Genomic DNA, 144179 nt, shown 5'->3' with positions numbered 1-144179 from the left:
CAACACAATTGGCGTGTGCCTCTTTAGGCAGTTGATAAACTGTTTCTTTGATTCTCGGCACAGAGTTTGGACATGATGGTCCCTTACTTTTACTTCTTTATCCATCAACCTAGTTTTGTGTCCCTCAACACACTCTGCTTCCTACCTGGCTGTTGACTTACTTCAACAGAGACTAGACTTTCTGAACAAAATACCCAAGTGTTAGTCTGATAAATACTTGGGTATTTATGGCCACATGGAACTGAGTATTTGAAATTAGGATTGTCTCAGTCAGTTTCTGACTGCTGTATGTACATCACTCCTAAGGAAGTGGTCCTTGTGCTCCAACCAACATCCAGCAGGACCAGCCTTACTAATGACCCTTTGTGCCGGAAAGCCCCCGTCCATCAAAAAACTGTCATGCAGTCCCCATGTCCAAGACCAGAATTCACTAAATGTCTTTCTCATAGTATTCCATGGTTGTTAAAGATTTAGTTTTTTACCTTTTAAATGATTTTAGTATAATATTTTAAGCGAGCAATACCTTCTCATGGTTCAAATTTAAATTGTGCAAAATGGAATATGCAGTGGCGGATCCTCCTCCCACCTCTTTCCCCTGTCAACCCAATCCTCTTTCCTGGAGGAAACCAGTGTTATCCTTTTCATTAAAATCTTCCCAGAGATATGTCACACAACTAAAAACGAATGGAATCTATTTTTATTTTAAAAAATGCCTTCATTTTTTTTCTAGTTGAAAATTCATAGATGTTCCAATATATCTGAGGATATTTCCAATGATTGTCTTCGTATGGGTATTGTGGCTCCTCTGTTTCTGCACTAGATTCCTAGAACAAGAATTTCTACAGTCTCTTAAATTTCAAAGCACCTGAAAGAATAGGGTGGCTCAATCTGGCAAAGAGAAGTAACAAATGCCTAACTGAATTTGGTTTTTGAATTTCACATAAACAATGAATTCGTTTTTAGTACAACTGTGTCCCATGCAGTATTTTGGACATAGTTTGACTGCAAATTCTTTCCCTGTTTATCTGAAATTTACATTTAACTTGAAATCTGTATTTTATCTGGCAACACTACCAAAAAATTAGAACACACTAAGCTATTATTAGTTACTCATCCTTATGAGAAAGAGAACTTGGAGTGAAGAGACTCAAGTGTGCATCTTGGCTCCAACACAAAACACAATTGTAAACATACACAAAATCTGCAGGCTCTTAGGATGAAATGGATTTCGAAGAGCCATCATATAGCACTGACCGTCTTGGCGTAGTAGGGGTAAGGACAGAAGTAAGGAACAAGAAGGCAGAAAATCTTCTTCTCTTTCCTTATGTTAAAGGGACTAAACATCCTAGAGCCCTGGTTTTTCTAGGTGTTAAAAATCCACTACCCATAAGATGGATGTGCACCTTGACACAATGCCAAGAGTTTATCCACCAGTGTCCAATCCCCATTCATACGAACCCACTTCCATCTAAATCCTAGCCTGCAAGCCCTGCTTACAAGTTTGTTAATTTCCTGTCTGCATTACATATGCTTGCTCTTTAGAATCTAGGCTCATCATTGCATATGGTCCCATCTGCATGGTAACCATGGTAGCATTCCTTTTAAAAAATTTGTTTGATTATTATTTTCATATTGAGAATCCATGTCAGTCAGTTTACCACTATCAAAATGATATGAAAGAGTATTCATGTTTTGTGTTGTGAGAAGAGAGGACTGTTAGGAAACTTGTCAAGGGAGATGAAGGGCGAAAACCTCAGAGGATGGCAACCAAATCTCTTGGGAGACGAGATTCACTGACTGCTGTAGCAGCAGTAGAACTCCTACTGATTGTGGGGTGTTGGGGAAGGAAACAGGTTTAGAAGGACTGTTCCACAGTGTGAAAAAGACTCCTGTTGGTTCTTAAGAAGTTCCTTGCCCCTTGTCAGGAAAACTGACTCAGAAGAAGATGAGAAGATAAGGTGAGAATATTTCAAGCAACATCATGGTGAACTTTATATCTAAAGAAACTCCTGTTGGGGACTGAAAAAAATAAACAATTTGTGAATATCGCTCAGTACTGGAGCTTTTATAATGAAGGAAAAATTAAATGATTTTCAACCAATAACTTCATACTAGAGGGATGGCGAGGCAAAATATTGTACCCAGGCACTTGAGGAAGGCAGGCTTCCTTGTTGCTTCCTCCCTTTGTTCAGTCATTCAACCAATTATCTACAAGATTCTCACTCATAATTCTGATACAGTATTTGAAGGACTCTTCTCAAGGCCACTGATACAAAAATTGCACTGTGCAAATTTAGCCAGTCCCAATTCTGCAATCACTTTTGTAATACTTCAGAATCCTACACCCCAGAGTCAATCAAGTTAGCCCAAATGTAATTTGGGAAGACCAGTCACAGAAGGGAGTATCTAACAGTCCTTTGGATCATGATCTCTGACTATTCCTGCACAGAGGTTGGGGGCAGGCATTGACTACTGAGAAAAAACATCTCTGGACATGCATCACAAGCCTCAGAAGACAGTTCATTTCCACTCAATCACGAAACATTAAAGAAACGAAGAGATACCATGTTTGTGTCTTGTGGAGTTTTCAAGTCTCTGCACTTGGAGGCGCTAAGTGCTGTTAGATGTGAGGGGTCTTCAGAGGCATCCTGTTGAGTGAGAAATGCTCTAATCTTGCAACTGACAAAAAATAGGATCTGATGATCGCAGTTTCTTTGGGAAGTATTACAAAGTCGGGTCAGTAAGTTGATCCTGCTACTATTTTTGTTGTTGTTTTTATTGTCAACTGAAATTCTGCAAGATATTATAAAAAAGGTGGGAGGGAAATTAAAATTGTTCCCATACTACCTGCTGTGTTGAAATTGGCCCAGATGGTCAACTCTTTCTCAAAATTATTTAAAAAAAACCCCAAAACCCTACAAAGGAAACACCTGTGAATCAACATTTATTGAACAACCTCCATGTATTAAATACACTGAGAAAAAATATTCTAGAAGAGTAAATGCGTTGGAGAAACTCTAGGAACGGAGTCAGGAGACAGTATCTTAAGAGTGTTTCCCAGGTCTGAAATTCTTTCCTAGAATTGTTCTTGAACAGAAACTTCAGGCTTGCTAGGAAAAAGGACCTATTGTTTTTTGAAAGGCATAAACAAGAACCAAGGAACTGCAGTCCAAAGGGCATGAAAGCACTTGCCCCAATTTGAGGCTACTGTGCTTACAGCGGAGCTCTCCAGAACTCTTTGTAGCTAAGTGCATGGGTTTCACGTGTGCAATATAAAAATCACGAGTGCACATCTCACAAGAGCTGGTTTGAAGAAGAGACCGTCACGAAAGTTCCCGGCGAGGAGCGTCGCCAGTCAAGTTCCGCAGCGTTGCCCGACCCTCCATTTCTCTCCTCTCCTGCAGAGACCGCCTGGAGCAGATGCCCACGCGCCCCGCGCCTGTACGCCTGCGCACGCCCACTGGGCGCGGGGCTCTCGGGGACGCCGAACGCCGTCCTCTAATGGCTCCAGGCATCTGTTGGGGCAGTTTGCTCCGTAAGACAGGAGCGCATGCGCAAGCGCGGACGGTGGGGCCCCAACGGCCGTCCGGCGGGGACGGTGCCTTTCATGGCGGCCTCTAGAATCAATTATAGAAATCCTGAGATAAGGGGTACGGGGACTTTTCACCCTTCAGGTGACACCGCTCTGCGCTGTTGTTCACCCTGTGGGTTATTTGTGCCCTTGTCCGTGTAAGGAGACTCGCCACAATGTGGATTCACGCCCCCATAGAGCTCGATTCCCTTGAGGTGTTTACCCCAGGGTTATTGGCACCACTGGGGAGCCGGCTGCATGAAGGGTTCAGTGACTGCGGGGCCTACAGTGGGGGGTAAATCGTGTGTGCGAGCTATTAAACAGCTGCCGTTCTAGTCTGCGCGTTGTGAAGAGTACAAAAGCTAGAGGGAAGTTCTTGCGAGTTGAAAACCCTCATCTGGTTCCAAAGGTGTAGCTCAGGTGATTGGAAAATGAGTGAAGATCGAAGGAACACACTCATAGTTTCACTAGTGTCTTCCTTCTTATCATAAAAACATCAATCAACACTTATGTTCAAACTGCATTCTTTTGTCAGTGATGGGAGCAGCTTTGCTGAATGTGGTCATAAACATGTATTTGTAGTCTGATGTCAAATCATGATTGATTTCCAAGCATAGATGGGGTCTGTACATATTTAATTGGTTGGTGGGGATCTGATATGTAGTGAAATGTGCGGGTTGGTTTTGTCCGTGCATATTTGTGTTTGAAGGGAGGTCATGCCTGTGTTTTTGTGAGAGTGTGTAAGAGTGAGTGCTGTATTTGGAGGGTGTTGAGATGTGACGCAGGCATACTCAAGGAGTTGGTGGTTAGGTGTTTGTAATTTGGTGTTCGGGGAATATGTTTACATGTATTCTTTTCTCCCATGAATTTGGGGATTTGTGTGTGTCTAACGGTGCGTTTGGAAGGATTATCTGCCTATGCATAAGGGCAATGTCAGGAAAAGTCGTGGTGTATATTACTTTGGGTGTCCAGTCTGTTTATTTTGTATATTTGGGGAATGTAGGCTGATCATTTGTGTATTCAGGGCATGTTGTATGGTTATGGGGTGTTTGTGTGTGTGCATTTTCAGGAACTGTCTATGTATATTTGGATGTGTAGAGGGCAAGTCTGTGACTATTTTATGGGACTGGTGGATGTTGTATATGTAGGTATGTTGTGTTTGTATGATTCTGTATTCTGCAAGATGGCAGAGTTAATTCTGTGTGAGAGGTTGGGAATGTGGGGTTATGTATATGCCAGTAGTGTGGTACTGTATGTGTATTTGGAAGAAAGGGCGTATAGGGTGATATTATTGCATATTTGTAGTGTACTGGGTAATTGTGATGCTATTTGGGACTTGTGGAGAGTTGTGTGTTAAATGAGTTTGTGTGTGTATTCAAGGGGCATGGCCACTTGGAGGAATATTTGCTGAGGCTGTGCATTTGTAATTTTCAGTAGGAGCCTCTTAGGCTTATGTATTTTGGGAAGTGAGTATATGTGTATCTGATAGAGAGGTGGGGTTCTATGTTTCTACAGGGAAGATGGACAATTGCATTTATATGTATTAGAAATATGTGGTACCGGTATTTGTTAGTACTTGTATATGTGTGAGCTGGCTCCTGATAGCTAGGGATAAGTTGATATATGGAAGTTGTTTCATAAATGGTTTGCTGGAGATATTTCCATGTATCTTACTTGTGTATTCTAATCCGTGTGTGTGTCCATCATCAGGTGCATGCATTATCAAAGTTTGTTCATAAGGTATGGAGTTGTTAGGAGTATTCAAAGTGTATTTCTTTGGAGAATGCTAGGGTGTTTATACATGTGTTTGGTAGGCGTAAGAGGTGGTCTGTCTATATATTCAGGGTGAGGGTAGAAATATATATATACACACACAGACACATATACAGCTTATATGTTGGGGTGGTGGTGGGGAGCTTGTATTCTGGAGAGGTAGCATAATGTATAGTGTTTGGGAGGGGATCCATATGTTCAGGGGTTAGGAATATTTGCATGTGTGTGTCCATAGGTGTGTGAGAACTGTGTATGTGTATTAGGAAGACTGCAGAAGTTGTCGGTGTTTTTCTGTTTTGAGTGTGTCTGAGCATTTGGGGTGTATACTCATGAGTAGTTTGTGGGTGTGTGTGTTTGTGATTTGTGAGTATATCAGGAGGCTTAGAGTCCTCTATGTGTCTATTTTGAAATGTAATGCCTGAAGAATTTAGTGGTGTTGCTTGGATGTGTGTTGTCAGTATTAGTGAGCTGGACTTATATGTACAGTTGACCCTTGAACAACACGGGTTTGAACCCCACGGGTCTACTTATAGTGGATTTCTTTTTCAGTAAATACTACAGGACTACTACAGGATCCATGGACACAGAGCCACTGCATGGAGGGTTGGCCCTAACCCCCAAGCTGTTCAAGGGTCAGCTGTATTTGATAAGTATAGGTTATTTGTGTCTGTGTGTGTTTTTGAGTTCCTGGGGCTTCTGGGGTATGTATTCTGCGGGATGTGAGAGTTTAGTTTGTGTGTTTGGAAACCAGTAGACTGTGTAGGTTACGTGTGTGTGCAGGAATCCTGGAGTATATGTATTCTAGGGCTGTGGGATTGCATATCGGTCTTTTTTGGGATTGCACATGAGACAGTTGTGTACTTGGTAAGCCTGTGTGTTTAGGTACTCAGTGTGTACATCTGGATGGCATATCGGTTGCACATGTTTGTTTTCAGGCCCAAGTTGTGTGTGTATATATAGTTGTGAGGGTGGAATGTGAATATTCAGGGTGAGTAAGGTTTTTTCTGTAAAAGTTTAGGTAGTAAGAGGTGGTCTGTTTGTGTATTTATTCAGGGTGAGGGTAGAAATGTACGTGTGTGTTCAGGATATATATATATATATATGTATATGTACAAACACATATGTATATGTGGTATCCTTTTGGTTACATAACTGTAGTGGGAGATGAGGGTTCTACTTGGAGTCTAAGTGGACTGTGTGCACATATTCATAGGAAAAGGTATGGGATGTGCTGGAACTGGTTCATACTAGCTTGGGATAGTCAATGGTGCCTATCTCTTCCCAGCTCTGTGTTCAGTGATGTCAGGTGGGTAGCTTTAAATTGGTCATGCTGGGAATGTTTATACCATGTAGATACCATAAATGAAGTCTTTCCCACCTTTCTCAGAGAGCTTTTTATCAAGCACTTACCAGCGTACCACTGGTGTGTGTGTTTGGATGTATGTATGTATGAAGCAAGAATATTTGGGCATCGGTGGGTACGTATGGGACAGTCATGTGAATTGTGAGTGGGGCATCTGGGGCTATGGGCCCTTGTATATGTGCATTGACCCTGGTAATTATGAATCATTGCATTGCTCCTATCCTGTTCTTTAGGGCCAGAGAATCCCCATAAATGTTGTTGATTCCCAGTAGAAATCATGCAGATGGATACAGAGGTGTCTGTACCTTAGGCAGGTGGACACTACTTCAGCATTTGTGTGGTCCTAGCATCTGGGTCCCTAGAAGGGGGCGGGGGCTGGTGGACAGATGGCCATGCAGAGCAGAACCTTCACAGGTGTGTTGTTGGCGTGACAGGCAGCAGTCAGAAAGTCATGGGGCTTCCTGGAGAGGAGGTCAGATGACCAAGGGCTCTCCCAGGAAAAGCCTCTGAGAATCATGTGGACAGCTACAGGTGTTATTGGCTCTTCTGTGGCACAACTGATGTGCCAGGACAGCATCTACATGGGGTCCAGAGCCATGTGTCCCTCAGCCCAGCTGTCCCAGGGTGGTGGGAACTGTTGCGTATCAGGCTGGTCAATTGTATCACTAGGTGTCAACCAACCTGTCTCCATGGAAACCTAAGTCCTGAGGGACAGGCAGGGGCTCCCCACCTCTGTCCTCCTCCCCACCACTGATCCCAGGGATCAGTGAGCTGAAAAGGACAGAGGTGGGGAGGCTTTGTCACTGAGGGAGAGTCGGGGACTGAGACCTGGAGAGCCTCGGGAGTCCCACTCTGAGGACAGCCACAAATAAATATGGCTCTGATGTTCCCAAACCCTTTAGACATGTTCTCTGTTCTTTTCTGAAGGCTCAAGATGCTTTTAGCAGTGGGAAGCTTATCTCAGTTTCATGTTTCTCTGATAGGATGAACTGACCCTTTTATTCACTATTCCAGGTCGAGCTGCAAACCCATCAGAGGGAACCATGTGATCATTGTAGCCGCCAGCTGACCCCACAGCCACCTTGTGCCTCCCTTGGACCCACCCAAGAATTTCTGAGCCTTCTTTCTGGTGAGCCTTGTGGCCTTTTCTTCCTCATTGTGAATCCTCCTGCCAATAAAACATGCTGTGAAAGTAGAGGGAGCTCTCAGGCCGTGTCACTCATCATCAATTACCCCAAGAGGAAGAGGTCATTTACTGACCCCAAACAGGAAGTGCAACCACTTTACTACCCCAGCTGGAGGACGGAAGACTTCCTTTCTGGCCAGCAACAAGAAATAGAAAATAGAAATAGCTAATAGCAAATTCAGCAGTTTAGCCAGTGAGAAGCCATTGTCACCTGAAGTTTCACTTTCCTCCAGTGAACTTTCATTTTTTTCCCTTGATGATGACTTTCTTTCCTTTTCCCACCCTCCTTACTATAAAAGCCTTCTGGGAGTTCCCTGGTGGTCCAGTTGCTAAGACTCCGCTCTTCCACTGCAGGGCACATGGGCTAGATCCCTGGTCGGGGAACTAAGATTCCCACGTGCCATGCGGCGTGGCCCAAAAAAAGAGCCTTCCATGTTGTGTAACCCATTGGAGTATATCCCTTTCTATCATATGAGATGCTGCCTGATTCATGAATCGTTTGATAAAGCCAATTTATTCAAAATTCAAAGTAAATCTTCAAATTTACTCAGTTAAATTTTGTTTTTTAATACATTGGTGGCATTCAGAGGTGGCCACTAACAGTTTAATATGTATCCCTCCAGAAATGTTCTGTATAAAAATATGTGTGTGCACTTTTCTAAAATCCACTCTTATGATTGCTACTGCTAACAGGATGATTTTATGATTAAGTGCTTATCATTTTTAAAAGAAAAAGGTAAATATATTGGTGGCAGTGATGGGATCTGAAGCAAATTTCTGATAACATTTGGGACAAGGAGGAACAGGTGTGGTGCCCACAACTCCTTTGAGTTCCCTGTCTTTCTTGCCATTCCTGAAGGTTGTTGGTAAGCTCCTCTTGGTTTGAGCTCCATTCTCTTTGCGTTTGTGCTCCCAATCTAATTGGCTTTCCTTTACAGGGCAGGACAGTTTGGGCTGGTAGAGGATTCTCCCTGAGGCCAAAGCCCTAGCCTTTCAGATGGAAATTCCCAGGACACAGTAACATCTCTTGGTTATTGCCAGTATATTTTTGAGCGGTAAACCCTAGCCCGTAATTTTCTTCCCTGGATTCCATATTGGGCACTGCTTACAGTGTATCTGCACTTCCCCATCTGTTTGGAATCAGCCCCGAGTTTCCATGCTGGGAACTGTTCGTGGCGGCTATAGTTCTCCAATTTGTTTGGAATCAGTTTGCAGTCCCCATTCCTTGGGATTTGCTGGTTGGATCTTTTACCTCAGTCCAAGGATCCCTGGTGATTGGTGGTGGTGCATACCAGGCCTTCTTTTGTCCAGGACATAGTAACATCTCTTTGTTACTGCTGATATATTAAGGCACAGTTTTTTTGGTGTGTTCTTTTGGGTTGACAAAGCCTAGCTAAGGAAATGAGATCCTTTATCGCCAAAGAGTTGAGAATGCCAGCTTCTGGCACACCTGCTTATTTTATAGTTAATAACTATGGTCCTGGAGGCTGTAGATATTTAGAAAGATGGCAAAATTATACTAATATTGATCTAGAATTACAATGGTCATTGTGGGTAATGTTTCAGTTAGGTAAGATTGTTCATTTAAGGAAAACACTGGAGAGCAAGGGATCCCAAATTGGACAGGGAGAATGAGATGCCTATTTTAATTGGTATGTAAAAGTTTACAGAAGGTTTCAAGATTCCAAAGTAGCTTCGTTTAGAGACTTAGAACAAAAAGCTAATGAAAAATTAAAGAGACAAAAGGTACCTGAAACAAAAGACCATAGGACAGATGTGACTGCAGATTTAACTCCTACCGTCCCCCTTCCTTTTTCATCTGAGTACTCTTGTTTTACTCATTTTCTGTCTGCAATACTTTTCTATTCCAAAGAGAATACTTAACAATTGCCATTTAAAGTAAAACTACCTGAGGTTGCAGGTGAGCCCCCTCAGGTGTCCTTTACCCCTTGGTCAAAGACTGAGCTGAGAGCTATAGTCAAAGAATTCTCTAAACCTAGGGAGGACCCCCCAACAGTTATTGAAGAATTTAGAGTCACTGTCAGGGTGTATGTCCCCAAACTGCTAGATCTTTATCCGCTTGTACCCGTGTTGGTAGGACTGGGGGAAGCCCCAGAATGGATGCGGGAAGCAAAATGATATAATCCCTAGGATGATATTCAAGATCCTCAACCTGAAAAGGCTTGCAGAATAACAACTGACCTTTTACAAGCTATTCCTAAAATCTTCCCTGCTCACACTTGGTCTATTATTAATTGGCCTAATAATGATTGGTCTATTATTCACTCATACAAACAAAAGAGGGGTGAATCTGTGGAAGACTTTAGAGCCAGTTTGGAAGCTCTCTTTTTACAGCAGTTGGTGTTCCAAGGAACAAAAAGGCCACTCAGCCTGCTTTAACTGCCCTTTTTGTAAATGGATTATCTTCTGAGATTAGTGGATTGATAAAAGGGCAGAAAAGAGGGTGGGAGGCTGTAGGCCTGACTGAACTCGTGACTATAGCTGAGCATTTTGAAGGACCCTGGAGCCAGATCAGAAACAGAAATCCACCAAGCTCATAGCCTTACAGTTACAACAGCTCTAAGGCAAGAGACACAAAATAACACCTGGGCCTCCCCCATTACAACCTCCTAGGGGTCCATGATCAATTCGATGACCCAAAGTTGATGTTTCATTTGTAATCAGTGAGGACACTGGAAAAAAAGCTGTCCTCAAAGGTCCTATGCAAACTCTTCACAAATGCTCTTATATCTACCTCAAAGGGAGGGCCTCCCATGTCCCCCTCCCATAGTTGGCAGAACTCCAGAGTTTCTCTGGTAAACTATTACCAGCAATTAGCTTAAACAGCCCAGAGGAAAATATAATGAAAATTAATGAAAAACTGCCAAATTTTAGTTGATACTGGAGCTATGGTTTCTACTTTAAACCCCACTCTCATACTTCACTTTGAAATCTACATTAAACCCTAACCCTAACTGTAAACAGAATTACCTAACCCTTTAACACCCTACCCCTAGCCCTAACCAGAGCTGTGCTTTCTACTCTAAATCCCACCCTCAAAGAACAACAGGTCCCTCTGAGTAAAGAGGATGTTTCCATAGTGGGAGTACCTAATACAGTTCAGAGAGAATTTTTATCTCCACCAAGATTCCTTTTTGCAATATAGCCCCAGTTAATCTATTCAGTAGAGATCTCTCTTCTAACTTAAAAGGTCCAATACATTTTGTCTCCAGAGATCTCACCTTAAAATTTCCTGATCAACCTGAACCTGATCATGTATGTTCCTTAAAATCTGTCCTGGACATAAAAAAGGAAGTTCAACAAAAGTTCCCTAATTGGATGGAGATGCCTGCAAATTTGGGGGCTACTTCTGACAGTGTTAACATCAGAAGAATAAAAAAATGCAAACCTATAAAGATTCAGATAGATGTAGCTAAACCTCTCCCTAGGTTTCCTCAGCAACTATTAAAGGCTGTGGTCATACAAGGTCTCATACCTATTGTAGAAGACTTAATTGCCCAGGAGGTAATCATTCCTGTACTCATCCCTGCAGCATGCCAATCTTGCCTGGTTGGAAACCTGGCAGGATGGCGATTTGTCCAGGGCTTGGGAGCTGTTAATCACAATAGTTTTTCCCTGTTTTCCTGTTGTTCCAAACCTAGCCACCCTTCTGTCACAAGCTTCAACTGACTTGAAAGGGTTTAGTGTTGGAGACCTTTGTTCACCTTTCTTCAGCATCCCGGAGACTCAACAGCCAATATCTATGTGCCTTTACTTGGAACAGTCAACAATATACCTGCACTTATATGCCTCAAGGGTTCACTGGGACCCCTTCTTTTTTCTCCCAAGTTCTTCACCAAGATTTAAGTACCCTCTAGTTCCCTGAGAAATCAACCATTTTACCATATGGAGATAACCTCCTGCTGTACTCAGCTACTGTAAAGATTCCATAAGGCATTCATAAAAGATTCCATTTATTTGCTGCAACAGTTAGCTGAGAACGAACACAAAGGAAAAATTACAATTATCTCTAGACGCTGTTCATTACCTAGGACGTAATCTAAGCACTGAAGGAATTCAGCTATGTCCAGAGAGAATTAGGCTGATACAGGAATTCCTAGACTCACAACTAAGTGCTAGCATTGTGGATTTCTAGGTTTAGCTGGTTATTGCAAGCTCTGGGTTCCAAATTTTTCTGTTACCTCTTCCACTCTATGAACTTATTAAAGATGTAGTTCCTGAATCCTTTGCTTGGGAAGATAAACATAAGCAGGCTTTTATGAGGCTAAAACAAGCACTGCAAGAGCTGCCTGCCTTAGGGTTACCCAAATGATCAGGTTCAGGTTGATCCGGAAACTTTAAGGTGAGCTCTCCACTGGAGGCAAAATATATTAGCCCTTTTAAGTTAGAAAAGAGGTCTCTACTTAATAGATTAACTTTAGGTTATTCAAAACGTTTTACTTTATTTGTGCATAAAAGTCATAATCAGGCCACGCAGAACTGTGTGAGCATGGTAGTAAACATAGGCCTATTGCCTGTTATAGCATGCAACTTGATTCAGTTGCTTTTGCCTATCTCAGTTGTCTTAAGGTTATAGTCACAAATGCAAAGTTAGTGGAAGCCTTGGCAGATTTGACTCTAGAAAATGATGTTTATTTGCAAACTCCACTCATTGTCCACAGTCTTCTTAAGGCTGAATTGACAACATTTCACTGCAAGTATCACTAGATTAACTACCTGTGAAATCCAGCTTTCACCACCTAATCTTTATCTTAAACTTTACAACGTTCTCAATCCTGCTACACTACTACCTGTGTCTCACAAAGGTGAGGGCCATGACTGCAAGGTAACAGTGTCCCATGGGAATTCCCTGGTAGTCCATTGGTTAGGACTCCGAGCTTCCACTGCAGGGAGCGCGGGTTCGATTTCTGGTTGAGGAACTAAGATACCACAAGCCACGTGGTGCGGCCCAAAACAAATACAAAAAACAAAAATAAAACAAACAAACAGAAAACAACGTCCCATTTTGTGACAACGTGTCCTGAGTAAAGATGTTACCAAGTCCAAGCTTGCTCTGCTTGCCACACGACAGCCCAATAAATCGGAGATGAGGTGTTGAGGCAAGGAATATGACTTTTTTCGGAAAGCTTGCCGACCGAAAAGATGGCGGAATAAAGTCTCAAAATAACCATCTTATCGGGGTTTGGATGCCAGTTTCTTTTATAGCACAGAGGTGGGGAGGAGATGAGTAAAGTAAGAAGGTAAAGTAAGGTAAAGTAAGAAGGCCATAAGTTTTGCGAATAGCCTCTGGAATGGCCAGCCTCGGGGAGGAGATGTGTTAATTTCTTCTTTTTTGCAGCCGTCCACAGGTGGACAGGGTCCATATGTTTCCATGAACAAAGGCACTTTGGTTTAACATTCAGACAGAGGGACAGGGTTCCCCGAGGCAGGCCATTATGTACAGACAGTATCCTTTTAGTGAACAAAAGCAGCTGAAGGCAAAGGTTAAAGTAAAAGAAACAGATCCAACGTGTAGTCAGATTTGGCTCTTCCCTGTTACAATTCCCTACTGTCAATGTCCATTCCACAGTCTTGTGGAAAAAGGGGTGACGGCCCTTCTAATTGCTTCGTCAGATGGAGCTTTCCGGGAGTGTCCACCATGGGTGCCAGTGTTCTTTTTTGTTCCTCTCTGGAAAGTGTCTCCTTTACACCTGTAGCCTTAAGAAAATATTCTCAGCCTAAAAGTTGAGAGTTATGATCTATTTGATGGGAATTTTGAGGGCTTCAAGCCTGGGAGGCAGCATCTCAAGTTAAGGAATTTAGCACTTTTCTATGTATGGGAAGATGCAAGAGTCTGGGCTCGCTGAAATCATTCATTTGATATGTACCTCAGCTATGCGGGGCCTGTATCCTATATTCTCATATCCTGAGTTTCGTCAGGGCTCACCGGCTGACGTTGGAGGGCTGCAGTCGCTAATGACTGATGTGTCAGGAAATATTCTATTTCTCAGATCCTCTCCTCTTGGTCAGGATTTTGACCAATATTTGGGAGACATTTCAGGATCAAATTTTGTCCCACAGCGCTGGGAGGCTCATCCCAGGTCAGGGGAGAATTCTTGATATGCCACTCCAGGTGCTAGTTTTTGGATTAGGCCCTATTGATAATTAAAGAGCCTCTGGATCCTCTATCTAATTATGATCCAGGGGACATTTTCCCTTGTTGCTTCCTCCCATACCTAGAATCACACTATTACAGTTACTTCATGTTATAAATGTGGTCTATTTCCTCAAGATGTTTAGCCATAGAAGTACAGTTGGAGGCCTGGTTACATACTGGGTACTGTAAGAGACACCAATCTTATAAAATAGACAGGATATAAGTAATGCAGCTAGTAACGTTAACAAAGACACAGTGCAGCAGGGAGACACAAAGAGCAAACAATCTGGAAACAAAGAACAATGATCGGTATAACTACTTGTAATCCAATTGCAATAGCGAGTGACCAGAGGTACCATAACTGATTTAGTGAGCCATCCGCTGTTTCAGTGTACCAGCAGTGTGTACTTAGACATGCAGGGCTTAATCTTTGACACAAGCATATGCTACTGGCAGGATCAACCAGGTAGAGAGAAAAAGATAAATGTTTCAATTCTGCTTACAAGGGTATAATTTAAGAAATTACTGTAAGTCATAATTAGTTTAAGGGGAGGGTTTTGCTTACACCTGGAAAACACAGATTTAAAGCAGTCATTTTTCAGATAGAAACCATAAAAATTATAACCATAGTCACCAGTTTACCCAGTCATATGCAAATAATCGTTTTTGTTAACAGCTTTATGAAGTCATCAGGTTTCCCATTAGAATTCTTCAAGTTCTTACCCAGTTCACCTTTATGGTTTGAAAATCAGAAACTTGTATTTACGCAAAGGTCCCTTCTATAAATCTTCTTGAAGAGGAAGCATTTTTGCAAAGGCATCAGAGTGAAACCATAACTGTGTACAATGGCGAAAGACTTAAGAAGGCACGTTTAAATCTGATTACAGTGCAATTGACAAAGTAATGCGGTTACTGCGGTGACATGCGACACTTTCAGATAATAAAGAGAATTCTGACTGGTAATATTTTACCAGGCCATACCAGATTTTAGGAACTCCATCTAATCTGTAGAATACCTATATCATTTGGCATACAATATAACCTAAGAAGATTTATTGCTTATTTGACAACACTTCCCGTGTAATTCAACATACCAAGTCAACCTAATTAGTTAATATCTCTCTTTGGGGTGTTTCAGAGGCCCTTTGAAGCACCCCAAAGTTAGCTAGAGGTCAAAGGAACTTCATTATAATTTGATTTGGGAAGTTTTGTCAAAAAAATAAGAAAAGGGTTTAAAACAGTCAGATAGGATCACATGTCACTGTGAAACAATAGTTATTCACTTAGCCAAAGTAACAATAAAAGATTTCAAAGGCAAGTACAGAACAGATCTCTTAAAAGGTAGAAAAACTTAAAATCTGGTATCAAAGGCAGTCCAAAATCTTAAGAAACCTTGTCTTCTTAACAGAGAGAAAAGCAAAATTCACGTTATGCACCGGCTTACTTTAAAAATTTTTTTACTCAAACTTACTTTAAAGTTAGTCCTGACCACGTACAGAACTCTTTTTTTCAGGGTCCACTTTGCATAAACCTTCTGTCACATATTTTAGCACAATTCTGATTTTCAAGTGGTCAAATATCTGAAGAGATTAATTTTAGATAGACCTTCCTAAAAGATAAGTATTTTAAAAGGCTCACCTAAAGCTCTTATCTCATTTGCATTTTCTTTCCTTAAAAGTTACTTCACATCAAGTTATTTCCTTGCTGACAAATTTGCAACAGATATAACAAGATTTTATTTAGCTTATATTAAACCTAGGCACAATAAAAGTATTATACTTAATGTTGATGACACTAACATCATGTCTATATTAATTAGATCAACAAACAAACGTTAATACCAGGTCTCAATTAATACTGAATATTTCCCAGTTCCCATGAAGCTGAAACTCATTTAGCTCAGTTTCTATTGTATTTAGAATGGTTTGGTTTGTAAGCACTTATTTTTCTTTAAGCCAATTAAATAGAGTTCATCCACAAATCAACCTCAGCAATGTTATCCAAAGACAAAGACACATACAAGGACACAAACAGAGACGTCATAGTTGTCATTTCAGAATTTCAACACTGAGTCAGGTACAGCCATGTGAAGCCCATCAGTTTACAAAAAGAGGTTGGATTCAAATTAGGTTTCTGGCAGATGGAACAAATCAAACTCACTTGTCTAGAAGGCTGAATTGTTACAGAAAAGACACTTAGGTTTTTCATTTATCCTTGATAAGTCAATTTCTGAATTACTTTACCCTCTTCAAAAAGATGCATTTTAAAAAGATGGCAGAGATGAGGGTTCCTGAGAAGACCAGAAAGGACATTTGCATCTCAAAGATACAGGCAAGTTTTTCCTAGGATGACTTTGTTTCCCCTTTGTTTAATATTTACAAGCCTCTTGAGATAAACAGGGAGCGTTTGGGGAGTGGTATCTATTGGAGAGTCAGTCAACTCCTTCCCCACTGTCAAAGTTCCCTGGGGCTCCTGTGGGGAAATTAGAATCGGACGCCTCAAGTCCAAGGGAGTCCCCTGGCCTCTTATAGGATGTCAGCACGAGGGAAATTGCCCTGCTGTGGAAGTGTTTCCCGGTCCAAATTGGGTGGCCTGTGGAGTCTTAGATGGTGATACTAAATCGGGCTCCTGTGCTCTGGGGGTTAACACAGAAACTTCTATTTGAGCCCCGTGGGTAGGGGAAACAGGAGGTGGTGAATATGATGGCGGCATGGGGGGAGGGTGGGCAGTTGGAACAACTGCCAGTGCAGCTTGCTGTTTTGCAAAACACTTCTAACTGCGAGATCCTCTAAAAATTGAGTGAGCCATTCAGGGGCGACCGGCCTTCTGATCCTATATTTTGGGTCCACACCCTATTACAATAGTATACCATGTCTTTCTTAGTCATAGGCTCAGAGCTGTGTTACACCCATTTATCTAATATAGGCTCCAAAGGGCTCTCCTTCAGGGTAGATGGAGTATTTCCCATTTTGTACACCAAAACGCAAAAGTTGCAAACAAATTCTGGCATCAGTGCACACAAAAGCAAGACCAAAACCAACGAACCAGTTCCCAAATCGGTTCTGAGGGTGTGTAGTGGTGTAGAGTGCAGCCGTCTGGTGCAGAAGCCCACGGGCAGCTAGGAGGAGCTGTGTTCGTCCAAAGGCTCCGGGACACATAGTCCATTCTCAGCCCAGAAGGAGCAGCCAGGGGGAACCAGTGGGAGGGCTTGGCTAATTGACCTTTGTGCCTGCTATAAAGCTTATTGTTTAGCTCTTCGCCAGTAAACTATGGAGGGTTTGTACGTGGCTGCATAAATGGGTCTAAGAATGATGGACAAGTGTGGTATCTGTTGCCTCCAAAGTGTGAAGAGACCTAAGTAAGACGTGTTGGGCTTGCTATAGTGTGTTGGGGGGCTGAATACTTAACAACTGAGGTTTACCTGCGAGAGGAATTTCCTGGCTTTTAGAGGATCAGTTAATGCCCAGAAATTTAATAGTTGTGGGCAGCCCTTGAATTTTATATGGGGCAGTAGCCCACCTGTATGTTATAGGTGGGTCACCAACCATGTTAGGGCCTCGTGCACCAATCTCCTGAGGGCCTCTGGATTAGAACATCAGTATAGTGCCAGACGGTGCAAGGGGACACCAGGGCTTGCCAGCAAAGACTGTGGGCAATAGCTGGGCTGTTAAGATAACCAGTAGGCAGACAGGTTAAAACATACTGGGTGCCTTCTGAAGTAAAAGTAGACCGCAGCTGGGACTCCTTAATAACTGGTACTGAATAGAACGTCATAGCTAGATTGTCACAGCACAGTAATTCCCTGGAGCCCTTTGGATATCCTTAATGAACTGGACAGTGTTGGAAATGGGAGCCTTAATAGTGGGGATCAGCATTTATATTTCAGTAGTTGATTATAAGGGGCCGCTCATTACTAGCAGGCTTTAATAGCAGCCAAATGGGGGAATTGAAAAGGAGAAATGGTGTGTTTAATGACTTCTTCTTTTCATAAATTCTGAATTATGGGCTGCAATCCCACAGCCCCCTGTCATACATGTTATTGGGGGATATTTACTGTCTTAGGTGGCAGTCTTATGGGCTCCCACTATTCAGCTTCCACCAGGAAGGCCAGGAATTTGGGTTTGTTCCAAATGGCGTTGCAGTACATCAAGGCATCCATAGCTGTAACGGGAAAGGGTAGGGCCAAAGGGGCTTCCACCACTAAAAGGTTTTTAATAAAGATTGTTTCAATAGTAACATTCAATGGAAGTTGAATGCTTTCTACTCCCCTGACTACTATGCCTTGTAAACTAAAGTGTGGCCCTTGCTTATAATTAGAGGGGTTCCCAGGAAGCACTGTAATGTGAGCTCCAGTTGTCAATGAGAGCCATAAGAAAAGTTGTTTATGTGTGTCCCAAGGATAATTAGAGAAGTATATGGGCAAGTATCCCAGAGGAGGGCCACGCTCCAGGGATTTTCCAGGTCCCTAAGGCAGAGGCCTTGGCAGAGGTCAGGGTACAGGATTCGGAGAGGTGACAGCTACCCATCACTCCAGTCTCCAGAAGAGTCTGTAGCGCCTGAGCAAAAATTTCTAACTTGAGCTTGGGCTTTCCCAAGGTTATGTCATCAGGGACCCCTGATCTCCAGAGCTGCCAATACAGGGAGGTCTGTTAGTCATCTCATGAAGGATGGAGCTGTGTGAAGGCACCACCCCTTGGTGGAGACCCGTAAGGGTCCCAGAAGTCCCTATATCCCTTAAGGGTCCTCTCTTGGGTTTCTGGCCAATGGGGCAGCGGGCCCCATGTGGCTTTACTGGCAAGCGAGATTTGGGGCTTCAGAAAAATTATCTTTTCCATATCTAGCTACAACATGGATGCAGTCCCATGCCTGTTGTACTGTATCTGATGTTTCTTTGAACTGTAACAGCATGGCTTTATAATTAGGGGGAACGCCCTTCACCCCCTTCCCTTGGGCAAATTTTTTCTAGCAAAATTTGCCTTTCTATCATGGTATAGTTACATGTCTCTGTTTCTTGTTCATGCTGGTCATCCGATGTTTCGGTGCAATGGATGGTGACAGGGAACACCTGGAATGGAGTTTTCCTCTTCCCTGACTCATATGCTGCCACTTCCTGTTTAGGGTGTCCCAGTCAGCCTCGGTGGGGTCAAGGGATGATTTGCAACAGCAGCAAGAAATGCAGCAACACAGGAAGCACTTACCTCAGTGGCATTTGCCCATTCGGGGTGCCATGATGCCCCTGGTAGAGCTGCCTCTATCATGGGTTAGGGCTGTGTGGAGAACTCTTGGATGTATGTTTAGGGTATAGGATGGTTTGGGGTAATAGTAAAGCCGTGTAGAGACTGTGTATGTGTGATCTGGGGAGAGACGAGGGGCATGAGTGCCTTTGTGGTGTAGCATGGTGTGGCTGGGTGGTGGGCTGCTTCTGGGTGTTTTGAGGCTATGTGTGCAGGCGTTTGAGAAGAGGTAGGGGTATGCATTTTAATGCTTGGTGTGTTGGATCTGTGGGTATTCAGAGTGCAGGGGTTATACACATGCTCATCCTGTAGGGTAAGAGTTCAGGGAGTGTATTTTTGGTGTGGAGGAATTTGTAGAGATTGGGGTTGTCAGTGTAAAGTGGGGTTGCTAGCTGTGTGTGTATAATCAGGGGATGTGACAGAGGCTGTTTATAGTATCTCAAGAGGGAGATGGGCGTATGTTTGTATTGGGGGTGTGAGGTCATAATGTGTTCTACGGGGAGTATTTAGGAAAAGGTTGGAAACATTGTGTCTCTCTGATGGTATTTTGTGTTTGTCTCACCTTCTGAGGCATTGCACATACGTGGATGTTGACAGCTGTGGGGGGACTGTATGTGTTATATTTGGATTTGGGGGGTTGTGTCTTATATGAAGAAGTATGTGAGTTTGGTTTGAATGTATTTGGCTATTGTTGAAGGGTTTGTGTGTTTGCATTGAGGGGTTATATGGGGTTGGATGGATTTTTGTGGGATATGAGGATTTAGGTGTTTGATTATCAGGGGCCGTTGGGGGTGTGTTTTTGTATTCAAGACTGTGGCTGTGATTTTATTGGGGTTTGTAGTGCATGTATATTGGAGCAGGAGGGTTCTGGGCACACAGGCATCTGCTTATAGGTAGGGAGTTTGTGTGTTTGAGGATGTTTGGAGCTCTGTGGGGCTGTGTGATGGTGGCACAGGTGACTGTGGGCAGGTGGAGTGTGTTGGGCTGGGAGGGAAACTTGAGGGCATGTTGGGGACTGTGAGGCGCCCATGTGAACTCCCACATGGACTTACCTTTGTTCCTTCTGATCTTCTATGGCTCGTACGCATCCTGATCTTCTGTGGCAGCTACTCCCCTGGAATGGTCAGCGATACTCTGCTCATTCTTAGCCAGATGAGTCAGGAAATGTCACTTCCTCTGGCAGCTGGATGTGCCTCTTGCAAGTGAGTGGTCCTGGGTCCAGGGTGCAGGACTGGCGGACAGATGCAGAGTGAGTCTGATTCGCCCATGAGCCCTCTCCTCAGTGAGGTGGCCAGGAGGTCAGGGCTGTATCTTGAGAAGGTCAGACATCGCCAGTCGTCTGTAGAATGTGCTGGAGGGGCCAACTCGTTGAACACACCCTGCCAGGAGATAAACAGACCCCGAGGACAACTCCAAGGGAGAAGTCTATACCTACCCATCTTTCACTTTCTCCTTTGGATGGCCTCTGCCACAAGGTAAAAGCTAAGCCCCCTCACACGGCCTTTCTTGGCCTGGTCTTACTGAGCGGCCAGTCTCTCCCCATATCCTGGCTCACTATGGGCCCTCTGGTGATACCAGCAAGAGGCCCCCCTGCATGTCAGTTCTCACCTCCTTCCCTTGGCCCATGCTGCCCTTGCCGTTTGTCCTGCTCTTCCTCCCCCAAGGCTGTGAGTCACCCTGTCCAGGTGGGAAGGATCCACTGAAAATGCAAATTTGAGTAATTACTGCATCACCTGAGTCTCTAGCATGTGCCAGGCACTATGACACTTGCCAAATCCATAAGAACCCCACAAAGCGGATATGCTGTTAGTTGCACTTTGCAGGTGATGAAGCTGAGGTTCAGAAGTGAGCAACCATGACCAAGCACCCTGTATGTACCAGAATATCAATCAGACTGGTCAACGTATCCAATAAAGCCAAGCATTAGTCTGATCAGTACGCCTAGATGCCAGGCTGTAAAGGCGCAAAACACATCCCAGCACGAGAAGGAGCAGTGCCAAGTACCCCAGCAAAGAAGCAGTGTTCATATCCTGCTTTCTTAATCGAAATAACTGCACATCAACCCACAATTTCCTACTCTGTTAATAGGAGAAAAATACCAATGTGCATTGTCCTGTAAAACTACCTTAAAATAATATGTATGATCCCGAGTGCTTTGGTAATGACCCCAAATCATCACCATGAGGTTGGGATACTACTTAAAGCACTGCAAGTCTTACACACTGGCATATAGAATCTGTAAAGTCAGTTCTTTGGGTAATGATGGTAGATAGAAGTGGCCCAGAAGGACAGAAGACAGAAAATAGAGCAGAAACTATTTGTGCAGACGTGACAATGGGTCATAGCCAAGGTTCAAGCATTACGAGGGAGGTGGTGAAAATAGTAATGGGCATAGAGTGTAATAAATCAAGGATATCTAATGTAGTTTCCAATGAAGGTTTGTGAAAGACATATAGCTAAAAGGATAATAGGCTGGGAGGTGAAATAACACAAAACATTTGATATATTTTTACAAGGATAAAAGAAGATAGAAATGAACATTAAAGAAGTAGGTCAAATAGAAAAGGTGTAAGATGGTAATAACCTCACAATATGATGAGGCAACTTAGATGTATTTTGTTTAAATAAATTGGTAGACTATATTTAGAGTAGTTTTAAGTTTAAAGAGAAATTGAGCAGAGTATAGAGTTCCCATACACCCCCTCACATCTATTCCCCAAACCAAAGTTTCCCCTATTATTAACGTCTTGCATTAGTGTGGGGCATTTTTTACAATTGATGAGCCAATGTTCATACATTATTATTAACTAATATTGATAGTTTACATTACAGTTTACTCTGTTGTATATCCTATGGGTTTTGAGGAATGAATGACAAGCATTGACCATTACAGTATCATACAGAATAGTTTAAGTGCCCTACCTTTTCCAGGATGTCATATAGCTGAAATCATACAGTATGTATCCATTTCAGTTTGGCATCTTTCATTTAGCAGTATGCGTTTAGGGTTCCTCCATGTCTCTTCCATTTAGTCCTCTTATAGCTCAAGCTGCCATAACATAATACTATAGGCTTGGAGACTTTAACAAGTCACAGTTCTAGAGGCTTGGAAGTCTAAGATCACGGTGCTGGCTAATTCAGTGCCTGGTGAGGGCTCTCTTCCTGGCTTGCAGACAACTGTCTTTTCACTGTGTCCTCATATGGTGGAGAGAGACAGAAAAAACTGTCTGGTTTCTTCTTATAGGGGCACTAATAGGCCTTAATCCTCATAACATCATTTAATCTAATTACCTGCCAAAGGCCTCATCTCCAAATACCATCACTTTGTTAGAGCTTGAATATATGAATTTCGCGGGGACAGAATTCAGTTGATAGCCTCATTCTTCTAACAGTATAAAATATGACTAATAAAGAAAGCTCATCATTAAATTATCTCTTTTCTAGCAATATATATATATTTACTTGCTTTTTATAAGCCATTTATACATTTTAAGATAAATGAATTAAAGATTTTAAAAAGTCAGGTAGAACAAGATAAGAAATTGTAGGTACAAACATGCTGAAGCAAAAACACATAAACTCCCTAGTTACATTGTCTCAAAAATTCAGTTAGAGTTCTAAGGTCTGATTTAGGTTCTGCTACATCCAGCCTTTCCACCTCTGGTTCATGCCATTTGCTCTACTACAACAATAGGATGGGGTAGTATGCTAAAATTAGGCTATTAAAAAAACCATTAGAAAACAGATACTGAATGTTTATTTGGTGTGAATTGAGACTGTTTTTTCTTTAAGATATGATTCATATTAAAGCTTGTCAGGACACAGTAAATTAACCAAAAGTAACTTGGGGAGAAGTTTTATTTTTTACTGAGATAAAATTAACCATTTTAACTCGTACAATTCAATAGCATTTAGTACATTCACAATGTTGTGCAACCCTTACTTCTATGTGGTTCAAAAATATTTTTATTGCTTTAAAGGGAAACTCTACCTATACCTTCTTCCACCGAACCCCTGGGCAGTCACCAATGTGCTTTCTGTCTCTATAGATATATGTATTTGGATATTTCATATAAGTGTAAATTATACAGTATGTGACCATTTATGTCTGGCTTCTTTCATGTAGCATAATTTTCAAGGTTCACCCATATTGTACTATGTATCATTACGTCATTTCTTTTTTCTTCCCATCTTTAATGAGGTATAGTAGAGAAATAAAAATATATTTAAGACATACAACTTGATGTTTTCATATACATATACATGTTTGAAATAATTGCCACGATCAAGCCAATTAACATACCCATCACCTCATATACTTAACATTTTCTTTTTTCTTTCTTTATGGTGAGAACACTTCAGATTTACCCTCTTAGCAAATTACAAGTACACAATACAGCATTGTTAACTATACGCACATTGTTGTACACTAGATTTCCAGAAATTATTCACCTTGCATAACTGAAACTTTGTACTTCTTGATCAATACCTGCCAATTTTCCCATCTCCTCATCTCCTGTCAACCACTGACTGCACCCCACATCTATGACTGTTTTGGATTCCACATAAAAGTAGTATCATGAAGTGTTTGTAGCTGTCTTTCTGTATCTGGCTTATTTCACTTAGCATAATCTCTTTCAGGTTCATCCATGTTGTCACAAATAGCAGCATTTCCTTCATTTTAAAGGCTGCATAATATTCCATTGTATACAGGCATACCTTGGAGATATTGCAGGTTTGGTTCCAGACCACCAAAATAAAGCAAATATTAGAACAAAACAAGCCACATGAATTTTTTGGTTTACTAGTGCATATAAAAGTTATGTGTATACTATATTACAGTCTGTTAATGTACGATAGCATTATGTCTAAAAAACCAATGTACATACCTTAATTTTAAAGTAATGCTAATTGGGAAAATTGCACCAATGGAGTTACTCAGTGCAGGATTGCCACAAACCTGCAATCTATAGACAACATAGTATCTGCAAAGCACAATAAAACGAGATATGCCTGTTTATATACCACACTCTATCCATTCATGAATCTACAGACACTTAGGTTGATCCAATATCTTGGCTACTGTGAAAAGTAAGCATGGAAGTGCATATGTCTATTCACGATACCAATTTCATTTCCTTTTGCTGTATACCCACAAGTGGGATTGCTGAATTATAAGGTAGTTATATTTTTAATTTTTTGAGGAACTTCAATACTGTTTTCCTTAGTGGCTGTATCAATTTAAATACCCAACAAAAGTGCACGAGGGTTCCTTTTTCTCTACATCCTCATCAACACTTGTTATCTTTTGTCATTTTGATAATCACCATTCAAACAAGTGTGAGGTGATATCTCATTGTGGTTTGACTTGCATTTCTCTGACAGATAGTGATGTTGAGAACCTTTTCATACATCTGTTGGGCATTTATATGCCTCCTTTGGAGAAATGTCTATTCAAGTCCTTTGCCCATTTTTTAAAATAAATTTATTTTATTTATTTATTTATTTTTGGCTGCATTGTGTCTTTGTTGCTGAGCGTGGGCTTTCTCTAGTTGACGCGAGTGGGGGCTACTCTGTTGTGGTGCATGGGCTTCTCATTGTAGTGGCTTCTCTCATTGCAGAGCATGGTCTCTAGGTGCGTGGGCTTCAGGTATTGTGGCTCCCAGGCTCTAGAGCGCAGGCTCAGTAGTTGTGGTTTGTGGGCTTAGTTGCTCCACAGCATGTGGGATCTTCCCGGACCAGGGCTCAAACCTGTGTTCCCTGCATTGGCAGGCAGAATCTTAGCCACTACACCACCAGGGAAGTCCCCCATTGGGATTTTAATAGGGATTGCATTGAATCTGTGGATCACTTTGGGTAGTGTGGATATTTTAATGATAGTAAATCCTCCAGTTCATGAACATGGGATGTCTTTCCATATTATCAGTGTCTTCTTTAATTTTCCTCATCAATTTTTTATACTTTTCAATGTATAGATCTTTCACCTCTTTGGCTAAATTTATTCTTAAGTATTTTATTCTTTGTACTGAAATTAAGAATGGGGTTGTTTCCTTAATTTCCTTTTTTGGGTAGGTCATTCCTCTTGTATAATGACTTTTATGTGCTGATTTTATATCCTGCGACTTTACTAAACTCATTTATGAGTTCTCACAGTTTTTATTGCAGTTGTTGAATCTTTAGGATTTTCTACATGTATGATCATGTCATCTGAAAACAGAGGTAATTTTACTTCTTCCTTTCTGCTTTAGATGCATTTTATTTCTTTTTCTTGCCTAATTCCTCAGTCTTCCAGTGGTATGTTGAATAGAAGTGGTAAGTGTGGACATTCTTGCGCTCTTCCTGATATTAGAGGGACAGCTTTCAGTTTTTCACTGTTGAGCAAGATGTTTGCTGTGGTCTTTTCTTTTTCATATGCTTTTATTGTGTTGAGGTACATTCCTTTTACACCTAATTTGTTTAGAGTTTTTATCATGAAAGGATGTTGAATTTTGTCAAATCCTTTTCTGCCTCTATTGAGATGATCATATGATTTTTCCTTCATTTTGTTAATGTGGTGTATCACACTGGTTGATTTGTGTATGTTGAACCATCCTTGCATCCCAGGAATAAATTTGACTTGAGCATGGGGTATGATAATTTTAGTTTATTGTTGAAATTGGTTTGCTAATATTTTGTCGAGGATTTTTGCATCTAGGTCTATCAAAAATATTGGCTGTAATTTTTTTTTCTTGTAGTGTCCGTGTCTGGCTTTGGTATCAGGGTAATGCTAGCCTTTTAAAATTAGTTTGAAAGTGTTCCATCCTATCCAATTTTTTGGATGAGTTTGAAAAGGATTGGTACTAATTCCTCTTCAAATATTTGGCAAAATTCGCCAGGGAAGCCATCTGGTCCTGGGTTTTCTATTTTGTTTTTTTTTTTTAATTATTGATTCAATCTCCTTAGTTGTTATTGGACTGTTCAGACTTTCTATGTCATCTTGATTCAGTGGGTTGTATGTTTCTAGGAATTTATCCATTTCTTCTAGATTATCCCATTTGATGGCATAATTGATAATGGTCCCTTATGATTCCTTTATTTCTGAGACATCACTTGTATTTTCTCCTCTTTAATTTCTGATTTTATTGAGTTATCTTCTGTATTTTTTTCTTAATTCGTCTAGCCAAGAGTCTTTCAAATAAATCTTTTGAGAAAACGCCACTTAGTTTTGTTTCTATTTTCTATTGTTTTTCTATTCTCTATTTGATTTATTTCTGCTCTAATCTTTACAATTTCCTTCCTTCTGCTAAATTTGAGATTACTTTTTTCTTCTTTTTCTAGTTGCTTGAGGCATAAAGTTAGATTGTTTATTTGAGGTTTTACTTCTCCTTTAATGTATGCAATTATCACTATAAATTTCTCTTGTAGTACTGCTTTTGCTGCATCCCGCAAGTCTTGGTGTGTTGTGTTTCATTTTAGTTTGTCTCAAGATTCTTTTTAAATTCCCCTTTGATTTTCGCTTTGACCCAATGGTTGCTCAAGACGGTATTATTCAACATGATAAATATAATTAACATTGGTGTGTGTTATATATGAAAGTTAAGAGAGTAAATCCTAAGAGTTCTCATCACAAGGAAAACATTTATTCTTTTTCTTTTATTTTCTGCCCATATGAGATTATGTTCACTAAACTTACTTTGGTAATCATTTCTTGATGTACATAAGTCAAATCTTTATGCTGTACACCTTAAACTTATGCAGGGCTCTATGCAGTTATATCTCAATAAAACTGGAAGGGGGAAAAAGAGTATACTGTTTAGTTTCCACATATTAGTAAATTTTCTCTTTTTCTTTTTAAAAATTTTTTTTAAAATTTTATTTTTTGGCTGCGTTGGGTTTTCATTGCTGCCTGTGGGCTTTCTCTAGTTGTCGTGAGCAGGGGCTACTCTTTTCTCTGGTACACGGGCTTCTCATTGCTGTGGCTTCTCTTGTTGCGGAGCACAGGCTTTAGGTGCGCAAGCTTCAGTAGTTGCAGCACTCGGGTTCAGTATTTGCAGCATGTGGGCCCTAGAGTGCAGGCTCAGTAGTTGTGGTGCACGGGCTTAGTTGCTCTGCATCATGTGAAATCTTCGCAGACCAGGGATTGAACCCATATCACCTGCATTGGAAGGCGGATTCTTAACCACTGTGCCACCAGGGAAGTCCACATTTTCCTGTTTTGTTACTATTATGGCATTTCAAGTTTCATACCATTTTGGTCAGATAAGATACTTGAAATTATTTCAGACTTTTAAAATTTGTTAAGACTTGATTTTGGACTAACATATTATCTATCCTGGAGAATACTGTGTGTGTACTTGAGATGAATGTGTATGTGGTGCTGTTGGAAGAAATGTTTTGTATATGTCTGTAAGGATCATATGGTCCATAGTGTTGTTCAAGTCATGTTTGTTTACTAATTTTCTCTCAGGGTGTTCTATCCATTATTGTAAGTGGGTTATTGAAGTCCCTTACTATTCTTGTGCTGCAATCAATCTCTCCATTTAAGTTTGATATTTGCTTTAGACCGTTAGGTGCTCTGATGGTGGATGCATATATTATTGTTATATCCTCCTGTTGAGTTGATTCTTTTATTATCATATAGAAACCTTCTTTGTCTATACAGACAAATTTTGACTTAATGTCTATTTTGTCTGTCATGCATATAGGAACTCTCACTTTGTTTTGGTTGCCATTTGCATGGAGTGTCTTTTTCCATCCCTTCACTTTGAGCCTATATGTGTCTTTTCATCTAAAATTAGTCTCTTGTAGACAGCATAGGGTTGGATATTGTTTTTTTATGCATTCAGCCACTCTATGCCTTTTGATTGGGAAGATTAATCCATTTATATTAAACTAATTATCGATCAGTAAGGACTTACTATTGCTATTTCGTTAATTGTCTTATGTCTGTTTTGCAGCTGTTTGTCCTCTTTCTCTGTAGCTTTATTTCATTGTTGTTTGATTATTTTTTTTGTAGTGATTTACTTTGATCCTTTTCTCTTTGTCTTTTGTTTGTTTATACTAGGCCTTTTCTTTGAGGTTAGCTGAAGGCTACATAGAAATCTTGTAGTTCTAAACATCTGTTCTTTTACTCCCACCCAAACTTTGTGTCCTTATACTCAGTTTCCTTCTTTTTCTATTGTTAACAAATTTTAACTTTTATATCAGGGTTAAAGTACTTTATACGGCACCATTACAGTGTTATTATGCTATATTGGTGTGTGTGTGTGTATGAGTTTAACATTGAAATTTATGCTTCTGTTTGCTTTTGCATTTCTGTTAACATGTTTTCATTTCAAAGTGCTCTCCCTTAAGCGTTTCTTTTAAGGCAGGTCTAGTAGTGATGAACTTGCTTAGATTTTGTTGACTTTATCTCTCCTTTATGTTTAAAGCATAATTTTGCTAGGTATGGTCATTTTTGCTCACAGGTTGTTGTTTTTTTTCAGTACTTTGAGTATATCATCCAACTCTCTCCTGGCCTGTAAGGTTTCTGCTGAGATATTCACAAATTGTTTTCTGGGAGTTCCCTCATAGGTGCCAAGTCACTTTTCTCTTGTTCCTTTCAATATTCTCTCCTTGTACTTCACATTTAAGAAGTTGATTATAACGTGATTGGGTGTAGTCTTCTTTGTGTTGATCCTATATTGAGCCCTTTGAACTTACTTCTACTCTATTTATTTTCTAGATATCTTATATCCTTTTTGTTCTTCACTTTCTTCATTCTTACATTCTTTTGTGATTGATGTTTTTCCTGGTTTACCATTTTGATTCTCTTCTTATTTCTTTTCTGTATATTTTTGAGGTATTTTTCTTAGTGCTTATACTAGGCGTTAAAGGAAGCATCTTAAATTTTTGAAAAAACAAATTTAAATTGATAACATTTTCATTTAATAATAACAAAAATTCTGCTTATTTACATCCCGCATCCTCGTTTACACTGCACTTGTCACAAATTACATCCTTATGTATTGTGTGCCCTTTAATAGCCTTATAATAACTATTTTATATATTTGTCTTTTAAATCACATTTTGAAAACAGGCGTTACAAACCCTAAATACAAATGTGTTGGCCTTTTAAACTTAGTGTAGTTACCTTTACCATTGTTCTTTAATTCTTCATATGGTTTCAAGTTACGTTTCATTTCAGCCTGAAGGATTCCTTTAACAGTTCTTATTGAGCAGATCTACTAGTAATGAATTTCTTCAGTGTTTCTTTATATGAATGTCTTAATTTTCCTTTATTTAAAAAAATTCTCATAAAATATACATAACACAAAATTTATTATCTTAACAATTTAAGAGTGCAGGCCAGAGGCATGAAATATATTTACACTGCTGTGCTATCATTACCATCATCCATCCACAGAGCTTTTCATCTTGCAAAATGATCATAGTCTGTACTCATGAAACAACTCTCCATTTCCCTTGCCCCCTCACCCCCGGAAACCACCATTGTACTTTCTGTCTCTGTGAATTTGATTACTCTATGTACCTCATATAAGTGTAATTATACAGTATTTGTCCTTTTGTGACTGGCTTATTTTATGTAGCATAATGCCTGAAGGTTGATCCATGTTGTAGCATGTGTCAGAATTCCCTTCCTCATTAAGACTGAATATTAATTTATTGTTTGTATATACATTTTGTATATCCATTCATCCCTCAATTGACCCTTGAGTTTTTTTACCTTTTGCCTATAGTGAATAATTCTGCTATGAACATGGGTTAACACATAACTCTTCGAGTTCATAATTTCAATTCTTTTTGGGTATTTAATAGGAACTCGAATTATGGGATCATATGGTAATTCTATTTTTAATGTTGTGAGGAACCACCATACTGTTTTCGTTTCTGTGTGCACCATTTTACAGACCCACTAGCAGTGTACAAGTGTTTTTGCCAATGCTTGGTATTTTGTTTTTATTTGTTTGTTTGATTTTTAATAGTAGCCAGTGGGTGTGAGGTGGTTTCTGTTTGTGGTTTTGAGTTACATTTTCCTAATAATTACTAATGTTAGAATCTTTCCATGTGCTTATTCACCATTTAATATACCTTCTTTAGAGAAACATTTGTTGAACTCCTTAGCCAGAGTTTTAAATATACTTTTTTTAAATATTGTTGAGATGAAGCCATTATTTATATATACTGTATATTAACCTTATCAGCTATAGGATTTACAAATATTTTCTCCCATTCAGCAGGTTGGTTTTATCCTTTGATGAAAGAAGTATTTTAAATTTTTGAATAGGCAAGTTTATCTATTTCTTTTATTACTTCCACTTTTGGTGCCATATTCAAGAACTCTTTACCAAATTTCATGTCATGGTTTTCTTCCCAACACTTTCTTCTAAGAGTTTTATAGTTTGAGGCCTCACATTTAGGTCTTTGATTCACTGAGTTAATTTCTGTATGTGGTGTAAGGTAAGAGTCTACCTTCATTCTTTTGAATGTGGATATTGTTTTTCCAGTACCATTTATTGAAATCGCTATTCTTTCCCCATTGAGTGGTCTTGGCACTCTTGTTGAAAATCATTTGGTGATGTATATACGGGTTTACTTCTGGGTTTCTATTTTATTCCACTGGCCTATTCTCCTTCCTATATGTGTGTTTATGCCGGTACTATTTTGATTACTGTGATTTTGTAGTAAGTTTTGAAATCAAAAAATTTGAAACTTCAAATTTTGTTCTTTTTACACATTATTTTGACCATTCAGGCCTTTTAAATTCCATATGAACTTTAGGATGAATTTTTCTATGTCTTAAAAAAACCCACTCTGATGTTTAAAGAGACTGCATTTAATCTGTACATCACTTTAAGTTGTATTGACATATTAACAACATTAAGTCTTTCAATCTGTGAACACAAGATGCCTCTACATTTATTGGTGTCTTCATTAATTTCTTTCAGCAACGTTTTCTAGTTTCAATGTACATGTCTTTTGTCCCCCTGGTTAACTTATTCCTAGTGTTTTACTATATTTCATGATACTTCAAATGGTATTTTTTTTTTACTTTTCAAACTTTTCGTTGTTAGTGTATAGAGACACAACTGATTTTTGAGTGTTGATTTTGTATCTGGCAACTTTTCTAAATTCATTTATTAATTCTAACAGGATTTTTTTGGTGCATGTGTGTCGTCTGTGAACAAATATAGTTTTATTTCTTCTTTTCCAATTTAGATGCCTTTTATTTTTTATCTTGCCTTATTTATTTGGCTAGGAATTCCAGTACTGTGCTGAATAGAAGTGGTGAAAACAGCCATCCTTCCTTTGTTCCTGATCTTAGGGAGAAAGATTTCCCCACTGAATATAATAGCTGTGGGTTTTCCATCTGTGACCTTTATTATGTTGAAGTCATCAACTTTTATTCCTGGTTTGTTGAGTTTTTTTTTTTAATCATAAAATGGCATTGAATTTTGTCCAGTGTTTTTTCTGCATCAATTAATATGATCACATGGAGTTTAGTCCCTTCAATCTGTTTACATGCTATACTACATTGATTGATTTTCATATGTTGAACCAACCTTACATTGCAAGAATAAATCCCATTTGGTCATGATGTATAATCCTTTTAATGGGCTGTTTTGTCTCTTATTATTTTTTAAAGGATTTTTGCATCAGTATTCATAAGGGATATTGGTCTGTAGTGTACGTTTCTTGTAGTGTCTTTGGCTTTGTAATTGATGTAATGTTAACCTCATAGAATGAGTGAGGGTACATTCTCTCCTCTTACATTGTTTGGAAAAACTTGAGAAGGATTGGTGTTAATTCTTCTTTAAATAGTTGGTAGAATTCACCATGAAGATACCTGGTGCTGGGTGTTCAGCTGTTGGGAGATTTTTGATAACTGATTCAACATCTTAACTTCTAAATCTGTTCAGATTTTGTATTTCTTGGTAGGATGTGTGTTTCTAGGAATGTGTTCATTTCATCTAAGTTATCAAATTAGTTGGTATACAACTGTTAATAGTACTCTATTTTAAGCCTTTTTACCTCTATAAAATTGGTAGTAATGCCCCTTTCTTCACTTCTGATTTTACATATTTTGCTCTTATCTCTTTTTTTAATAGTCAATCTAACTAGTTTTGTCAATTTTGTTGATCGTTTTCCTCTTTTTACAGCTATTTTGAGGCATAACTGACAAAACTGTAATATATCTAAAACATATAACGTGATTATTTGATATACGTATATATTGTAAAAGGATTCTCACAATCAAGTTAATTAACATACCCATCACCTGTCATATATTTACTTTTTGTGTGTGAGGACGCAAATTCTACTCGCTCAGAAATTTTCAGTTACAGAATACAGCATCATCAGTTAGTCACCATGTTATACATTAGCTCCTCAGACCTTATTCCTTCATTTTATCCCTCATCTTATAACTGAAAATTTGTAACCATTTACCAATGTGTTCCCATTTCCCCCCATGCCCAACTGCAGGCAACAATTTCTACTCTCTGTTTCTATGATTCCACCTTTTTTTTTTAGATTCCACACATAAGTGATACTATGCAGTATTTGTCTGTTCTCCATCAGGCTTATTTCACTTAGCATAATGTTCTCCAGGCTCATTCATGTTCTTGCAAGTGTCAAGATTTACTTTAAGGCTGAATAATATCCCACTGTGTATGTTATGTGTATATATTTGTGTGTGTGTGTGTGTGTGTATCAGAATTTGTTTATCCATTCATCTATGAGAGACAGGCAGGTTCTTTCCATACCATTAGTGTGAATAACATTTCAGAGTTGTTTTTGTTTTTGTTTTTGTTTTTTTCCCGTACCACATGGCTTGTAGGATCTTAGTTCCCCAATCACGGATTGAACCCGAGCCCTCCCCTTAGCAGTGAGAGCATGAAGTCCTAACCACTGGACAGCCAGGGAATTCCTACAAAATATTGTTTCTTTTTGCTATATGACCATAAGTGGAATTGCTGGATCACATGGTATTCTAATTTTATTTTCTTGAGGAATCTCCATACTGTTTTCAGTACTGGTTGTACCAATTTACATTCCCAACAACAGTGCACACAGATTTCCTTTTCTCCACATCCTCACCAGCATTTATCTCTTGTCTTTTTCATAATACACATACTAGCAGCTGTGAGGTGATATCTCATTGTGGTTTTGATTTGCATTTCCCTGATGATTGGTGATGTCAATCACCTTTTCATATACCTGTTGCCCAAATGTTTGTCATCTTTGGAAAAATGTCTTTTTAGGTCCTTTACCAATTTTTAAATTGGGTTATCTGGTGTTTTCGCTACTGAGTTTTATGAGCTCCTTGTATACTTTGGATATTAACTTCTTTTTAGATACGTGATTTGCAGATACTTTCTCACATTCCATGGGTTGCTTTTTTGTTGTTGTTAATGGTTACCTTTTCTGTTCAGAACGTTTTTAGTGTGATGTAGTCCCACTTGTACATTTTTGCTTTTGCTGCCTTTGCTTTCGGTATCAAATCCAAAAGAACATTGATGAGATTAATGTCAAGGAGCTTACCCCCTATATTTTCTATTAAGAATTTTAAGGATTCAGGTCCTATGTTCATGTCTTTAATTAATTTTGAGTTTGTTTTTATGTCTGGCATAATGTGGCTTTTGCATGAGGCTATGCAGTTTCCCCAAAAACCGTTTATTGAAGAGACTCTCCTTTTCCCAGTGTTTATTCTTGACTTACTTGCTGAAAATGAATTGACTATATATGCATGGGTTTATTTTTAAGCTCTCTATTCTTTTTTGTTGATCTCTGTTTTATGCCAATACAGTACTTAATTGATTACTATAGCTTTGTATTTCAGTTTGAAATCAGGAAGTGTGATATCTCATTTTGTTCTTCTTTCTCAAGATTGCTTTGGCTATTTGGAGTCTTCTGTGCTTTCATATGAGTTTTAGGATTTTTTTTTTCCAGTACTCTAGAAAATGCATTGGAATTTTGATAGAGATTGCATTGAATCTGTAGATCATTTTGGATTGTATGGGCATTTTCACAATATTAATCCTTCCAATCCATGAACACAGAATATCTTTCCATTTGTTTGTGTGTTCTTCAATTTCTTACATCAGTGTTTTATCGTTTTCAGTGTATAGATCTTTCATCCCATTAGATAAATTTATTCCTAAGTATTTTACTCTTTTTGATGCTATTGTGAGATTATTTTCTTAATTTTTCTTTCTGATAACTCATTGTTAGTTAATATTCGTTGTTATACAAATGCAGCTGATTTTTGTATATTGATCCTGAAACTTTACAGAATTCAGTTATTAGTTCTAACAGGTTTGTTTTTTCTTTTTGCGGTGTCTTTAGGGTTTTCCACATATAATATCATGTCATCTGCAAACAGAATTATTTTACTTATAACTTTACAATTTGGATGCCTTTTATTCATTTTTCTTGCCTAATTGCCCTGGCTAGGACTTAAAGTCATATGTTGAATGAAAGTGGTGAGAGTTGCATCCTTTCTTGTTCCTGATCTTAGAGGATCCTGTTCCTTGTTTCAGCTTCTCAGTGTTGCATTTGTTGTTAGCTGTAGTCTTGCCATATATGGCCCTTATTATAATAAATTACATTACAGCTATACATAATTTGCTGAGTTTTTATCATGAAATAATGTTGAATTTTATCAAAAGCTTTTTCTGCATCCATTGAGATGATCATATGATTTTATCCCTCATTTTATTAATGTGCTATATCACATTTATTGATTTTTATGTGATGAACTATCTTTGCATCCCAGGAATAAACTGCTTCCTCATGGTGTATGATTCTTTCAAAGTGCTGTTGAAGTTTCTTTGCTAATATTTTGTTGAGGATTTTGGCATCTGTGTTCATCAAGGATGTTGAGCGTTAATTTTCTTTTCTTGTAGTGTGCTTGCCTGGCTTTGGTAACAGGGTAATACTGGCCGTGTAAAATGAGTTTGGAAGTTTTCCCTCCTGTTCAGTTCTTTGGAAGAGTTTGAGATAGAATGGTTAATTTCTTTAAAGTGTTGGTAGAATTTACCAGTGAAGCCATCTGGTCTTGGAACTATTTTTGGTTGAGAGGTTTTTTATTTACTGATTCAATCTCCTTACTAGTAATTTGTTCATATTTTTTATTTATGATTCAGTCTTGGTAGGTTGTATGTTTGTAGGAATTTTTTTTTTTTTTTAAATCCCGCTCCGCACTGGGTGGTCCCTCGAACCACAGCATCAGTGTCACCGCTGAGCTTGCTAGAAATGCAGAGTCCCAAGCCCCCTCCCGACCTTGTGAATCATAATCTGCATTTTTTTAACATCTTTATTGGGGTATAATTGCTTTACAATGGTGTGTTAGTTTCTGCTTTATAACAAAGTGAATCAGTCATACATAAACATATGTTCCCATATGTCTTCCCTCTTGCGTCTCCCTCCCTCCCACCCTCCCTATCCCATCCCTCCAGGCTGTCACAAAGCACCGAGCCAATATCCCTGTGCCATGCGGCTGCTTCCCACTAGCTATCTACCTTACTACGTTTGTTAGAGTGTATATGCCCATGACTCTTTCTCGCCCTGTCACAGCTCACCCTTCCCCCTCCCCATAACCTCAAGTCCGTTCTCTAGGAGGTCTGCGTCTTTATTCCTGCTTTACCCCTAGGTTCTTCATGACATTTTTTTCCTTAAATTCCATATATATGTGTTAGCATATGGTATTTGTCTTTTTCTTTCTGACTTACTTCACTCTGTATGACAGACTCTAGGTCTATCCACCTCATTACAAATAGCTCAATTTCGTTTCTTTTTATGGCTGAGTAATATCCCATTGTATATATGTGCCACATCTTCTTTATCCATTCATCCGATGATGGGCACTTAGGTTGTTTCCATCTCCGGGCTATTGTAAATAGAGCTGCAATGAACATTTTGGTACATGACTCTTTTTCAATTTTGGTTTTCTCAGGGTATATGCCCAGTAGTGGAATTGCTGGGTCATATGGTAGTTCTATTTGTAGTTTTTTAAGGAACCTCCATACTGTTCTCCATAGTGGCTGAACCAATTCACATTCCCACCAGCAGTGCAAGAGTGTTCCCTTTTCTCCACACCCTCTCCAGCATTTATTGTTTCTAGATTTTTTGATGATGGCCATTCTGACTGGTGTGAGATGATATCTCATTGTAGTTTTGATTTGCAATTCTCTAATGATTAATGATGTTGAGCATTCTTTCATGTGTTTGTTGGCAGTCTGTATATCTTCTTTGCAGAAATGTCTATTTAGGTCTTCTGCCCATTTTTGGATTGGGTTGTTTGTTTTCTTGTTATTGAGCTGCATGAGCTGCTTGTAAATTTTGGAGATTAATCCTTTGTCGGTTGCTTCATTTGCAAATATTTTCTCCCATTCTGAGGGTTGTCTTTTGGTCTTGTTTATGGTTTCCTTTGCTGTGCAAAAGCTTTGAAGTTTCATTAGGTCCCATTTGTTTATTTTTGTTTTTATTTCCATTACTCTAGGAGGTGGGTCAGAAAGGATCTTGTGATTTATGTCATAGAGTGTTCTGCCTATGTTTTCCTCTAAGAGTTTGATAGTTTCTGGCCTTACATTTATGTCTTTAATCCATTTTGAGCTTATTTTTGTGTATGGTGTTAGGGAGTGATCTAATCTCATACTTTTACATGTATCTGTCCAGTTTTCCCAGCACCACTTATTGAAGAGGCTGTCCTTTCTCCACTGTACATTACTGCTACCTTTATCAAAGATAAGGTGTCCATATGTGCATGGGTTTATCTCTGGGCTTTCTATTCTGTTCCATTGATCTATATTTCTGTTTTTGTGCCAGTACCATACTGTCTTGATAACTGTAGCTTTGTAGTATAGTCTGAAGTCAGGGAGCCTGATTCCTCCAGTTCCTTCTTTCGTTCTCAAGATTGCTTTGGCTATTCGGGGTCTTTTGTGTTTCCATACAAATTGCAAAATTTTTTGTTCTAGTTCTGTGAAAAATGCCAGTGGTAGTTTGATAGGGATTGCATTGAATGTATAGATTGATTTGGGTAGTAGAGTCATTTTCACAATGTTGATTCTTCCAATCCAAGAACATGGTATATCTCTCCGTCTATTTGTATCATCTTTAATTTCTTTCATCAGTGTCTTATAATTTTCTGCATACAGGTCTTTTGTCTCCTTAGGTAGGTTTATTCCTAGATATTTTATTCTTTTTGTTGCAATGGTAAATGGGAGTGTTTTCTTGATTTCACTTTCAGATTTTTCATCATTAGTATATAGGAATGCCAGAGATTTCTGTGCATTAATTTTGTATCCTGCCACTTTACCAAATTCATTGATTAGCTCTAGTAGGTTTCTGGTAGCATCTTTAGGGTTCTCTATGTATAGGATCATGTCATCTGCAAAGAGTGACAGCTTTACTTCTTCTTTTCCGATTTGGATTCCTTTTATTTCCTTTTCTTCTCTGATTGCTGTAGCTATAACTTCCAAAACTATGTTGAATAAGAGTGGTGAGAGTGGGCAACCTTGTCTTGTTCCTGATCTTAGTGGAAATGCTTTCAGTTTTTCACCATTGAGGATGATGTTTGCTGTGGGCTTGTCATATATGGCCTTTATTATGTTGAGGAAAGTTCCCTCTATGCCTACTTTCTGCAGGGTTTTTATCCTAAATGGGTGTTGAATTTTGTCAAAAGCTTTCTCTGCATCTATTGAGATGATCCTATGGTTTTTCTCCTTCAATTTGTTAATATGGTTTATCACATTCATAGATTTGCGTATATTGAAGAATCCTTGCATTCCTGGAATAAACCCCACTTGATCATGGTGTATGATCCTTTTAATGTGCTGTTGGCTTCTGTTTCTAGTATTTTGTTGAGGATTTTTGCATCTATGTTCATCAGTGATATTGGCCTGTACTTTTCTTTCTTTGTAACATCCTTGTCTGGTTTTGGTATCAAGGTGATGGTGGCCTCGTAGAAGGAGTTTGGGAGTGTTCCTCCCTCTGCTATATTTTGGAAGAGTTTGAGAAGGATAGGTGTTAGCTCTTCTCTAAATGTTTGATAGAATTCGCCTGTGAAGCCGTCTGGTCCTGGGCTTTTGTTTGTTGGAAGATTTTTAATCACAGTTTCAATTTCAGTGCTTGTGATTGGTCTGTTCATATTTTCTATTTCTTCCTGATTCAGTCTTGGGAGGTTGTGCATTTCTAAGAATCTGTCCATTTCTTCCAGATTGTCCATTTTATTGGCATAGAGTTGCTTCTAGTAATCTCTCATGATCTCTTTTATTTCTGCAGTGTCAGTTGTTACCTCTCCTTTTTCATTTCTAATTCTGCTGATTTGAGTCTTCTCCCTTTTTTTCTTGATGAGTCTGGCTAGTGGTTTATCTATTTTGTTTATCTTCTCAAAGAACCAGCTTTTAGTTTTATTGATCTTTGCTATTGTTTCCTTCATTTCTTTTTCATTTATTTCTGATCTGATTTTTATGATTTCTTTCCTTCTGCTAGCTTTGGGGTTTTTTTGTTCTTCTATCTCTAATTGCTTGAGGTGCAAGGTTAGGTTGTTTATTCGAGATGTTTCCTGCTTCTTAAGGTGGGCTTGTATTGCTATAAACGTCCCCCTTAGAACTGCTGTTGCTGCATCCCACAGGTTTTGGGTCGTTGTGTCTCCATTGTCATTTGTTTCTAGGTATTTTTTGATTTCTTCTTTGATTTCTTCAGTGATCACTTCATTATTAAGTAGTGTATTGTTTAGCCTCCATGTGTTTGTATTTTTTACAGATCTTTTCCTGTAATTGATATCTAGTGTCATGGTGTTGTGGTCAGAAAAGATACTTGATACAATTTCAATTTTCTTAAATTTACCAAGGCTTGATTTGTGACCTAAGATATGATCTATCCTGGAGAATGTTCCATGAGCACTTAAGAAAAATGTGTATTCTGTTGTTTTTGGATGGAGTGTCCTATAAATATCAATTAAGTCCATCTTGTTTAATGTATCATTTAAAGCTTGTGTTTCCTTATTTATTTTCATTTTGGATGATCTGTCCATTGGTGAAAGTGGGGTGTTTAAGTCCCCTACTATGAATGTGTTACTGTCGATTTCCCCTTTTATGGCTGTTAGTATTTGCCTTATGTATTGAGGTGCTCCTATGTTGGGTGCATAAATATTTACAATTGTTATATCTTCTTCTTGGATCGATCCCTTGATCATTATGTAGTGTCCTTCTTTGTCTGTTTTAATAGTCCTTATTTTAAAGTCTATTTTGTCTGATATGAGAATTGCTACTGCAGCTTTCTTTTGGTTTCCATTTGCATGGAATACCTTTTTCCATCCCCTTACTTTCAGTCTGTATGTGTCTCTAGGTCTGAAGTGGGTCTCTTGTAGACAGCATATATAAGGGTCTTGTTTTTGTATCCATTCAGCTAATCTGTGTCTTTTGGTGGGAGCATTTAGTCCATTTACATTTAAGGTAATTATCGATATGTATGTTCCTATTCCCATTTTCTAAATTGTTATGGGTTCTTATTATAGGTCTTTTCCTTCTCTTGTGTTTCTTGCCTAGAGAAGATCCTTTAGCATTTGTTGTAAAGCTGGTTTGGTGGTGCTGAACTCTCTCAGCTTTTGCTTGTCTGTAAAGGTTTTAATTTCTCCATCAAATGTGAATGAGATCCTTGCTGGGTGGAGTAGTCTTGGCTGCAGGTTTTTCTCCTTCATCACTTTCAGTATGTCCTGCCACTCCCTTCTGGCTTGTAGGGTTTCTGGTGAGAGATCAGCTGTTAACCTTATGGGGATTCCCTTATGTGTTATTTGTTGTTATTCCCTTGCTGCTTTTAATATGCTTTCTTTGTATTCAGTTTTTGACAGTTTGATTAATATGTGTCTTGGCGTATTTCTCCTTGTATTTATCCTGTATGGGACTCTCTGTGCTTCCTGGACTTGATTAACTATTTCCTTTCCCATATTAGGGAAGTTTTCAACTATAATCTCTTGAAATATTTTCTCAGTCCCTTTCTTTTTCTCTTCTTCTTCTGGAACCCCTATAATTCGAATGTTGGTGCGTTTAATGTTGTCCCAGAGGTCTCTGAGGCTGTCCTCAGTTCTTTTCATTCTTTTTCCTTTATTCTGCTCTGCAGTAGTTATTTCCACTATTTTATCTTCCAGGTCACTTATCCGTTCTTCTGCCTCAGTTATTCTGCTATTGATCCCATCTAGAGTACTTTTAATTTCATTTATTGTGTTGTTCATCGTTGCTTGTTTCATCTTTAGTTCTTCTAGGTCCTTGTTAACTGATTCTTGCATTTTGTCCATTCTATTGTCCATTCTATCTCCAAGATTTCGGATCAACCTTACTATCATTATTCTGAATTCTTTTTCAGGTAGACTGCCTATTTCCTCATTTGTTAGGTCTGGTGCATTTTTATCTTGCTCCTTTATCTTCTGTGTGTTTTTCTGTCTTCTCATTTTGCTTATCTTACTGTGTTTGGGGTCTCCTTTTTGCAGGCTGCAGGTTCGTAGTTCCTCCTGTTTTTGATGTCTGTCTCCAGTGGCTAAGGTTGGTTCAGTGGGTTGTGTAGGCTTCCTGATGGAGGGGACTAGTGCCTGTGTTGTGGTGGATGAGGCTGGATCTTGTCTCTCTAGTGGGCAGGTTCACGTCTGGTGGTGTGTTTTGGGGTGTCTGTGGCCTTATTATGATTTTAGGCAGCCTCTCTGCTAATGGGTGGGGTTGTGTTCCTTTTTTGTTAGTTGTTTGGCATAGGTTTTCCAGCACTGTGGCTTGCTGGTCGTTTAGTGAAGCTGGGTGCTGGTGTTTAGATGGAGGTCTCTGGGAGATTTTCGCCGTTTGATATTATGTGGAGCTGGGAGGTCTCTTGTGGACCAGTGTCCTGAACTTGGCTCTCCTACCTCAGAGGCAGAGCCCTGCCTCCTGGCTGGAGCACCAAGAGCTTTTCATCCACACGGCTCAGGATAAAAGGGAGAAAAGTAGAGGGAATTAGTGGAAGTATGAGGAAAGAAAGAAGGAGAGGAGGGTAGGAAGGAAGGACGAAAGAAAGAAGCAAAGAAGGAAAGAAGGCAAGAAGGAAAGAAAGGAGGGAGGGAGGGAGGGAGGAAGGAAGGAAGGAGGGAAAGAAGGAAAAAAGACAGAAAGAAAGAAGATACAGTAAAAATAAAATAAAGTATAATAAAGTTATTGAATTAAAAAATTCTTAATTAGAAAAAAAAAAAAGGGACGGATGGAACCTTAGGACAAATGTTGGAAGCAAAGCTATACAGACAAAATCTTACACAGAAGCATACACATACACCCTCACTAAAAGAGGTAAATGGGGAAAAATCATAAATCTTGCTGTCAGAGACCACCTCCTCAATTTGGGATGATTCGTTGTCTAAAGGAGGGAAGGAAGGATGGAAAGAAAGAAAGAAAGAAAGAAGGTAAAGTATAGTAACGTTATTAAAATTAATTATTAAGAAAAAAAAATTAAAAAAAAAACATGGACGGATAGAACCCTAGGACAAATGGTGGAAGCAAGACTATACAGACAAGATCTCACACAGAAGCATACACATACACATTCACAAAAAGAGGAAAAGGGAAAAAATCATAGATCTTGCTCCTAAAGTCCACTTCCTTAATTTGGGATGATTGGTTGTCTATTCAGGTATTCCACAGATGCAGGGTATATCAAGTTGATTGTGGAGCTTTAATCTGCTGCTTCTGAGGCTGCTGGGAGAGATTTCCCTTTCTCTTCTTTGTTCTCACAGCTCCCAGGGCTCAGCTTTGGATTTGGCCCTGCCACTGCGTGTAGGTCGCTGGAGGGCGTCTGTTTCTTGCTCAGACAGGATGGGGTTAAAAGAGCCGCTGATTCCGGGGCTCTGGCGCACTCAGGCCGGCGGGGAGGGAGGGGCACGGAGTGCGGGGCGGGCCTGCGGTGGCAAAGGCCGGCGTGACTTTGCACCAGCCTGAGGCGCGCTGTGCGTTCTCCCGGGGAAGTTGTCCCTGGATCCCGGGAACCTGGCAGTGGTGGACTGCACAGGCTCCGCGGAAGAGGGGTGTGGAGAGTGACCTGTGCTCGCACACAGGCCCCTTGGTGGTGGCAGCAGCAGCCTTAACGTCTCCTGCCCGCCTCTGGGGTCCGCGCTTTTAGTCGCGGCTTGCGCCCGTCTCTGGATTCCGCGCTTTCAGCCGCGGCTCGCGCCCGTCTCTGGGGTCCGCGCTTTCAGCCGCGGCTCGCACCCGTCTCTGGGGTCCGCGCTTTCAGCCGCGGCTCGCGCCCGTCTCTGGGGTTCGCACTTTTAGCCGTGGGTCGCGCCCGTCTCTGGAGTTCCTTTAAGCAGCGTTCTTAAACCCCTCTCCTCACGCCCCAGGAAACAAAGAGGGAAGGAAAAGTCTCCTGCCTCTTCGGCAGGTGCAGACTTTTCCCCGGACTCCCTCCCGGCTAGCTGTGGTGCACTAACCCCTTCAGGCTATGTTCAAGCCGCCAACCCCAGTCCTCTCCCTGCGCTCCGTCCGAAACCGAAACCCGAGCCTCAGAGCCTCAGCTCGCAGCCCCGCCCGTCCCGGCGGGTGAGCAGACAAGCCTCTCGGGCTGGTGAGTGCCGGTCGGCACCGATCCGCTGTGCGGGAATCTCCCCGCTTTGCCCTCCGCACCCGTTGCTGTGCACTCCTCCCTGTTTGTAGGAATTTATCCATTTCTTCTAGGTTATCTAATTTGTTGGCATAAAATTGCTCATAGTAATTTCTTATGATTCTTTATCTTTGTGTTATCAGTGGTAATGTATCCCCTTTCACTTCTGATCATATTGAGTCTTCTCTTTTTTGCCTAGTTAGTCTAGCTAAAGGCTTGCACATCTTTTTTTTTCCTAATCTTTAAAAAAACAGCTCTTAGTTTCAGTGATCGTCTCTTGTATTTCTAGTCCCTGTTTCATTTATGTCTGCCCTAATTTTTATTTCCTTCCTTCAGATAACATTAGGCTTAGTATGTTGTTTAGTTCTTTGAGGTTTTTTAGTTGTTATTTTTGTTAGGTTGTTTATTTGAAACCTTTCTTGTTTATTAATGTAGACTTTTATCATTATAAACTTCCCTCTTAGAACTGTTTTTGCTGCACCTCATAAGTTTTAGTATGTTGTGTTTCATTTTCAGTTGTCTCAAAATATCTTGTCAATTGCCATTTGATTTCTTCTTCAACCCTTTTGTTCAGGAGCCTGTTGTTTAACCTCCACATATTTGTGATACTTCTGGTTTTCCTTCTATAATGGATTTTAGTGTCATACCATTGTAGTCGGAAACGATACAGTGATTTCAGGTATATTATGACCTAAGACATGTTCTATCATGGAGAGTATTCCATGTATGCTTGGGAAGAATGTGTATTCGTCTCTTCTGCATATGTCTGTTTGGTCCATCTGGTATTATGTGTGGTTTAAGTCCAATGTTTCCTTATTGATTTTGTTTTTGGATGATTATCTATCCATTGTTGAAAATGGGGTATTGAAGTTCCGAAATACTGATTTGGTGCCTCTTCCTGCCTTCAGGTCAGTTACTGTTTGCTTTATATATTAGGGTGCTCTGATGTTGGAGGAATAAAAATTTATAATTGTATGTCTTCTTTATAAATAAATTTACTCTTTATATAATGACCTTCTTTGTCTCTTGTTACAGTATTTGATTTCAAATTTATATAAGTATAGCTACCACTGCTCTCTTTTGGTTTCCATTTGAATAGAATATCTTTTTCCATCCCTTTACTTTCAGTCTAAGTGTGTCATTAAAGGTGAAATGAGACTCTTGTTATCAGCAGACAGTTGGGTCTTTTTTTTTTAATCCATAAAACCACTCTATGTCTTTTAATGGGAGAATTTAATTCATTTGCATATAGAGGAATCACTGACAGGTAAGGACTTACTAATTCTATCATATTAATTGTTTCCTGGCTTTTTTGTCATGCTTTTATTCCTTTCTTCTTTTCTTGCTGTCTTTCTTTGTGAATTGATGATTTTGTTGTGGTATGCTTTGATTCTTATCTCTGTCTTTTGGGTATCTACTAAAGGTTTTTGATTCTTTGTTATCATGAGGCTTTCATACAACATCTTAGAGTTATGATAGACTATTTTAAGATGATAACTTAACTTGGAATACATAACAATACATACATACAATTTTACCATGTCATTTTATGCTTTGAAATCACAATTCACATCTTTTTATATTGTGAATCCATTAAAAAATTATTGCAGTTATAGTTATTTTTGTCTTAACTTTTATCCTAAAGTTATAAGTGTTTTACCCATCACCATCACAATATTAGAGTATTCTGAACTTAACTGTATTTTGGCCCATGAATTTTATACTTTCATGTGTTTTCATGTTCCTAATTCATTAACATGCTTTCATTTCAGATGGAAGAACTCCTTTGAACAACTCCTTTGAACAACTTCTGTATAAACTCCTTCAGCTTTTGTTTGTCTATGAAAACTCTGTCTCTCCAATTCTAAAGGACAAGTTTGCTGGATAGAGTATTCTTGGCAGTTTTTTTTTTCCACACTTTGAATATATCTTCCCAATCCCTTATGGCCTGCAACATTTTTGCTGAAAAATCTGTTAATCTTATGGGGATTCCCATGTATAAACAAGTTGCTTTTCTCTTGTTGCTTTTACGATTCTGTCTTTAACTTCTGATTATTTCATTATAGTGTGTCTCTGTGTAGATCTCTTTAGATTAAGCTTCTTTGGAGGTTTTTGGGCTTCCTCAATCTGCATATCTCTTTCTTTCCCCACATTATGGATGTTTTTAGGCATTATTTCTTTGAATATGCTTTCTGCCCTTTCTTTCCTTCTCTTTCTTGAAGAACTGTAACACATATATTGATCCACCTACTGGTGTCCCGTAAGTGATCTTCACTTTTTTCTATTCTTTCTTTTTGCTCTTTTGATTGGATGACTTCCACTGCCTTGTCTGATTCTTTTTTCCATTTGGTCTAGTCTGCTTGCGAAGCCCTGTATTGAATTTTTCAGTTCATTTATTCTTCAAATCTATGATTTCTGTTTGGTACTTTTTAATATTTTGTCTCTTTGTTGAAACTCACACTTTGTTCAGGCTTTATTCTTCTGACCTCAGTAAGCATCTTTATTACCATTATTTTGAACTTTCTGTTTGGTAATTCACCTATTTCCACTTCGTTAAGGTCAGCTCCTATAGATCTTTTTATTTGTTTGAAACATCCCTGTTTCTTTACTTTCCTTGACGCTCTGTTGGTTTTTGTATAAAGCAGCCACTTTTCCCAGTTTTGACAGATTGGCCTTGTGTAGGATATGAACCTCCTTAATCAGCCTGGGCTGGTTGTTGAAATCATTGTCTTTGTTATTAGTGGCTTCCATAGTTGAGGGTGTTCTAAGACCCATCAGTGTCCTCAAAGATGTGGTTAATGCTCATATGCCTGTTTAGGCTCCTGGACAACTGCTAGTTGCCCGCTGCTTTAACTCCCTGATGCAGGTTAATTGGAAGCCCAATTATCAGGCAGGAGCTGGAAAAGTCAGAATATGACATATGTAGTCTAGCCCCTATCAAGAACAATCCAGGAGTTGGATGTTTCTGCTTCCTCACTCTGTGCTGAGCCAAGGGAAATAGTTGCTCTGAATGCTTCTGTGTCCAAGTAGAACAGCCTTTGTTTTTAGTGGTCCCAGGGACTCATGAATGCTGAGCCCTTTCAGCTCCCAGAGTTAGGTGATTTGGGGAATTAGTCCCTTAGGTGGCAGCTGAAAACTAGGGTTCTATATGTGTGGACAAGCTCCTTCCAGGAGAGAAGATAAAAAACTGGTCTTACTTGGAGCTGGGGGAGATAGCAGGGGACATGCCCACCAGCTTTACCAGGCTCACAAAAGGATCCCAGTGAGCTTCCACATGCAGACTAACTGGAAGCCAGAACCACAGGCAGCAGCTAGGAAAATATACAGCTTCCTTCCAGGCAGAAACTGGGAAATGGGCATTTTTTTGTCCTCTCCCTCCATGCTGGCTCTGAGTGTATAGATATGGGTAGTCCTCATCCATTTAAAAACTCTTTCTTTGTTTGCTGTAGTACTGTGGGACTCATGAATACAAGCCCAATTGACTTTCAGTGGTAGGTTATTTTGGGGTCCATCCCTCAGGTGGCAGTTTTTAAAGTCAGCGTTCTAAATGTGTAGACAAGCTCCCTTCAGGGCCATGCAGGAGACTTGGCTTTATTGTTGAAGCAGTTTGGAGGGAGAGTGCAGAGTAAGTACCCACTGGCTCTTTTGGGCTCTGGGCAGGATTCCAGTCAGCTGAAATGCAAGCTGATTAGAAGCTGGACCCTCAGACAGTAGCTGGGAAAGTATGTAGTCCAACACCCTCCAGGAAGAAATTGGGAGATAAGCGTTTGTGTGTGTTCCCTCTGCTCTGAGCTTGGGGAGATAGCCAGAGGGAGTGCTCAACCACCTTGTAAAAACTGCTTATTTTTTTGCTATAATACTATGGGACTTGTGAAGGGAAGCCCTTTTGGCTCTCAGAGCTAGATTATTTGGGGGGCTGTCCCTCAGGTGGCAGCCTTAAAGGTTGGGGCATTAGAAATACGGTCCAAACACTGCACTAATTGGGAAGAGGCTGGAGTTGGTGGTTTCAAAAAGATTATAAAGCAGTGTTCTTGGGTGGGGTTTATAGTAAGAGTGTGTCTCCTCCTTTCCTATACATTTCTGAGTGGGTATTTTCTGTTTCCCAATGTGTAGGAGTCACTAAAGTAGTTTCTTGATATCTTTCAGAGGGAATTGATCTGTGTGTAGGTGTATATTCAGTGCATCCATGGAAGGAGGGAAATTCAGGAGTCTCTTGTGTGACCATCTTGAGGTACCTGTTGATCTTTTCTAATAACCGACTCTTGGTTTCATCAACTTTCCATTTGTTTTTCTGTTTTGTTTATATATGGTGTAATATTTATTTTCCCATCTGCTGGACTTGGGTTAAGGTTTTTCTACTTCCTTAAGGCAAAAAGTTAGATTGTTGATATGAGATCTTTATTCTTTTTTAATGTAAGCCTTTACAGCTATAAATTTCCCTCTCATCACTTCCTGTGCTGCATCCCGTATTTCTTTTCATCAGTCTCAAGGTATTTTGTAGTTTCTCTTGTAATTTCTTCCTTGACCCATTGGTTGTTTAAAAGTGTGCTGTTTAATTTCCACATATTTGTGAATTTTCGTTTCCCTTCTGTTACTGAGTTCTAGTTTTATTCCATTGTGATAGCAAAAGACTCATTGTATGATTTCAGTAGTTTTTTTGTTTTTTTGCGGTACACGGGCCTCTCACTGTTATGGCCTCTCCCATTGTGGAGCACAGGCTCCGGACGCGCAGGCTCAGCAGCCATGGCTCACGGGCCCAACCACTCTGCGGCGTGTAGGATCTTCCCGCACTGGGGCACGAACCCGTGTCCCTTGCATCGGCAGGCGGACTCTCAACCACTCCGTCACCAGGGAAGACCATCCTTGTTGATTTTTGTTCCAGTAGTTCTGTAGTTGATAGAATACCAACAATTGTCAATAGTAATGAATTTTCTCAATTTCTCTTTCTGCTCTATCAGTTTTTGCTTCATGCATTCTCTCATTTGGTTCATATACATGTAGGAACGTTACATCTTCCTGGTGGATTGATTCATGATTATTAAGTAATGTCCCTCTGTCTCTAATAAATTTCTTTGCTCTGAAATCTACTTTAGTATCCTACTGATTTTTAAAATTGACTGCATGATATGCCTTTTTCCGCCCTTTTGCTTTCAATCTACCTATGTCATTGACTTTGATAAACAGCATACATTATGATTTTTAATCCACCCTCACAATCTCTGTTTAGAATGGTGTAATGAGAACTGTTACTTGCTGATATGTCTGGGCTTATGTTTAGCCCTTTTATTATTTATTTTACATTTGTTTCCTCTGGTTCTCATTTTTCTGTTACTTGTTTTTCTGTGGGTTATTTGATTATTAAGATTCCATTTGGATTCATTCTTAATGTTTTTTAGTGCATCTCTTTGTAGTTTTCTTACTGGTTGCTCTGAGTATTAGACAGTATACATACATGCCTTTTCATGGTATATTACCACTTGTAGTTAAGTGTGAAAACATTACTTTCATTTAGGTCCCTTTATCTTTTCCATTTTTAAATATCATTTTCTAGAGTATGAGTATTATAATTTTTGCTTCAGTCATCACATGTGATTTTAAAATCTTGTGGGTAGAAGGAAGATCTATTATATATACTCACATTTGTGTTTTCATTTTTTCTTCCTAATACTCCAGTATTTCTTTTTATCATTTACTTCCATTTGAAGAACTTCCTTTAGACATTGTTTAAGGGTAGGTCTGCTAGCAACAAATTCTTTTAGTTTTCCTTCATCTAAAAACATGTTCATTGCACTTCATTACTAAAGAACAGTTTTGCCAGATGCACATTCATCAGCTGACAGTCTTTTCTTTCAGCACTTGCAGAAAAAGATTGTGCCATCTCCTTGTAAGCTCCAACGTTTCAAATGATATCTGCTGTCATCTGAATTGGTGTGTTCCCCTCTCCCCTATGGGTAATGAGTCATTTCTTTCTGGCTGCTTTCAATACTTTTTTTGGCTTTAGTCTTCATAATTTTAAATATGATGTCTTAGTGTGGATATATTAGGATTTACTTAATAGTCACTTGGCTTCTTGAATCTGCACACTTAGGTCTTTTGCCAAATATGGGAAATTTTCAGCCATTATTTATTTAAATAGTTTTTCAGTCCCATTCTCTCTTTCTGAGACTCTGATAACATAAATGCTAGCTTTTTTATTCTTGTCCCAGAGATTCTTTTTTTATCCCAGTCTATTTACTCTCTGTTTTTCAGATTTGCTAAGTTCTATTGACCTGTCCTCAAATTCTCTGATTCCATTTTCTGTCATATCAACCCTACCATCGACCCACTCCAATGAGTTTTATATCTTCTAATTTTTAGTTGTATCATTTCCACCGCACTTTTTGTATACCTTCTTTTGGTTGAAATTTTGTACCTTTTCCTTTGTTTCTAGAGAACTTACAATTGCTTGAAGCATTTTAATGATAGCTGCTTTACTGTCCCATCTCAGTATTGGTGTCAGGTGATTATCTTTTCTAATTTGTGATTCCTGGTTCTTGGTATGATGGGTAATTTTCTATTGTATCCTGAACATTTAGCTATGATGTTAAGGGACTCTGAATCTTATTTAAATGTTTCATTTTAGCAGAAAGTCACTCTGTCTTTAGGTTTGACCCCCAGGTCCTGGCCTAGCACTATGGGCTGTGTTTGTTCCAATGACAGTTTTCAAAACTCTTGTGATGCTATGAATGTGTTTGGTTTATTTGGTAACAGTGTTGCTCCCACTTTTCCCTGCTGGTATTTTTGGAGAGTGTGGATGGAGCTTCCCAAAACAGGCTTCTTTGTGTCTCTAGGTAGGGGATGCTGTGGCCCAAAATAGGAAAAGTTTCACTGGCTGAGCCACCGATGTATCAGGGTCACCCTTCCCAGTGTCTCCTGGCCACCTGGTATCTGTCAGTAGGGGAGGAGAATCTCTTCCTCTGCTGGGCAATTTAAGGTGGGGGAGAGGGGACATGTCCTTGCTGGTGCTGCCTAGCTGCCAGGTGTCTTGCATTTAGATGGGGAGTCTCAGGTATGTGGGGATAAAGAACACTTTGTGGGACAGGGGGACAGGTTATTTCTTTGGCAGAATTGCCCTGGCTGCTACCAGCCAACTACCTAGTGTCTCTAGGGGAGGGGAGGGGAGTGTCAGTCCTGTGAGAAAAGAGAGCACCTCTCTTCTCCATTTACTGTTATCAGTGGTCCTAATTGATACCACCTGCAGGTGCTGCTGGGCTCACCTGGTCTTGTCAGCAGGACTTCCGTTCCACCCAGGGAGAAATGAGCCTATTTGGGCTGTCTTTTGCTAGTTTTGGATCCAGGAAATACTGGGCCACTTTCTTATATAGGGTGGGGGAGTGTAAGAAGCACTGTCACTATGTTGTTATTCTAGTCACAAGGTCCATTCTCCAGGAAGTAGAGCTTATTTCCACCCCCCCCCCCCAGGAGTATGAGCTGCACTTAGTAATTACTTTTAACGAACAGGGTATGCAAAGAGAAAAATGGTTGATTTTGTAGTGGAGAAACCTGTCCTACACTACCTTTATCAAGTGATCAAGGTTAACATCACCAGGATTAATCATGTTGGCATCATGTACCCCTTTATATGGTACACTTCACTTCTGTGGTATTCTTGCAAAAAGTCCATGATGCAAGTCTAAGGAGAAAACTTCAGAAAATCCCAAACTGAGGGGCATTCAATAAAATAGCTGACTACCTCTTTTCAAGTGTCAAGGTCATGAAAGACAGAAACAGTGAAACTGTCAGAGATTTGAGGAGACTAAAGAGACATGATGACTAAATGCAGTGTCAGATCCTAGACTGGATCCTAGATCATAAAAAGGACAATAGTGGAAAATCTGAATACAGTGTGCAGCTCCTAATAGTGATGTCCCAATGTTACTTCCTTAGCTTTAATAAATGTACTATGATTATATAAGCTGTTGATATTAGGAGGAAAAAGTGAAGTTACCAGTTGCCACTGGCATTATACTGTAAGCAATAGACTTCATTGACTTATATATTTATTGTTATAGACTTGTAAGTTTCTCTTTTTCTTCCCAGTGGTTTATAAGTGTACTCAAGTAGTTTGGTGCTCAAATCATCCCAGATTTGGCCAGCGGGTGGGAATCCCTTCAAACTGGCTCCCCAGTCCTAGTGTCATCCTCCAACATGTTTTTTAGCACGTTTTTACTTTCTGGATCCAGAATCATCTTGTACTTACCCTATCCTAACCCTGGAAGCAGCCAGTAGGCCAAGAAGCCAGGGTTTCCACTAATGGAAAATGGTGTTAGAGACTAAGATCTGGATGCTAGATGTGCTCACTGCTACTGGAGCATTCTTCTTGCACTTATCAGTGGACATAGAAAATACATGGGTGTATACACACATACACAAATATATATGCATACAAATATGTATGGGCACATAAGCATGTACAGACACACATATACAAATCTTACCAAATCTTAAGTTCACACCAATACTTCCCAATTCCCGCTCATCCTCATGGGATTCTTCCCTGCTCTGTCCCATTCCATATTTGTATGACTTTTCTTCCAGAGTGAAAACCCTGGCTCCCAAGAACATAGACATAGGTACTCATTTGCTGAATCCTATAATGCATCCAAAATAGTTTCAAAACTGCTTCACCATACTGCTATAAGAACCAAACCTACTAAAGAGTTAAAGATTTCTTTGTAATTCTAACAAACATATAAAGATAAACTGCCCAAGACTGAGGATATATAATCAAATACTATGTTCATTATTTTTCCTTCTTTCTGACACAAGAGGTAACAAACTATATATGCTTTTTTCCCTTTTTTTCACTTAATAACATTTCCTCCATAATATTTCATTAGTATCTTCTTTCTCAGACTTTTTCTCACATGCATTTTACTCCATTGTGTATATGCTGCAGTTGATAGAGCCTCCTATGCTTAAACATTCATGCAATTTTCAATATTTTGCAACTGTAAACAATGCTGTGAAAAAGAACCATGTGCCTGTATATATTCATAAAGTTGCAAGTGACTCTTTAGATTCTTAGAAGTGTGCTTGCTGTGTCAATAGGTATGTATGTATATACAGTTTAAATATTGGCCAGTTCCCCTCTAAAAGGCTTCTACCATTCTGCATTCCCACCAACAATGTAGTAAAATGTCTATTTCCTAACAGCCTCACATATAGCAGAGTACTGTCAAGCTTTTGAATTTTTGTCAAGCTGATGAGAAATGTATCTCAGTGTAGTTATAATCTGCATTTCTCTTATCATGAGTGAAGTTGAACATCTTTTCATTTCTTTATACCTCTTTTGGTAAACTGTCTGATCATGTCTTGTGTCCATTTTTCTATAGGACATCTGGTATTTTCTTCTTGATTTTTAAAAGTTCTTATAAAGTGGGGATATTCACCCTTGAACTGTGAAGGATGTTGATTTATATGTTGATATACTTTTCTTCCAATCATTTGTCTTTTGATGTTACTTACAGTATTTTTTTGCCATGTGAAAGGTTTTTGGTTCTTTTTGTTTTTGTTGTTTTTTTGTATACTATACTTTATTAATCTTTTATTGCCTCTGGACTTTAAGCCAGCAAAGCCATCTGGGCCTGGGAGAAATGACGCTGTAGTGACCATTCAGTGCCCAAGGCAAGGGCACACAGCCAGTCACAGACTGGGTATTTTTCAGACTCTGGATATTAGAGAAATTGAGAAACAATGGTCAATGCCTGGATATAAAGCTGGGTGCTCCCGTTCCTTAGCCCCTGACTGGAGGACTAGGGAGGGCTGTGACTGAAGGCCATGGGTCCTTCGGCTAAATTAGTGGCATGTATGCACAGCCAATGGGCCTAGGACTGCAGGGTTGGGTATTAATGGATGCCTTTCAATCAGCTGTTGGGGGTGGTGCTGAGTGTATGGCTTGGAGCTCTCATATGGCTTTGGAGGACTTAAGAAGGGTAAAGATGAAGGCTATTATAATATTGCTCTCCCTCTACAGAACTAGAGTCCAGAACAAAATAGACAGTGACTTTCTCATGTCTCCCAAGAGGCTGAGTACCTTGAGGCTCTTGAGAGGTGAGTGAATAAGTTACATAACCAGGTGTGCAACTTTGTAAAGAAGCAGTTTATTAAAAGAAGAAGCCATAAAATATAGAGAAGGACTGCTGCTTAGAAAGCAAGTGATAGACCAACTAATGAACACTGAAAGAAAGCAACATTTTCCCCCTCCATTCCATTTCAGGAAAGCAGAACATTTCTTAGTGATTTCTGCCACGTTCACACTCACGGGGAAAGAAAAGCAAAGGTCAGAATACACCTTTATGGCATAGTTGTTGGCCAGATATAAATTTGGGGTATCCAGAAGGCAGTGTTATAAACTGAATTCTTCCCCCCAGAAGTCACAGGTTGAAGCCCTAATCCCCCAGTATTTGGATGTAGGGCTTATAAGGAGGTAATTAAGATTAAATGGTGTAATCAACAACAACAAAAAAGGATTAAATGGTAGCATAAAGCTGGGGCCCTAATCCAATAGAGCTGGGGCCCTAATCCAATAGGGCTGGTGTCCTTGTAAGAGTAAGAGCCACCAGAGCTCACTCCCTCTCTCCAGCACATGTACAGAAGAAAGCCTATGTGAGGATGCAGCAAGAAGACCAAGAAGAGAGACTTCAATAGAAAATAACCCTGCTGACACCTTGCTGTTGGACTTCAGCTTCCAAAACTGAAAAAATAAATTTCTGTTGCTTAAGCCATCCAGCTTCTGGTTTTGTTATGGCAGCGTTAGCAAAAGAATAGTTTTGGTACTGAGAGTTATATCTAAAAATATGGAATGGCTTTGGAAATGGGTGATAGATAGAGGCTGGAAGAGGTCTGAGGCACTTGCTATAAAAAGCCTGGATTGCCTCGAACAGACTGTTGGTAGGAATACAGACATTACAAGTGATTATGGTGCAGTCTCAGATAGACATAAGGAACATGATACTGGAAACTGGAGGAAAGACAGTCCTTGTTATAAAGTGGTAAAGAACCTGGCTTGTGTTCCAGTATTTTGTGGAAAGTAGAAATTGTGATATGAGTGACAAATATTTAGCTGAGAAGATTTCTAAGCAAGGCGTTGAAGGTGCAACCTGGTTTCTCCTTCCTCCTTGTAGTAAAATGTGGGAGTACAGAGATAACTTGAAGGAAATGTCAAGCAGCATTTTGAGAACCAGAATTTAGAGATTTGGAAATTTCTCAGCCTATCCATATTGTAAAAAATGAGAAAGCATGTTCTGGAAAGAATACTATGGTGTGGCTAGACAATGTTTAGGGACTTCCTTGGTGGCATAGTGGTTAAGAATCTGCCTGCCAGGGAAGAGTGTAGGAAGATGGCGGAAGAGTAAGACACGGAGATCACCTTCCTCCCCACAGATACACGAGAAATACATCTACACGTGGAAAAACTCCTACAGAACACCTACTGAACGCTGGCAGAAGACCTCAGACCTCCCAAAAGGCAAGAAAGTCCCCACGTACCTGGGTAGGGCAAAAGAAGAAAGACTAAACAGAGACAAAAGGATAGGGATGGGACCAGCAGTAGTGGGAGGAAGCTGTGAAGGAGGAAAGGTTTCCACACACTAGGAAGGCCCTGTGTGGGTGGAGACTGCGGGTGGCGGAGGGGGAAGCTTCGGAGCCACGGAGGAGAGCACGGCAACAGGGGTGCGGAGGGCAAAGCGGAGAGATTCCCACACAGAGGATCCGTGCCGACCAGCACTCACCAGCCCGAGAGGCTTGTCTGCTCACCTGCCGGGGCGGGCGGGGCTGGGAGCTGAGGCTCGGCTTCGGTCGGAGCACAGGGAGAGGACTGGGGTTGGCGGCGTGAGCACAGCCTGCAGGGGGTTAGTGCGCCACGGCTAGCCAGGAGGGAGTCCGGGGAAAAGTCTGGACCTGCCAAAGAGGCAAGAGACTTTTTCTTCCCTCTTTGTTTCCTGGTGCACCAGGAGAGGGGATTAAGAGCGCTGCTTAAAGGAGCTCCAGAAACGGGCGTGAGCTGCGGGATCAGCGCGGACCCCAGAGACGGGCCTGAGACGCAAAGGCTGCTTCTGCCGCCACCAAAAAACCTGTGTGCAAGCACAGGTCACCATCCACACCTCCCCTCCCGGAAGCCTGTGCAGCCCGCCACTGCCAGGGCCCCGTGATCCAGGAACAACTTCCCCGGAAGAACACACGGCACACCTCAGGCTGATGCAACGCCATGCCGGACTCTGCCACCGCAGGCTCGCCCCGCACTCCGTACCCCACCCTTGCCCAGGCCTGAGTGAGCCAGAGCCCCCAAATCAGCTGCTCCTTTAACCCCGTCCTGTCTGAGCGACGAACAGACGCCCTCCGGTGACCTACACACAGAGGCGGGGCCAAATCCAAAGCCGAACCCCGGAAGCTGTGTGGGCAAAGAACAGAAAGGGAAATTTCTCCCAGGAGCCTCGGGAGCAGTGGATTAAATCTCCACAGTCAACTAGATACACCCTGCATCTGCGGAATACCTGAATAGACAAAGAATCATCCCAAATTGAGGTGGACTTCGGGAACAACGGTATATTATTTTTACCCCTTTTCCTCTTTTTGTGACTGTGTATATGTATGCTTCTGTGGGAGATTTTGTCTCTATAGTTTTGCTTTCACCATTTGTCCTAGGGTTCTGTCTGTCCATTTTCTTTTGGGGTTTTTTTGTTGTTTTTTTCTTTAAAGAAAATTGTTTTCCTTGATAATTATTTTTTATTTTAATAACTTTATTTTATTTTATCTTAATTTATTTACTTTTATCCTTTCTTTCTTTCTTTCTGTTTCCCTTTCTCTCTCTCTCTCTCTCTCTTCCTTCCTTTTCTCCCTTTTATTCTGAGCCGTGTGGATAAAAGGCTCTTGGTGCTGCAGCCAGGATTCAATGCTGTGCCTCTGAGGTGGGAGACCCAACTTCAGGACACTGATCCACAAGAGACCTCCCAGCTCCACGTAATATCAAACAGTGAAAATCGCCCAGGGATCTCCATCTCAACCCAACACCTAACTTCAAGCAACAACAAGCAAGCTACAGTGCTGGACACCCTATGCCAAACAACTAGCAAGACAGAAACACACACACACCCATTAGCAGAGAGGTTGCCTGAAATCATAATAGGTCCACAAACACCCCAAAACACACCAGCAGACGTGGACCTGCCCACCAGAAAGACAAGACCCAGCCTCATCCACCAGAACACAGGCACTAGTCCCCTCCACCAGGAAGCCTACACAACCCACTGAACCAACTTTAACCACTGGGGACAGACACCAAAAACAATGGGAACTACGAACCTACAGCCTGCAAAAAGGAGACCCCAAACACAGTAAGATAAGCAAAATGAGAAGACAAAAACACAGAGCAGATGAAGAAACAAGATAAACACCGACCAGACCTAACAAATAAAGAGGAAATAGGCAGTCTACCTGTAAAAGAATTCAGAATAATGATAGTAAAGATGATCCATAATCTTGGAAATAGAACACAAAATGCAAGAAACATTTAACAAGGACCTAGAAGAACTAAAGAGGGAACAAGGAATGATGAACAACACAAAAAATGAAATTAAAAATACTCTGGAAGGGATCAATAGCAGAATAACTGAGGCAGAAGAACAGATAAGTGACCTGGAAGATAAAATAGTGGAAATAACTACTGCAGAGCCGAATAAAGAATGAAAAGAACTGAGGACAGTCTCAGAGACCTCTGGGACAACATTAAACGCACCAACATTCAAATTATAGGGGTCCCAGAAGAAGGAGAAAAAACGAAAGGGACTGAGACAATATTTTAAGAGATTATAGTTGAAAACTTCCCTAATATGGGAAAGGAAATAGTTAATCAAGTCCAGGAAGCACAGAGAGTCCCATACATGATAAATCCAAGGAGAAACACACCAAGACACATATTAATCAAACTGTCAAAAATTAAATACAAAGAAACTATATTAAAAGCAGCAAGGGAAAAACAACAAATAACACACAAGGGAATCCCCATAACGTTAACAGCTGATCTTTCAGCAGAAACTCTGCAAGCCAGAAGGGAGTGGCTGGACATATTTAATGTGATGAAGGAGAAAAACCTACAACCAAGATTACTCTACCCAGCAAGGATCTCATTCACATTTGATGGAGAAATTAAAACCTTTACAGACAAGCAAAAGGTGAGAGAGTTCAGCACCACCAAACCAGCTTTACAACAAATGCTAAAGGAACTTCTCTAGCAAGAAACACAAGAGAAGGAAAAGACCTACAATTACAAACCAAAAGCAATTAAGAAAATGGGAATAGGAACATACATATCGATAATCACCTTAAATGTAAATGGATTAAGTGCTCCCACCAAAAGACACAGACTGGCTGAATGGATACAAAAACAAGACCCATATATATGCTGTCTACAAGAGACCCACTTCAGACCTAGGGACACATACACACTGAAAGTGAGAGGATGGAAAAAGATATTACATGTAAATGGAAATCAAAACAAAGCTGGAGTAGCAATTCTCATATCAGACAAAATAGATTTTAAAATAAAGACTATTACAAGAGACAAAGAAGGACACTACATAAGGATCAAGGGATCGATCCAAGAAGAACATATAACAATTGTAAATATGTATGCACCCAACATAGGAGCACCTCAATACATAAGGCAAATACTAACAGCCATAAAAGGGGAAATCAACAGTAACACAGTCATAGTAGGGGACTTTAACACCCCACTTTCACCAATGGACAGATCATCCAAAATGAAAATAAATAAGGAAACACAGGCTTTAAATGATACATTAAACAAGATGGACTTAATTGATTATGTATAGGACATTCCATCCAAAAACAGCCGAATACACATTTTTCTCATGTGCTCATGGAACATTCTCCAGGATAGATCATATCTTGGGTCACAAATCAAGCCTCGGTAAATTTAAGAAAATTGAAATCGTATCAAGTATCTTTTCTGACCACAACGCCATGAGACTAGATATCAATTACAGGAAAAGATCTGTAAAAAATACAAACACATGGAGGCTAAACAATACACTACTTAATAAAGAAGTGTTCACTGAAGAAATCAAAGAGGAAATCAAAAAATACCTAGAAACAAATGACAATGGAGACACAACAACCCAAAACCTATGGGATGCAGCAAAAGCAGTTCTAAGAGGGAAGTTTATAGCAATACAATCCTACCTTAAGAAACAGGAAACATCTCGAATAAACAACCTAAACTTGCAGCTAAAGCAATAAGAGAAAGAACAAAAAAAACCTCAAAACTTAGCAGAAGGAAAGAAATCATAAAGATCAGATCAGAAATAAATGAAAAAGAAATGAAGGAAATGATAGCAAAGATCAATAAAACTAAAAGCTGGTTCTTTGAGAAGATAAACAAAATTGATAAAACATTAGCCAGACCCATAAGGAAGAAAAGGAAGAAGACTCAAATAAATGGAATTAGAAATGAAAAAGGAGAAGTAACAACTGACACTGCAGAAATACAAAAGATCATGAGAGATTACTACAAGCAACTCTATGCCAACATGGACAACCTGGAAGAAATGGACAAATTCTTAGAAATGCACAACCTGCCAAGACTGAATCAGGAAGAAATAGAAAATATGAACAGATCAATCACAAGCACTGAAATTGAAACTGTGATTATAAACCTTCCAACAAGGCTTCCCTGGTGGCGCATTGTTTGGGAGTACGCCTGCCGATGCAGGGGGGCGGATTCGTGTCCTGGTCTGGGAGGATCTCGCGTGCCGTGGAACGGATGGGCCCGTGAGCCATGTCTGCTGAGCGTGCGCGTCTGGAGCCTGTTACTCCGCGGTGGGAGAGGCCACAACAGTGAGAGGCCCGTGTACTGCAAAAAACAACAACAACAAACAAACAAAAAATAAAAACAAAAAGAAAACAAAACAAAAAATCTTCCAACAAACAAAAGCCCAGGACCAGATGGCTTCACAAGCGAATTCTATCAAACATTTAGAGAAGAGCTAACACCTATCCTTCTCAAACTTCCAAAATATAGCAGAGGGAGGAACACTCCCAAACTCATTCTACGAGGCCACCATCATCCTGATACCAAAACCAGACAAGGATGTCACAAAGAAAGAAAACTACAGGCCAATATCACTGATGAACATAGATACAAAAATCCTCAACAAAATACTAGAAACAGAATCCAACAGCACATTAAAAGGATCATACACCATGATCAAGTGGGGTTTATTCCAAGAATGCAAGGATTCTTCAATATATGCAAATCAATCAATGTGATACACCATATTAACAAACTGAAGGAGATAAACCATATGATCATCTCAATAGATGCAGAGAAAGCTTTTGACAAAATTCAACACCCATTTATGATAAAAACCCTGCAGTAAGTAGGCATAGAGGGAACTTTCCTCAACATAATAAAGGCCATTTATGACAAACCCACAGCCAAGATCGTCCTCAATGGTGAAAAACTGAAACCATTTCCATGAAGATCAGGAACAAGACAAGGTTGCCCACTCTCACCACTATTATTCAACATAGTTTTGGAAGTTTTAGCCACAGCAATCAGAGAAGAAAAGGAAATAAAAGGAATCCAAATTGGAAAAGAAGAAGTAAAACTGTCACTGTTTGCAGATGACATGATACTATACATACAGAATCCTAAAGATGCTACCAGAAAACTACTAAAGCTAATCAATGAATTTGGAAAAGTAGCAGTATATAAAATTAACGCACAGAAATCTCTGGCATTCCTATACACTAGTGATGAAAAATCTGAAAGTGAAATCAAGATGACACTCCCATTTGCCATTGCAACAAAAAGAATAAAATATCTAGGAATGAACCTACCTAAGGAGACAAAAGACCTGTATGCAGAAAATTATAAGAGAATGAAGAAAAAAATTAAAGATGATACAAATAGATGGAGAGATATACCATGTTCTTGGATTGGAAGAATCAACATTGTGAAAATGACTCTACTACCCAAAGCAATCTACAGATTCAATGCAATCCCTAATAAACTACCACTGGCATTTTTCACAGAACTAGAACAAAAAATTTTGCAATTTGTATGAAAACACAAAAGACCCCGAATAGCCAAAGCAATCTTGGGAACGAAAAACGGAGCTGGAGGAATCAGGCTCCCTGACTTCAGACTATATTACAAAGGTACAGTAATCAAGATAGTATGGTACTGGCTCAAAAAGAGAAATATAGATCAATGGAACAGGATAGAAAGCCCAGAGATAAACCCATGCACATATGGTCACCTTATCTTTGACAAAGGATGCAGGAATGTACAGTGGAGAAAGGACAGCCTCTTCAATAAGTGGTGCTGGGAAAACTGGACAGGTACATGTAAAAGTATGAGATTAGAACACTCCCTAACACCACACACAAAAATAAGCTCGAAATGGAGTAAAGACCTAAATGTAAGGCCAGAAACTATCAAACTCTTAGAGGAAAACATAGGCAGAACACTCTATGACATAAATCACAGCAAGATCCTTTTTGACCCACCTGCTAGAGAAATGGAAATAAAAACAAAAATAAACAAATGGGACCTATTGAACTTAAAAGCTTTTGCACAGCAAAGGAAACCATAAAAAAGACTAAAAGACAACACTCAGAATGGGAGAAAATAAGCTGTGACAAAGTGAGAAAGTGGCATGGCCATATATACACTACCAATTGTAAAATAGCTAGTGGGAAGGAGCCGCATAGCACAGGGAGATCAACTCGGTGCTTTGTGACCACCTAGAGGGGTGGGATAGGGAGGGCGGGAGGGAGGGAGACGCAAGAGGGAAGAGATATGGGAACATATGTATATGTATAACTGATTCACTTTGTTATAAAGCAGAAACTAACACACCATTGTAAAGCAATTATACTCCAATAAGGATTTAAAAAAAAAAAGAAAAAAAGAATCTGCCTGCCAGTGCAGGGAACACAGGTTCGAGCCCTGGTCCAGAAAGATCCCACATGCCATGGAGCAACTAAGCCTGTGTGCCACAAGTACTGAGCTTGCACTCTAGAGCCTACAAGCCACAACTACTGAGCCCTTTTGCCACAACTACTGAAGCCCACATGCCATAACTACTGAAGCCCACGTGCCTAGAGCCCATGCTCCACAACAAGAGAAGCCACCTCAATGAGAAGCATGCGGAACACAACGAAGAGTAGCCCCCACTCGCCGCAACTTGAGAAAGTGTGTACGCAACAAAGAAGACCCAACACAGCCAAAAATAAATAAATAAAATAAATAAATAAAAAAGACAGAGAGGTAAGTTTGGAACCAATCAACCATCTTAGTAGAACTAAAGGTGACCTAGATGGGACAGAATGAAGGCAGGCTGTCAGATTTCTGAGATTCTACAAGAAGGGAAAATAGAGCTATCTATCTGACTACAAACACATTATCCATCAAGAAAAGGAAAGAATGACCCCAAAGGTGAAAGAGAGACCAGCAGGTCTGCCATTTCCAAAACAGGCCCAGAGAATAAATGTCTGAGGAGCCGTATGGTTCTTCCATGGTTTCAGTGGGCCAGGTATCACCGCTGCCATCCCAGTGAGACCAGAAGGTGGGGCTGCCACCCCAGTGGGACCAGAGGGCAGGATACATAGCTAAAGATTATTCTCAAGCCTTAACAACTAACATAATTTGCCTTGCAAGGTTTTAAACTTGCTTGGGACCCAGCAATCCTTCTTTCCACTTTTAGAATGGAAATGTGAATTCTCTGATTATCCTATCATTGTATTTTGGAAGCGAATAACTTGTCTGGTTCACAGGTTCACAGCTGGAAAGAAATTGTGCCAAAGGATGAAACATACCTCTACTCTCATCCACACTCAATTTAGAAGAGATTTAGGTGAGATTTTGAATTTAGAGTTGATACTGGAATGGGTTGTTTGCAGCTTTTAAGATGGGGTGAATGTATTTTGTATGTGAAGAATATGAATCTGGGGGGTCCAGAGGGCTGAGTTGTTAAGACTGAATTGTTCCCCCAAATTCATACATTGAAGCCATAACCTACAATGTGACTTTTAAAGGTAAATATTATGAGGTTATAGGGTGGAGCCCTAACCCAGTATGGCTGGTGTCCTCAGAAGAAGAGAGATACCAGGGAAGCACACACACAGAAAAAAGGCCATTCAGGACTCAGCAAGAATGCAATCATCTGCAAGCCAAGGGGCAAGACTTCAGTAAAAACCAAACTGCCTACACATTGATCTTAGACTTCCAGTCTCAAGAACTTTGAAAAAACAAACTTCTGTTCTTTAAGCCACCACGTCTGTGGTATTTTGTTATGGCAGCCCTAGCAAATTAAAACACATTGCTAGTGCAAGAAGTAAACCATAAATCAACTATCTTAAGATCACTGAAAGAATGCAACATTTTTTTCCTCGACTGAATTTAAGGAAAGTGGAACATTTCCTAGTGATTTCTGCCATCTACACACTCATGGGGAAAAGAAAGGAAACGTCAAGAGAACAGCTCTTGTGGCAGGAGGTGATGGCCAGACTTGGTCCTCTTATGTCTGTGGAGGTGAGACTTCTGGCTAAAGCCACGACCGCACTCCCTGCACACATATGGCTTCTCTCCTGAATGGGTCCGCTGATGTCTGATGAGGGCTGACTTGAAGCCAAAGCCACGTCCACACTCATCACACACACACGGCTTTTCTCCTGAGTATGTCCTCTGGTCAGAGGTGAGGTGGGTCTTCTGACCAAGTCTTTGCTCACATACTCCGTACACATCAGCCTCCTCCCCTGAATGTGTCCTCTGGTGTCTGGTGAGGAGTGACTTGAAGCCAAAGGTACGTCCACACTCAGAGCACAGATAAGGCTTCTCCCCAGTATGCGTCCTCTGGTGTCTGATGAGGGTGACCTTCTGACCAAAACCACGCCCACACTCAGGGCACACATAAGGCTTCTCACCCGTGTGTGTCCTCTGGTGGCCCATGAGGGAGACTTTCTGGCTAAAGCCACGCCCACACTCAGAGCACATGTAAGGCTTCTCCCCTGTGTGTGTTCTCTGGTGTCTGATGAGAGTGACCTTTTGGCGAAAGCTGTGCCCACACTCGGCACAAACATAAGGCTTCTCCCCTGAGTGTGTGACCTGATGACTGAGGAGCAGCGACTGCTGCCTGAAGCCACGCCCACACTCAAGGCACAAGAAGGGCCTCTCAGCCGAATGTGAGCTACGGTGTTGGAGGAGTGATGCCTTCTGGCAAAAGCCTCTTCCACACTCTGGACACACAAAAGGCTTCTCCTCCAAGTGTGTCCTCTGGTGCAGGATGAGGGCAATCTTCTGGCGAAAGCCTCGCCCACACTCCTGACATACAAAGGGTCTCTCCCCAGAGTGTATCCTCTTATGGTTGGTTAGGGAGGATGTATACCTGAAGTGTCGCCCACACTCCCTACACATGTAGGGCTTCTCCCCTGAGTGTTTCCTCTGGTGTATGGTGAGGGAGGACTTCCGGCCAAAGCCTCGCCCACACTCCCTACAACTATAGGGCTTCTCCCCCGTGTGTGTCCTCTGGTGCTTGATGAGGTCTGACCTCTGGTAGAAGCTTCTGCCACATTCAGGGCACACATGAAGCTTCTGGAGGCTAAAGAGGCTTGACTTTGTGCTAAGTCCTAGTCTGTATTTTTCACATATGACTGCTCCAGATTCTGAGATGTCTGCCCCTGTCAACATTGCATCTGTCTCCTCAGGGATCACCCCCTGATCTATTCCTCCACCACTGTTGCCTTCCTGGTCTACTGGCTGACCTTGAGATGGGCTGAAGAATGCCCTTGAAGTCCCGCTCAGCCGCAGCCTCCCAAACACAGTGCAAGAGCCTTCTCTCTCTTCATCTTCTGCTTTGTTACTCGAGCAGCTTGGAGCTTCTAGTAGGAAGTGGCTTCCTGCAGATGAACCTGGGAAGATCTGAGGGAAGTGACCGCAGAGCACATATTGATGGAGGAACTGTGGACTGGAAAAACTCACTGGGCAGGAGAGATGGGGCTGGAATTCTGTTCTTGGTTCTGCTGGAGAGAAAGTGTCGGTCAGAATCACCACAGGTACCTTGTGGATGGTAACACTTGTCCAGCAGTCATTCCTCAGATGTTCCCACAGCAAAGATTTCCTTCACAGACCTACCTTTCATCCCAGGGTGACACATTAATGTATATCCTTTTACAACACATAAAACCCACACAATGAGCCAGCTCTAAATATCAGCCCAGCTTAAATAGTTTTAAGAAAGCATCACAGGCAGCTCTAGCCCTATAAATTGCTGCCATTAGAGTTGTACATCTGCCCCCAATACAATTATCTTACAAGCCGCAGTCATTAACACTGATGTAAACAATATCTACAAATATATGCTTTTACTGAGAGTTAAACTACATAACTTATTACAAATTTCTTTAGGGACATTTCCTACAAGAAAGGATGGAGTCAAAAAAGGGAGTCACTCCACCTAGAGGCCCCATGGTGGAGGCAATAGAGAGGACAGGTCAGAGACCCATGTGGGAAATGAACTGGAAGGTGTTTCCCCCATCCTAAACAAGTATTTCCTAGAGCATTATGCAGTGGGTTCTCTATCTGGGAGTGTGAATTCAGCAGTAAAACACAAAAACATAGTCTAGGCCTGCAACCCATTAAAGGATTTTGACTCCACCAAGACCTGCTTTTCGCAGTGTTGTTTTTTTTTTTTAACTGTTGTAAATGGAAAAATTTCCACCTAAAATAGCTCTAACAGATATCAAATTTGTATGCCTTGCTCCATTACTCTGCTTCTATCTGCCAGAAGCCTTTGCAGACCTACCTGATTCTTTCTTCATCAATCAAAAGTATTTTATGAACCATCTATAACACTGGGCAGCAAACTACAGCCAACTAGGTGTTTTGTAAATAAAGGTCTATTAGACCACAGCCACACTCTGTCTTCATGTTGTGTCTATGGAAGCTTTCACATACAACAACAAAGGTGAGTAGTTGCAACACAGAACATAAAGGCTACAAAGACTAAAATATTTACGACCTGACCCTTTTACAGAAAACTACTCATTCCATCTGGTCTAAGAGGCTAGTTTTCAATACTAATAAGAAGAGCTACCATGAAACCCCTTCCTAACACTTAAAAGCCCCTCAGCAAACTATTCAGTAAATTTAGTTCTGTGTGTGTGTGTGTGTGTGTTGCTAGACCTAGAAGCTCCTGTGAAATGGCCTTGATAATCACAAGTGCTGACCCTGCTGGACTTTCACTGTGAAAGTGAACATCCTTTCAGTCAGGGGTCCCACCATGGTTGGTCTCTAGTTCAGCTCATTGAACTATCAGTCAGTTTATTTTGTTAAGCTAGGCTGTCCACATTTTCGAAATTCGTGGCATGTATGTACGTTTCTGGCCTGCAGTTTCCAAGAAATACTTTGTTGTAATTCTAAAGTTCTGACAGCTGAGCTTTCAGTATTGCACTACTGTCTCCTTGTCTGTGATGGGGAGAGAAAAGCAGCCCCTGCCTTCTCCTTGGCCTGTTTATTCTCCTGCCTAGGCATAAAGTCTAAGGCCAGTGGTAAATGGCACATCATTACAGGTGTGCCGTTCAGTGTCTTCTGTATAAAATACGGTGACTGATTTAAATAGTTAACGCTGCCCTTATTGGAACTATAGCCTCTAATATGACTACTCATTCATCATTTTTGTGCCTATCTAGTAATGTGGCAAATTTTAGCTAAAAGTGATTAAGAATTACAAAGTTCACTTTGGTTTTAAACATCCAGAAGTTCCTCAATAGAAGGAGAAATAAACAACAAAATGTTACCAAGGTAATGCTTTTCACTTAGTCACAAAAATGTCCATGATGTAGAAAAAAGTTAATCAGTTTATAAATTCTTTTATAATCTACAGCTGCTCTCATGCCAATTGATTTTTTAGACCAGTAACTACTTCAGTAATTGTACATGAACTTAAACGTTCCAAAGGAAAAAAAATCCATGTCTAATGGCTCCTTAAAGAAATTTTGCCTTCTGCAGCTGCAGTTGTGAGAAAGGAAAGTATAGCAGTGAGTTAAACAAATGACCATAGACACTGGATTACAGCAGAAGAAGGAATGCTGTGCATTCACTCCTTTTAAACAATTTAAAGAATTTTAAGACTTGGTCCACAAATGTAGAAAGGGAACATTTTCAATATTAATCAGAATTAATCCCTGGAAATTGGACAACTTTCATAATATGCCATCTCTGTGATTTTAAGAAAATATAAAAGAAATATTAGCATATGTGATGGTTAATTTTATGTATTAACTTTGCTGGTCACAGGTTGCCATGACAGAGGAAAATTAGACTTCCTCAATATTAAATATCTGCTCATCAGAAGTTATTGTTAAGAAAATGAACAGAAAAGTTTCAGACTGAGAGGATGTTTGCAAAATGTACAAATGACAATGGACTGGTATCCAGGATTAATAAAGAACTCATAGAACTCAATAATAAAAACAATGCAGAAAAATTGGAAAAAGATTTGAATGTATACCTCACAAAGTAAGGTATATGATGCATATTAATGATCAAAAAGCATACAGAAGGTTTCACTGTCATTAAGTGTCAGCAAAATGGAAACCCCCATGAGATAACTCTACACATCCATCACCAGAAATAAAATGAAAACTGTCGGGGAAGATGTGAAGTGACAGGAACTCTCATGTGTTTGTTGTTCATGGAAGTGAGAAATTGTACAACCACTCTGGAAAAGTTCTAGTCGTTTCTTATAAAACTACACATACAGTTACCCTATGACTCAGTGTACTGAGTTGAATGAATATTATCCCACCAAAATTAATATCAACCTGGAACATGTGAATGTGGCCTTCTTTTGAAATAGAGTCTTTGCAGATGTAATCAAGTTAAGATGAGGTTATACTGGATTAGAATGAGCTTTAATTCAATGACTGGAATCCTCACAAGGAGAGGGTGATTTGGATACAGATACATATAGAAGGAAGCAGCCTATGTAACCACAGAGGCAGAGATTAGAGTGATACGGCTACAAGCCAAGGAATACTAGGGATTGTAAGCAACCACCAGAACCTAAGGGAGACAAAGAACAGACTCCATTTCAAAACCTCCAGAAGGAACCAGCCCCTCCAGTATGTTGATGCTGAACTGTGAAAGAATAAATTTCTTTGTTTTAAGCCTCTAAGTTTGTGGTAATTTATTACAGCAACCCTAGAAAACTAATATACCCTAGGTATTTATCCAAAGGAAATGAAAACAAAGGTTTACCAAAAACAAACAAAAAATTCTCAGCAAAAGAATGTTAATAGCAACTTTTTTTTTTTTCTTTTTGCGGTACACGGGCCTCTCCCTGTTGTGGCCTCTCCCGTTGTGGAGCACAGGCTCCGAACGTGCAGGCTCAGCTGCCATGGCTCACGGGCCCAGCCGCTCTGCAGCATGTGGGATCTTCCCGGACCAGGGCACGAACCCGTGTCCCCTGCATTGGCAGGCGGACTCTCAACCACTGCACCACCAGGGAAGCCCAATAGCAACTTTTTTAAAATGACTAAAAACTGGAAGCCATCAAGGTGTCTATTAAGGAGAATGAATAAACAGTCATATATTCATATAATTGAATGCTATTTGATGTTAAAAAAAAAGAACAGACTACTGATGTATGCAACAACATGGATGAAGTTTAAAAACTATATCGAGTCGGGCTTCCCTGGTGGTGCAGTAGTTGGGAGTCCGCCTGCCGATGCAGGGGACACAGGTTCATGCCTCGGCCCGGGAATATCCCACATGCCACGGAGCGGCTAGGCCCGTGAGCCATGGCTGCTGAGCCTGCGCATCTGGAGCCTGTGCTCCACAACGGGAGAGGCCACAGCAGTGAGAGGCCCGCATACCGCAAGAAAAACAAAAACAAAAACAAAAAACAAACTACTGAGTGAAAGAAGCCTTAAACAAACAACATATTAAATGATTCCATTAATGCAAAATTGTATGGTGGGCCAAACTAATCAATGGTGAAATAAAATCAGAACAGTGGTACCTCTGAGGGGTAGGAGCAGGGGTTTACTGGGATGGGCCGCAAGGGAACTATGTGGATAACAGTAATGATCTGTATTTTGATAAAGTTTGGGTTTTGGAGGTATATGCATCGTTTGAACTCACAGACCAGTACACTTAAGATTTCGCGGGTATTTTCAGGAAGACGGTGGAAGAGTAAGACGCAGAGATCACCTTCCTCCCCACAGATACATCAGAAATACATCTACATGTGGAACAACTCCTACAGAACACCTACTGAATGCTGGCAGAAGACCTAAGACCTTCCAAAAGGCAAGAAACTCCCCACGTAACTGGGTAGGGCAAAAGAAACAAGAATAAACAGAGACAAAAGAATAGGGATGGGACCTGCACCAGTCGGAGGGAGCTATGAAGGAGGAAAGGTTTCCACACACTAGGAAGCCCCTTCCCGGGCGGAGACTGCAGTTGGCGGAGGGGGGAAGATTCGAGGCCGCGGAGGAGAGCACAGCAACAGGGGTGCAGAGGGCAAAGCGGAGAGATTCCTGCACAGAGGATCAGTGCCAACCGGCACTCATTAGCCTGAGAGGCTTCTCTGCTCACCCGCCGGGGTGGGCGGGGCTGGGAGCTGAGGCTCGGGCTTTGGTTGGAGCGCAGGGAGAGGACTGGCGGCGTGAACACACCCTGAAGGGGTTAGTGCACGACGGCTAGCCAGGAGGGAGTCCGGGAAAAAGTTTGGACCTGCTGAAGAGGCAAGAGACTTTTTCTTCCCTTTTTGTTTCCTGGTGCACGAGGAGAGGGGATTAAGAGCGCTGCTTAAAGGAGCTCCAGAGACGGGCGCAAGCCGCGGCTACCAGCGCGGACCCCAGAGACGGGTATGAGACGCTAAGGCTGCTGCTGCCACCACCAAGAAGCCTGTGTGCGAGCACAGGTCACTATCCACACCTCCCTTCCGGGTAGCCTGTGGAGCCTGCCACAGCCAGTGTCCTGGGATCCAGGGACAACTTCCCCGGGAGAACGCACAGTGCACCTCAGGCTGGTGCAACATCATGCCAGCCTCTGTTGCCGCAGGCTCGCCCCGCATCGTGCCCCTCCCTCTCCCCAGCCTGTGTAAGCCAGAGCCCCCGAATCAGTGGCTTCTTTAACCTGTCCTGTCTGAGCGACGAACAGATGCCCTCCGGCGACCTACATGCAGAGGCGGGGCCAAATCCAAAGCTGAACCCAGGGAGCTGTGAGAACAAAGAAGACAAAGGGAAATCTCTCCCAGCAGCCTCAGGAGCAGCGGATTAAATCTCCAGTCAACTAGATACACCCAGCATCTGTGGAATACCTGAATAGACAATGAATCATCCCAAATTGAGGAGGTGGATGTTGAGAGCAACATTTATTATTTTTTCCCCTTTTGCTCTTTTTCTGAGTGTGTATGTGTATGCTTCTGTGTGAGCTTTACTCTGTATAGCTTTGCTTTCACCATTTGTCCTAGGGTTCTATCTGTCCGGTTTTTTTGTTTTACTTTCTAAAAACACTTTTTTCTTAATAATTATTTTTTATTTTAATAACTTTATTTTATCTTACTTTATTTTATTTTCTTTCATCCTCTTTCTTTCCTTCTATATTTTCTCCCTTTTATTCTGAGCCGTGTGGATGAAACGCTCTTGGTGCTGCAGCCAGGAGTCAGTGCTGTGCAGCTGAGGTGGGAGAGCCAACTTCAGGACACTGGTCCACAAGAGACCTCCCAGGTGCACGTAATATCAAACAGCGAAAATCTCCCAGGGATCTCCATCTCAATACCAACACCCAGCTTCACTCAACGACAAGCAAGCTACAGTGCTGGACACCCTATGCCAAACAACTAGCAAGACAGGAACACAACCCCACCCATTAGCAGAGAGGCTGCCTAAAATCATAATAAGTCCACAGACATGCCAAAACACACCACCAGACATGGACCTGCCCACCAGAAAGACAGGATCCAGCCTCATCCACCAGAACACAGGCACTAGTCCCCTCCGCCAGGAAGCCTACACAACCCACGTTAACAACATTAGCCACTGGGGACAGACACCAAAAACAACGGGAACTATGAACCTGCAGCCTGCAATAAGGAGACCCCAAACACAGTAAGATAAGCAAAATGAGAAGACAGAAAAACACACAGCAGATGAAGGAGCAAGATAAAAACCCACCAGACCTAACAATGAAGAGGAAATAGGCAGTCTACTTGAAAAAGAATTCAGAATAATGATAGTAAAGATGATCCAAAATCTTGGAAATAGAATAGACAAAATCAAGAAACATTTAACAAGGACCTAGAAGAACTAAAGAGGAAACAAGCAACGATGAACAACACAATAAATGAAATTAAAAATACTCTAGAAGGGACCAATAGCAGAATAACTGAGGCAGAAGAACGGATAATTGACCTAGAAGATAAAATAGTGGAAATAACTACTGCCGAGCAGAATAAAGAAAAAAGAATGAAAAGAACTGAGGACAGTCTCAGAGACCTCTGGGACAACATTAAATGCACCAACAGTGGAATCATAGGGGTTCCAGAAGAAGAAGAGAAAAAGAAAGTGACTGAGAAAATATTTGAATAGATTATAGTTGAAAACTTCCCTAATATGGGAAGGGAAATAGTTAATCAAGTCCAGGAAGCACAGAGAGTCCCATACAGGGTAAATCCAAGGAGAAACACACCAAGACACATATTAATCAAACTGTCAAAAATTAAATACAAAGAAAACAGATTAAAAGCAGCAAGGGAAAAACAACAAATAACACACAAGGGAATCCCCATAAGGTTAACAGCTGATCTTTCAGCAGAAACTCTGCAAGCCAGAAGGGACTGGCAGGATATATTTAAAGTGATGAAGGAGAAAAACCTACAACCAAGATTACTCTACCCAGCAAGGATCTCATTCACATTTGATGGAGAAATTAAAACCTTTACAGACAAGCAAAAGCTGAGAGAGTTCAGCACCACCAAACCAGCTTTTCAACAAATGGTAAAGAACCTTTTCTAGGCAAGAAACACAAGAGAAAGAAAAGACCTACAATAACAAACCCAAAGCAATTAAGAAAATGGGAATAGGAACATACATATCCATAATTACCTTAAATGTAAATGGATTAAAAGCTCCGACCAGAAGACACAGACTGGCTGAATGGATACAAAAACAAGACCCATATATATGCTGTCTACAAGAAACCCACTTCAGACCTAGAGACACATACATACTGAAAGTGAGTGGATGGAAAAAGATATTACATGCAAATGAAAATCAAAACAAAGCTGGAGTAGCAATACACATATCAGACAAAATAGACTTTAAAATAAAGACTATTACAAGAGACAAGGAAGGACACTACATAATGATCAAGGGATCGATCCAAGAAGAACATATAACAATTGTAAATATTTGTGCACCCAACATAGGAGCACCTCAATACATAAGTCAAATACTAACAGCCATAAAATGGGAAATCAGCAGTAACACATTCATAGAAGGGGACTTTAACACCCCACTTTCACCAATGGACAGATCATCCAAAATGAAAATAAATAAGGAAACACAAGCTTTAAATGATACATTAAACAAGATGGACTTAATTGATATGTATAGGACATTCCATCCAAAAACAACAGAATACACATTTTTCTCAAGTCCTCATGGAACATTCTCCAGGATAGATCATATCTTGGATCACAAATCAAGCCTTGGTAAATTTAAGAAAATTGAAATTTTATCAAGTATCTTTTCCGACCACAATGCTATGAGACTAGATATCAATTACAGGAAAAGATCTGTAAAAAATACAAACACATGGAGGCTAAACAATACACTACTTAATAACGAGGTGATCACTGAAGAAATCAAAGAGGAAATCAAAAGATACCTAGAAACAAATGACAATGGAGACACGACAACCCAAAACTGATGGGATGCAGCAAAAGCAGTTCTAAGAGCGAAGTGTATAGCAATACAATCCTACCTTAAGAAACAGGAAACATCTTGAATAAACAACCTAAACTTGCACCTAAAGCAATTAGAGAAAGAAGAACAAAAAAACCCCAAAGCTAGCAGAAGGAAAGAAATCATAAAAATCAGATCAGAAATAAATGAAAAAGAAATGAAGGAAAGGATAGCAAAGATCAATAAAACTAAAAGCTGGTTCTTTGAGAAGATAAACAAAATAGATAAACCACTAGCCAGACTCATCAAGAAAAAAAGGGAGAAGACTCAAATCAATAGAATTAGAAATGAAAAAGGAGAGGTAACAACTGACACTGCAGAAATAAAAGAGATCATGAGAGATTACTACAAGCAACTCTATGCCAATAAAATGGACAATCTGGAAGAAATGGACAAATTCTTAGAAATGCACAACCTGCCAAGACTGAATCAGGAAGAAATAGAAAATATGAACAGACCAATCACAAGCACTGAAATTGAAACTGTGATTAAAAATCTTCCAACAAAGAAAAGCCCAGGACCAGATGGCTTCACAGGCGAATTCTATCAAACATTTAGAGCACCTATCCTTCTCAAACTCTTCCAAAATATAGCAGAGGGAGGAACACTCCCAAACTCATTCTACGAGGCCACCATCACCTTGATACCAAAACCAGGCAAGGATGTCACAAAGAAAGAAAACTACAGACCAATATCACTGATGAACATAGATGCAAAAATCCTCAACAAAATACTAGCAAACAGAATCCAACAGCACATTAAAAGGATCATACACCATGATCAAGTGGGGTTTATTCCAGGAATACAAGGATTCTTCAATATATGCAAATCTATCAATGTGATAAACCATATTAACAAATTGAAGGAGAAAAACCATATGATCATCTCAATAGATGCAGAGAAAACTTTTGACAAAATTCAACACCCATTTATGATAAAAACCCTGCAGAAAGTAGGCATAGAGGGAACTTTCCTCAACATAATAAAGGCCAATACGACAAGCCCACAGCAAACATCATCCTCAATGGTGAAAAACTGAAAGCATTTCCACTAAGATCAGGAACAAGACAAGGGTGCCCACTCTCACCACTCTTATTCAACATAGTTTTGGAAGTTTTAGCCACAGCAATCAGAGAAGAGAAGGAAATAAAAGGAATCCAAATCGGAAAAGAAGAAGTAAAGCTGTCACTGTTTGCAGATGACATGATCCTATACATAGAGAATCCTAAAGATGCTACCAGAAAACTACTAGAGCTAATCAATGAATTTGGTAAAGTAGCAGGACACAAAATTAATGCACAGAAATCTCTGGCATTCCTATATACTAATGATGAAAAATCTGAAAGTGAAATCAAGAAAACACTCCCATTTACCATTGCAACAAAAAGAATAAAATATCTAGGAATAAACCTACCTAAGGAGACAAAAGACCTGTATGCAGAAAATTATAAGACACTGATGAAAGAAATTAAAGATGATACAAATAGATGGAGACATATACCATGTTCTTGGATTGGAAGAATCAACATTGTGAAAATGACTCTACTACCCAAAGCAATCTATAGATTCAATGCAATCCCTATCAAACTACCACTGGCATTTTTCACAGAACTAGAACAAAAAATTTCGCAATTTGTATGGAAACACAAAAGACCCCGAATAGCCAAAGCAATCTTGAGAACAAAAAAAGGAACTGGAGGAATCAGGCTCCCTGACTTCAGACTATACTACAAAGCTACAGTTATCAAGACGGTATGGTACTGGCACAAAAACAGAAAGATAGATCAATGGAACAGGATAGAAAGCCCAGAGATAAACCCATGCACATATGGACACCTTATCTTTGATAAAGGTGGCAGGAATGTACAGTGGAAAAAGGACAGCCTCTTCAATAAGTGGTGCTGGGAAAACTGGACAGGTACATGTAAAAGAATGAAATTAGAACACTCCCTAACACCATACACAAAAATAAGCTCAAAATGGATTAAAGACCTAAATATAAGGCCAGAAACTATCAAACTCTTAGAGGAAAACATAGGCAGAACACTCTATGACATAAATCACAGCAAGATTCTTTCTGACCCACCCCCTAGAGTAATGGAAATAAAAACAAAAATAAACAAATGGGACCTAATGAAACTTCAAAGCTTTTGCACAGCAAAGGAAACCATAAACAAGACCAAAAGACAACCCTCAGAATGGGAGAAAATATTTGGAAGTGAAGCAACCGACAAAGGATTAATCTCCCAAATTTACAAGCAGCTCATGCAGCTCAACAAAAAAAAAACAAACAACCCAATCCAAAAATGGGCAGAAGACCTAAATAGACATTTCTCCAAAGAAGATATACAGACTGCCAACAAACACATGAAAGAATGCTCAACATCATTAATCATTAGAGAAATGCAAATCAAAACTACAATGAGATATCATCTCACACCAGTCAGAATGGCCATCATCAAAAAATCTAGAAACAATAAATGCTGGAGAGGGTGTGGAGAAAAGGGAACCCTCTTGCACTGCTGGTGGGAATGTGAATTGGTTCAGCCACTATGGAGAACAGTATGGAGGTTCCATAAAAAACTACAAATAGAACTACCATATGACCCAGCAATCCCACTACTGGGCATATACCCTGAGAAAACCGAAATTCAAAAAGAGTCATGTACCAAAATGTTCATCGCAGCTCTATTTACAATAGCCCGGAGATGGAAACAACCTAAGTGCCCATCATCGGATGAATGGATAAAGAAGATGTGGCACATATATACAATGGGATATTACTCAGCCATAAAAAGAAACGAAATTGAGCTATTTGTAATGAGGTGGATAGACCTAGAGTCTGTCATACACAGTGAAGTAAGTCAGAAAGAAAAAGACAAATACAGTATGCTAACACATATATATGGAATTTAAGAAAAAAAAATGTCATGAAGAACCTAGGGGTAAGGCAGGAATAAAGACGCAGACCTCCTAGAGAACGGACTTGAGGTTATGGGGAGGGGGAAGGGTGAGCTGTGACGGGGCGAGAGAGAGTCATGGACATATACACACTAACAAACGTAGTAAGGTAGATAGCTAGTGGGAAGCAGCCGCATGGCACAGGGATATTGGCTCGGTGCTTTGTGACAGCCTGGAGGGGTGGGATAGGGAGGGTGGGAGGGAGGGAGACGCAAGAGGGAAGAGATATGGGAACATATGTATATGTATAACTGATTCACTTTGTTATAAAGCAGAAACTAACACACCATTGTAAAGTAATTATACCCCAATAAAGATGTTAAAAAAAAAAAAAGAAAAGAAAAGAAAACACTCACACTTACCAATGCAACAAAAAGAATAAAATATCTAGGAATAAACCTACCTAAGGAGACAAAAGACCTGTATGCAGAAAATTATAAGACACTGATGAAAGAAATTAAAGATGATACAAATAGATGGAGAGATATACCATGTTCTTGGATTGGTAGAATCAACATTGTGAAAATGACTCTACTACCCAAAGCAATCTACAGATTCAGTGCAATCCCTATCAAACTACCACTGGCATTTTTCACAGAATTAGAACAAAAGTTTCACAATTTGTAATGGAGACACAAAAGATTCCGAATAGGCAAAGCAAGCTTGAGAACAAAAAACGGAGCTGGAGGAATCAGGCTCCCGGACTTCAGACTATACTACAAAGCTACCGTAATCAAGACAGTATGGTACTGGCACAAAAACAGAAATATAGATCAATGGAACAGGATAGAAAGCCCAGAGTTAAACCCACGCACATATGGTCACTTATGTTTGACAAAGGATGCAGGAATGTACAGTGGAGAAAGGACAGCCTATTCAATAAGTGGTGCTGGGTAAAGTGGACAGGTACATGTAAAAGTATGAGATTAGAACACTCTCTAACACCATACACAAAAATAAGCTCAAAATGGATTAAAGACCTAAATGTAAGGCCAGAAACTATCAAAGTCTTAGAGGAAAACATAGGCACAACACTCTATGACATAAATGACAGCAAGATCCTTTGTGACCCACCTCCTAGAGAAATGGAAATAAAAACAACAATAACCAAATGGGACCTATTGAAACTTAAAAGCTTTTACACAGCAAAGGAAAGCATAAACAAGACCAAAAGACAAATCTCAGAATGGGAGAAAATGTTGGCAAATGAAGCAACTGCCAAAGGATTAATCTCCAAAATTTACAAGCAGCTCATGCAGCTCAATAACAAAAAAACAAACAACGCAATCCAAGAATGGGCAGAAGACCTAAATAGACATTTCTCCAAAGAAGATATACAGAGTTTGAACAAACACATGAAAGAATGCTCAACATCATTAATCATTAGAGTAATGCAAATCAAAAGTACAATGAGATATCATCTCACACCAGTCAGAATGGCCATCATCAAAAAATCTAGAAACAATAATGCTGGAGAGGGTGTGGAAGAAAGGGAACACTCTTGCACTGCTGGTGGGAATGTGAATTGGTACAGCCACTATGGAGAACAGTATGGAGGTTCCATAAAAAACTACAAATAGAACTACCATATGACCCATCAATCCCACTACTGGGCATATACCCTGAGAAAACCATAATTCAAAAAGAGTCATGTACCCGAATGTTCATTGCAGCTCTATTTACAATAGCCAGGAGATGGAAACAACCTAAGTGTCCATCATCGGATGAATGGATAAAGAAGATGTGGCACATATATACAATGGAATATTACTCAGCCATAAAAAGAAACGAAATTGAGTTATTTGTAGTGAGGTGGATGGACCTAGAGTCTGTCATACAGAGTGAAGTAAGTCAGAAAGAGAAAGACAAATACCGTATGCTAACACATATATACGGAATCTAAAAAAAAATAAATGTCATGAAGAACCTAGGGGTAAGACAGGAATAAAGACACAGATCTACTAGAGAATGGACTTGAGGATATGGGGAGGGGGAAGGGTAAGCTGTGACAAAGTGAGAGAGTGGCATGGACTTATATACACTACCAAATGTAAAACAGCTAGTGGGAAGCAGCCGCATAGCACAGGGAGATCAGCTCGGTGCTTTGTGACCACCTAGAGGGGTGGGATAGGGAGGGCGGGAGGGAGGGAGACACAAGAGGGAGAGATATGGGAACATATGTATATGTATAACTGATTCACTTTGTTATACAGCCGAAACTAACACACCATTGTAAAGCAATTATACTCCAATAAAGATGTAAAAAAAAAAAAAATTTCACATTTCCTTTTAAGTTATTTCCACCTTAAACAAATAAACAACTCTAGGTAATCATATGCATGCTACCCATTACTCCTGGGGCCAACCACCTTTCATGGGGCCCACTAAGCTGAGATGAGCTGCCAGAAGTTGGCCCTTTTAAAACTGCAGTGTCTGGAGATGCTCAAGTGGACACCCTGGAACTGAGTCCATGGGTCCCTTCCTGCCAACCACTCACATGAGCTAACCCAGGAGTAGACTCTGCCTTTCCTCTCAGCACTTGTTAGATTGTCTTTGCGAGAACGATTTGCTGTTCAGATCAGATCTTAAGACACACTTATATCTGCCAGCCACCTGGGGATAAAGATCGTCTGAGCAGAATGAGTAGATGCTAAGGACATGCCATGAAGACCTCACAAAATGACAGCAATAGCCACCCATAAACAGGGACTCATGCTTTTTACCTACCCATGGGAGAACACAAGTCTCTTTCTAAGAAGAGTAAAGCCTTGATACAGTGCACTTAACTCAGATATGCTCAGCTACTCAGCTCTCTCCAGAGAGGAACTGCTTGCACTAAACTACTTACTCTTACCAACTAAGGAGATACTGCTAGAAATCTATTAGAATGGCTAAAATAAAAAATAGTGCTGGGACTTCCCTGGTGGCACAGTGGTTAAGGCTCCGCACTCCCAATGCAAGGGGCCCGGGTTTGACCCCTGCTCAGGGAACCAGATCCCACATGCATGCCACAATTAACAGTTCGCATGCTGCAACTAAGGAGCCCGTGAGCCGCAACTAAGGAGCCCACCTGCTGCAATTAAGACCCGGTGCAACCAAATAAATAAATAAATGTTTTTTTTTTTAAATAGTGCTCACACCAAATCCTGGCAAGAATGCAGACAAACTGGATCACTCAAACACTGCTGGTGGGAATGTAAAATGGTTTAGCCATTCTGGAAATGAGTATGGCACTTTATTACAAAACTAAACATATTGATATATTTATACAAGCCAGAAACTTGCACTTTTGGGCATTTATGCCAGAAATGAAAACCTTATGTTCACACAAAAACCTATACACAAATGTCCATAGCAGCTTTATTCATAATAGCCAAAAACTATACAGAACCCAGATGTCCTTCAATGGATGAATGGTTTAACAAACTGTGGTACCTTCATACATTGGACTACTACTCAGCAATAAAAGGAATGGAATACTGATACATGCAACAATTTGGATGGATCTCAAAAGAAAATTATGCTGAGTGAAAAAAAGCAATCCCCAAAGGTAACATATGATATGACTTCTTCCATATAACATTCTTGAAGTGACAAAGTTATAGAGACAAAGAACAGATTAGTGGTTGCCAGAAGAAGAGAAGGGGAGGAGTGAGGGAGTTGGCTGTGACTATAAAAGGGTAGCAGAATGGATACTCGTGATGGAACTGTCCTGTATCTTTGAATATAGTGGTAGTTACATGAATGTACATGTATAAAATTTCATAGAACTAAATAAACATACACATACACAAAAGTGAAGGTCAAACTGGTAAAATCTGAATAAGGTCAGTGCATTGCATTACAGAAATACAAGGCTGGTTTAAGAAGAAAAAAAACCCCTGTAATTTACCAAATTAAAAGACTAAAAAAGAAAAACACACATGATCATCTCTAAAGATGCCAAAAAAAAGTGGACAAAATCCAGCATTCATTCCCAATAAAAACTCATCAAACAAGGAATAGAAGGGAAGTTTGTCAAGCTGCTGAAGGGCAGCTATAAAACTTCCACTTAGGAGGACAGTATTCCCCATAAGATCAGGAAGAAGGAAAGGATGTCTACTCTCACCATTTAAATTCATCATTGCACTGATTTTCTCACCATGCAATGAGGCAAGAAAAGGAAATTAAAGACATAAAGAATGGAAAGAAGTAAACTATACTTACTTACAAATAACTTAATCATCTATTTAGAAAATCCTATACAATCTACAAAACCTGCTAGGACTGAGAAGTAAGTTTTGAAAATTTACCAGATACAAGATCATTATACATAAATTAATTGTATTTCTATATACTATCAACAAACAATTGAAAACTGAAATTTTAAAGTACCTTAAATAGCACCAAAAATATGAAACACAGAGGGATAAATCTGACAAGATGCATAAGACCTGTGTATGAAAAACTACAAAACAATGCTGACAAAAATTAAGAAGTCCCATGAAAATAGAGATCGACTGTGTTTATATACTGGATGACAGAGTATTATTTACATGTAAATTCTCCTCAAATTGATGTACATTCAACTCAGTCCCAATCAAAATCCCAGCAGGCCTTTTTTTTGTGAAAATTGCCAAGCTGAGTCTAAAATTCATGTGGAAATGCAAAGAATCTAGCACAACTTGAAAAAAGAAAAAATGTTAAAGGATTTATACTAAGTTCCAGACTTACTATAAAGCTTCAGTAATCAAGACTACACAGTATTGGGACTTCCCTCGTGGCACAGTGGTTAAGAATCTGCCTGCCAATGCAGGGGAGATGGGTGTGAGCCCTGGTCCAGGAAGATCCCACATGCCACAGAGCAACTAAGCCCGTGCACCACAACTACTGAGCCTACTCTCTAGAGACCGCAAGCCACAACTACTGAACCCACATGCTGCAACTACTGAAGCCCGCATGCCTAGAGCCTGTGCTCTGCAACAAGAGAAGCCACCGCAATGAGAAGCCCACACGCTGCCCCTATTCGCCGCAACTAGAGAAAGCCCGCACGCAGCAACAGAGACCCAATACAGCCAAAAAATAAATAAAATAAATAAATAGGGCTTCCCTGGTGGCACAGTGGTTAAGAATCCGCCTGCCAATGCAGGGTACATGGGTTCAAGCCCTGGTCTGGGAAGATCCCACATGCTGTGAAGCCACTAAGCCCGTGCACCACAACTACTGAGCCTGTGCTCTAGAGCCCGTGAGCCACAACTACTGAAGCCCGCGTGCCCTAGAGCCCATGCTCTGCAACAAGAGAAGCCACCGTAATGAGAAGCCTGCACACCGCAATGAAGAGTAGCCCCCACTCGCTGCAACTAGAGAAAGCCTGCGCACCGCAACTAGAGAAAGCCCACACACAGCAATGAAGACCCAATGTGGCCAAAAAAAACCTAATAAAATAAAATTAATTAAAACTAATTAATTAATTAATTAAAAAGACTATGTGGTATTGACATCAAGATAGATAAAGAAAGGAGTGAAAAAGAGTCTGGACATAGACCCATACACAACTGATTTACCACAAAGGTTCACAGGAAATTCAGTAAAGAAAGGGTTGTCTTTTCAATAAATGGTGCTGGAAAATTGGATATTTGTATACAAAAGAAAAGAAAGAAAGAAAAATTGTACTTAAATCCAGACCTGGTACCAAGTATAAAAATTTATTCAAGATATAGACCTAAATGTAAAGTAAAAATTATAAAACTTTTAGAAGAAAAAATATATGAAACTCTTTTTGGCCTTCATTTTGGGAAAGATTTCTTAAATATGTCACCAAAAGTGAAATTCATGAAAGAAAAAATTGAAACTTTGGACTTCACCAAAATTAAGAAATTCTCATTGAAAGACACTATTAAGAGAATAAAAAGCAAGCCACAGAGAAAATACTTGTAAATCAAATATCTGATACTGGAGTTCTATACAGAATATATGAAAAACTTGCAAAATTCAATAATAAAAACATAAGAAACCAACTTTTCAAATGGGCCAAAGATTTGAGAAGACATTTCACCAAAGAAGATACACAGATAGCAAATAAGCACTTGAAAAGGTTCTCAACATCACTAGTCATTAGAAAAATGTCAAGTAAAACCACATAAGATGCCACTACATGGCTATGAAAATGCTTAAAATTGAAATCATAATACCTAAGCGTTGACAAATATGTGGAGCATCCAGAATTCTCATATACTGCTGGTGGAAAAGTGAAATAGTGCAGCCACTTTGTGAGTTTCATAAAGTTAAATATACCCTGTATCATCCAACCCAGCCACTCCAGTCCCAGGTATTTATCCAAAAGAAATAAAAGCGTATGTTCACACAAAGGCTTTTCATGAGTGTTCATACAGGCTTTATTTGTATTCATCAAAACTGGAGACTACTCAAATTTCTTTTAACAGGTGAGTGGCTAACTAATTGTGATATCTATATTACTACTCAGCAATAAAAAGAAATGGACTGTTGATACATGCAACATTATGGATAAAATTCAAAATAATTATGTTAAGTGAAAGAATCCAGTATGTATTCTACATGATTCAATTTATATGAATTCTAAAAATGCAAACAAATCTATGACGGAAAGCAGATCAGTGGTTGCCTGGGTATGGGAGGAAGGGGAGGACTGGGAGAGGCAGGAGATAGAGATTACAGTGAGGCACAAGGAAACTTTGGGGTGAAAGGTATGCTCAGGATATCGATCATGACAATGGTTTCATGGCTGTGTAGATGTCAAAACTTACCAAATTATACACTTTAAATATATGTAGTTTATTACACTTTGATAATATACCTTATAATTATCCCTTAACTATTATACCATAATAACGTTTTTCTATTATAATTATAGTTTATATAATAGTTCTTTTTTAAAAAAGAAAAAAGCACTGAGTTTGCTGTAAAGTACAAGTACAGATATATGGTTGTACTTAGAAGCAAATAAATAAATAACAGAACAAAAATAAAATGCCAGGAATGTTGAAAATAAAAGAATGAAAAAAAAAGGCAGAAATTTATCCTTACCTCCCAACATTCACATAAAACTAATTCCACTTGGATTAAAGACCTAAATGTTCCCAGAATGTGTATGGAATTTCTACAAGTCAATGACAGAAATGGCCCAAATCAAAAGTAGGGAAATACCCTGAACAGTCAAATCACAGAAAAGGAAACACCAATGGCCAATCAACACAGGAAGAGATGCTCTTGCTCACTGGAAAGCAAAACCCATATGAGATTTCACCACAAACCTAACAGATGGGTGAAAAATGTGAGGATGTGGAACAAGAACTCATCACCGCTGCTGGGAGTATAAAATGGTGTTGAACAGCTTCAGAACACAATGTGGCAATCTAATCAAGTTGAGGCTACCCATGCCCATGAACCAGCCACTGTGCTCCTAGGTATGCATCTTGAGAGAAACTCTCGCATGTGTTTCCAAGGGGGTAGCAAGAATATACAGCAACATTATTTCATAGCCAAAAACTGGAGGTAACTCAAATGTCCAAAAGAAGGGACAAGATAATTCATCTGCATTAAAATATTCATATAATGGAATCATATATAACCATTTTTAAAAGTATAAACTAAACCTACACATTTTAATATGAATCTCACATAAAACTGGTGAAAAAAGGCATGTTCCAGAAGGAGGTATACAATATGATACTATGTGCAGAGAAGTTTACAGACATGCAAAACAACTCTCTATATGGTTGAAAGACCTGCTGAATGGTTAAAAGACTAAAGGCAATCATGGGCATGCTAATGCAGAAGTCGGATTCTCAGGGGTGGGAGGAGTGGGACATAACCAGGGGGTTGTCACCTGGTCTTATAATGGTCTATTTCTTAGGCTGCAGGGAAGGCAGATTGGCACTCGTATAATTCTTCATACCCTGTTGTAATCTTAAATAACCCATCATTGAAGAAACAAAGTAATGGGGTAGAACCAATGCACAAAAACGTTACCAGGTTACTGGACAGAAATCTAGCAGGGTAGATGACTTAGTCTCAGAGGATAAGTGCTATGTTAAAAGTCAGGCCAACTAACAAAAGTTCAAGAATGGGGAGATCCTAGAAGTGCTGGACAAGGGACACCAAATGAGCGGAGTGTGGCTCTATGGGGGAGGAAAGAGGGGGTTGCCAGGGAAGCCCTCTCTGGGCTGAGTGGGATAGCATAGAAGGGAGGCCTGCAGAAGAGCTTTCTCCCCAGAAGCTCACAGATGCTCCTCTTTCCTCACCTGCTAAGCGCCTCACTGCCTTGTCTCCTTGTATGCCTGGTGTTTCCTACTTACCTGGACAAAGGTCCAGAAGACTTTCACTCTCCTCTCTCCAGGGCTCGTCCCCTTGCTCCAGTTGTATGATGAGTTTTGGTTTAGGAAAGGCGATTCCTACTCACAGGGGAAAAAAAAACAAGGTGATCTTGGGTTAGTGACTTAAGAGGCTATCACAGAACTTGGACTCAGCTGGGGAATGCAATGACTAAGAGGGTAGGGAAGCACGGCAGGGTAGGTGGAGGGGGACAAAGTTTCTCTGAATGCTGAGAAAAGATGACTAAGGGGAGGGAGGAATCCTGGATCTAAAGGCAGTATATGATTCTCCCCTGTGCTTGAGTAAATACAAATATTCACCCATTTGAAGCAAGATCACTTTGGAGGAGGGCCCAGCCTTGGAAGAGGCCTGGAAATGCAACATCATAACCTCCCGGCAACACACACACACACACACACACACACACACACACACACATAACTTCACTATTTCCACCTCTATAGAATCCAGATACTCTCTGGGTGTAGGGAAAATATGTTTCTTTCTAAGCCCAAAGAATGGTGGCTGCTCCACAAAATCTTAAGATGCCCACAGGCACTCTGAGACATGAGACAGGCCAACCTTACCCAGCGACACCATATGGCTGTAGTTCTCCAGCATTACATCCCGATACAGGGTCCTCTGAGCAGGACTCAGTAGCTTCCACTCCTTTTGGGTGAAGGCCACAGCCACATCCTTGAAGGCCATTAATGCCTGTAACACAAACACATCCCTGCTCACCCAGAAGCCACCCATGCCCACTAGTCAACTTAAGCTAAGCCACTAACCAGAGCCATGGCAGCAATAAGGCTAGCGTGGGGCACGCGGGTGAGATAGAGAGATAGATCCTGCTTTCAACCTGAACCCTTTTGCCATGCGTTCAAGACTACTAATCCTTCTCCCACATTGCTGGTGGCTCTATTCAGGGGTTCTCTATTCTGTTGATCTTTATGTCTATGATGCTGTGAAAATCACAGTTTTGATTACTGTAGATATCCTGTAGGTCTTGAAATCAGGTAGAGTGTTTCCTCCCCCTTTATTCTTCATTTTAAAGATATTTTACCTATTCTAGGGCATGTGCCTTTCCATATAAATTTTAGAATAATCTCATCTATATCTACCAAAAAACCCTGCTGGAATTTTGACAAGATTTGCATTAAACCTGTATATCAATTTAGGAAGAAATAACATCTTTACCATGTTGACTCTTCAAATCTGTGAACATGAGATGTCTCTCCATTTACTGAGATGTTCTTTGATGTCTTTCATCAGCATGTTGTGGTTTTCAGCATACAAATCCTAAGTAGGTTTTGTTTAAAAACTGATCCCTAAAAATTCCTTCATTTTTCTTTTTTTTAGTGATTTTAATAGTGTTATATTTTTAGTTCAGTTAAAAATGATATAGATTTTGTTCATTGCTATGATATAGATATAAATTGTATGCTTATCTTGAATCCTGCAACATGGCTGAACTCACTTGTTAGCTCTAGGAGTTTTTCTTCTCCTAGATTCCTTAAGATTTCCTATATAGACAATCATGGTATTTGCATATAGGGACAGATTTATTTCTTTCCTTATAATCTATATGTATTTTATTTCCTGTCTTGCCTTACTATAGAACTTCTAGCACAAAAGTGAATAAGAGTGGTGGGGGCTTCCCTGGTGGCGCAGTGGTTGAGAGTCCGCCTGCCGATGCAGGGGACACGGGTTCGTGCCCCGGTCCGGGAAGATCCCACATGCCGCGGAGTGGCTGGGCCCGTGAGCCATGGCCGCTGAGCCTGCGCGTCCGGAGCCTGTGCTCCTCAACGGGAGAGGCCACAACAATGAGAGGCCCGCGTACCGCAGAAAAAAAAAAGAGTGGTGGGAGCAGACATCCTTTCCTTGTTCTTCATATGAGGAGGAAAACATAATGTCTCAAAGCATTAAGAATATTGTTCCACAAAGATACCACATCACACCCATTAGGATAGCTATTACCAAAGAAACAGAAAAAAACAGGTTTTGGGAGGGAGTGGAGAAACTGGAACCTTTGTGCACTGTTGTGGAAAAAGTAAAATGGTATGGTTTCTGTGGAAAAGAGTTCAGCAGCTCCTCAAAAAGTTAAACATACAAAAAAAAAAAAAGTTAAACATACAATTTACCATATGATCCAGCAATTTTAATCCTCAGTATATATACCCCAAAGAATCAAAAGCAAGGACTCAGATACTCATACACCAATGCCCATAACAGCATTATGCACAATAGCTCAAAGGTGGCAACAACCCAAATGTCCATCAACAGATAAATAGATAAGAAAATGTAGTACATATATACAAAAAACTGTACATTATTCAGCCTTAAAAACGAAGGAAATTCTGATACATGCTACATCAGAGATTAGCCTTGAAAACATTATGCTAAGTGAAATAAGCCAGTCACAAAGGACAAATATTGTTTGATTCCACTTATAGCAGGTACCTGGAATAGGCAAATTCATAGAGACAAAGTAAAATAGAGGTTACCAGGAGCTGGGGGGGAGTGGAGAATGGAGAGTTATTATATAATGGATAGAGTTTCAGTCTAGGAAGATGAAAAAGTTTTGGAAATGAAGAAAGGTGATGACTGCACAATGGTGTGAATGAACTTAATGCCAACGAACTGGACATTTTAAAATGGTGAAAATTTTGTTATGTATATTTTATATTTAAAAAAAAAAGAATTATGCTACTTACAGATGTTTTTGTAGATGTCCCTAATCAAGTAGAGGAGTTCCCCTGTTTCTATTGTTCTAAGGTGTTTTTTTCCCCCACAAATGGTTATTGAATTCTGCCAAATACTTGTACTGAATAAACTGATATTAATATAATCATGTGGTCTTTCTTCTTTAGCCTGTTAATATGGGGGATTACACTGATTGAGTTTCAAATATGAAACCAGTCTTGTGTCCCTGGAATAAATCACACTTGATAATGGTGTACAGTTATTTTTATATATTGTTGAATTCAATCTGCTAATAATTTAAGGATTTTCATGTCTATATTCATGAGAGAGGTTGAACTGTAGTTTTCATTTTTCCTATTATCCTTGTCTGGTTTTATCACCAGCATAATATCCATAAAGTGAATTAGAAAGTGTTCCCTCCTATTTTCTGAAACAAAAATCATGTAGCACTGGTGTTTAAGTCTCCTTTAAAAATTTGGCAGAATTCCACAGTAAAATCACCTGGGCCTATAAATTTCTTTTGTGGAGTTTTTAAATTATAAATTGGATTTTCCTAATAGTTATAGCCCTGTTCAAATTATCTACTCCATATTGGTCAAGTTAAAGTACAACAGTTTGTTTTTCAAGGAAACCAGTCCCGTTTCATCTAAGTTGTCAAATTTATGTGTGGATATTCTGTTGATGGCTACAGAGTACGTAGTAATACCCCTTGTTTCATTCCTGATACTGGTAATTTGTGTCTACCCTTTTTTTCTTAGTCTTGCTAAAGTTTAGTTAATTTTATTGTTTTCAAAGAATCGGCTCTTTATTTCACTGATTTTCTCTATTCTTTTTATTTTCAATTTCATTGATTTTTGCCTTTATCACTATTATTTCCTTCCATTTTGTTCTTCTGAGTTTACTTTGCTCTTATTTTTCTAGGTTCTTGAGGCAGAAGCCTAGATTATTGACTTGAGACTTCCTGTTTTCTAACATATACATTTAGTGCTACAGGTTTTTCTCTCAAGACTGCTTTAACTGCATCCCACATACTTCGATATCTCAGTTTCCTTTTCATTCACTTTCATGCAGGTTTTTTTATTTCCCTTGAGATGTCATTTTTGATGCCCAGATTATTTAGCAGTGTGTTATTTTCTAAGTGCTTAGAGATTTTTCTGTTAACTTTCTCTTATTGATGTCAAGTTTGAGTCCATTGTGGTCAGACAACATACTTTGCATGATTTAAATTTTTTTAATTCATTAAGGTAAACAAATTTTTTTGTTTCATATGTTGTTTTGTGGCCCAGAATATATCTATCTTCATACAGTCATCCCTCAGTATCCACAGAGGACTGGTTCCAGAACCCCCCTTCAGATACCAAAATCCACAGATGCTCAAGTCCTGTATATTAAATAGCATGGTATTTGTATATAACCTCATACATCCTCCTGTATACTTTAAGTCATCTCTAGATTACTTATAATGCCTAATACAATGTAATGTCATGTAAATAGTTGTAAATATAATGTAAATGCTATGTAAATAGTTGCTGGCACACAGCAAATTCAAATTTTGCTTTTTGGAACTTTTGGAAAAAAATTTTTTTTTAATTTTTGATCTGCAGTTGGTTGAATCTGCAGATGTGGAATCCATGGATATGGAGGGCTGACTGTAAGAATATGCATTTTGCTATTGTTAGGTGGAACGTTCTGTAAATGTTGATTAGAGTCTGTTGGTTGATGGCGTTGTTGAGCTCCTACTGATTTGGGGTCTAATTATTCTATATAACATTGAGAGAAGGGTGTTGAAGTCTCTAATTGTTGATTTGTCCATTTCTCCTTTCAGTTTTCTCTTCACATGTTTTGAAGCTCAGTTATTTGATGCATACACATTAAGGATCCTGTCTTGCTGATGAACTGACCAATTTATCACCCTCTGTATCTGGTAATTTTCTTTGAAGTCTATTTACCTGATATTAATATAGCCACTCTTGCTTTCCTTTGATTAATGTCTGCATGATGTATCTCTTTTTTATGATTCCTCTTCATTTGTGAAAAATATTTTCATTTCATACAGGATTTGGCGTTTACAATTCTTTTACTTCAGTGCCTGAAAAACATCACACCACTTTCCATCTAGCCTCTCATTTCTGATGAGAAATTCACTACCATTCTAATAGTTTTCTTCCTCTGTAAGAAATGTGTTATTTTTTTTTAGCTGATTTCAAGATGTTTTCTTCATTTTTAGTGTTCAGGAGTTTCATTATAATGTATCCTGGTGTGGATTTCAGTGGGCTTATCATGTTTGGGATACACTCAGCTTTTTGAATCTGTAGGTTTACATCTCTTGCCAAATTTAGGAACTTTTCAGCAATTAATTATTCTAATACTTTTTCAACCCTGCCCTTCTTTGCTTCTTCTTCCAGAACTGCAGTAACACAAATGTTAGATATTTTGTTATACTCTCACAATTCTTGAGACTCTGTTCGTCTTTTTCCCAGTATATTTTCTTCCTGTTGCACAGATTGGGTAATTTCTATTATTCCATCTTATAGTCCAATAATTTCTCTGTTACCTCCAATCTGCTCTTAAGCCCATCTTCTGAACTTTTTCTTTCAGGTACATATTTCTCAGTTCTGAAATTTCCATATGCTTATTCATTACATCTTCTATTTCTTTGCAGAGGCTTTCTAATTTTTCATTTTTCTCAAGTGTGTTCTTTTAGTTCTGGATATCCAGTTGTCCAAGCACCACTTGTATAGACCATTCTTTTTCAATTGAATAGTTTTGGCATCCTTGTCAAAAATCAATTGATCATACGTAAGAGGAATATTCTTCTGGGCTCTCAGTTCTATTCCACTGATCTATATGTTTATACTTATGGCAGTATAACACTGTTTTGCCGCTGTTTGTAGCTTGGAGCTAAGTATTGAAATCAAGCAGAGTGAGTCCTCCAACTTTCTTTTCCTTTTACAAGATTGTTTTGACTATTCAGGGTCCTATGAGATTCCAAATGAATTTTAGGATAGGTTTTTCTATTTATGTAAAACATGAATGGTACTTTGATAGGGACTGTATTGAATCCATAGATCACTTTGGATATTACTGTCATCTTAGCAATATTGTCTTCCAATCCATAGCATGGGAAGTCTTTCCATTTATTTAGGTCTCCTTTAATTTCAGCAATGTTTTGCACTTTTCAGTGAACAAGGCTTTTGCCTGCTTGGTTTATTACTGAATATTTTATTATTTTTGATGCTATTGTAAGTGGGATTTTAAAAACTATTTGCTGTTTGAATAGTTCTTTGAAAACGTACATAAATACAACTGACTTTTGTGTGTTGATTTTGTGTCCTGAAACTTCGCTGAATTCATTTTTAGCTCTAACAATTTTTTTGTGGATTCTAGGGTTGTATAGATTTGAGATAATGTCTGGAGGAAAGAAATAATTTTACTTCTGTTTGAATGTGGATGCCGTTTCTTTTTCTGCCTAATTATTCTGGCTAGAACTGCCAGTAATATGTTGAACAGAAGTGGCAAAAGCTGACATCCTCATCTTGTACTGTTTTTCAGGGAAAAGCTTTCAGTCTTTCACCATAAAGAACATTAGTGTGGATTTTTCATATAAGGCCTTTATCACGTTGAAGAAGTTTTCATCTATTCCTAGTTTACTGAATGTTTTTACCATGAAAGGGTACTGAATTTTGTCAAGTGCTTTTTCGTCATCAATTGAAATGATCATGCAGTTTTTATCCTTCATTCTCTGAATGAAGTATATTACAGGATTTTAATATTTTGAAACATCATTGTAAATCTCACTTGGTCATGAGTTACAGCATTTTGGTGAGGATTTTTGCCCCTATATTCATAAGGGATATTAGCCTGTAGTTTTCTTTTCTTGTAGTGTCTTTGTCTGAGACCTCTGTAGTCAGAGCAATGTGTCACAGAATGAGACAGAAACTGTCCTCTCCAGTATTTTGGAATAGTTTGAGAAAGATTTGTGTTAACTCTTCTTTATCTATTTAGTAGAATTAACAAGTGAAGCCATCTCATTGTGAGCTTTTCTCTATTGGGAGGTTTTTTAAATGACTGCTCCAATATCCTCACTAGTTATAGATCTATCCATAATTTCTATTCTTTCCTGAGTCAGTTGAGATAAACTGTGCATGTCTCAAAATTTGTCCATTTCACCTTGGGTAGCAAATTTGTTGGCATACAGCTGTTAATAGTATTCCCTTATAATCCTCTATATTTTTAAAAAATTGATAATAAAGTTTCCAATTTCATTTCTGATTTGAGTAACTTGAGTCTTTTTTGGTTAGTCAATTTAGATAAAGGTTTGTCAATTTTGTTAATCTTTTTAAGGAACCAACTTTAGGTTTTGTTGATTTCTCTATCATTTTTCTATTCTCTATTTTGTCTTTGCTCTTTTATTATTTCCTGCCTTCTGCTAGCCTGAGTTTAGTTGGTGCTTCTTTTTCTAGTTACATAGGTTATACAGTTAGGTTATTAATTTGAGTTTTCCCTTAATACATGCATTTACAGCTATAAATTTCCCTCTAAGCACTGTTTTCACCATATTCCATAAGTTTTGGTATGTCATGTTTTCACTTCCATTTGTCTCCCAAAGTATTTTCTACTTTGTGATTTTTCTTCTTGACACATTAGTTGTTTAAGAGTGTCCTACTTAGTTTCCACATATTTGTGAATTTTCCAAAGTTCTGTTATTCATTTCTAGTTTCATTCCATTGTGAACAGAAAAGTTACTTTGTAAGATTTCAATCATTTCAAACTTAAGACTTACCTGTGGCCTAACATATGGTCTATCCTGGAGAACATTCCACGTGCGCTTGAGTGGAATATATATTTTGCTGTTGTTGGGTGGTGTGTTCTGTACATATGTTAGGTGAAACTGATTTACAGTGTAGTTCAAGTTCTATATTTCCTTGTTGATCTCCTGTCTGGCTGCCCTATGCAGTATAGAAAGCTGAGTATTGAAGTCACCAACCATTATTGCAGACCTATTTTTCTCTCAATTCTGTCCATTTTTACTCCATATATTTTCGGACTATATTGCTACGTTATGTTTATATTTATAATTGCTATATATTATTTCTGTAGTGAACCTTTTATAAATATGTCTTTCTTCATTTTATTATCTTTTCCTAATTTAAAATCTGTTTTGTCTCATGATACAGCCATCCCAACTCTCTTTTGATTACTATTTGTATGAAATATATTTTTCCATCCTTTTACTTTCAACCTCTTTATGTCCATATTATCTAAAGTGAGTCTCTTGTAGGCAGTATATGTATAGATCTTGGGTTTTTTTTTAAATCCAAACTGCTAACCTAGGCCTCTTGATTGGGGAGTTTATTCAATTTATATTTAATGTGATTACTGAAAAGGAAGGATTTACTTTTGCCATTTAGCCTTTTGTTTTCTGTGTATATCTTTTGTTCCCCAGTTCCTCCATTACTGCCTTTTAAAATATTTATTGATTTTTTTCTTGTATTTTTTTCACTTTTATCATTTCTTTCATTTTCTGTATATTTTTAAGTATTTTCTTAGTGGTTACCATGTTAACATGTTAAGCTTGTAAAAATCTACTAACTTAGTTTCAATAGTATACAAACACTCTGCTCCTATACTTTTCCATCTCTCTCCCCTTATTTTGTAATTGTCCAAGATTACATCTTTATACAGTGTATGCCCATTAACATAGATGTATATTTTTTGTGTTTGCCTGAAATCATACAGAAAAAGCAGAAGTTATAAACCAAACAAAAAGCACAATAATACTGGCTTTTATACAAGCCTCTGTACTAGTGTTCACTTTTCTTTCTTATGGTTTAGAGTTACTATCTAGTGTCCTTTTCAAATCAGCTTGAATGTTTTGGTTTGGTTTGGTTTGGTTTTGGGGTTTTTGTAGAGCAGGTCTACTGTTAATGAGCTCTCTCAGATTTTATCTGGTAACATCTTAATTTCTCCCTCATTCTTCAAGAATAATTTGCCAGATATAGAATTCTTAGTTGACAGTTTTTCTTCCAAGACTTAAAGTGTGTTATGTCTCTGACTGGTGGCCTCCATGGTTTCTGGTGAGAAATTGGCTGTTAATCTATCTGAGGGTCCCTTGTAGGTAACAAACAACTTCTCACTTGCTGCTTTCAAAATTCTGTCTTTGGGTTTTGACAACTTGGTGTGGATCTTTTTGAGTTTATCCTATTTGGAGTCTGTTGAGTGTCAGGGATATATAGATTTGTTCTTTTATCAAATTTGGGAAGTTTCTGGATATTATTTCTTGAAATTTTCTCTCTCCCCTTTCCTTCTGCAATTCCCATTATGTGTATGTAAGTAAACCTGATGGTGTCACACAGGTTTTTCAAGCTAATCTTTTCTTTCTGTTCCTCACAATGGGTAACCTCAGTTGAAATATTTCCAAGTGTACAGATTTAATTTTACCTGTTTAAATATGCTGTTGAACCCCTTTAATGAATTTTTCCCTTCAGTTATTGTACTTTGCAGCTCCAAGATTCCTATATGGTTCCCTTCTATAATTTCTCTTTATGGATAATCTCTATTGGTTCAAACATTGTTGACATATTTGTTGACCTAGTTCCTTTCGTTCCATGTCCATGGTTTTCTTTAGCTCTTTATGCATATTTAAGATAGTTGATTTAAAGTCTTTGTGCTGGGGCTTCCTCATGGATACTTGGTAGGCAGGCAGTTTAAAATGCCACAGTACTCTCCTGCCACAAACTAAGGAGCTTCTTTCTTCACCAAATCTTCCAGTTTTGACTAGATTCCAAAGTTGTATAAAAGTTAATTCTGACAGTTTCTGGCAGCCCATTAGTTGCTTTTGAGCAGGTACGATCATGGATTTCCCTTACTCTGTCATTTTTCATATCACAAAGTTTTTTTTTTAATTGTATGATTCCATTTATATGAAATATCCACAACAGTTAAAACCACAGAGACACAAGAGGGTTAGTGGTTGTCAGTATCTGGGAAGAGGAGCAAATAGGGAGTGATTGCTTAATGATAAAAATGCTGGAACTAGATAGAGGTGATGGTTGCACAACACTGTGAATGTACTAAATGCCACTGAATTGTACATATTAAAATGGCTAACTGGGCTTCCCTGGTGGTGCAGTGGTTGAAAGTCCACCTGCTGATGCAGGGGACATGGGTTCGTGCCCCGGTCCAGGAAGATCCCACATGCCGTGGAGCGGCTGGGCCCGTGAGCCATGGCCGCTGAGCCTGCACGTCCGGAGCCTGTGCTCCGCAACGGGAGAGGCCACAACAGTGAGAGGCCTGCATAACGCAAACAAAAACAAAAACAAACAAAACAAAAAAAACGGCTAACTTTATGTTATGTGAATTTCACATCAACAAAAAATTTTAAAGTCACTTTTGAGGAGATGTGTTTCCAAGGGCACTTTCCACATCCTAGTAGATGGCCCAGACTAATACTTTCAACAAATTGGAAAGAGATTATTCACAGGGCTCTCATGATCTTACATACACTGAATATCATCAGAATCTTCCTCATGTTCCTTACACTTCCTGGTGTCAACACTCTGATGTGGAGTCAGGCTCCATATGGACTTAGCACATTGAAGCTTCCTACATGTCACTTGTATCTATGGCCTTTCTCCCTCTATCAGTCTTCTTGTCACTGAACAAATCCAGAGTTTCACATTCACTGTATTTAAGGGTTCTCTCCACCCCTGTGAATTTTTACTTGTGTACTCTCTGATGCTTGTGAATTTTGACTAAAGGTTTTTCCACATTCATAACATTTGTGGGGTGCTATGGACTAAACTGTGTCCTCTCAAAATTCATGTTGAACCTTTATTCTCAATGTGTCTATATGTGGAGATATGGCATGCAAGGGATAAGGTTAAATGAGGTCAGAAAGGTAGGGCCCTGATAGGGTTGGTACTTTATAAGAAGAGACCAGAGCTTACTCTCTTTCTGATGCTGCTGTGTGAGCACACAGCAAGAAGGCAGCAGTATGAAAGCCAGGAAGAGAGCCCTCACCAGGAACCAAATCAGCCAGTACCCTAATTTTAACTTCCCAGCTTTGAAAACTGTGAGAAATAAATTTCTGTTGTTTAAGTCACCAGTCGATGGTATTTTGTTATGGCAGCCCTAGCAGACTAATACAGATTTTGGTACTGACAGTGGGGTGCTGCCGTAACAAATTCCTAAAACTGTGGACATGGATTTGAAACTGTATGATGGGTAGAGATTGGAAGAATTTTGTGGTGCATGCTAGAAAAATCTGAGATTGACATGAAGGGACTGTTGGTAGAAATACAGACATTAAAGGTGATTTTTATGAGGGCTCAGAAAGAGAAGAGCTGAAAAGAAAAGTTCCACCTTCTTAGAGAATACATAAATAATCATGAAAAAAATGACGGCAGAAATATAGATGTTAAAGGACATTTGGTGATGTCTCAGATGGAAATGAGGAACAGGTTACTGGAAACTGGAGGAAAGGTGATCCTTGCTATAAAGTGGCAAAGAACTCGAGTGAACTGTGTTCTAGTGTTCTGTGGAAGGTTGAACTTGTGAGTAATGAGACTGGATATTTAACCGAGATTTCAAAGCAGTGTTAAAGGAGTGGCTTGGTTCCTCCTGACTACTTATGGTAAAATGTAAAAGAAGAGAGATGAAGTGAAGAAGGAATTGTTAAGTAAAAATGAACCCATACTGAAGATTGGAAAATTCTTAACTTATCTACATTGTAAAAAAAAAGGAGGAGAAAACTTGTTCTGAGGAGAACACTGAGGGCATGTCTGAACAATTTGATAAGGTAATTAGTATGGGTGTGAACCATGAATTTAATCAGCCATCTCAGCAGAAGCCAGGAAGAGATGGATGTATACCCACAAAAACACTGCAGCTGGCACTAAAGTAGGCACAGAAAATGGGATGAAACAGGAAGAGTGTGAATCTGCCTTATCCTTCAAGGAAAGAGAGGCTATTCGTAAGTTGTCAGGGCTGCTAATCCCACCACAGGCCCAGGGGGCAAGGCTGCCACTCCTTGCTTACAGCAGGGCCCTCTCAGAAAGCCACAGAGGCAGGGTCACCCCTCTGGGCCAAAGGGGTACTGCCAATCCAGTGGGCCTGGAGAGTAGAACATCAAACCAGAGGGTTATTCTCCAGCCTTAGGATCTAATACAATTTACCTTGCTAGGTTTGGACTTATTTAGAATCCTTCACCCTATCTTCCTTCTGATTTCTCCCTTTTAGAATGGGAATGTGTATCCTACTCCTGTCCATCATTTTATTTTGCAAGTACATAACTTGCCTGGTTTCACAGGTTCACAACTGGAGAGGAATTTTACCTTAGGGAAATGGTACCTTTACTCATGTCTCACCTGTATCTGATTTAGATATTTAGATGAGACTTTGGGCTTTAAAGTTGATACTGGTATGAGTTAAGATCTGGGGGGCTGTTAAGATGAAATACTGTATGTTCATGTCAGAAGGACATGAATTTTGAAGGGCCGGGTGTGGAATGCCATAGAGTGAATGGTGTCCCACAAAATTGTGTTGAAGCCTTAACCCCAATTTGGTTGTATTTAGAGATGGGGCCTCTAAGGAAGTATTGAGGCTAAGTGAGGTCATAAGGGTGGGGCCCTGATCCAATAGGAATGGTGCCTCATAAAAGGAAGAGATACCAGAACTCTGTCTCTGCCATATGAACACACAGCAAGAAGCCAGCCACCTACAAGCCAGGAATAATCCTCACCAGGAACTGAATTGGCTGCACCTGGATCTTACATTTTCCAGCCCCCAGAACTGTGATAAAATAAAATTTCTGTTGTTTAGGTCACCTAGTGTGTGATACTCTTTTATGGCAGCCCTAGCAGTGTAATACAGAGAGTTTCTCTCCAGTATAAACTTCCTGATGCTGAATAAGATTTGCAATTTGACAAAAGGCTTTCCCACACTTATCACATCCATAGAGTTTCTCACCAGTGGGGATTCTGTGGTGGTAATGATGGTAGAAGCTCTGGCTGAAGCACTCCCTATAGTACTACATTTGTATGGCTTTTTTCCCATGCTGTAACTTCTTTGGTGCTGGCCAAGTTGTGAGTTCAAACAGAAGCCCTTCCCACATTTATCACATCTGTAGGGCTTCTCTCTGAAGTAGATTCTTTGGTGTTGGGTTAGATATAAGCTATAGATAAAGGATTTCCCACACACCTTACACTCATAGGGCTTCTCCCTATGAGTTTGTAAGTTTGCCTATGTGGAACAAGGTATGAGTTCTAACTAAAGGCTATCTATCTCACACTTAACAGATTTTTAAGTTTCTCTCCCAAATGGATGCTCTGGTGCTGAAAGAGATTTGAGATGGATTTAAATCCTTTCTTTTCCTACACTGTTACATCCATAGGGTTTCTCTCCAGTGTGAAATCTCTAATGCTGAAGATTAGAATTTTGACTGAAGCTTTTCAAATATTCAGTATACTTGTAATGTTTGTCTCCAGTATGAATCCTCTGATAGTAAGTTTTGAGCTTTCAATGAAGCATTTACTTCCATTATCACACACATAGGGTTTCTCAACAAAATGAATTTTCTGATGTTGCCCGAGTTCATAATTGAATCTGAAGCCTCTGCCATAAATGACACAATTGTGGGTTCTTCTTCCTGAAGTATCACTCTCCGTGTAGGAAAGTCTGAGTTTAGACTGACGTTGCTCCTACACTCATCAAATCCCTTGGTTCTTGTTCCTGAAGAATTTGGGGAGGCATGGTCACTTGCTAGAAATACAAGAGAATTCCTCAGGGAGGGTCTTGAAGGAATCTAACCTGAGCCAATGTTACAAGCTTTCCCCAAACCAGGCTCCCAAGGACCATGCCTCAAGACCATCCCCAGTACCAAGAAGGAACCATTATCTGAGATTTCTTCTCTCACAAAATAAGATGGTTTATCTCCATCTTTATTGCAGAATTGCCTGTTTTGATTTAGGTTGTATACATGAATTTTCTCCTATTCAACATTAGTCCACTGAAGGCAGAGCCTATGATGTTTCTGTCCTGAAGTTCTTTCTGATTAGGCAAAGGAGATCTTGCTTTTGGGCGCAATGTGCCTGATACCAAAGTAATTCAGATAAAGTCCAGAGTGGCTCATCAGCCGATTGGCGAGCTAGCACTGTGGCCACATGTAGCTGCCTCTATCCCAGTCTAAGAAAGCAAGCAGGTGATGGCTCTGGGGTGTTCATTCCAGTCACTTTCCAACTGCTAATCCTTGTAACCTCATCAGCAAATCACAGACCATGAGCTTCCCCAACAAGGAACAGAAAGTCAAGTGAGAGAGAGAATATGGGGGCCCAATCAGCAATACTCTGTCTTCCTCTCAGTCCCTCTGGGGACACTGCATGGGTCTCCAAGTTGGATGTCAGGGGTGGGGCTAGCACAGAGACCCTAGCCCCAGAAGTGGTGGAGGGCACTGCTAGAGGGCTGGCAAGGGAGAACTACCCAGGTTAGCCTCCCACAAGCTTTGAGATGTTGTATTTCCATCATCACTCTGTTCTAATTTCTCTTACAATTTCTTCTTTGATGTAAGGATTAGTAAACAGTGTGTTGTTTAATTTCCAATATTTTAAATTTATATTATTGTTGACTTCTAATACAATTCTCTTGAGTCATAGAATATACTTTGTATTCTTTAAATCTTTTTAAATTTATTAAGACTTCCTTTATAGACCCCTCATGTAGTCTGTCTTGGTGAGCATACCAAATGTACTTGAAAAGAATGTGTATTCTACAGTTGTAGGGTGCAGTGTTCTATAATTATCAACCAGGATAACACAGTTGCTAGTTTTCTTCAGATCATCTATGTCTTTACTAATTTTTTACCTAGTTGTTCTATCAATTACTCAAAAGGGGGCCTTTTTCTCCCTTTAATTCTGACAATTATTTTGAAGCTTTGTTATTTTGAACAGTTATATACACACATAACTCTTATGTCCTCCTGATGAAGTGACTCCTTTATCATTCCGAAATGGTCTTCTTTCCCTCTGTCTTGAAGTTGATTTTATCTGATAGCTGATAGCGAGTGCTATGTTTTCCTTTCCTCATTGGGCATAGTTAATGTAGAGACTTTAAAGTCCTTGTCTGATAATTTCATCCACAGGGTGAATTATGGTATGTAAACTATATATCAAAAAAATTAAAATTTAAAAGATGAGTAAGATTCAGAATAGTTGAGGAAAAAGCAGAGGGCTAAGAATCAAGATGAGGCATGTAGGGAGGAAGGGAACACAGATGCCATGAGCAGGAGAGGGAGAAAGCCTATGATATAGGTAGGGTAAAACATCTGGCAGGAGGGAAAGGTAAGCTAGTGGTAGAACAGAGAGCAGAGGTGTTAGAGCATCTTGTGGATGGTTTTGAAAGCAGACAAAAGAACACAGATACTCTACTATAGAGTTGTAGCTCATATGATTTAAAACACTCATGTCTCTTCACTTGGCCATATTTTGTGGTAAGTCCAAAATTCATTTCATGAACAAAATTTCCTACAGAAATAGGTTCTCAAACATTGAGAACAGGTTAAATTTCCAATGACTGAGAAACAGTGGGATGGAATAGTGAAAATCTGTGAATATTTTTAACCTGTAGAGTCACTGATTTCAATATGAATGTTTGTGGTTTCTTCACTTTAAAGGTATGACAGTGGGGTAGTCACTAGTTTTAATACACTACAATTTTATCATTAAAATCAGATGCACACAGACCAAAAATATTAATTAAATTCAAGTGATAGGAATAATTGAAATGTCTATCAATAGATAAATGAATAAACAAAATGTCTCATAGCCATACAATGGAATACTATTCAACCTTAAAGCAGAATGAAATATTACTGATTTGGGCTACAATGTGGATGAATCTTGAAAATATTACGCTAAGTGAAAGAAAACAGACACAAAAGACCACATATTATATGAGTCCAATTATTTGAAACATCCAGAACAACCAAATCTATAAAAATAGATTAGTGGTTGTAAAGAGCTGGGGGAGGGGAGAATGGGGAGTGACTCCTAATGCGTGCAGGGTTTCTTTGGGGTGGGGGTGGGTCTGAAAACATTATGGAATTAGATAGTGGTGAATGTTGCACAACTTTGTGAATATATTAAAATCTACTGAATTGTACTCTTTAAAAGGGCAAATTTTATTGGAAATGAATTATATGTCAATGAAAACTTTTCAAAATATTTAATTCCAGTGATTGGTAAACCCCTAAAAAAGCTGGAAGTCTTATAAGAATGGAGGCTGTGCTACAGGTAACACTGTAAACCATCAAAGGCTCCTGCACACAGCAGACATTCAAAAAAATTTTTTGAGATTAAATAAAAGAGTGCTAATTTCCTACTAGTTAATAGCCTCTAGGTACAACCCCCTTCTATGTCACAACTCTAATGCATATTCCAATTTCTCCTCTCAGGTAAAAGCCCTTAGGAAAAAATGCCTAAATGTCATGATGTATATATAGGTCAGAAATTTCTATATAATTCAGAACTGACACATAACAAAGTACCTGAAAATGCAATTTAAAGAACCCTAAAATATATAATTTCTATGCCTCAAATAACAAACGTAAAAACAAACAAACCCCTTTGTTCTTTTGTACTTTCAAAGTAAGTTAAGATTGGGTCCATTTATGAAACAGCTATGTTATAAGTGTCTTACATTTGCAGGTACGGAAACTTCATCTTAAAAAACAAACCTACTCAGATGCTCATGCCCTGGAATCAATTTTTCATGAATGAATAAAAGAAAAAATGTATACTGAGAAATGTTGATCATAGATAGGATAAGGTTCAGGGTGTGCTAAGGATCCCACAGGAAGTGGCAGAATAGGGACAGGAAAAGTAATGTTCCATTTTGGCCAAGAATGCTTCTCTATTAACATCAGAAATGGTAAAGTGAAACACACAAAAGAAAAGCCCCCCACCCCCACCCCGGGAACATTCTGAATTGCATGCACTACATAAAACATTTTCTCTCAAAGGTATAAAAGATTTGACAACTGAGGGACATACAGCCCTCAACGATATCTGATAACATCAAAACCAATCATTTTTAACTGATACAGTAACAGACAAATATCCACTATATGAGCTCAGTATTAAGATCAAGTTCATATCTTACAAAAAAATTCTACACTTGTCATATTTTTAGGACAGGCAAAGCAAAACTTAATTAGCCCAACTGACACTATTTTTGGTAATTGATATAATCAGCATAAGCATCCCACCTGGCATCTGTTTAGGTGGTCAGTAAATGTTAACTCCGTTTGATTACGTCATGTTCACAATATGCCTAGTCTCAGGGATTAGAAAATCTTCCCTTCAGGACATACATTCATTCGATTACCATTTATGGCAAATTCCTTCTCAGAATCCTTCAAAACCGAACTTGTTCCAGGTTCAAGTCCACACTCCTCAGCCTGGCTTTCAGGATTCTGGCTGAACTACTTCCATCCAGGCTCAGAGGGGATGAAAGCAAAGCCTTCAGGGGCAAGGCAAGTAATGAATGAATCAGGCACCTCAGCCATGGGGTTAAGGGGCACAAGGGGGTGTGACTACACCATGGAGATGCCATTTGGCTCCAGCTACTTGTCATACACACCAAGAGTGTGGACTCAGTACTTAGGTGTAATCTTCCAGTTTTTAAGCGTGGAAAACCCAAATATAAAGCATGGGGTCAGCAAACTAAATCTACCCACGAATCACCAGCAGACAGCAGATCAGCATCCTCACCTCTAAACAGAGAAAAATGATGTGACGAAAGGCCACTGACTGCTCCAAGCTTCCCATATGATGAGGGACAGTCTGCAGGTCACCTGCTCTCTGAGACGTGCTAGGCTTCCAGCCACATTCCCACAAGAATGCATTCCCTCAGCTCTTCAACTTGCCAAATCTGTCAGGGGCAGCTCAGGCAGCTTCTTCCTTGAAAGCCTTCCTTCACTTTTTTAGGCCTTGGGAGTCACTGGGCACATAAGCATGATTGTGTTTTAACTGTGTTGATAACACTTTACTACTTGATGAATGCATAGGTCATGAATGGAGCAGAGGAGTCTGAGAAAAGGCTCCAGGTAAGATGAACCACACCTCCAAGATCAGGGCTACGTACCAACAAGGCAGCTCCAAGACAAGAAAAGGCAATGGGTCCATCCTGCAAGAGCTAGGAAGAAATTTCAGGACTCACCTCATCCCTGGTTGTCAGGAGCCCTGGGGCCATATTCTTGGTCTGCTGAGTGCTCTTCCTAGACAAGAGTCAAGTTGCAGAGGCAGAGCTGGGGAAAGAGAAGAGAAGTGAGGGGGTGCTTGGGAGAAGTACCCTTCTATCCAGCCTCCAAGTTCAGCATAGGCAAGAAGGAGGTAAGGAAGGCAGGTTGCAGAGGGCATCAGAGCCATCCATTCTTAACCAGTGTCCTGTAAGTAAGGCTCCCAGAGCTGGGCCAGCAGCAGGTTTAGTCCCAATCTCCAGTTGGGAAATGAAGTCCACAGCCCCAGCATGGATGAGACTCTATTAAGTCACTGTGTGGACTCTATTAAGAGGAAAGGGCCTCATAGTGCCCAGAGATGAGCATTCACATTGAGAAATAAAGTGACCTATCATAGTGAAAATAGAAGCTCCCCATCCACATCAGCCCTGAGGCCAAAGGACAAGGCCTAGGAAATTCAAAACAGAAAGACCACTACAGCTCAGGACAGAATGTAGATTTGGGGGACAGGGAGACTTGAAGCACGGTAGAAGCCATAACCTGGCTGCACCTTCCCCTTCACATATATACCTAAGATTTGAAATGTGACTTGAAATTTAAGAATGGGCAGTCATAAAATACCTTAGGTCTTCAACAAGTCAATTTCATGACAAATTTTTTTTTTTTTTTTTTTTTTTTTGCGGTATGTGGGCCTCTCACTGTTGTGGCCTCTCCCGTTGTGGAGCACAGGCTCCGGACGTGCAGGCTCAGTGGCCATGGCCCACAGGCCCAGCCGCTCCACGGCATGTGGGATCTTCCCAGACCGGGGCACGAACCCGTGTCCCCTGCATCGGCAGGCGGACTCTCAACCACTGCACCACCAGGGAAGCCCCCATGACAAAATTTTTAAGAGGAGAGATTGTCCTTAATGCAAATCCACTTAAGAGATAAACCATTCTTCAGATGTCATCTATTAGCCTTGACTGACTAGTCTGCACAAATGAACTGAAGAACATTTTGGGGACTATGAAGGCCAATTCAAATGAACTGGGTATTAGATGATGTTAGATAATTATTGTGAATATTGTTAGGTAGGATCATGATATTCTGGATATAGAGAAAAACAAGTCACAATTAGAAATGATGCTGAAGTACTGAGGGTGAACTGACATAATTTGCAATTTTTAAAAAATATGAAGGTTTCAACAAGTTAATAGCATAAAAAGAGGGAGGTCTTATGGAATAAAAGGAAGACTTAAGTGACACAGCAATCAAATACAATGTGTGGACCTTGTTATAGGAACACTGATAAGATATTAGATGACATTAAAGAATCAGTATTAATTTTGTTAGGATTAGGCTAAAAATGGGCTGTGCTGATACTCTCTGCAAATAATTGTGGCTATATAATAAAAAGTGCAAAATCTACAACTAACATCGTATTTAATGCTGAGAAACTAGATGCTATCCACTAAGATCAAAAACAAGGCAAGAATGTCACCTTTCACCACTCCTATTCAACACCATGCTGGAATTCCAAGCTAATGTAAGACGATAAGAAAGGGAAATAAAAGGTATACTGATTGGGAAGGAAGAAATAAAACTGTCTTTGTCTGCAGATGACCTGACTGTCTATGCAGAAAATCCCAAAGAATCAACAAGAAATTTCTAGAGCAAGTGATATATCAAAGCTGCAGGATACAAGGTAAAAATCAGCTGCTTTCCTATACCAGCCATGAACAGATGGATTTTGAAATCAACAACATTAGCAACCAGAAAAATGAAATACTTAGGTATAAATCTTTTTAAATTTTTCATATAAGATCTATATGAGGAAAACTACAAAACTCTGCTGAAAAAAAATCAAAGATCTAATAAAATGGATAGTCCATATTATGGATAGGGAGACCTGATATTGTTAAGATGTCAGTTCTTCCCAACTTGATCTATACATTCAATCCATTAAAATCCCAGCAAGTTACTTTGAAGATATCAACAAGCTGGTTCTAAAGTTTATACAGAAAGGCAAGGGCCCAGAAGAGCCAACACAATACTGAAGAACAACAAAGTCAGAAGACTGACGTGACCAGATTTTGCAACTTACTATAAAGCTACAGGAATTAAGAAAGTGTGGTATTGGCAAAAAATAAATTTAAAAAATAGATAAATGGATCAATGGAACAGAATAGAGAGCACAGAAATAGACTCACATAAATAAAGTCAACTGAGCAAGGAAAATTTAATGGAGAAAGGACTATCTTTTCAATAAATGGCAGTACTGGAACAATTGAACATCCACATACACAGACCTTATACCTTCCACAAAAATTAACTCAAAATGGATAGTAGGGACTTCCCTCGTGGAGCAGTGGTTAAGAATCCTCCTGCCAATGCAGGAGACATGGGTTTGAGCCCTGGTCTAGGAAGATCCCACATGCTGCGGAGCAACTAAGCCTGTGCGCCACAACTACTGAGTCTGCGCTCTAGAGCCCGCAAGCCACAACTACTGATCCTGCGTGCCACAACTACTGAAGCCTGTATGCCTAGAGCCTGTGCTCCAGAACAAGAGAAGCCACCACCATAAGAAGCCTGCACACTGCAACGAAGACCCAACACAGCCATTAATTAATTAATTAATTGATTGATTTTTTTAAAAATGGATAGCAGAGCTAAAGGTAAAATATGAAACTATAAAACTCCTAGAAAATAACATGGGAGAAAATTTAGGTGACCAGGGACTTGGCAGTGTCTCTTCAGATATAACACCAAAAATACAACCAATGAAAGAAAAATATTGATAAGGTGGATTCTGTTAGGATTAAAAGACTTCTGTTCCGCAAAAGATACTGGCAAGAAAATAAAAAGTCAAGTCATAGACTGGAAAAAATACATGAAGGAAAAAAATGACAGAGTGGAAAAGAAAACCAATCATAATCACAGTTAAAAAAAAACTTGATACACCTCTCAGTAAATGAAAAAGCAAACTAACAGTAAAGAAGAAAAACAGAAGGTTTAAAAAATACTATCAGGCAGTACTGATCAAATTGACATTTATAGAATGCTAAACCCTGCAAGTGTAAAAGGGGCACAAAGAATATTAACCAAGGAAAATGAAATTCCAAGGCATATAAAACAAGTGACCAATTTCAAAGGACTGAAACTTAAAAAGAGTATGTTCTTTGCCCAAGATGGAATTAAAGTAGGAATCAGTAAAGCAACGCTGGTCTAAAGGAGATACGGATGAAAGAAAAAATTCCATGGGACATTTAGAAATACTTTTAACTGAATGATTGTAATAAACACAACATATCGAAACATATGACAACTAACCAAATTTGTGATATAGATCTATTACAGGTGTATTGTGTCCCCTATGAAATTCATATGTGAATTCATAACCTCCAGTGCCTTAGAATGTGATTGTATTTTTAGACAGGTCTTCAAAGAGGTAATTAGGTTAAACTGGCATTATTAGGGTGGGCCCTAATCCAATATAACTGGTGTCCTTATAAGAGGAAATTTGAACACAGACAGGTCCAGAGGGAAGCCCATGTAAACAGGGAGAAGACAGCCAGCTACAAGCCAAAGAAGGGCCTCAGAAGAAACCAACATTGATCTTTAACTTCTAGCCTCCAGAATTGAGAGAAAATCAATCTCTGTCGTTTAAGCCACCCAGTCTGTGGTGCATTATTATGGCAATTCTAGCAATAAACACAGCAGCTAAGGCAGTTCTTAAAGGGAAACTTATAGCTTTAAATGAATACACCAGAAAAGTTTTAATTTAAAAAAACAACTCCAGCTCCCACCTTAAGATGCTAGGAAATGAAAAGGAAAAACAAAATAGAAAATAATAAAGAGGAAAAAGTATCAATGAAATATAAATGAAACTCCAAAGAAAATTAAAAAGCCAAAGGTTGATTATTTGCAAATATTAAAATTGCTAAACCCCAGGCCTGAAACTATAAAACTCCTAGAAGGAAACATAAGGGAGAAGCTTCATGACATTGGAATAGGCAATAATTTCTTGGATATAACACGAAAAGCACAAGCAACAAAAGCAAAAATAGACAAATGAGACTACATTAAACTTAAAAACTTCTGTGCAGCAAGGGGAACAAACAACAAAGTGAAAAGGCAATTTATGGAATGAGAGAAAATCGATGCAAACCATGTATCAGGTAAAGGGTTAATATCCCGAATATATAAAGAACTCCAGCTCACTAACAAAAAACATATATCCAGACTAAAAAATGGACTAACGACTTAAATAAACAGCATATGGCCAACAGTGTATGAAAAGACACTAAGCATTACAAATTATCAGGGAAATACAAATCAATACCACAATGAGATAGCACCTCTACCCATTAAAATGGCCATTATTTAAAAAACTAAAAACAACACACACACACAGACAAAATAACAAGTTTTGGCAAGGATGTGGAGAAACTGAGACCCTAGTGCACCATATAGACACTGTGGAAAACACTATGAAGGTTCTTTGACTTGAATGGAATTGAATAAGGAATCAGTAACAATAAATTATCTAAAAAAATCCCAAATAGCTGGAAATTAATTAGAGATTGGGCAGAAAAAAACTGGACTATCAAACATAGAAAACTCTCTTGATGATTTCCATTCTAAAGGAGAACACAGAGATGAAGTAATAACTGAAAGAGGTAATGATAAGCCTTCTCTGCTCAAAACCCTGCAATGGGTCCCAATGACCACACAAAAAGGTCCACACCTATTATCTTGGCACCCACGGTCTACCCCAATAATAGCCTAACCCCCTTTTCCACTTGTTTCCATCAGTCCTCCTACAAACCTTTCCAGGCAGAAAGGACAACCCCTCATATCCTCAGAGTTGGGTGCCAATCAGTGACCCATGAGGAGCAGACAAGGTGCCTGTCCCTCAAAGCACCATCTCAAAACCAGTGGGACAAACAGGATGTACCATGCAAGCCCTGGAGTCCTCACGTGTAAGGTGCTCTGGGACTAAAGGGAACGATAGGAGTAATTCTGCCAGAGAACATTCAGAAATCTTTGCACTGGAGAAACATCTGAGCTACTTAGATAACAAGAGTGAATTTGTGAAGCATAAAGGCATGAAGGAAGAGATTGGTTCAAGATGGCAGAGTAGAAGGACATGCTCTCACTCCCTCTTGTGAGAGCACTGGAATCACAACTAACTGCTGAACAATCATTGACAGGAAGACACTGGGACTCACCAAAAAAGATACCCCACATCCAAAGACAAGGAGAAGCCACAATGAGACGGTAGGAGAGGCGCAATCACAAAAAAATCAAATCCCATAACTGCTGGGTGGGTGACTCACAAACTGGAGAACACTTATGCCACAGAAGTCCACCCACTGGAGCGAAGGTTCTGAGCCCCAAGTCAGGTTTCCCAAGCTGGGGGTCCAGCAACAGGAGGAGGAATTCCTAGAGAATCAGACTTTGAAGGCTAGCGGGATTTGATTGCAGGATTTCGACAGGGCTGGGGAAAACAGAAACTCCACTCTTACAGGGCACACACAAAGTAGTGTGCTCATTGGGACCCAGGGGAAGGAGCAGTGACCCCACAGGAGAATGAACCAGACCTACCTGCTAGTGTTAGAGGGCCTCCTGCAGAGGCAGGCAGTGGCTGTGTCTCACCATGAGGACAAGGACACTGGCAGCAGAAATTCTAGGAAGTACTGCTTGGCATGAGCCCTCCCAGAGTCCGCCATTAGCCCCACCAAAGAGCCCAGGTAGGCTCCAGTGTTGGGTTGACTCAGGCCAAACAACCAACAGGGAGGGAACCCAGACCCACCCATCAGCAGACAAGTGGATTAAAGTTTTACTGAGCTCTGCCCACCAGAGCAACAGCCAGCTCTACCCACCACCAGTCCCTCCCATCAGGAAACCTTCACAAGCCTCTTAGATAGCCTCATCCACCAGAGGGCAGACAGCAGAAGCAAGAAGAACTACAATCCTGCAGCCTGTGGAACAAAAACCATATTCACAGAAAGACAGACAAGATGAAAAGGCAGAGGGCTATGTACCAGATGAAGGAACAAGATAAAACCCCAGAAAAACAACTAAATGAAGTGGAGATAGGCAACCATCCAGAAAAAGAATTCAGAATAATGAGAGTGAAGATTTAATTAATATTTATAGGACATTCCATCCAAAAACTGCAGATTACACTTTCTTCTCAGGTGCACACGAAACATTCTCCAGGACAGATCACATCTTGGGTCACAAATCACACCTCAGTAAATTTAAGAAAACTGAAATCATATCAAGTATATTTTCTGACCACAACACTATGAGATTAGAAATCAATTACAGGGAAAAAAACGTAAAAAACACAAATACATGGAGGCTAAACAATATGTTACAAAATAACCAAGAGATCACTGAAGAAATCAAAGAGGAAATCAAAAAATACCTATAGACAAATGACAATGAAAACACGACGATCCAAAACCTATGGGACGTAGCAAAAGCAGTTCTAAGAGGTAAGTTTTTAGCGATACAAGCCTACCTCAAGAAACAAGAAAAATCTCAATAAACGTTCTAACCTTACACCTAAAGGAACTAGAGAAAGAACAAACAAAACCCAAAGTTAGTAGAAGGAAAGAAATCATAAAGGTCAGAGCAGAAATAAATAGAAACAAAGAAAACAATAGCAAAGATCAATAAAACTAAAAGCTGGTTCTTTGAGAAGAGAAACAAAATTGATAAACCATTGGCCAGACTCTTCAAGAAAAAGAGGGAGACAACTCAAATCAATAAAATTAGAAAAGAAAAAGGAGAAGTTACAACAGACACCACAGAAATACAAAGCATCCTAAGAGACTACTACAAGCAACTCTCTGCCAGTGAAATAGACAACCCGGAAGAAATGGACAAATTCTTAAAAAAGCACAACCTTCCAAGACTGAACCAGGAAGAATTAGAAAATGTGAACAGACCAATCACAAGTAATGAAATTGAAACTTTCATTAAAAATCTTCCAACAAACAAAATGCAGGACCAGATGGCTTCACAGGTGAATTCTATCAAACATTTAGAGAAGAGCTAACACCCATCCTTCTCAAACTCTTCCAAAAAAATTGTAGAGGAAGGAACATTCCCAAACTCATCCTATGAGGCCACCATCACCCTGACACCAAAAAGAGACAAAGACACTACAAAAAAAGAAAACTACAGACCAATATCACAGATGAATATAGATGCAAAAATCCTCAACAAAATACTAGCAAACAGAATCCAACAACACATTAAAAGGATCATACACCATGATCAAGTGGGATTTATCCCAGGGATGCAAGGATTCTTCAATATATGCAAATCAATCAATGTGATATACCATATTAACAAATTGAAGAAGAAAAACCATATGATTACCTCAATAGATTCAGAAAAAGCTTATGACAAAATTCAACACCCATTTATGATAAAAACTCTCCAGAAAGTGGGCATAGAGGGAACCTACCTCAACATAATAAAGCCCGTATATGACAAACCCACAGCAAACACCATTCTCAATGGTGAAAAACTGAAAGCATTTCTTCTAATATCAGGAACAAGACAAGGATGTCCACTGTCACCACTACTATTCAACATAGTTTCGGAAGTCCTAGCCACGGCAATCAGAGAAGAAAAGGAAATAAAAGGAATACAAATTGGAAAAGAAGAAGTAAAACTGTCACTGTTTGCAGATGACATGATACTATACATAGAGAATCCTAAAGATGCCACCAGAAAACTATTAGAGCTAATCAATGAATTTGGTAAAGTTGCAGGATACAAAATTAATGCACAGAAATCTCTTGCATACCTATACACTAATGATGAAAAATCTGAAAGAGAAATTAAGGAAACACTCTCATTTGCCACTGCGACAAAAAGAATAAAATACCTAGGAATAAACCTACCTAGGGAGACAAAAGACCTGTATGCAGAAAACTATAAGACACTGATGAAAGAAAATAAAGATGATACAAACAGATGGAGAGATATACCATGTTCTTGGATTGGAAGAATCAATATTGTGAAAATGACTATACTACCCAAAGCAATCTACAGAATCAATGCAATTCCTATCAAATTACCAATGGCATTTTTTACAGAACTAGAACAAAAAATATTAAAATTTGTATGGAGACACAAAAGACCCCGAATAGCCAAAGCAGTCTTGAGGAAAAAAAAACAGAACTGGAGGAATCAGACTCCCTGACTTCAGACTATACCACAAAGCTACAGTCATCAAGACAATATGGTACTGGCACAAAAACAGAAATGCAGATCAATGGAACAGGATAGAAAGCCCAGAGATAAACTCATGCACCTATGGCCAACTGATCTATGAAAAAGGAGGCAAGGATATACAATGGAGAAAAGACAGTCTCTTCAATAAGTGGTGCTGGGAAAACTGGACAGCTACATGTAAAAGAATGAAATTAGGACACTCCCTAACACCATATACAAAAATAAACTCAAAATGGATTAAAGACCTAAATGTAAGACCGGACACTATAAAACTCTTAGAGGAAAACATAGGAAGAACACTCTTTGACATAAATCACAGCAAGATATTTTTTGATCCACCTCCTAGAGTAATGGAAATAAAAACAAAAATAAACAAATGGGACCTAATGAAACTTAAAAGCTTTTTCAAAGCAAAAGAAACTACAAACAAGATGAAAAGACAACCCTCAGAATGGGAGAAAGTATTTGCAAATGAATCAACGGACAAAGGATTAATCTCCAAAACATATAAACAGCTCATGCAGCTCAACATTAAAAAAACAAATAACCCAATCCAAAAATGGGCAGAAGACCTAAATAGACATTTCTCCAAGGAAGACATACAGATGGCCAAGAAGCACATGAAAAGCTGCTCAACATCACTTCTTATTAGAGAAATGCAAATCAAAACTATAGTGAGGTATCACCTCACACCGGTTAGAATGGGCATCATCAGAAAATCTACAAATAGCAAATGCTGGAGAGGGTGTGGAGAAAAGGGAGCCCTCCTGCACTGTTGGCAGGAATGTAAACTGATACACCCACTATGGAGAACAGTATGGAGGTTCCTTAAAAAACTAAAAATAGAATTACCATATGACCCAGCAATCCCACTATTGGGCATATACCCAGAGAAAACCATAATTCAAAAAGACACATGCACCCCAATGTTCATTGCAGCACTATTTACGATAGCCAGATCATGGAAGCAACCTAAATGCCCATCGACAGACGAATGGATAAAGAATATGCAGTACATATATACAATGGAATATTACTCAGCCATAAAAAGGAATGAAATTGGGTCATTTGTAGAGACGTGGATGGATCTAGAGACTGTCATACAGAGTGAAGTAAGTCAGAAAGAGAAAAACAAATATCGTATATTAACACATATATGTGGAACCTAGAAAAATGGTACAGATGAACCAGTTGGCAGGGCAGAAATTGAGACACAGATGTAGAGAACAAACGTATGGACACCAAGGGGGGAAAGTGGTGGTGGTGGTGGTGGTAGTGGTATGAATTGGGAGATTGGGATTGACATATATACACTAATATGTTTAAAATTGATAACTATTAAGAACCTGTTATATAAAAAAATAAATAAAATAAAATTCAAAAATAAAGGCATGAAGGAATACAACTGCATGGAATAGAATATATTCCCATGTGACTGTAAGACAGAGTCCAATCAGAGTGAAGAGTAAAGGATAATTCTGGAAAGGTGGGTTGGGGGGGGGCAATTCAGAATTGATAATAATCATCACCACAACTCACTTTTCCCTGAGCACTCACTGTGTGCCAGGCACCCTAACCACTTCAGAAGCACAGGCGCATTTCCACCTCACAACAACCCTGACATTGCTATCAACCCCATTTTACAGATAAGAAAAAAGGAGGCACATAGAACAGAAGCAATATCCAAGGTCACAGAGTCAATAGGTGGTGGAGCCTAAGAGTCCAACTTCAGAGCCCAAAGGGCGGGTCCTTTTTTAACAGACAAACTAGAATATGGGGAAAGACAAATTATGCTGAGCTAACACAAAGGTGAGGAGAGAGGAAAAAGGGAAGAATTGACAGGATTTAACAGCTCATCAGATTAGTGAGAAAATATGTGAAACACAAGGAGGCAAGAAGAACGCTGAGGTCAAGGAGCAAGTGCCCAGAGCTGGACTCCTGCTATTAACAAAGATCAGCAAGGCAAGAGTGGGTATAAAGAAAGGGGAAGGGGGGATTCAGAAGACAGAATTCCAGATATTTCCCTGTTCATGCCTCTTAACTGGGTTAAGAGAGTAGGATTTAAACTGTAGAAAGGCATTTTGAGACAAATGGGGTAAATGAGCACAGGCTGAATATTAGATGACATTAAGGAATTATGGTTAATTTTGTTGGGTGTGCCATTTGGTATAAAGGTTATTTTCTTTAAAGTCCTTATTCAAAAACGATGCACACTGAAGTATTTACAGGTAAAATACCTGGGATTTGCTGCAAAATACTACAACAGAGAAAACTAAAAGAAAGAGAAGAGCAGAATGTTAACAACTGCTGAAGCTGAGTGAGAGGTACAAAGATGCTCTTTCAGTATTCTCACTACTTTTGGCTGCATTTGTAAAATTTTCATAATAAACTTTAAATGTAATAACTCCATCTCTTTCTATACCCCCAAAAAAGGAAAGGAGAAAAAACTTTATGGGGGTGGGGGTAGGGGTGGGTGGTATGTGGACTTCAAACACTGGTCTGATTCCAGCCTTCTGCTGGTGTCATTAATGTCACCATTAGTGTTAGGGGCTGAGACCAATGATCAGGAGAAAATGAACATATATTTTATCTTTATCAGCATTAGATGTATGAGACAAACGTGAAAAATAGAGCAGCTCCTTTTAAATTTTCATTAAAACTTTGAAAGTTTTAATAGCTCCAAAGTAAAAGTTACTTAATCCTCTACTACACCATTTCCCTCTCTAGAAAATGAGAATTCAACTACCTAATGTGCAAGGTGACTGAGAAAATCAAACATGGCAGTGAATAGAAAGCACACTGCCAACACAGAACTACTGCTAACAAAACAGTACTTTTCACCATCGTTGTTTTGGCAGCACTCTAAGGCCCTGAGAATACAACAGTGTGAATGGATATGGAGAGAAACAATGCAGGACAATGCAGGAGCAACTCTGGAGAAGATAGAAAGCCCTGAATGAGGGCACAGGAATGTGCCCCTTCAAGAACAAGCCTGGCTTCCTGGGAGACCACCTGCAGCTGTGCCCCAAAGGGATTATGACTTTGGCATAGGATATCAAGGACACACCCTCCATTATGACCAAAGACAAGAACACAACAAGGAAGTGGTACCCATCTGAGGCAGGGCTGCCAGGCCCCTAGGAGTTCCCTCCTCCCTAACGGGCAGTCCCCTCTGGATGTGAGGGAGCAGAGTGCTCCAGGGCAAACCTGGTACAACAGAAGTGGTTCTGGCCTCAGGATTCTCTCCCAGCACAGAGAGCAGGCTGGAAACCCCCAAGCCTGCAGCTGGCTTCACTAAAGTAAGGTATCAGAACCAGGTATGGAAGGGAAGGACAATACGCGGGACAGAATCAGGGTATGGGTTTTAGAATAAGCCTTCTCTCATGTCATGCTGATGTCCAGCATGACATTAATCTTCTATGTGCCTATGGGGGTTATTGAACCCTATTGAAATGAACGTCATATTAGCATGTACCAGACACCCGTTTTCCCCTTTCCACACTCCCAACAGCCCCAGGAGGTTCAGTACCTTGCTCAACGTGACTATGAGAAAGAGGCCGACCTGGATTTGAACTCTCCCTATGGAGGGTGGGGCTCCCACAGCAGGCCTGGGATAGGCCCCGAGGGAAAGGCAATGCCCAAAGAGATGCACACTTGAGGTTGCAGATTTGGAAGAGAAAGGTAGGGCTCTCATTCGTAAATGGTGAATCTGAGCGATGAATCCAGGAGAACTCACGGCTACTTCTGTGTATATTTACAACGTTTTCATAATGCAAAATTTAAAATAAAACTTAAGTCTGGACGTCTTACCACCCACTCCTCTCTTCCATCCCCAGTAATTCAGGGAGTCAGCCACCAGCCCCCTGGGGGTTGAGGAAAGTTCCCTGCCCCGTGGGCTGCACTCCACTTGCTCCACCCCAAGCTCCTGGAACAGCCCCAGCGCCGCAGGAGCCAGACAACTTCTGGAGTCGTAGATCTGGGCACAAGGACGCCCCACGCAAACCCGGGGATGTCTGACTCCCACCAGGCCCTTCCAACTCCCCCAGGAGCCTGCGGGCCCCGATGCCGCTGACCCAAGTCGTCCTCCCCACCCCAATCAAGGCAAGTCTGGGTGTTTGCCCCAGGCCAGTCCTTCCCCCAAAATCCGGGACATCGAGGCCAAGCGGCGCTTCCATCACCATGGTTGGCACCACCCAGCCGCGCTCCCCAATTAAGACCCAGGAAGGATGCCCGAGCCGCGCTCCCCAATTAAGACCCAGGAAGGATGCCCGAGCCGCGCGCCCCAGCAGTGGAGACGTCTGCTCCGGGCGAGGGGTACTTATGTCCTCCAAATCACCTGCACCAGTCCAGACCCCTCCGGGACAGGACGCTGGCTCCCCAGCACCGCCGGACAGCACGAGACCCGAGACCCAGCCCATAACCCCTACTAGGCGGACTGCGTCCGACCCCGTCCGGAAAACAATCAAACCTCAAGGAACCCGCGGACAGGGCAAACCAACCCCGCCTGCCCTCGCCAAGGTTTCCCAACCCTCTATCCCCGGGACTCAGCGGCCATGGGGTGGCTTGCTCACCATGAGCTTTAAAAGATGGTCACAATGTCCAGAAATACAACAGCGCGAAGCGGAAGTGCGATACCCACAATACCTCTGGGAGGGACTACAATACCCAAAATGCTTAGAGGGCTCCGAAGCTCAAGATCGTACTCGCCAGATCACCGGTGGGCGCGGGACTACATTACCCACAATGCGCCGGGGCGCGGGCACATTTCCCCACTGGACCCAGTTGTTGAGCTCCAGTACGCCTCCCTTCTGCTCTGTTGGAACCCGCGCTCAAGATCCATAATTACAGCCACTTGGGCTCTGGGAGAAATTGTGGAAAATTAGATAAGTAAAGTCTAGTAAAGTGACTTTCAGGTGCATTAGAAGGGTGGTTCAGGTGAGCACTAAAATCTTTTTTAACTTGTGGGGTCCTCTTAGTTTTTAGTCACCTGGGTGTGTACTTGTCCTCCATACTGCAGATTCACCCTAGTGTTTTTATATTTAAATAACAGCGCGTAATGAATGAACTTCTAAAATGTGCCAAAGGTCCTGGCATTTTTTTTTTTTTTTTTTTTTTTATTTATTTATTTGCGGTACGCGGGCCTCTCACTGTTGTGGCCTCTCCCGTTGCGGAGCACAGGCTCCAGATGCACAGGCCCAGCGGCCATGGCTCACGGGCCCAGCCGCTCCGCGGCACGTGGGATCTTCCCGGAGCGGGGCACGAACCCGTGTCCCCTGCATCGGCAGGCGGACTCTCAACCACTGCGCCACCAGGGAAGCCCTATTTTTCTTTTTCAAAGAGGAAAAATTCTGAAGTTTATTAAAAATAATAACAATCAGAAGAAAAAATGAGGAAAAACTAAGCATGAAGACATTTAAAGCTACAATAACTAAAATTAAAATTATTTTAATAATACAAAAATCGCTGATTAGATGTAACAGAATAGGAAGCTTAGAAACATTTCAAAGTATTAATAAACAGGGCTTCCCTGGTGGTGCAGTGGTTAAGAATCTGTCTGCCAATGCAGGGGACACAGGTTCAAACCCTGGTCTGGGAAGATCCCACATGCCACAGAGCAACTAAACCTGTGTGCCACAACTACTGAACCTGTGCTCTAGGGCCCGTGTGCCACAACTACTGAGCCCACGTGCCACAGCTACTGAAGCCCGTGTGCCTAGAGCCCATTCTCCACCACAATGAGAAGCCCATGCACAGCAGAGTATCTCCTGCTTGCCACAACTAGAGAAAGCCTGCATGCAGCATCGAAGACCCAAAGCAGCCAAAATAAAAAAAAATAATTTATATTAAAGACGTATTAATAAGCAGACATACTCTTTTTCTAGGAATTTGATGAAAGTGTTTTCAAATTACTTCCTATTTACTCAAAATGAAGTAATGAGAACCAGATTTAACCTCTTGCCTAAATCAACTTTAAAAAAACAAAATATATGAAATGACAGGTTTGAAGACATCGGACATAAGACAATGAAGAGCAATGAACCCTGAGAAAGAGGTAAGAAACCAGATGAGACTTTGAACATCACTGGATGGAGAGAAATTTCAGGCCACAGGACAGAGAAGGGAAATCCAAGTGGAGGGTCCTCTTCCTCAAGTGTCAGTTGAGTGCCAACCAATGTGCACATGTGCAACCCCCCAAGAAAGAAACTGAAAAAGATTAGAGAGAAATACCGTGAGCTCACATAGGGCCAGGAATAGTGCCTGCTCCTGCCAGACAGTGGAAATCTTCATAATTCACATGGTGTGGAGTAAAGAATTCTCACAAGAATTTTGCCTCAATGACAGGGTCAAAATTAGGCCTAAATGCCTGATTGAGAGAATCTTTATGTTAAATTTAGGGGAGAAGTATGTCAAATGTGTTTCAGAAATCTTAAAAGTCACTTCCATTTTTATATGAATCGTGTATGCAGAAATATACATATTATATAAAAAAATTTTGAACAAACTAGATTCAAGATTTCCCATAAAATGAGCAGGAAATTTAATAGAATTCACTTAAAATAGCATTTGCATATATTTCAACACCACAAAGTAATTCTAATATATATCTGGATGACTATCTTGATGATATTATCAAAAAATGCTGATAAATAATAAAACCCAGTTTGCTCTATTATTAGCATTTTAATATAAAACTATAATAATCAGTGTGACAGTAATGCAAGTCAGCTGAAAGGAACTAAAGGGAAAGTCAATATAATGGAAGGGAGAGAGGGAGGAAAATTGAGAAAGATGGAAAGCTTCAGTTTGGAAAGTTTGAGAAAAAATAGTTATTTGGGGAAATTAAGCTAGCTCACAAAACAAATATAAAAAGAGAAATCAGAGATCTAACATGAAATATAAATGATTTTGAAAACCATCTTGTGGTACGGAAGGCCTCTGCATGCATTACACTGAAGCAGAGACCATCAAGAAAAGAATGCCTCAAGAGAACAGTGTCAGGACAAGTATGCTCATGCTCATTGGTGGATATCTCTCTCATCTGTCTGGGTTGAAATCCAGCTGAAGTGACCGAGTCTGCTATTGAGAGAGAAAGGGACATTTCTATAAACACTATTGGTGGCTTAAGCTTTGAAACCACAGAAGAAAGCTTGAGGAACTACTATGAGCCATGGGGAAAACTTACAGACGCTGGTAATGAGAGATCCTGCAAGCAAAACTCAAAAGAGTATTTGGTTTTTTAACTATTCCATCCATAGATAAGGTTGATGCTGCCATGGCTGCAAAATCTCATTCAATTGATGGAAGAGTGATTGAGCCAAAATGTGCCAGAGAGGAATCTGGACAACCTGGCACTCATGTAACTGAAAAGCTGTTTGTTGGTGGAACTAAAGAAGATACCAAAGAACATCAGCTTAGAGATTACTGCAAGGACTATGGAAAAGCTGATGTCATTTGAGATAATTACTGATAGGCAGTGTGGAAAGAAAGGAGGCATTGAGAGTCTGGAAGGAAAAGAAGCATTGGGTTTATTACTTCTTTTTTTGGCTGCGCTGTGCAGCACATGGGATCCCTCATCAGGGATTGAACCCACATCCCCCGCTTTGAAAGGGCAGAGTCTTACCCACTTGACCACGAGGGAAGTTCTGGGTTTACTACTTTTGATAACCATGATCATGTGGATTAAACTGTACTGCAGCAATACCATACCTTCGGTGGTCAGAAGTAAGAAAGGCTTTATCTAGACAAGAAACACAGGAAGTCCAAAGTTCTAGGAATGGCAGAGGAGACTTTGAGGGATTCGTGCGGAGGCAGTGAATTTTGGGACCAGGATCATGAGGCAAGTGTAGAGTAGGATCTGATGGATATGGAAGAGGACATGGATTTGGGGATAGCTATAATGGGTATGGAGGAAGATCTGGAGGTGGCAATTTTAGAGGTAGCACAGGTTATGAAGGAGGAAGATGAAGATATAATAGTGGAGAACCTGGATCTGGCAGCCAGAGGCGAGTAGTGGGGAGGCTACAGAGGTGATTATGACAACTATGCAGGAAAAATTTATGGAAGTAGAAATTAGAATGTTTTTAGAAATTATAATTAGTAACCTTATATCTATGGTCCAATGAAGACTGGAAATTTTGGTGGCAGTAGGAACGTAAGAGAAACTTACAGTGGAGGAAACTATGGTCCAAGAGGCAGTGGCACAGTAAGGGATATGAGGCAGGAACCAACACTCAGCTTCTTCCCATTTGCCCTGGGCTTTACTGTGTAACTTGGAGAGGACAAGAGCCCAGAAGTAACAACAGGTTCAGGTTATCAAAATAAGAATGTTTAGAACACTTATTATCTCACACATGCATAAATATAGAATGATATGGTAGAAGACACTACAGCAGATACGGGGAGCTGTTTGTGGATGGACTGGATTATTTAATAGCATTACCTTACTATAAAGGAAGGACTGTAAAAAAATGCCTTTGAGATAGTTTCTTTTTGTTTTTTTTAAACATATTTATGGGAGTATAATTGTTTTACAATGTTGGGGTAGTTTCTGGTGTATAAAAAAGTGAATCAGCTGTATGTGTGTATATATATATATATATATATATATATATATATATATATACACATATATATATCCCCATATCCCCTCCCTCTTGCGCCTCCCTCCCACCCTCCCTATCCCACCCCTCTAGGGGATAACAAAGCACTAAGCTGGACTCCCTGTGCTGTGCAACAGCTTCCCACTAGCTAGCTGTTTTACATTTGGTAGTGTATCTATATCAGTGCTACTCTCTCATTTTGTCCCAGCGTACCCTTCCCACCCCGTGTCCTCAAGTCCATTATCTATGTCTGTGTTATTATTCTGGTTCTGGCTGTAAATTCATTCGAGCGATTTTTTTTTCTGGACTCCATATATATGTGTTAGCATACAATATTTGTTTTTCTCTTTCTGGCATCCTTCACTCTGTATGACAGACTCTAGGTCCATCCACCTCACAAATAACTCAATTTCATTTCTTTTTTATACCTGAGTAATATTCCATTGTGTATATGTGCCACATCTTCTTTATGCATTCATTTGTCGATGGACACTTAGGTTGCTTCCATGTCCTGGCTATTCTAAATAGTGCTGCAATGAACATTGTGGTACATTTCTCTTTTTGAATTACAGTTTTCTCAGGGTATGTGCCCGGTAGTGGGATTGCTGGGTCATAGGGTAGTTCTGTTTTTAGCTTTTTTATTTTTTTAACATCTTTATTGGAGTATAATTGCTTTACAATGGTGTGTTAGTTTCTGCTTTATAACAAAGTGAATCAGTTATACATATACATATGTTCCCATATCTCTTACCTCTTGCGTCTCCCTCCCTCCACCCTCCCTATCCCACCCCTCTAGGTGGTCACAAAGCACCAAGCTAATCTCCCTGTGCTATGCAGCTGCTTCCCACTAGCTACCTATTTTACATTTGATAGTGTATATATGTCCATGCCACTCTCTCACTTTGTCACAGCTTACCCTTCACCCTCCCCATATCCTCAAATCCATTCTCCAGTAAGTCTGTGTCTTTATTCCTGTCTTACCCCTAGGTTCTTCATGACATTTTTTTCCCTAAATTCCATATATATGTGTTAGCATATGGTATTTGTCTTTCTCTTTCTGACATACTTCACTCTGTATGACACACTCTAGGTCCATCCACCTCATTACAAATAGCTCAATTTCGTTTCTTTTTATGGCTGAGTAATATTCCATTGTATATATGAGCCACATCTTCTTTATCCATTCATCCGATGATGGACACTTAGGTTGTTTCCATCTCCGGACAATTGTAAATAGACCTGCAATGAACATTTTGGTACATGACTATATTTGAATTATGGTTTTATCAGGGTATATCCCCAGTAGTGGGATTGCTGGGTCATATGGTAGTTCTAGTTGTAGTTTTTTAAGGAACCTCCATACTGTTCTCCATAGTGGCTGTACCAATTCACATTCCCACCAGCAGTGCAAGAGTGTTCCCTTTTCACCACACCCTCTCCAGCATTTATTGTTACTAGATTTTTTGATGATGGCCATTCTGACTGGTGTGAGATGATATCTCGTTGTACTTTTGATTTGCATTTCTCTAATGATTAATGATGTTGAGCATTCTTTCATGTGTTTGTTGGCAGTCTGTATATCTTCTTTGGAGAAATGTCTATTTAGGTCTTCTGCACAATTAAGGATTGGATTCTTTATTTTTTTGTTATTGAGCTGCATGAGCTGCTTATAAAATATGGAAATTAATCCTTTGTCAGTAGCTTCATTTGCAAATATTTTCTCCCATTCTGAGGGTTGTCCTTTGGTCTTTTTTATGGTTTCCTTTGCTGTGCAAAAGCTTTTAAGTTTCATTAGGTCCCATTTGTTTATTTTTGTTTTTATTTCCATTTCTCTAGGAGGTGGGTCAAAAAAGATCTTGCTGTAATTTATGTCATAGTGTGTTCTGCCTATGTTTTCCTCTAAGAGTTTGATAGTTTCTGGCCTTACATTTAGGTCTTTAATACATTTTGAGCTTATTTTATGGTATGGTGTTAGGGAGTGATCTAATCTCATACTTTCACATGTACCTGTCCAGTTCTCCCAGCACCACTTATTGAAGAGGCTGTCCTTTTTCCACTGTACCTTCCTGCCTCCTTTATCAAAGATAAGATGACCATATGTGCGTGGGTTTATCTCTGTGCTTTCTATACTGTTCCATTGATCTGTCTTTCTGTTTCTCTGCGAGTACCATACTGTCTTGATTACTGTAGCTTTGTAGTATAGTCTGAAGTCAGGGAGCCTGATTCCTCCAGCTCCGTTTTTCGTTCTCAAGATTGCTTTGGTTATTTAGGGTCTTTTTTGTTTCCATAAATTGTGAAATTTTTTGTTCTAGTTCTGTGAAAAATGCCAGTGGTAGTTTGATAGGGATTGCATTGAATCTGTAGATTGCTTTGGGTAGTAGAGTCGTTTTCACAATGTTGATTCTTCAATCCAAGAACATGGTATATCTCTCCATCTATTTGTATCATCTTTAATTTCTTTCATCAGTGTCTTATAATTCTCTGCATACAGGTCTTTTGTCTCCTTAGGTAGGTTTATTCCTAGATATTTTATTCATTTTGTTGCAGTGGTAAATGGGAGTGTTTCCTTGATTTCACGTTCAGATTTTTCATCACTAGTGTATAGGAATGTCAGAGATTTCTGTGCATTAATTTTGTATCCTGCTACTTTACCAAATTCATTGATTAGCTCTAGTAGTTTTCTGGTAGCATCTTTAGGATTCTCTATGTATAGTATCATGTCATCTGCAAACAGTGATAGCTTTACTTCTTCTTTTCTGATTTGAATTCCTTTTATTTCCTTTTCTTCTCTGATTGCTGTGGCTAACAATTCCAAAACTATGTTGAATAAGAGTGGTGAGAGTGGGCAACCTTGTCTTGTTCCTGATCTTATTGGAAATGGTTTCAGTTTTTCACCATTGAGGACGATGTTGGCTGTGGATTTGTCATATATGGCCTTTATTATGTTGAGGAAAATTCCCTCTATGCCTACTTTCTGCAGGGTTTTTATCATAAATAGGTGTTGAATTTTGTCGAAAGCTTTCTCTGCATCTATTGAGATGATCATACAGTTTTTCTCCTTCAATTAGTTAATATGGTATATCACGTTGATTGATTTGTGTATATTGAAGAATCCTTGCATTCCTGGAATAAACCCCACTTGATCATGGTGTATGATCCTTTTAATGTGCTGTTGGATTCTGTATGCTAGTATTTTGTTGAGGATTTTTGCATCTATGTTCATCAGTGATATTGGCCTGTACTTTTCTTTCTTTGTGACATCCTTGTCTGGTTTTGGTATCAAAGTGATGGTGGCCTCGTAAAATGAGTTTGGGAGTGTTCCTCCCTCTGCTATATTTTGGAAGAGTTTGACAAGGATGGGTGTTAGCTCTTCTCTAAATGTTTGATAGAATTCGCCTGGGAAGCCATCTGGTCCTGGGCTTCTGTTTGTTGGAAGATTTTTAATCACAGTTTCAATTTCAGTGCTTGTGATTGGTCTGTTCATATTTTCTATTTCTTCCTGATTCAGTCTTGGCAGGTTGTGCATATCTAAGAATTTGTCCATTTCTTCCAGGTTGTCCATTTTATTGGCACAGAGTTGCTTGTAGTAATCTCTCATGATCTTTTGTATTTCTGCAGTGTCAGTTGTTACTTCTCCTTTTTCATTTCTAATTCTATTGATTTGAATCTTCTCCCTTTTTTTCTTGATGAGTCTGGCTAATGGTTTATCAATTTTTTTTATCTTCTCAAAGAACCAGCTTTTAGTTTTATTGATCGGTGCTATTGTTTCCTTCATTTCTTTTTTGCTTATTTCTGATCTGATCATTATTATTTCTTTCCTTCTGCTAACTTTGGCGTTTTTTTGTTTTTTTTTTTCTCTAATTGCTTTAGGTGCAACGTTAGGTTGTTTATTTGAGATGTTTCCTGTTTCTTAAGGTAGGATTGTATTGCTATAAACTTCCCTCTTAGAACTGCTTTTGCTGCATCCCATAGGTTTTGGCTCATCGTGTCTCCATTGTCATTTGTTTCTAGGTATTTTTTTATTTCCTCTTTGATTTCCTCACTGATCACTTGGTTATTAAGTAGTGTATTTTTTAGCTTCCATGTGTTTGTATTTTTTACAGATTTTTTCCTGTAATTGATATCTAGTCTCATAGCGTTGTGGTTGGAAAAGATACTTTATACCATCTCAATTTTCTTAAATTTACCAAGGCTTGATTTGTGAACCAAGATATGATCTATCCTGGAGAATGTTCCATGAGCACTTGAGAGAAATGTGTATTCTGTTGTTTTTGCATGGAATGTCCTATACATTTCAATTAAGTCCATCTTGTTTAATGTATCATTTGAAGCTTGTGTTTCCTTATTTACTTTCATTTTGGATGATCTGTCCATTGGTGAAAGTGGCTTGTTAATGTCCCATACTATGATTGTGTTACTCTCGATTTCCCCTTTTATGGCTGTTAGTATTTGCCTTATGTACTGAGTTGCTCATATGTTGGGTGCACAGATATTTACAATTGTTATATCTTCTTCTTGGACAGATCACTTGATCATTCTGTAGTGTCCTTCTTTGTTTTGTAATTGTCTTTATTTTAAAGTCTATTTTGTCTGAAATGAGAATTGCTACTCCTGGTTTCTTTTGATTTCCATTTCCATGGAATATCTTTTTCCATCCCCTCACTTTCAGTCTGTATGTCCCTAGGTCTGAAGTGGGTCTGTTGTAGACAGCATATATACGGGTCTTGTTTTTGTATCCATTCAGCCAATCTGTGTCTTTTTGTGGGAGCCTTTAATCCATTTACATTTAAGGTAATTATCCATATGTATGTTCCTATTCCCATTTTCTAATTGTTTGGGTTTTGTTATTGTAGGTCTTTTCCTTCTCTTGTGTTTCTTGCCTAGAGAAGTTCCTTTAGCAGTTTTTGTAAAGCTGGTTTGGTGGTGCTGAACTTTCTCAGGTTTTGCTTGTCTGTGAAGGTTTTAATTTCGCCATCAAATCGGAATGAGATCCTTGCTGGGTAGAGTAATCTTGGTTGTAGGTTTTTCTCCTTCATCACTTTAAATATGTCCTTCCACTCCTTTCTGGCTTGCAGTTTCTGATGAAGGATCAGATGTTAACCTTATGGGGATTCCTTTGTGTGTTATTTGTTGTTTTTCCTTTGCTGCTTTTAATATGTTTTCTTTGTATTTAATTTTCATTAGTTGACTTATATGTGTGTTGGCATGTTTCTCCTTGGATGTATCCTGTATGGGACTCTCTGTGCTTCCTGGACTTGATTAACTTTCCTTTCCCATATTAGGGAAGTTTTCAACTATAATCTCTTAAAATATTGTGTCAGTCCCTTTTTTTTTTCTCTTCCTCTTCTAGGACCACTATAACTCGAATGTCAGTCTTTTTAATGTTGTCCCAGAGGTCTCTGAGACTGTCCTCAGTTCTTTTCATTCTTTTTTCTTTATTCTGCTCTGTAGTAGTTATTTCCACTATTTTATCTTCCAGGTCACTTATCTGTTCTTCAGCCTCAGTTATTCTGCTACTGATCCCTTCTAGAGTATTTTTAATTTCATTTATTGTGTTGTTCATCGTTGCTTGTTTCCTCTTTAGTTCTTCTAGGTCCTTGTTAAATGTTTTTTGTATTTTCTCTATTCTATTTCTAAGATTTTGGAATCTTAGACTCTTACCTTTCCTATCATTCTGAATTCTTTTTCAGGTAGACTGCCTATTTCCTCTTCCTTTGTTAGGTCTGGTGGGTTTTTACCTTGCTCTTGCATCTGCTGTGTGTTTTTCTGTCTTCTCATTTTGCTTATCTTACTGTGTTTGTGGTCTCCTTTTAACAGGCTGCAGGTTCGTAGTTCCCATTGTTTTTGGTGTCTGTCCCCAGTGGCTAAGGTTGGTTCAGTGGGTTGTGTAGGCTTCCTGGCGGAGGGGACTAGTGCCTGTGTTCTCATGGATGAGGCTTGATCTTGTCTTTCTGGTGGGTAGGTCCACGTCTGGTGGTGTGTTTTGGGGTGTCTGTGGACTTATTATGATTTTAGGCAACCTCTCTACTAATGGATGGGGCTGTGTTCCCATCTTGCTAGTTGTTTGGCATAGGGTGTCCAGCACTGTAGCATGCTGGTCATTGAGTGAATCTGGGTGTTGGTGTTGAGATGGAGATCTCTTGCGGATTTTCACCATTTGATATTACGTGGAGCTCGGAGGTCTCTTGTGGACCAGTGACCTGAAGTTGGCTCTCCCACCTCAGAGGCACAGCACTGACTCCTGGCTGTAGCACCAAGAGCCTTTCATCCACACAGCTCAGAATAAAAGGGAGAAAAAATAGAAAGAGTTAAAGAGGATAAAATGTAATAAAATAAAGTAAGATAAAATAAACTAAAGTTTTTAAAATAAAAATAATTTTTAAGAAAAAATTTTTTTAAAAGGTAAAAAAAAAAAACGGATGGACTGAATCCTTGGAGAAATGGTGAAAGCAAAGCTATACAGACAAAATCTCACACAGAAGCATACACGTACAGACTCACAAAAAGAGGAAAAAATATATTTATCTTGCTCCCAATGTCTACCTCGTCAATTTGGGATGATTCGTTGTCTATTCAGGTATTCTGCAGATGCATGGTACATCAAGTTGACTGTGGAGATTTAATCTGCTGCTTCTGAGGCTGCTGGAAGAGATTTCCCTTTCCCTTCTTTGTTTGCACAGCTCCCGGGGTTCACCTTTGGATTTGGCCCCACCTCTGTGTGTAGGCCACCTGAGGGCGTCTGTTCTTGGCTCAGACAGGACAGGGGTAAAGAAGCAGCTGATTCGGGGGCTCTGGCTCTTTCAGGCCTGGGGGAAGGAGGGGTACGGATGTGGGGCGAGCCTGTGGCGGCAGAGGCCGGTGTGATGTTGCAGCACCCTGAGGCACGCCTTGCATTCTCCCAAGGAAATTGTCCCTGGATTACGGGACCCTGGCAGTGGCGAGCTGCACAGGCTCCCATTAGGGGAGGTGGGGATAGTGACCTGTGCTTGCACACAGGCTTCTTGGTAGCGGCAGCAGCTGGCTTAGCGTCTCATGCCCATCTTTGGGGTCCGCGCTGATAGCCGTGGCTCGCGCCCATTTCTGGAGCTACTTTAAGCAGTGCTCTTAGTCCCCTCTCCTCATGCACCGGAAAACAAAGAGGGAAAAAAAATTCTCTTGTCTCTTCGGCAGGTCCAGACTTTTCCCCAGACTCCCTGACGGCTAGCTGTGGTGCGCTAACCCCTTCAGGCTGTGTTCACGCCACCAACCCCAGTCCTCTCCCTGTGCTCCAACCGAAGCCCGAGCCTCAGCTTGCAGCCCCTGCCCACCCCGGTGGGTGAGCAGACAACCTCTCGGGCTGGTGAGTGCAGGTCGGCACCGATCCTCCGTGCAGTAATCTCTTCATTTGCTCTCTACACCTCTGTTGCTGTGCTGTCCTCCGCAGCTCCGAAACATCCCCCCTCCGCCACCCGCAGTCTCCGCCCGCTAAAGTGCTTCCTAGTGTGTGGAAACCTTTCCTGCTTCACAGCTCCCACCCACTGGTGCAGGTCCCATCCCTATTCTTTTGTCTCTGTTTTTTCTTTTTTCTTTTGCCCTACCCAGGTACGTGAGGAGTTTCTTGCCTTTTGGGAGGTCTGAGGTCTTCTGCCAGAGTTCAGTGGGTGTTCTGTAGGAGCAGTTCCACGAGTAGATGTATTTCTGATGTATCTTTGGGAAGGAAGGTGATCTCCGCGTCTCATTCTTCTGCCATCTTCCTCTCTTGTTATAGTCTTTATTTTAAAGTCTATTTTGTCTGTTATGAGTATTGCTACTCCAACTTTCTTTTGATTTCCATTTGCATGGAATATGTTTTTCCATCCTGTCACTTTCAGTCTGTATGTGTCCATAGGTCTGAAGTGGGTCTCTTGTAGACAGCATATATACAAGTCTTGTTTTTGTATCCATTCAGCCAGTCTGTGTCTTTTGATTGGAGCATTTAATCCATTTACATTTAAGGTAATTATCAATATGTATGTTCTATTACCATTTTCTTAATTGTTTTGGCTTTGTTTTTGTACGTCTTTTCCTTCTCTTGTGTTTCTTGCTTAGAGAAGTTCCTTTAGCATTTGTTGTAAAGCTGGTTTGTTGGTGCTGAATTCTCTTAACGTTTGCTTATCTGTAAATATTTTAACTTCTCCATTGAATCTGAATGAGATCCTTGCTGGGTAGAGTAATTTTGGTTGTAGGTTTTTCCCTTTCATGACTTTGAATACGGCCTGCCACTCCCTCTGGCTTGCAGTTTCTGCTGATAGGTCAGCTGTTAACCTTATGGGGATTCCCTTGTATGTTGTTTGTTGCTTTTCCCTTGCTGCTTGTAATATTTTTTCTTTGTGTTTAAGTTTTGATAGTTTGATTAATATGTGTCTTGGCGTGTTTCTCCTTTTATTTATCCTGTATGGGACTCTCTGTTCTTCCTGGACTTGATTAACTTTCGTTTCCCATATTAGGAAAGTTTTCAACTATAATCTCTTCAAATAATTCCTCAGTCCCTTCCTTTTTCTCTTCTTCTTCTGGGACCCCTATAATTCAAATGTTGGTGCATTTAATATTGTCCCCGACATCTCTGAGGCTGTCCTCAATTCTTTTCATTCTTTTTTCTTTATTCTGCTCTGTGGCAGTTATTTTCACTATTTTACCTTCCAGGTCACTTATCCATTCTTCTGCCTCAGTTATTCTGCTATTGATTCCTTCTAGAGAATTTTTAATTTCATTTATTCTGTTGTTCATCATTGTTTGTTTGCTCTTTAGTTCTTCTGCATTCTTATTAAACATTTCTTATAGTTTTCTCCATTCTACTTCCGTGATTTTGGATCATGTTTACTATCATTACTGTGAATTCTTTTTCAGGTAGACTGCTTATTTCTTCTTCATTTGTTTGGTCTGGTGGGTTTTTACCTTTCTCCTTCATCTGCTGCATATTTCTCTGTCTTCTCATTTTGTTTGACTTGCTGTGTTTGGTTCCCCTTTTCACAGGCTGTAAGTTTATAGTTCCCTTTTTTTTTTTTTTGGTGTCTACCCCAGTGAGTGAGGTTTGTTCATTGGCTTGTGTAGGCTTCCCGGTGGAGGGGACTGGTGTCTGTGCTCTGGTGTGTTGGGCTGAATCTTGTCCTTCTGGTGGTTAAGGCTGCGTCTGATGGTGTGTTTTGGGGTGTCTGTGAACTTAGTATGACTTCCAGCAGCCTCTCTGATAATAGGTGAAGTTGTGTTCCTGTGTTGCTAGTTGTTTGGCATGGGCTATACAGCACTAGAGCTTGCTGGCTGTTGAGTGGAGCTGGGTCTTAGTGTTGAGATAGAGATCTCTGTGAGAGCTCTCACTGATTGATATTACATGGGGCTAGGAGATCTCTGGTGGTCCAGTGTTCTGGACTCGGCTACCCACCTCAGAGGCTGAGGCCTGACACCTGGCCAGAGGACCAAGACGACCTTGCCAGCCACATGGCTCAGAAAAATGAAGGAAAGAAAGAAAATAACGAACAGGTATAATCCCAAACAAAATGGTAAAAGCAAAACTAAACAGACAAAAATCACACAAAGAAACACACAAACACACTCATAAAAAGAGAAAAAAACAAACAAACAAAAACCCAGACAGAACCCTAGGACAAATGGTAAAAGCAAACCTAAACAGACAAAGTCACACAAAGAAATGTACACATACACACTCACAAAAAGAGAAAAAGGGGAAAACATAATAATAATTTTAAAATAAATAAATAAGGAAGAGAGCAACCAAACCAATCAACAAACCCACCAGTGATAACAAGCACTAAAAACTAAACTAAAATAAACATAAAACCAAAAACAAATCAGATGCAGAAAGCAAACCCCAAGTCTACAGTTGCTCCCAAAGTCTACCACCTCAATTTTGGGAACATTCGTTGTCTATTCAAGTATTGCGCAGATGCAGGGTTTATCAAGTTGATTGCGGGGATTTAATCTGCTGCTCCTGAGACTGCTGGAAGAAGTTTCCCTTCCTCTTCTTTGTTTGCACAGCTCCTGGGGTTCAGCTTTGGTTTTAGCCCTGCCTCTGGGTGTAGGCTGCCCTCAGGCATCTTTTCCCCACCCAGACAGGAGGGGGTTAAAGCAGCAGCTGATTAGGGCTCTCTTGCTCACTCAGGTTGGGGAGAGGGAGGGATATGGTAGTCATAATTGGAATGCAGGGTGAGCCTGCAGCAGCAGAGGCTGGCATGACATTGCAACAGCCTGAGGTGCTCTGTATGTTTTCCCAGGGAAGTTGTCCCTGGATCATGCCCATCTCTGGAGTTCACTTAGGCAGTGCTGTGTCTTCTGTGGGCACACCAAACAGGAATCCCCTCTCCTCACGCACCCCAAAACAATGGTCTCTTGCCTCTCTGGCAGGTCCAGACTTTTTTCTGGACTCCCTCCTGGCTAGCCCCCTTCAGGCTGTTTTCACACAGCCAATCTAGTCCTCTCCTTGGGGTCTGACCTCTTAAGGTGCAAGCCTCAGTTCCCAGCCCCCACCTACCCCAGCAGGTGAGCAGACAAGTGTCTCAGGTTGGTTAGTGCTGGTCAGCATTGATCCTCTGTGCCAGAATCTCTCTGCTTTGTCCTCTGCACCCCTGTTGCTGCACTCTCCTCCATGGCTCCGAGTCATCGCCCCCCCATCCAACCCCCATCCCTGCCAGTGAAGGGGCTCCATAGTGTGTGGAAACTTTTCCTTCTTCACAGCTCCATCCCAGAGGTGCAGGTCCTATCCCTATTCTTTTGTCTCTGTTTATTCTTTTTTCTTTTTCCCTACTCAGGTACGTGGGGATTTTCTTGCCTTTTGGGAAGTCTGAAGTCTTCTTCCAGCATTCAGTAGGTGTTCCGTAGGCGTTGTTCCACATGTAGCTGTATTTTTGATGTATTCGTGGGGAGGAATACATCTTATTCCTCCACCTTCCTGAAGGTCTCTCAGCATTCCTAAGATAGTTTCTTACCTTTTTAATTCTTTTTTTTTTCTGCATCAGGTCTTAGTTGTGGCACGTGGGCTTCTCTCTAGTTGTGGCATGCGGGTTTTCTCTCTCTGGTTGTGATGTGCAGGCTCCAGAGCACGTGGGCTCTGTAGTTGTGGCACACAGGCTCTGTAGATGTGGTGCATGGGCTTAGTTGCAGGATGTGGGATCTTAGTTTTCCAACCAGGGATCAAACCTGCCTCCCCTGCATTGGAAGGTGGATTCTTTACCACTGGACCACTCGGGAAGTCCCTAATTGTTGTTTCTTTCTAGTGGCCTTTGTAAGAGTATAGAAACATTCCTTCATTGGTAGTGTTAAATGTGTAAATTTTAGGTTTCATGTGAAACCTTTTAAAACAATTTTCTGAAAATATTGAAAACGTACTAGCCAGGATCACGTTTTCCTTTTTAAAAATTTAAGTACAGGGCTTCCCTGGTGGCGCAGTGGTTGAGAGTCTGCCTGCCGATGCAGGAGACACAGGTTCGTGCCCCGGTCTGGGAAGATCCCACATGCTGCGGAGTGGCTGGGCCCGTGAGCCATGGCCGCTGAACCTGTGCGTCCGGAGCCTGTGCTCCACAATGGGAGAGGTCACAGCAGTGAGAGGCCCGCGTACCACAAAAAACAAAAAACAACAACAACAACAAAAATTTAAATACATATGTGGAGTTAGGAAGCTATTGTACATTTATGATTTAATAAAATAAATGAAAAAATGCCTCTTGAATTCCAGCCAAAATAGAATTAGCCCCCTTCCTCCCAGGTTCTTCCTCTTACCACTAAAAAACTCTGGACATAACACAACAAAAAAGCATAGGCAGAATCTGAATGTGGAAGGAAGAAGGAAGACTGTCAATGGGCCATGGGATTTGAGGATCCATACAGTAGTGGATTCTCTATGTTTCTGCTGCCTCTTGTATATACTGGACAGGGTGCTGAAGAAGCCTCCAACCAGGAACAGCCCAACAGGCATGGATAAAAAAACCCTCCAAGAGCAAGAAAATTTTGTTCTCCCTAGCCAAAGGACCAGGAAAAGATTTAGTTACCATCAGATAACCTTTTCCGCAATACCCACCCTACTCGACCCAAACCAGTGAAAAAAACCTCATCCTGCTCCATAGTTTCATAGAGCCAAGCAGAGAGCTGATCTTCCACCTTATTATCTCCCACTGTGCAAGTAGCCCTCCAAGTCCAAATGGTGTCAGTAGGCTGATGGAGAGTTGATCTTCCAACCTCCACTAGGTGGAAACACTCAATGCTCCAATTCCCCCCACTTCCTTACGCTTACCCCTAGAGTAGTGTCAGTGGAGTCCTACAGAAATTTGAACCTCCTCCCCACCTGGCAGTAACAAAACTTAATGAGAAGATGCAATATGAGGCTAGTCACACTACACTAATACCACCACCACCAACAACCCTCCACCCAATCAGCAAGGCCCACACCCATATCCAGCATCCAGACTGAACAAGGCAATGCAATTCTGACCCAGTGAGCATTCCACTCTACTCCACCCCCACCTGGTGTCAGCAGAGCCCAAGAGGGAGCTAAACTTCCACCCCCACCTGCCAGCAATGAGATTGAACAGGCAGAATGAAGCACAGCTAGTAAGCAGTTCACTCACCCTAACCTCCCATGAAGAAGACCCCTTGGGAACTGAAGCCATCACCCTAGGTGGCATTATTAAGGCAGAACAAGGTGGTGCTGGGGAGGTGGTCATCACTCTGCTTCACTCCTCTCCTGGTACCAGGGGGCCAAGTGGGAAGGTGAGTTTCCCTTACCCTGGGATTAATGAAGTAAAGTAAGGTGGTAGGTGGTGGGACTAACTAGCACTTTGCTTGCCCCCCTTTCTCCAGGTGTCTCCAGGTGAAAGTGGTAAACACTTTCACTCAGAGGCAATAAGTAGATATGAGTTGGTGACCCCCTTTGGCTAGAAAGGTGTCAGCAGCGAAAAGGGGGAGCTGAACTTTTACCTATCCATTGCAATGGCACAATGTAAGTGCTCCATTTTCACCAGGGTAGTGTTTCTGGGGTCCAGTGGGTAGCTGAACAGCTACACTCAGCTGGTCCTCATTCTAAACCCCAACTTCTAAAAGAAAAAGAAGGTAGTATCCAGAGTCTCTAATCTAATATCAATCACCCAAAATGGCAAGATAACCAAACCCCAGAATGAATCAGATAATGGAATTTATGACAAGAATTTTAAAGCAGAGATTATAAAAATGCTTTAACAAGCAAGTACAAAGTCTTTTGAAAAAAAAGAAAAAATAGAAAATCTAAGTTATGAGATAATTTATTTTTAAAAAGCAAATGAAAATTATATAACTGAAATATAATAACCAATACACGCACACACAAGAAAATGTTTGACTGAATGAGCTTGCTAGAGTCTTCATCTGCACCATCAGCTCTCCTGGGTCTTAATCCTGCTGGCTCCCACTGCAGATTTTGGACTTTCCAGCTTCCATAATTGCATGAGCCAATTTCTCATGATAAATCTCAATAGCTCTCCCTCCCTCCCTCCCTCTGCCTCTCCCTTTCCTCCCTCTCTATTTCCCTCTCCCTTTCCCCCTCCCTCAATAGATAGGTAGATACATACATACATACATACATAGATTCCTCTCCTATTGATTCTGTTTCTCTGGAGAACCCTGACTAATACAGAATGGTGTATGGATTATAGCCCCATAAAGCTGTTATGAAATAAGTGATAGAACTGGTAGAGGTAAAAGAGGATAGAATCAGTGAAATAGAGGGCAGATCAACAGAATTTACCCAATGTGAGCAATAGGAAGAAAATAGACTAAAGCAAAGAACAGTCTCAGGAAACTGGAAGAAAACAAAAGAACTTTTTCATATTCATGTATTAAAATTCCCAAAGAGAGTCTGACTAGAAAGTATTTAAAGAAATTTCCAAGAATTTGACTATGTTCACATTATCTATTTTATGTTATTGATTTAGAGTTTGATTGAGTTGTAGTCAGAAAACTTACTCTGTATTTCAGTTATTTTGAATTTGCTAGAATATTATCTACCTTGGTATACTTCTGTGAGAACTTTTTTTAAGTACAGTAAGTCCCCTTCATATAAATGAGTTCCATTCCGAGAGTGCATTCGTAAGTCCAATTTATTCATAAGTCCAACAAAGTTAGCCTAGGTACCCAACTAACACAACTGGCTACATATTACTGTACTGTAATAGGTTTATAATACTTTTCACACAAATAATACATAAAAAACAAACACAAAAAATAAAACATTTAAAATCTTACAGTGTAGTAAGATTAAAAGTACAGTAGTAATAACAGTTGGCATAAAGGGGCTGGCATCAAGTGAACAGGCAAGAAGATTTAATGACTGGAGGATGGAAAGGAGGTGGGAGATGGTGGAACAGAAGGATCATCAGCAATAGGAGATGGAGGGCAAGCTGCAATTTCACTCACACCCGACGTTAATGGCATGCATGTTTGTATCTTTGAAAGTTCACAACATGGAGGTTCATATGTATTCTTCGGCTGTTGGATAGAATGTTCTGTAAATGATGATTAGGCCTTGTTGGTTGATGATTTTCTGTATGTCAATTGCTGAGAGATAGGTGTGAAGCATCCAACAATAATTGTGCATTAGTCTACTCCTTTTACCTCCATCAGTTGTTTCACACACACCCCACACCACCATATTCATAACAAATAAGGAAGAAATAACCATGTCAATTATGTTTCTGTAACTGGTCACATGGTTGCAACTGGTATTTATAACTACCTTCTTCCACTACCCACTCCATATTCCCTTTCCTCTCCACAAGCACCTCAGCTGGTCATGGTTCTTTACCTGGTAGAGTGACCCAAAACTTCATTCCTGGAGGGTTTGGCCAGTAGTACTGCTGCCTAGATGATGTTGTTGTAGTTTTCCATTGACATTAATCACAGGGCATGGCAATACAAAGAGACCCTAAGGAATCTCCTATATTCCAGACATACTCACTTACCTCCATCGTGGAGTAGCAGTTCAATTTCTTTTGACAGGATCAATCACGCCAGCCAGCATAGTAACTCCCTTCTTTGTCTCTTGATTCAGAGGCATGAGGAGTCCAAAATGGCCAAATGGCTGTCTTAATTTCACTGTCTCCTGGTGGAATCATTTATTCCTTTGGAACAAAGACCTCTATGCCAGCAGAGAATAAGGTTGTGGGAACAGTGGGTCACTAGGGGTAATAGTGAGTGCTGCCACTCCCGATTCCACCCAATTCCTGGACCTATGAATCCTGACAATGGAAGAAACAGCACCATATATTGGTTACTGATTCAGAGCATATACAGCTTCCTGGAGAACCTTGTCTCACTGCTATAAGGATTTGCCACTTGAATGGGGATTTGGTGTGAAGCACCACCCCTGCATCTTTCCAGTCCTTCATGGTTGCACTAACCTCTCCAATCCCTCCAGGAACGTAGCACTGTTACCCCAAAACTGGGTTCACTTCTTGGTGGATGTTAAGCCAAAAGACACACCAAACTGAAGATCAGGAGAAGGAAGGATTTATTACTTGCAGCAAGTAAGGAGAACACCAGGGATCTTTCCCAAAGTGGTGTGTTCCTGAACAGCAAAACTGGGGAAGTTTTAAGCTGAGGGTATATGTATATTCATGAAGGGGCTTAGGCAGTAGGCAGAGTCCAAGCTTTAGTTGATTGAAGTCATGAGGGTCAGAAAAAATCAACATCATCATCCCTTCGGTTCCATTTGATCTGGTGTTTGAGTGCTTCAGGCTAAGTTTACCATTGAAACACAACTGGGAGTCTTTACAACTGATATATTATCTTTGCTATTGCTATTCTCTTCCTGATAACATAATGTTCCTTCATTCTTTTGTTCCTTTAAGAGTATTAATTACTGAGACCTGTTCAAGGGCAAGCATTGTGGTCAAGCTTAGATCACAAAATGTCTTAGGCCAAAAATGGCTTCCCTTATGTCAAGAAAGCCATGCCTGTTTTCTTTCTCTGGGGACCCCTACCCTATTTGCTTACAGTACTACTTTTACTTTACTATTTGTCTAGGTTGAGGCAGCTGTAATTGGCGTCTACTTGGTCTTTCCCATGATGGTAGCCCTTATTCCATAGGTCAGGGAATCAATGTGAGAATTCTTCCAGTTATTGAGTAAATCTATTCCAATTATGCATTCTAGAACAGGGGAAATAACCAGAGGATGGGTTTTGGTACCCACTGGATCTGAGCTAAATCTTCATTCATCATGTGACCTCCATAAGCCCTTACTCTGGTGGACCACAGTGACATTTTGAGTCTCCTGAGTTAGTTCAGAGACAATGTCCAGTAGTAACCAAAAGGTTTGATTATTCAATTTTCCCCAGTGCACATAAACCTTGGTATAGGCTATAGGTCCCTTTGGGAAAGGCTGGGAGAATGATTAACATATTAAAGTTTTGGCAATAGACCAGGGTCCTTCCTCAAGCCTCCCCTTCATTCAAGGAGTTCTGGATTGTAAACTGGCTTAAGTCTGGGAATTGATTCAGGGGCTATGATTCTGTTTTATGAATCAAGTTTGACATTTGTTCACTTGACTTAGAACTTTTCTGCTTATAAAGTCAAGTAAAAATTTAGTGGGCTTTCTATCTATTTCTAGGAAACTGGCAATCAACTAGCCAATACCATAGGTCTAGAAGCAAAGAAGAGTGGTGGGGGTGGATTCTGAGGAGAACTGGCATTGTCTTGCAAGGCAACTGCCCCAGGGGAGGCTGTTAACATTTCCTGAAGGAAGGCAGGGCTAATCTCAGACTGGGGTAGAGAAGCTGCTTCCACTGGCAAAGAAGATTCATCAGAATTTAGGCGTTTCCTCAAAGTCTTTCCATGCATCCCCTTTCCAACTTTCAGGATTCCATTCCTTCCCAATCAATGCCCTTACTTTAACAATAGACATCCTGCAAAGATGGAAATTCAGTTTGCCCTGTAAGTCTTGCAAAATAAGATTCTCAGTTTGATATTCAGCAATCTTAGCCTGGTGGCTACAGGACATAAGATTCTCTTTCAGGACAGGCATAGAAGTTTTCTGATCACTTATGTGGCACTTGAGCTGGGAATTCAAATCCCTGAGTTCATCCTTTCCTTTCCTTACTTTGTCCATGACATTGGGAGCAACCAGTGAAACCATATCCTTTATCTTACATGTTCAAGGCCCATAAGATAGAAACAAGATGGAAACAAAATGATACACTGAGAACACCAAGCTTGTTTTGTAGAGTACCAGGGAAATCACAGATACAGAAACAAGTTGCTGATAGCCCCTTCCACTGAGCATCTTGCAGAGTGCATGCAGATGCATTGAGGGATTAGGATGACTGATAGTGATCTTTAGACATCACAGGCTGAAAATCCACTGCATGTTACATACGTGTGCAAATGTAACCCATGAAGAGGCATGAAAGAGGGTCATTGTTGCACCTGCACAGAGGACTCTTGAAATGTACATTGAAACTTACACTTACTTTCCACTAATCATTTCTGAACCCCCTCCCCCTTCAGCTTCCTACATCCAAGATAAATATCCTGCCCAAAATCTGACCAGGGAGACAGATCTGAGCATTGCCTCCTGTTTTCTTGCTTGGCCAACCTGCAATAAAGCATTTTTCTTTCTTCAAAATACTGTTGCCTCGGTATTTTGTCTTTCCATTGTGCAGCCAGCAACTTGCCCACTTGTTCAGTTACACCAGTAAATTTCATTATACTCATTAGTTTGACAAAAATGTTTAAAAGTAGTATATACATTGTCACTCAGATCCTAGGTTCTTATAAGTATTTGATTAGAAATATCCAATGATGATATTTTATGTATTTCTATTTCCAGAGCACACTAAGGGCTATCAATGCTCTCTTTACTAACAGAAAGAGTCATCAGTGTCTTTAAATCTTACCAGTTTAGAGAGTCAATTCTAGAAACTTCAGAACCAATTCCAAAAATTCATCCTTGAGATTCTATTCCTAGAGGATTCTGGGAAGATGGTGGAGTAGGAAGCACCAAAAATCTGTCTCCCCACCTAGACAAAAATTGCACTGGCAAAATCTAACTAGTGTAACTACTTTGGAACTCTGGAGTCTGTTGAAGGCTTGCAAAGTCCAGTGGAAGGCCTGAATGGTAGATTGCAGTCAACTTCATCAATTTCAGCTCTCAGCACAGTAGCAGCTACCTATCCCCCACCACTGGCCACATGGCATACAGCTGTGCACATGGTCCTGGGGCAGTTTGCACACAGCCTGTGGGAGTAAGCGAGCATGGGCAAATAAAATTCTGACCCCCAAATATTGGGGATCTGTGCTCTGATCACTACAGAGCACAGAGATGCAGACAAAAAGGCAAGCAACCGTTGATGCACCTCCCCCACATTGTTGCAAGCCCCTCCTCCTTAAGGGTTAAGTGACTTCCAGGAGAGTTAAAGGGCCAGAATCCATTTTTTCCCTTTCATTTTTTGCTTTTCTCCTTTGGGAGCCAGACATTAAAGACTAGACTATTCAAAAACAACTGTGTATATGAGGAAAATTAGAAAGTGACTGTGCATGCACAATGAAAGTGTCAGAAAACACATAAGAAGATGCCTTAGGCTGTTGATCAGTAAAGAGAGACTACAACAATTTAAAAAATAATACCAAAAAAGAGCAAACCTTGGAGAAGGGAAAGAATCTGATTTCCAGAGCTACGACATTATTAGATTCAAATGTCCAGTGTTGAACAGAAAATCTTATGGCGTAGAAAGAAACAGAAAAGTATGGCCCATTCAAAGGGAAAAAAAGTAATTAAACCCAATCTGTCCTGAAAAAGATTTAATGGAATATATAAGACAAATAATTTAAAATAACAGTCTTAAGAATAGTCAAAAAACTAAAGGAAGGTGTGAATAAAGTAAAGAAAATGACATATTAACAAACTGAAAATATCACTAAAGAGATATAAAACCTGAAGAGAAACCGAAAATTTCTGAAGCTGGAAACTACAATAACTGAAATGAAAAATACACTAGAAGGACTCAAAGGCATATTTGAGCAGGCAGAAGAAAAATCAGTGAACTTGAAGATATGACAGGGGAAATTATCAAGGCTGAGGAGCAAAAGAAAAAAGATTGAAGAAGAGTACAGAGCCTAAGATACTTATGGACACCATCCACCAAAAGCACCAACATATATATTGTGGGAACCCCAGGAGAAAGAGACAGAGAGAAAGAGACAGAGAGAATATTTGAAGAAATAATGGCTGAAAACTCCCCAAATTTGGCTGAAGACATGAATATAAACATCCAAGATGCTCAACAAACTCCATGTAAGATGAAGTCAAAGAGACCCACCATGAGGCACATTAAATCAAACTTTCAAAAGCCAAAGAAAAAGAGCAAATCCTGAGAGGATCAAGAGAGAAGTGAATCATCAACATACAAGGGCTATTCAATGATATTATCTGCAAAGTTCTCATCAAAAGTTTTGGAGGTCAGAAGATAGTGAGTCATTATATTCAGAGTGCTTAAAGAAAAAAAACTGTCAACAAAGAATCCTATATCTGCCAAAACTGTCCTTCAAAAGTGAGAGAGAAATCAAGACATTCCCAGATAAACAAAAACTGAGTTTGTGACCATTGAACCTGCCCTGCAAGAAATGCTCAAGGAAATCCAGCAAGGTGAAACAAAAGGACACTAGACAGTAACTCAAAGCCATAGGGAGAAAAAACGATATCAGTAAAGGTAAATACACATACAGTTATAAAAACTAGTATTATTGTAACAATGGTTTGTAACTATACTTTTAGTTTTCTTTATGATTTAAGAGACTACTACATTTAAAGGAAAAAACTGTTATTAATGTAAAAGATAGTATTACATAACTTTGGTTTGGAACTCCAAATCTAGTTTTTTGCATAGTTTAGGAGACTAATACACTAAAAATAATTATTAGTTTAGGTTTGGGGGCACAAAATATATAAAGATGTAATTTTGTGACAACTGAAAGGGATGGTGATGGTGCTGTGAAGAAGCAGAATTTTATGTGTTATTGAAGTTAAGCTGCTATAAATTCAAGTTAGAAGACTGTAACTTCAGGATGTTAAGTGTAACCTCTCCTGGTAACCACAAAGAAAATAGCTATGGAACATACACAAAAGGAAATTGAGAAGGAATTTAAACCTCTCACTACAAAAAAATCAAGTAAACACAAAAGAAGACAGCAATGCAGGAAATGAGGGGAAAAAAGCTATAGAACATATAGAAAACAAATAACACAATGAGAGAAATAAGTTCCTCAGTACTAGTAATTACCTTAAATTGTAAGTGGATTAAACTCTTCAATCAAAAGCCAGAGATTGTGGGAGAGACCTTCAAGATGGCAGAGGACTAAGACGTGGAGATCACCTTCCTCTCCACAAATACATCAGAAATACATCTACATGTGGAACAACCCCTACAGAACACCTACTGAACACTGGCAGAAGAACTCAGACCTCCCAAAATGCAAGAAACTCCCCACGTACTGGGTAGGGTAAAAGAAAGAACAGAGACAAAAGAATAGGGACAGGACCTGCAACTTGGAGAGGGAGCTGTGAAGGAGGAAAAGTTTCCACACACAGGAAGCCCCTTCACTTGCAGAGACAGAGGTGGGCAGGGGGGAAGCTTTGGAGCCATGGAGGAGAGTGCAGCAACAGGGCTGCAGAGGGCAAAGCATAGAGATTCCCACACAGATGATCAGTGCCGACCAGCACTCACCAGCCCGAGAGGCTTCTCTACTCACCTGCCAGGACAGGTGGGGGCTGGGAGCTGAGGCTCAGGCTTCGGAGGTCAGATCCCAGGGAGAGGACTGAGGTTGGCTGCGTGAACACAGCCTGAAGGGGGCTAGTGCACCACAGCTAGCCTGGAGGGAGTCTGGGAAAAAGTCTGGACCCGCCTAAGAGGCAAGAGACCATTGTTTCGGGTTGCACGAGGAGAGGGGATTCAGAGCACCACCTAAAGGAGCTCCAGAGATGGGTGTGAGCCACGGCTATCAGCGTGGACACCAGAAACGGGCATGAAATGCTAAGGCTGCTGCTGCAGCCACCAAGAAACATGTGCAAGCACAGATCACTATCCACACATCCCCTCCTGAGAGCCTGTGCAGCCCACCACTGCCAGGGTCCCATGAACCAGGGACAACTTCCCCGGGAGAACACATGGCACGCCTCACACTGTTGCAACATCACACCGGCCTCTGCCGCTGCAGGTTCGCCCCGCATTCCGAACCCCTCACGCCCCCTCAGCCTGAGTGAGCCAGAGCCCCCTAATCAGCTGCTCCTTTAACCCTGTCCTGTCTGGGCAAGAACAGACGCCCTCAGTGACCTACATGCAGAGGGAGGGCCAAATCCAAAGCTGAACCCCAGGAGCTGTGCGAACAAAGAAGACAAAGGGAAATCTCTCCCAGTAGCCTCAGGAGCAGCGGATTAAATCTCCACAATCAACTTGATGTACCTGCATCTGTGGAATACCTGAAGAGACAACAAATCATTCCAAAATTGAGGTGGTGTACTTTGGGAGCAACTGTAGACTTGGGGTTTACTGTATGAGACAGACTGGTTTCTGGTTTTATGTTTATCTTAGTTTAGTATTTAGACTTTATTATCATTAGTAGCTTTCTTTATTGATTTGGTTGCTCTCTTCCTTTTCTTTTTCTATATAGATATATATATTTTTTCCTTTTTCTCAGTGAGTATGTGTATGCTTCTGTATGATTTTGTCTGTATAGCTTTGCTTTTACCATTTGTCCTAGGGTTCTGTCTGTCCGTTTTTGGGTTTTCTTTTTTTTTTTTTTTAGTATACTTTTTAGAGCTTGTTATCATTGGTGGATTTGTTTTTTTGGATTGGTTGCTCTCTTCTTTTTTTCTTTTTATTACTTTTAAATGTTTTTATTTAAAATTTTTTTATTTTAATAACTTTACTTCTTTTTATTTCATTTCATTTCTTTCCTTCTTTCTTTTTTCTCCCTTTTGTTCTGAGCTGTGTGGCTGACAGTGTCTTGGTGCTCAAGCCAGGTGTCAGGCTTGTGCCTCTGAGATGGAAGAGCTGAGTTCAGGACATTGGTCCACCAGAGACTTCCCGCTCCACATAATATCAAATGACAAAAGCTCTCCAGAGATTTCCACTTCAACGCTAAGACCCAGCTCCACTTGACAACCAGCAAGCTACAGTGCTGGACACCCTATGCCTAACAACTAGCAACACAGGAACACAACCTCACTCATTAGCAGAGAGGCTGTCTAAAATCAAAATGAGATCACAGACAACGTAACACACACCACCGGACATGGTCCTGCCCGCCAGAAAGACAAGATCGAGCCTCATCCACCAGAACACAGACACTAGTCCCCTCCACCAGGAAGCTTACACAGCCCACTGAACCAACCTTAGCCAATGGGGCAAACACCAAAAACAACAGGAACAACAAACTTGCAGCCTGAGAAAAGGAAACCCGAAACACAGTAAGTTAAGCAAAACGAGAAGACAGAGAAACACACAGCAGATAAAGGAGCAAGGTAAAAACCCACCAGACCAAACAAATGAATAGGAAATAGGCAGTTTACCTGAAAAATAATTCAGAGTAATGATAGTAAACATGATCCAAAATCTTGGAGATAGAATGAAGAAAACACAAGAAACGTTTAACAAGGACCTAGAAGAACTAAAGAGGAAACAAACAATGATGAACATCACAATAAATGAAATTAAAAATTCCCTAGAAGAATCAATAGCATGATAACTGAGGCAGAAGAACGCATAAGTGGCCTGGAAGATAAAATAGTTGAAAAAATTACTGGAGAGCAGAATAAACAAAAAGGCTTCAAAGGAATTGAGGACAGTCTGAGACACCTCTGGAACAACATTAAACGCACCAACATTTGAATTACAGGGGTTCCAGAAGAAGAAGAGAAAAAGAAATGGACTGAGAAAATATTTGAAGAGATTATAGTTGAAAACTTCCCTAATATGGGAAAACAAATAGTCAGTCAAGTCGAGGAAGCTCAGAGAGTCCCACACAGGATAAATCCAAGGAGAAACATGCCAAGACACACATATTAACTCTCAAAAATTAAATACAAAGAAAAAATATTAAAAGTAGCAAGGGAGAAACAACAAATAACATATAAGGGAATCCCCATAAGGTTAACACCTGATCTTTCAGCAGGAACTCAGCAAGCCAGACGGGAGTGACAAGACATATTTAAAGTGAGGAAAGGTAAAAACCTACAACCAAGGTTACTTTACCCAGCAAGGATCTCATTCAAATATGATGGAGAAATTAAAAGCTTTACAGATAAGCAGAAGCTAAGAGAATTCAGCACCACCAAACCAGCTCTACAACAAATGCTACAGGAACTTCTCTATGCAGGAAACATAAGAGAAAAAAAAGACCTACAATAACAGACCCAAAAGAATTAAGAAATTGGGAATAGGAACATACCTATCAATAATTACCTTAACTGGAAATGGATTAAATGCTCCCACCAAAAGACACAGACTGGCTGAATGGATACAAAAACAATACCCACATATATTCTGTCTACAAGAGACCGACATCAGACCTAGAGACACATACAGACTGAAAGTAAGGGGATGGAAAAAGGTATTCCATGCAAATGGAAACCAAAAGAAAGCTGCAGTAGCAATTCTCATATCAGACAAAATAGACTTTAAAATAAGGACTATTAAAACAGACAAAGAAGGACACTACATAATGATCAAGGGATCGATCCAAGAAGAAGATATAACAATTGTAAATATTTATGCACCCAACATAGGAGCACCTCAATACATAAGGCAAATACTAACAGCCATAAAAGAGGAAATCGACAGTAACACATTCATAGTAGGGGACTTAAACACCCCACTTTCACCAATGGACAGATCATCCAAAATGAAAATAAATAAGGAAACACAAGCTTTAAATGATACCTTAAACCAGGTGGGCTTAATTGATATTTATAGAACATTCCATCCAAAAACAACAGAATACATATTTTTCTCAAGTGCACATGGAACATTATCTAGGATAGATCATATCTTGGGTCACAAATCAAGCTTTGGTAAATTTAAGAAAATTGAAAGCGTATCAAGTATCTTTTCCGACAACAGTGTTATGAGACTGGATATCAATTAAAGGAAAAGATCTGTTAAAAATACAAACACATGGAGGCTAAACAATACACTACTTACTAACGAGGTGATCACTGAAGAAATAAAAGAGGAAATCAAAAAATACCTAGAAACAAACGACAATGGAGACACGACGACCCAAAACCTATGGGATGCAGCAAAAGCAGTTCTAAGAGGGAAGTTTATAGCAATACAAGCCTACCTTAAGAAACAGGAAACATCTCAAATAAACAACCTAACGTTGCACCTAAAGCAATTAGAGCAAGAAGAACAAAAAAACCCCAAAGTTAGCAGAAGGAAAGAAATCATAAAGATCAGATGAGAAATAAATGAAAAAGACATGAAGGAAATGATGACAAAGATCAATAAAACTAAAAGCTGGTTCTTTGAGAAGATAAACAAAATTGATAAACCATTAGCCAGACTCATCAAGAAAAAAAGGGAGAAGATACAAATCAATAGAATTAGAAATGAAAAAGGAGAAGTAACAACGGACACTGCAGAAATACAAAAGATCATGAGAGATTACTACAAGCAACTCTATGCCAATAAAATGGACAACCTGGAAGAAATGGACAAATTCTTAGAAATGCACAACCTGCCAAGACTGAATCAGGAAGAAATAGAAAATATGAACAGACCAATCACAAGCACTGAAATTGAAACTGTGATTAAAAATCTTCCAACAAACAAAAGCCCAGGACCAGATGGCTTCCCAGGCGAATTCTATCAAACATTTAGAGAAGAGCTAACACCCATCCTTGTCAAACTCTTCCAAAATATAGCAGAGGGAGGAACACTCCCAAATTCATTCTACGAGGCCACCATCACCTTGATACCAAAACCAGACAAGGTTGTCACAAAGAAAGCAAACTACAGGCCAATATCACTAATGAACATAGATGCAAAAATCCTCAACAAAATACTAGCAAACAGAATCCAACAGCAGAGTAAAAGGATCATACACCATGATCAAGTGGGGTTTATTCCAGGAATGCAAGGATTCTTCAATATATGCAAATCAATCAATGTGATAAACCATATTAACTAATTGAAGGAGAAAAACCATATGATCATCTCAATAGATGCAGAGAACACTTTCGACAAAATTCAACACCCATTTATGATAAAAAAAAAAAAAAAACCCTGCAGAAAGTAGGCATAGAGGGAACTTTCCTCAACATAATAAAGGCCATGTATGACAAACCCACAGCCAACATCGTCCTCAATGGTGAAAAACTGAAAGCATTTCCACTAAGATCAGGAACAAGACAAGGTTGCCCACTCTCACCACTCTTATTCAACATAGTTTTGGAAGTTTTAGCCACAGCAATCAGAGAAGAAAAGGAAATAAAAGGAATCCAATTCGGAAAAGAAGAAGTAAGACTGTCACTGTTTGCAGATGATATGACACTATACATAGAGAATCCTAAAGATGCTACCAGAAAACTACTAGAGCTAATCAATGAATTTGGAAAAGTAGCAGAATACAAAATTAATGCACAGAAATCTCTGGCATTCCTATACATTAATGATGAAAAATCTGAAAGTGAAATCAGGGAAACACTCCCATTTACCACTGCAACAAAAAGAATGAAATATCAAGGAATAAACCTACCTAAGGAGACAAAAGACCTGTATGCAGAAAATTATAAGACACAGATGAAAGAAATTAAAGATGATACAAATAGATGGAGAGATATACCATGTTCTTGGATTGGAAGAATCAACATTGTGAAAATGACTCTACTACCCAAAGCAATCTACAGATTCAATGCAATCCCTATCAAACTACCACTGGCATTTTTCACAGAACTAGAACAAAAAAGTTCACAATTTGTATGGAAACACAAAAGACCCCAAATAGCCAAAGCAATCTTGAGAATGAAAAACGGAGCTGGAAGAATCAGGCTTCCTGACTTCAGACTATATTACAAAGCTACGGTAATCAAGACATTATGGTACTGGTAGAAAAACAGAAAGATAGATCACTGGAACAGGATAGAAAGCCCAGAGATAAACCCACGCACATATGGTCATCTTATCTTTGATAAAGGAGTCAGGAAGGT

The 144179-nt window shown here is 40.0% G+C and overlaps 1 protein-coding gene and 1 pseudogene across 2 annotated transcripts; one reads left to right on the top strand and one right to left on the bottom strand.

Moving 5' to 3' along the window:
- Nucleotides 1-62257: 62257 nt before the first annotated feature.
- On the bottom strand, nucleotides 62258-114503 carry ZNF169 (zinc finger protein 169). 2 transcript variants are annotated; one of them, XM_033413650.2, is made up of 5 exons: nucleotides 113953-114503; nucleotides 101122-101209; nucleotides 83793-83919; nucleotides 83190-83285; nucleotides 62258-63960 (listed from the first exon to the last, which is right to left on the bottom strand). In XM_033413650.2, exons 2-5 carry the CDS (start codon nucleotides 101152-101154, stop codon nucleotides 62411-62413), a joined length of 1806 nt encoding a protein of 601 aa, XP_033269541.1. In that variant the 5' UTR covers nucleotides 101155-101209; nucleotides 113953-114503; the 3' UTR covers nucleotides 62258-62410. The 2 variants fall into 2 exon arrangements, with proteins under 2 accessions (XP_033269541.1, XP_004284175.2); XM_004284127.3 differs by having other exon boundaries at nucleotides 62258-63957.
- Nucleotides 113561-117882, top strand: LOC125964902 (heterogeneous nuclear ribonucleoproteins A2/B1-like; annotated as a pseudogene).
- Nucleotides 117883-144179: the final 26297 nt, after the last annotated feature.

Source organism: Orcinus orca, chromosome 6 (assembly GCF_937001465.1).
Source record: "Orcinus orca chromosome 6, mOrcOrc1.1, whole genome shotgun sequence".
In the NCBI taxonomy this organism is placed as follows: domain Eukaryota; kingdom Metazoa; phylum Chordata; class Mammalia; order Artiodactyla; family Delphinidae; genus Orcinus; species Orcinus orca.
The sequence above is the reverse complement of the archived record's forward strand: the minus strand, read 5'-3'. Positions and strand labels throughout refer to the sequence as shown.

Bases quoted from the DNA above. Each gene is read 5' to 3' on its own strand.
- ZNF169 (XM_033413650.2), bottom strand. From the start codon at position 101,154: ATGGCCCCAGGGCTCCTGACAACCAGGGATGAG. The intron at 83,286-83,792 runs GTAAGGTTGGCC...CCCTGTGAGTAG, and splicing joins CAGCCATATGGTGTCGCTGG to GAATCGCCTTTCCTAAACCA. The intron at 63,961-83,189 runs GTAAGTAGGAAA...CTTTCTCTCCAG, and splicing joins TCTTCTGGACCTTTGTCCAG to CAGAACCAAGAACAGAATTC.